At 46.1% G+C, this 118,202-nt stretch overlaps 2 protein-coding genes across 3 annotated transcripts; one reads left to right on the top strand and one right to left on the bottom strand.

Moving 5' to 3' along the window:
* Window positions 1–5,568: 5,568 nt before the first annotated feature.
* On the top strand, window positions 5,569–80,595 carry NRAP (nebulin related anchoring protein). Of its 2 annotated transcripts, XM_065923376.1 has the most exons (42): window positions 5,569–5,804; window positions 6,101–6,195; window positions 6,756–6,843; window positions 11,270–11,374; window positions 12,685–12,789; window positions 14,599–14,703; window positions 15,407–15,511; window positions 16,486–16,593; window positions 16,888–16,992; window positions 21,343–21,447; window positions 22,413–22,529; window positions 25,225–25,329; window positions 26,784–26,891; window positions 27,932–28,036; window positions 32,536–32,634; window positions 34,170–34,274; window positions 36,170–36,277; window positions 36,543–36,644; window positions 38,222–38,419; window positions 39,010–39,114; window positions 41,978–42,076; window positions 43,377–43,481; window positions 45,037–45,144; window positions 46,797–47,108; window positions 48,238–48,342; window positions 51,407–51,505; window positions 53,323–53,427; window positions 54,391–54,498; window positions 55,048–55,161; window positions 56,825–57,022; window positions 58,998–59,102; window positions 60,353–60,451; window positions 62,630–62,734; window positions 63,076–63,183; window positions 64,043–64,354; window positions 70,648–70,752; window positions 71,565–71,663; window positions 72,917–73,021; window positions 76,542–76,649; window positions 78,392–78,703; window positions 79,681–79,812; window positions 80,351–80,595. In XM_065923376.1, the coding sequence occupies exons 1-42, from the start codon at window positions 5,733–5,735 to the stop codon at window positions 80,453–80,455; spliced, it is 5,193 nt and encodes a 1,730-aa protein (XP_065779448.1). In that variant the 5' UTR covers window positions 5,569–5,732; the 3' UTR covers window positions 80,456–80,595. The 2 variants fall into 2 exon arrangements, with proteins under 2 accessions (XP_065779448.1, XP_065779449.1); XM_065923377.1 differs by lacking the exon at window positions 62,630–62,734.
* A 193-nt stretch (window positions 80,596–80,788) lies between these two features.
* On the bottom strand, window positions 80,789–114,581 carry HABP2 (hyaluronan binding protein 2). The gene is made up of 13 exons (XM_065923378.1): window positions 114,457–114,581; window positions 100,441–100,477; window positions 94,199–94,309; window positions 92,633–92,740; window positions 91,105–91,221; window positions 90,250–90,369; window positions 89,560–89,731; window positions 88,318–88,415; window positions 86,128–86,383; window positions 85,588–85,730; window positions 84,628–84,762; window positions 83,500–83,645; window positions 80,789–81,179 (listed from the first exon to the last, which is right to left on the bottom strand). The coding sequence occupies exons 1-13, from the start codon at window positions 114,523–114,525 to the stop codon at window positions 81,015–81,017; spliced, it is 1,677 nt and encodes a 558-aa protein (XP_065779450.1). The 5' UTR covers window positions 114,526–114,581; the 3' UTR covers window positions 80,789–81,014.
* Between the last annotated feature and the right edge of the window lie 3,621 nt (window positions 114,582–118,202).

The following is a 118,202-nucleotide window of genomic DNA, read 5'->3' as shown; positions in this document are numbered from 1 at the left end:
ACTCATGTTTGCTCAAACTCATGTCTATTGAGTCGGTGATGCCATCCAACCATCTTGTCCTCAGTTGTCCCCTTCTCCTCCTGCCTTCAATTTTTCCCAGCATCAGGGTCTTTTCTAATGAATTGGCTCTTCGCATCAGGTAGCCAAAGTATTGGAGCTTCAGCTTCAACCTCAGTCCTTCCAATGAATATTCAGGATTGATTTCCTTTAGGATTGACTGCTTTGACCTCCTTGCAGTCCAACGGACTTAATGGCAACAAGTTTAGTTGTGTTATATTGTTGGGCTTCCCTCATGGCTCAGAGGGTAAAGAATCTGCCTGCAGTTCAGACCCGGGTTCAATCCCTGGGTCGGGAAGATCCCCTGGAGAAGGGCATTACAACCCACTCCAGTATTCTTGCCTAGAGAATTTCATGGACAGAGGAGCCTGATGGGCTATATGAAATGAATTGTTTCTTTTGCCTCCAAATTCACACATTGAAATCAACTCTGCCTCTGTCTAACCCCATGTGATCACCCCCAGGCACCTGAAAACACCAAGGGATGAGGGTGAGAGTGGGGTGGGAGTTCTGATCTGGGAAAGCCCGACTGCTAGAGGCAAGCCCTTGCTTCTTGAATTCTCCACCCAAGTGTTGGTCACATGTTGCGCAGTGCAGAAAAGAGGAAGGAGGGAATAGAATTGACACCAGCAGCCAGAAAAGAAGACCATGGGAGTTCATGGTGTGTCTCATGCAAATGCTTTCCTTGCCCCCTCTCACAGTTAGTTTCCTTGAGTGACTGACCTTGCAGTACCCTATTTGCATCCCCTCGGCTCATCAATAGCTCCATGTGTGGCACCAGGACCCCCTCAAGTTCCTGTAGCATCATCCCCCTGCTTCTCTGCCTCTGGGCTTTCTCTGAAGCTGTAGAAGTCTGTTCAGCTTGTGCAGACAGGTGTACTCTAGAGGTGGAGGGAGTTAATGCCCTTGAGATGCAGCCACTGGGAGATGAGAGTTGGGTGGATAAGTATCCCAGCCTCTGTCCTTCATTGGGATGGTTTGGGGACATATTCTACACAGTGCCTCAGAGGATCCCTAACAAGATTGAACCTCAGTTGCCCACAGTGGTAATTAGCTCAGGATGCACCCTTTATTGACTTTTCTTTCTCTGCTCACTCACCTCAGACCCTTATTCTTACCTTGTGAGATCATCTCCCAAATATACCACCTGCAGCCAAGTCCTTACCTCAAGCTCTGCTTTTGGGAGAAGCTAAACTAAGGTAGGCATGCACACACCCCCACCATGGGAGGAAAGAGCCTGGTCTAACCAGAGTGGCAACGACAGACTGGAGGCTTGATAGCTTTCTTTTTACTTCTCTTTGGTCATCTCTTCATAATCTCAAAACCATTTTACATCCACGGCCCTGCAGGGCATTGGAAATGGTTCAGAGCTAGAGGAATTACCTCACATTCTAGATGACAGAACCAGGGTTCAAAAAGATCTTGACTGGCTGAAGCAATGGGGCTGCCATCAACAGGATGCAATTTAAAAGAAACAAATGCTATGGTAAAGTTGAAAAAAAAATCGATTGTTTATGTACTGAACATGATAGTCAATAATGTGAAATGAAATGTGGGGTTTTTCATTGATCACAATCTCCCTGTGAGTCAAGACTTGAAAAAAAAAAAAAAAAAAAGAAGCAATATGGGACACTATTGACAGAAGCATCTAGATCAGAGGTTAACAAGCCTCTACTTCAGCTGACTGGCTCACCACCACCAAGCCCAAGTCCTGGACTTTCTGCTGATTGGCCAACATACCACACACCTCTCAGGAGCCTTTTTCCATCCACTTAGCCTCACCTGTTTTAAGACTTGTGCCAGTCCAGTCTTGACAGTGGCAGCTAGCTCTATGTCAGTTTAGCCAACAGTGTCTTTGATCTGCTGTTGCCCTTGCTTTTTTCCCTGTTGCTATTGACGCATAGGATGCTGTGGGTTTGCTTGGGCATATGCACAGCATGGACGTATAAGGGAGTTAACACCCAGTGGGGCCAGACATTAGTCAGTGGTGGGCAGGGCCAGCAGGTACTTCCTTCCTGCTTCCTTCCTCCAGTAGATGTTCCTGAGTAGCAGTGGTTTATAAAACGTGGCCTCTTGGAAGGTAGAGACCAAGAAATCCAATGCCCAAAGCTTCTGTGGGAAAGGATGTTGACTCTCTCCCTCCACTTCCTGCCCCCTAGATCACACTTCTGAATAAAGTTCTCTCATAGAAGCCTTTGCCCCAGTCTAAAATTGTGGGGAATTTTAGACTAACATGTGTTGTCTGAACCGATCCTGGGGGCCAGAGGAGCACGCTTGTTCATTGGCTAAGATGTGGAGGGTCTGATGTAATCATCGTCAGAAGTGTAAGGGGCTCTGCCTGATGTGAGAGGGTTAGGATGCACCCAAGGAAGACCATCCATAAGGTCTGCAAAGCAGATAAGGGCTGTGTGTCTCTGGCCTCAGCAATGCATGTTCATTTTAGGTCTTTAAACTGTCCCACTTGCAGTTCTGCGGGGTTGCTTCTTCCCACAATTTCTGATACATAATAAGTGCCTTTCAAAAGCAGAAGTGATGGTACAAGTCAGATTTAGCATCTTGCGTTTGGTTCATCCTTGTTTTCACAACTTACAGCAGTGATGCAGTCACAGCCTTAAAGAAGCGTTAGGTCATTTTTCTTTAAAGGAAATTTGGCTGCGATTCTGCATCCCTCTGGATTGGGGCAGAGTTCTTTCTCAGTGATTATTGAGACTTCCAGCCCATGTCCAGGTATAGCTGGAGAAATCCCACACAGAGCAAAATATGTGGGGAAACCGTAGGTCTTTTTGTAAAAGGTATTTATTTGGCTGTGCTGGGTCTTAGTTGTGGCACACGAAATCTTTGTTGCAGCATCTTTAGTCTCGGCATGTGGACACTTAGTTGTGGGATGTGGGATCTAGTTCCCCGACCAGAGATCGAACCAAGACCCCCTGCATTGGGAGCACAGAGTCTTAGCCACTGGACCACCAGGGAAGTCCCTAACCTGTAGGCCTTAGTTCTTTGCCTTTACTGTTCCCATTTGTTTGGGCTGTGTTGTATCACATTTCAGCCTGAGTCTTCCTGAATCTGGGGCCCCTACTCAGAGTCTCCTCTGGTGCTGAGAGGGCAGGTCTGCGCCCCCTCTTTTCTCTGTGGGGAACCTCACAGCATCCTCTCCTTAACGTCATGGCGATGGTGTTCTTCATCTGTTCTGTGGCCTCCTCCTCCCCGTAGTTCTCCTGTCACAACACAGAAGTACTACTGAGTTCTCTGTCTTACCCGAGGTCTCCCCAGAAGACTTTCCTCAGAGCCTTTTCTTGAGGTGGAAAGTCACTAATTGGTAGTCTGCCGACTAAGTCCTGCCTATGACTCTGTTTTATTGTTTTATTCCCAGTGTTTTGCAAAAGAGGGAATTGCAGGTGCAGATGCGGGTATCTGGCTTTTCTGGAAAAGTCAGAATATTTGTCCCTGCTGGCTACTGATTCCCTCATCACAAGTTGGCTGGGGTAGAGAGGTGCTTCAGATGGGGCATGTGACCTATGGCTTCACCTTGGTCCTTGCAGGCATTTTGGTATCAGTGTTAATTTCTTTGATTTGATAAATATTTGTTGAGCACGTTTTCTGTATCAGACCTTGTTCTCGGCATTGGGAATACAGAAAGGACAACATGGACCAAGGACCCTATTTTGATGAAACGCATATCTTGATGGAGGAGACATAATTTTTAAAAGCAGATATACTAATATTTAAGGTGTCAGGTGGTGGTAACTGCTGTGAAGAGCATAAAGCAGGAAGAGGGTTGTAGAAGACAGTGAGCCGAGGGGTGGGGACAAGTGTGTTGCCATTTTTTGTAAGCTGTTCCTGGAAGGTCTGTTTTCAGTGACATTTAGGCAATGAGGGGCTTCACAAAGCCAAGAAGAGAAAGTTTGTCTTCACGCTGCTCCTTTCAAGCCTGGGAGGCAAGGGACTAAGGAAGACCTGGAAGGCAAGGAATTTTTGGAACCAAAATCACTGCAGATGGTGATTGCAGCCATGAAATTAAAATACGCTTGCTCCTTGGAAGGAAAGTTATGACCAACCTAGACAGCATATTAAAAAGCAGAGACATTACTTTGGACTGTGAGAGTTGGACTGTGGAGAAAGCTGAGTGCCGAAAAATTGATGCTTTTGAACTGTGGTGCTGGAGAAGACTCTTGAGAGTCCCTTGGACTGCAAGGAGATCCAACCAGTTCATCCTAAAGGAGATCAGTCCTGGGTGTTCATTGGAAGGACTGATGCTGAAGCTGAAACTCCAATACTTTGGCCACCTCATGCTAAGAGTTGACTCATTGGAAAAGACCCTGATGCTGGGAGGGATTGGGGACAGGAGGAGAAGGGGACAACAGAGGATGAGATGGCTGGATGGCATCACCAACTCGATGGGCATGAGTTTGAGTAAACTCCAGGAGTTGGTGATGGACAGGGAGGCCTGGCGTGCTGCAATTCATGGGCTCGTAAAGAGTCGGACACTACTGAGCGACTGAACTGAACTGAACTGAACTGAAGATAACAGAGGTCAACACTCAAAGAGTTCTCATCTGTCCTTATTTTTGCATCCTTGCAGAAGCTAAACATGAACTGATATCTTAATAAATTTTCCATCCTACTCTTATAAACATTTTAGTTTATTTAAAAAAGTTTCATTGAAGTACAGTTGGTTTACAGTATTGTGTTAATCTCTGCTGTAGAGCAAAGTGAATCAGTTATACACACATATATTCTTTTTTGTATTCTTTTCCATTCTGGTTTGTCACTGATATTGAATATAGTTTCCTGTGCCATGCTGTAGGATCCTCTTGTTTATCCATCCTATCTGTAACAGTTTGCCTCTGCTAATCCCAAACTCCCCAGCCTTCCCACCCCCATCCAGCTCTCTCTTGGCAACCACAAGTCTGTTCTCCATTTCTGTGAGTCTTTTTTGTTTCAGATACATTCATCTGTATCATGTTTTAGATTCCACATATAAGTGATATCATATAGTATTTGTCTTTCTCTGTCTGACTTACTTTCAATCATCTCTAAGTCCATGCGTGTTGCTACAAGTAGCCTTATTTCATTCTTTTTATGGTTGGGTGATATGAAACATTTTTAAGAGATAAGGCTAAATTTCAAATATGGTATTTACCCTCCATGGAGTGAATAAATCCTTTTTCATTTTCTTTGGAGGGGTGAGTTGGACTTTCTGCTTTAATCACAGGCCTCACAGAGCAAGCTTTTCTCATTTAGTTGTTGTATGAGGGTGTGGGGTATGCCTTTGGCTTCTTTTCTTGGGTTATGATCACAGCTAGTGTTAAACTACTGCATGCTGCCTGATCATACACAAGGATTTGGTCATCCACATAAACATGATGCTGTTGTGAGTTCACTCTTCTATTTAGAGAAACATGTCAGCTAGAAATACCTCCACCTTATTACCCAGACGCATGCGTGCCGAGCAAGTCTCCAAAATAGCCCTTTGAGTAAGTGGCAGCTTTAAAAACCATCCAGCCGCCGACTTCAAACCAGAAGGTCAGCAGAGGAGAGTGGAGGTTGGATTCTGAACGGTCAAGGTGCCCACAGGAGTTTAGTAGGAGTCAGGATTTTGGAGACTTGAACAGCCAGACAGCGGCTTCTCCTTGGATTTCTTGCCTGTTCTTGGTCTTTTCTCTTCAGACTTCACGATGAATGTGCAGGCTTGCTCTAGGTGTGGGTACGGAGTGTACCCTGCTGAGAAGATCAACTGTCTAGACCAGGTCAGTAGACATTTCTTAGCCTTTGCAGATTGTCACAAACTTGGGAAATATATCTTATCACATATGGACATGTGGGTTCCTTTGAGCCACCAAGATATGATGTTTTCCCCACTTTTCTTCAGTTCTACCCATTTCTAGCTACATCTCCTGTATTGTCTCAAAAAAAAAAAAAAATTGTGAGTTTTATCACCATTTTATCCCTAAAGCTCATTTTTTTTTTTTGCCCAGAAATATATAAGATTCCTAAGAACGAAAGAAAAGGTAATTTTGCTCAATCTTTTCTGTTTGGTTTCTAGATATGGCACAAAGCTTGTTTTCACTGTGAAGTTTGCAAGATGATGCTATCGGTGAATAACTTTGTGAGTCACCAGAAAAAGCCATACTGTCACGCGTAAGTGTTTGATGCCCCTCCCCACCACCTCTTGAATTATTATTATTATTATTTTTTTTAAGTAAGTAACCAACCAGAGGTTCAAATCCTACACTCCAGGGTTATATCCAAGAACCCAAGAAATGTCTTCTCAAAAATTTTTACTTACATACAGTCATTAAAGAGATCTGACACAGGATTTTATGCAATGGACAGAAAGTTGAAAATTTCAAATTTCTTACAAGTGAAAGACAAAATCTATCCTCTATAACCCCATGTCAAATTATTAAAGATTGTGCAGAATAGTGTAATTGCTGTGGATATACAGAAAGCTTTAAAATGTTTTCTTTTAAATAATTTCAGGTAAATAATTTCCAGTTAAATTTGGTGTTTATGTTAAATAGGTTGAATTTGTTTGATTTGCTTTTCTTTCTTTATGCCTCATTGCCTGGAAACTCTTGAATTTAATTATTACATCTTATATTATTTTGATGTAAAAAGTGACTCTTCCTTTAAGAATAGTCACTCAGTCATCTTGGATAAAGTACATTTCTAATTCTGATTTACATCTACTTTTGTAGCCATAACCCCAAGAACAACACTTTTACAAGTGTCTATTACACTCCATTAAATCTAAATGTGAGGAAACCTCCAGAGGCCATTTGTGGGGTAAGTTACTTAATTTTGAATTTCAAAATAGTGTTTAAAGAAATTTTCGTAGCTCAGGCACTTCTTAGGTTTTTGTAAATATGGAGAAAATGGGCAGGTTCACATATAGGCAGAAAATGGGCAGGTTTATACCTAGCCATGTTTGAGTAACAAATATTGCTGTTTGTCCTGCCACAACATAGAGGCCCATACAGGATAATCCAGCTTGAATATCTGAGGATCTTGTATCCATTTTAATCTCCTTGTGCCTGTCAGTTCTGTACACATTGATACAGCAGGCCATGCATACACCAGGTGCTTAATACACAAAACAAAGTTCATATAGTTGTAAAATATTACAAAGCCCTTTCTTTCCCCATTATATTTGGGTACAAACATGGAAACCTCTAGTTCCACACTATTAAATCTCTCTGCATTCGGTAGTGTTTAAGACCTCTTTCCCCACGGGTAGGGGTAGGTCAGAGATATTCTGATCTGTAACTGGTGTTTTGGTAGGCCAGGAGGCCATACTGATTAACGAACCTGTTTTGAAAAACTAACAGTAGAGTTTTGTCAGATAACTATTGATTGAACGCTTGCATTTATTAAAATGATGAATCATTTCACTTGCCTCCCCCAGGCCTCATAGCATGTTGTTTTATGGGGTGGAACTAGCAGCTTTCTAAAATTAGAGAATGACACAGGAGGTGGAAGGCTCTCTAGTAATCTGCCTTCCTCATGTTACCTCACCCTGACTCTCCTGCCTGCCCAGGCCACGTCCTCCTCAAGAAGATGGTTTAGGTTGAACTTATCCTTACCATGGCTTTCTATACATAACTGCCAACTAGCTTATTTCACTAAGTGCTTTGCTCCAGTTGTGAGTTTATTATTTTTTTTTAACAAGCTTAGGTAACATTTACTGTGTAATTACTTAACTAATTTAACACATTACAATCCAATAGAGTAAATACTATTATTATCCCATTCTACTGGTGAGGAAACTGAGGCTTGGAGAGTTGTTCATGTATCTATCATTGACTTCTAACAATTGAGAAGCCTGAAGAATTCATGAGCCATTGATTACAGAGAAGGCTGATTCTTTTTGCTTTCAAAAATCCTTTTTGTTTTTGCTTGTTTGTGTGGGTTTTGTTGTTGTTTGTTTTTGTCTCTTAACATCTCACACAAAATTGACAGTACTGAATTTAACTCTCAGTTCGACAGAGTGCCAGACACTTTGCAACACCCTTTATCTGTATAATCTCACTTATTCTTCCCAAAAGAATATTCTTCCCTCTGCAGTATTATATTACAGTTGGGGAGGCTGAGGCTCACAGAAGTTAAGTAATTTACCCAGTTTTACCAGGCCTGTTGAATGGGTACAAATCCAGACCTTTATCACTCTAGGACCCGTATCCTAAACTGCTCAGTCACCCTATTCCCATGTACTTAGGGTGTGGCAAACTATCCAGAAGGAGAAAAAAAGCACTTGTTTATGTTTACAAACATCCAGATATTTCAGCAACTCTGAGGCCAGAGTTTGCCCAGAGATTGAATACAAGGAGGTGTACTTATATATCAGAATATTGTTTGTATTTGTCACAAAAAGATCCATAATATCTCTATTTTCCACCCTCAGTGAGGTATCAACTGGCATGTCCCTCTTACAAAATCTTACAACAGATCAGGCAATACTTACCTTCCTTTGAAGTGGTGGTGAAATCACTTTTTTGTTACTTGTATGACAGGCCGGACCTGGAGCGAGATTATCGCTCATTCTATTTCCAGCCATAGGCAATGACGTGAGCTTCCCAGGAAGCCTGTGTGTGTGTGTTAGTTCAGATCTATGTGAATATGTGTGTATGTGTGTGAATATGTGTGTTTGCATATGGCGAGTATATGTATGTGTGTATGTAGGTGTAAATATGTGTGCATGTGTATACATGTGTGTATACACAGTGTATATACATGTGCGGATATATGTGAATGTGTATATACATGCCTGTGTGCACATTTGTGTATGTGTATGGTATGCGTGTATATGTATATGTGTGTTATCTCTGTGTGTATATGGTGGATGTGTGTTTACATGCATGTGTATACACTTGCATATGTGTGTACATGCATATGCGTGCATGCGTGTACACACATGTGTGTGTCTGTGTATGTATGCATATATGTGTATACGTGTGCATGTGTGTGTGTGCGTGTGTACAGAACAACTGACTGCTGAGACCCCTTTCTCCTCCTTTCCCACCAGGGGAAAAATCAAGTGGACACTCATGTCCCTTCTAGACCCCAGATCTTACAGCCCCTCTGGGGAATGTTGTGGACTGCATTCTCACTCCCTTTTCTTCTCTGGGAGACTTTGCCAATTGAATGAAAAACAGATTCATAGTGCATGTGCTAAAATTAAAAAAGGAAAGAAAGGGATTCTTCAGTTATGGCGATGAAGGTGAAATGGCATTTGAAGCTGTCAGCATTTTTCTGTTTTTTTTAAATGTCACTCTTCGAAAAATAAATGCATAAATAAATATTTACTAAGACAGAATTTCCTGTTTGGTAGGTGTGAATGGAACTTTTAGCAGAATAGAACATCTAGATTTTCTCCTATTAAGAGAATGAACTTCAGCCCTTAATGCTTCCTTACTCCACAAATAACATTTATGGCTTTTTTCTTCTTCCTATTTCCTCCGAATAGTCATGAGCCCTGTGAGAGGTCTCTACGGAGGCAGGCACCCCCCTTGCTGCCTATACTGTGGGAGAAGGGCAGAAAATACAGATTCCTGTGTACTTTGGTCACGTGATTCTGATTCCTTTAGTCAGTGGCTCTAAAGGAGGGCAGTTTTGTCCCCTAGGGGATATTTGGTGATGTCTGAGGGACTTTTTCTGGTCAAAACTGGGAAGGTAAGAATACCGGTGGCATCTGGTGGATAGAGACCACCCATCTTGCTCAGCATCCTGCCATGAGCTAGACAGGCTGCCCCCAATAGGAAATGAACTGGCCCCAAATGTCAGGGAGCTGTTTACAAGAAACTTTGCTGTGAGTTTATGTAGTGTTCAAGGTAATTTCTCAATAGCCAAGAGAAAAGGCATGTAAAGATTTCTCAACTTATGTACTTAAAAATATACATGTTAGTGCTGCATTAAACAAGCCCAGACAAAGTGCCCTTGACAGGGAACTAGAATTCCCAGGTTCTGAACCTGGCTTTGCTAACCTGCTGAATGATTTCAATAAGTTTACTTTTCTTCTCTGAGCTTCTTTCCTCATCTGTAAAATTAATGATTTAAATTTCAACTTGTTTAAGTTGCAGATTTCTGGGCTCCATCTTGGATCTCAAACATTATGATATCTGGGTTTGAACCTAAGCCCCGATATTTTTCTTTTGTGGTTAGTTCTTCTTATGTTCTCCTTAAAAAATCTTTGCCTATTCCAAAGTCATGAAGATGTGGTTAGATGTCTGTTCTCTTCAAATTGATCGACACATTCAATGCAGTCCCAGCCAAAACTCTGGTGTTTTTCATAAAAATTGACAAACTGATTCTAAAATTGATGTGAACATACAACGATTCTAGAATGGCCAAGAAATCTTGAAGAACAAAATCAAAGGACTTAGGTGACCAGGTTTCTAGGCTCCTCTGTCCATGTAATTCTCCAGGCAAGAATACTGAAGTGGGTTGCCATTCCCTTCTCCAGAGGATCTTTCCCACCCAAGGATCAAACCCAGGTCTCCTACATTGCAGGTGGATTCTTTACCATCTGAGCCACCAGGGTGCCTCTTGTAGTTGTTAACTCAGTGTAACAGTATTGGCATAAGAATTGACAGGTCAGTGGAAAACCATACAAGGTTCAGAAATAGAGCTGCACATATGTGGTCACCTGAGTTACAGCAAAGGCACCACTGCAATTCAGTGTAGCAAGAATCATCTTTAAATAAATGGTACCCGAGTGACTGGACACTTAGATAGAAGAAACGAACCTTGATCCCTGCCTCATATCTGTACATAAACATTAATACAAGGTATGTTATGGATCAAGATGTGAAAGGTGGAATCATAAAGCATAGCAGAACACCTACATGAATTTGAGGAGCCGGCATTTAACAAGCTCCCTGAGTGTTGCACAGGCTAGTTAGGAACCACTGCTCTCATGTCTAGTGTTTTCTAAGCTGAATACTTGGTGCTGGGCGATAAGCTTGTAGAGACATTGTCTTTTTATTTGCACTGCAAAATAGAGCTTTTCACACAGTAGGTGCTGTCCGCGTGCCACTTGGCTGGTGGTACAGATGAAGCCGGTGGTGACACTTGTCAGCAGTGTGGCTTGTAGTACAGTTAAGATGCTCTGCAGTTGAGACTTAGGATCCGCTCCCCCTCCCAATTTAGTTCTATATTATTTGTTACCTTTCTCGTGTCTGATGGAAGCATTACTGACAACATCTTCATTGTGCAGATCGATGGCCAAGAGGATGGTGAACGGTTTAAGTCAGTTTTTCACTGGGACATGAAATCCAAGGATGAGGCTGCTGCATCTAACAGGCAACCACTGGTGGATGAGGTGAGGCGAGAGTTATAAACAGGTTTGGAAGCAGAGAAAAGAGTGACACATTGTGCAGATGACATGTGTAGTCAGCATTACTTCTAGAGGGAATTGGTTAAGCTTTCTTTTATCCATCTTGTCATTCCAGTGGTCTACAGAAGACCTCCATGGTCTGTTTCCCACATTCTCACAATACTTGGTATTACCAGACAAAAGTTTTGACAACCTGTATCTTGGTTTTTTCTATTTAAACTTTCCTGATTGCGAGTCTAGTTGAGCGTATTTTCACATATGAATGATCTGACTTTTCAGATTGCCAAAGGATGGTTCTACCCAAACTGTCCAATTTGCCATACCTCCAGCCCACTTGGCTCCCTATCTCTTCCCCTCAATTCCAGTCAAATCCATTTCCTCATGGTCTGTCACACGAAGTCTATCATTGCCTTCATGCTTTTATTCATGGCAGTCCCCACTCTTAGAATTTATCCAACATGTGTTTTTTTTTTTCTTTTTTAAAGTCAGCATGTATTTATTGAGTATTATATGCCAGGCACTATTCCAGGCTGCTGGAATACATCAATGCACAAAACAGACAAAAATCTCTGCCTCCATGGAACAGACTCGTTGAGCAGATGCTTTTTCTTGTCCCTTTGCATCATCTGGCAACTGACCTCATCCCTGGAGGTCCAGCTCAAATTTCTGTCCAAATCAGAGGCCCTCACATGGAGATTGCTTTTTCAAAACTCTCACTGTGTTTATCTTCAATACAGTACATTTAAGCACCAAGCATTTTCTAATCGCTAATTGTTTCATGTGTTAGTTTTGTCTCCCTAGATAAACCACACATATCTTAAAAGAGGAACTTTGTCTTCTTTTTTTTCTTTTTTGATTTTCTTTTCCTAGTGTTAATTGCTTAATCTAGTGCTTGGCACACAACAGGTAGCAGGATTTTGAAGCTTGGCTGTATAATGCTGATTAATCTCAGATGACCTGTCTACAGCAACTCCCTGCTGCCCCATCTTGATGCAGTGATGAGCCAAAAAAATGTTAAGTTACGTTTGGAACTGCTATGATATCAGTCAATCTCTGAAAGTTTTGGTTATTTAGGAGATTAGGTTATTTTCTAGTTTGAAAAAAATGAACATCCTGGTTAGCTGAGACCTGCCATGTATCAGGAGGAGTTTATCATTTTTAGAGAATTTCTGTCTTTTCTATCTTATGTTGACGATGTAGGTGAGCATTGCTGGGAGGGTGGGGTAGGTAGGGTGATCTTACCAAGCAAGTGTGTGGGCTGTGTGTTTGTATGCTTCTGTGTTTTTCCTCTCCAGAGAGCCTATTGGAGTGGATATAGGGAAGGGAATGCCTGGTGCCCAGGAGCTCTGCCAGACCCTGAAATCGTAAGGATGGTGGAGGCACGAAAGTCACTGGGTGAGGTAAGGGCCCTAGAAAATTACCTTAGCAGTTAGCTTGAATGTTCATTAAGGTTGTGATAGAATACTGGCCCTCTCCCAAACATTCCCATGTCCTAGTCCCTGGAACCTATGAATATGCTACTATGCATGGCCAAAGATATGATGAAGGTAGGGATTTTTTTAATTGAAGTATAGCTGATTTGCTTCCCAGGTAGCTCAGTGGTAAAGAATCCGCCTGTCAATGCAGGAGAGGCTGGAGACATGGGAGACATGGATTTGATCCTTGGGTTGGGAAGATCCCCTGGAGGAGGAAATGGCAACCCACTGCAGTATTCTGGCCTGGAAAATCCCATGGACAGAGGAGCCTGGTGGGCTACAGTCCATCGGGTTGCAAAGAGTTAGACATGACTCAGCGATGGAACAAACATACATATAGTTGATTTACAGTCTTGTGTTAGTTTCTGATGTACAGCAGAGTGATTCAGTTATATGTATACATATACATGCACATATATTCTTTTTCATGTTCTTTTCCATTATAGTTAATTACAAGATAATGAATATAGTTCCCTGTGCTATCCAATGGGACCTTGTTTTTTATTTTATACATAGTAGTTTGTATCTGCTAAACTCAAGTTCCTAATTAAGGTAAGGATCTTGAGACAGGAAGATTATCCTGGATGATTAACGGGGACCAAATGTGATCACAAGGGTGCTTATAAGGAGGGAGGCAGGAGAGTCAGAGTCAGAGAAAAGATGATGTGGCAACAGAAGCAGAGGTCAAAGTTGTCTGGGGCTGTAAACCAAGCACTGTAGACAGCCTCTTGAAGCTGGACAAAGCAAAGAAATGGATTTCCTTCCAGAGCTTTCAGAACCAGCCCTGATGCCCTATTTTAGATTTTGGACCTGTCGCACCATAAGAGAGATCTTAGTAGGTTTTCATCGTAGGAAAGACAATTTTACCCCAGGTTATGGAATTCCTTAATGATCTGCATGCTGTATCCTCTAGTTCTCTCCCTAAACCCAGGGCACCTGTCCTTTGAAGAAGCCACTTTGGAAAATATTGTTAGTCTTGAGTAACTTTTCTTTAGCACACGGAGAGAAAACAACTGAAGCATAGTTGCTAAGGTGCTGTGTTTTGTTAGGAAAGCAGACTAGCAGAGATATTCAAAGTAAGGAGGAGAAAAGAACAGATATTTCACTCCCAGCACTGTAGAAATGTGTCTGGTGGTGGTTTAGTCATTAAGTCGTGTCCAACTCTGCGACCCTGTGGACTGTAGAGCCCGCCATGGACTGTGGGCCCATGGACTGAGGAGCCTGCTGGGCTTCTCTGTCCATAAGGACTTTCCAGGCAAGAATAGTGGAGTGGGTTGCCATTTTCGTCTTCAGGGGATCTTCCTGACCCAGGGATCTAACGTAGGTCCCCTGCAGTGGAGGCAGATTCTTTATACTGACTGAGCTACCAGGGAAGTCCAGAACTGTGTCTAGTGGATGAGTTGCTGAAGGGTCTCCTGCATAATAATTGCTGCATTATCTTACAAGCCTTTGAGTCAAGGGGCCTCCCTTGGGTTGTGCCAGGTTCCACAGAGTTTGATATAAACATTGAAGGGGAAACTCTTTGACCTGGGAAATACGATTTCTTCAGCCTTGAAGGTGTTAATTTAAATCACCGAGTGAATAATTTTCAAATTTATTCCAGGAGACCAAAATATTGTCCTAGTACTGTATACATCCAGTTGCATTGGTTCTGATGATGCTTGCTATTGCAGTTTTATTCGTTCTCATTGGAGATCCTATTGGTTCTCATGCTGACATTGGTCTGACCAACAGGAGTATCCAGAAGACTATGAGCAACAGAGAGGCAAAGGGAGTTTTCCAGCCATGATCACACCTGCTTATCAAAGGGCCAAGATCGCCAACCAGCTGGCCAGCCAAGTGAGTGTCTTAGTGCTTACTCGCCATTGATTACACTAATTTTTATCTTTAGTGAATCCCTAGGATTCAGGTAAAATCCAACAGGAGAGTTCTTTGGGGGGCAGTAGGTACCCTGAGTACGATATTACAAAGAAGACTGTGACTTACCTTTTCTGTATCAGTCATTATCTATGCCCGTCCCTCCTCTATCAATGGAGAGAAGACCATGTTGTTCACCCCAAAACTGAACCAAATAATTTTTCGAGGTTAAGCATCAAGGACACTAATTTTTATTAGGAGGATGGCAGATCCTACTGAAGAACAGTATAGCTGGTTGATTTAGAGCTCAGATTCTGGAGCCAGCTATATCGGGATTTGAATCCTGGCTCTCTTGCTTCGTAGCGATGGGACCCTGCACAAATTACTTAACCTCTCTGTTCCCCAGCTGCTCATCTGTAAAATGGGGAAATCATAGTCCTGCCTCATGTGATTGTTATGGAGACAAAGTTTAGCAGTTCCTGGCGCGCTCTTGGACTGAACACATGTGCATGTTTTTGGAGAGGAGCCCATAAAGCAAGCCAGAAAGACTTGCCATAGATTGCCTTAAGTGTTGCCATAGATTGCCTTAAGTGTTGCCCAGTGGTGTAGCTTCAGCTCAGTCGCAGGGAGAGGTCCTACAAAGGCTGCTGGGTGTGACCTTGACTCCGTGCTGTCTCCTCGCCAGGTGGAGTACAAAAGAGGGCATGATGAGCGCATCTCCAGGTTCAGCACAGTGGCGGATACCCCCGAGCTGCTCCGGGCCAAGGCTGGTGGACAGCTTCAAAGTGATGTAAGAAATGATAGAAGCTAGGGACTTCCCTGGCGGTCCAGTGGTTGGGACTCCACGCTTCCACTGCAGGGGGACCTGGGTTCAATCCCTGGTCTGGGAACTAGGATCTCCCATACCATTCGTGTGTTAGTTGCTCAGTCATGTCTGACTCTTTGCGACCCCATGGAGTGCCACCTGCCAGGCTCCTCTGTCCATGGAATTTCCCCAGGCAAGAATACTGGGGTGGGTTGCCATTCCCTTTGCCAGAGGATCTTCCCGACCCAGGGATTGAACCTGGGTCTCCCACATTGCAGGCAGATTCTTTACTGTCTGAGCCACCAGGGAAGTCTGTGGAATCCCATGCCATGTGCAGTGGCCAAGAAGAAAAGAAAGCAATGACAATGGTGGCCAGACACTGTGACTCTTCTTTAAGGTTCCCCACTCTTTCCTAACATGGAGAAGGGTGGTCAGGTCAGATTCAGCAGCTAGCACGGACCACGTGAAAACTCCTCCTTAGAAAAGTTTACACGGTATTAGTAACAAACTAGATATTTCTGATTAACCTGAAAGAATTCTCTCCTTGTCACTGCAAATTACAGAATAGAACTTCCAAAGAATTTGTACCATTTGCCTTTTCGATTCCAGTTGCTCCACAGCATAATAAGGTGGAAAACTTAGTGTTGTTCTGATTGGGAAGTTTAAGCAGGAATCCAGGTTCAGCTTAACGAGTGGCTTCCACTTGCCTTGGTTGGCCTGCACCAGCTGCTCACAAGTATGTGTTGAATTCTGCCTTGAGCATCTCCATGTACCAGACACTGAGTGTTGGGAATAAAATGGTAAATAAGGGTCCATCAAACACTAAACTTACTACATTGCCTAAGAGATCTGATGGGAGATATGCAGGTGTTATGAGAGCCCTTAGCAGGACTTCTCACTCAGATTGCCTGGTAGATGGTGGGACTGTGGTATGTGATTCAAAATATTTCTTTTCCCAGGTGAGATACACAGAGGCCTATGAACAGCAGAGAGGGAAAGGCAGTTTTCCTGCTATGATCACACCTGCTTATCAGATAGCCAAAAGAGCCAACGAGCTGGCAAGTGATGTAAGTGTCCCGGGCAACGTTGTCACGTGAGGGGAGAGGTCAGAAAGTTACCCAGACCTGGCGAGTCCAACTTCCTGCCTTCTTTTGTGCGCACTGTGGATCCAAGAAGGAACTTTCCTTCAGACTTTTCAGTCAGTTTTACTAGACCAATGATCTGGCACTTTTATGTCTAAGACACACTCCCTAGACTCCAGCAGAAAAAGAACTTTCCGTAGACATTCATTTTGACTCTTCTGACCCGTGTGCATAAGAGGCTAAATTTACCAGGTGTATCCTTCTCTCCCCTTCAAATAGGTGAGATACCATCAACAATATCAAAGAGAAATGAAGGGAGTGGCTGGCCCTGCTGCTGGAGCTGAGGGCCCATTGCCAAAGGAATACATGGACCAGTATGGCCAGGTATGTGATAAAGTGACTTCCTGGGAGACTACCCTTTTGGATGGTCAGGTCTCAGTTTGGCAACCCTCTAGCCCGTGACCCAACCTGTGACAGTTTACTCAGGGATTGGGATATCGTTTATATTTGTCCTATTTATGGAAAGTGGATTTCAAAGCCGAAAAGTAGCAGGCAAACAATTACACAGGTTTCAACTTGACTCACTTAGGAAAACAAATTCTAAGTACTTTATCTTTTCTTTTTTTAAAAAAAAACTAAAGGACCTATATTGGAATGGTGCATTTGCTAGGAATAAAGCATCCTCACCTATTCATTGAAGAAAAATCCTGAGGACTCAGACTGGCTGTGTTTAGCCTGTCACTACATAGTGGTACCAAAGGGATCAATGCATGTATTGAAAACTATTTCGCTGAGTAGCAGGATTCTTTTTCTTAGAAAGTGAATTTCTTATCTAGGTTGCCAGATAAAGCAATATGCCAGAGAGGGGAAAAAAAGCATATTGCTTTATGCCTTTTTTTCTCAGTTTCATTTCTTCAGTGAACTACATCTTGACAGGATGTAGAAAGATTGAGTGACAATTACAAGCTAATTTTATTTGCATATCCCCCTGTATTTTCTGGTACTAGACAGCTGTTATAAGAGGAAAATGGAACACTATTTTTTCGTGATTGTAACTAAAGAATGTTGGAAGATTAAATGTGTGTACTGGAAGAGTATGTTCAGTTGGGCTTAGTTGATATTTTTCTCTTAATTCGACAGTTGTTTAAATTTTTTGGCACCGAGTAGACTTTACAACACATGTGACTTATTCGATATATATAATTTATAAAAGGAAACAAATAACTGACTTCTCTTCTTCAGAAAACTGAGTTGCTTATATTGGGGGATATATTCATGTGAAACTTTAATTTTTTTAAATTTTTAATTAATTAATTAGTTAATTAATTTTACTTTACAATATTGTATTGGTTTTGTCATGCATTGACCTGAATCCACCATGGGTGTACATGTGTTCCCCATCCTGAACCCCCCTCCCACCTCCCTTCCCATCCCATCCCTCTGGGTCATCCCAGTGTACCAGCCCCGAGCACCCTGTCTCAAGCATCGAACCTGGACTGGCAATTAGTTTCACATATGATAATATACATGTTTCATGTGAAACTTTAAATAAATATAGGTTTCAACCCCTTTGCAAATGTCTGTCTGAACACAAATGTTTGAATTTATAAAGGCCATTTTATTAAATTCCACAGTAATTGTTAGTCAAATGGTCTCTTAGTGCTTAAAGCTCAATGAGAATATTTTTTGTAATTGTATTTATTTATTTATTTTTGGTGGTGCTGGGTCTTTGGTGCTGTGTGGGCTTTTCTCTGGTTGCAGTGAGTGGGAGCTACTCTCTAGTTGGAGTGTGCAGGCTTCTCATTGCAATAGTCTCCTTTGTTGCGGAGCACAGGCTCTAGGGTGCACAGGCTTCAGCAGTTGTGACACGTGGACTCTAGAGCAAAGGCTCAATAGTTGTAACACATGGGCTTACTTGCTCTGTGGCATGTGGGATCTTCCTGAATCAGGGATCAAACTCATGTCTCCTGCATTGACAGGCAGATTCCTTACCTCTGAGCCCCCAGGAAAACCCCAAAATATGTTTTTATTCGTTTTATGTTGTAAATATGTTGCTCAGATGCTCTGGACAACTTTTCAAAGTCAGTTTTAAAAATACCTGGCTTCCATATTCAGCAGAAAATATTTTGTTCTATATTTGGGCCATCCTATCTACCACTGTTATTACACACATATAATTTCTTATGTGTGTCTAGGCCTTTCTATACAGAGTGATGAAATCTAACTTCCTAGTGCCAGAGTGGAGCCTTGATTATTAGGGCATTTTGATTGAAGTTTCCAATCGTGATAATGGGCTTCCCAGGTGGCGCTACTGGTAAAGAATTCATCTGCCAATGCAGGAGATACAAGAGACATGGGTTTGATCTCTGGGTTGGGAAGATCCCTTGGAGTAGGAAATGACACCTCAGTCTAGTGAACTCGCCTGGAAAATTTCATGGGCAGAGGAGCCTGATGGGCTATAGTCCATGAGACTGCAAAAAGTCTGATATGACTAAGTGACTGAGCACACAGCACATGGAATCGTGATAATAACAAATACAAGAATCAAACTGAGTCTGGTTTGATAGCACCACCAGCAGTTATCAGTCAAGAGGACTCCATCCCCTGTGGTGTTTCATTATGATTTACGTGACTCGTTAGGGTGAGAGTAGCAGGAAGTGAGAGAGAAACAGGCAGTCAGATGAACTATAAATATCTGTAATGCCTAAATGACAAAACACTTCATTCTTTTTAATGCATATTTTTTAGGTTAATGGACTTTAGCATGCAATCTATTATTTGTAACCAGTCACCTTCCCAATAGGATGAAGTGTCTCAAAAAGATTTACATACTAAAAAAAAAAAAGATTTACATACACAGCATATATTCATATAAACAGAGACGTTAAAATAAAGCTACAAACCAACTCCGAATCATAATGCAGAAAGGGCACAAGGAGGCTACCAAAGAATTTGAGTCTTTGTTATTATTATTTTTTTAGCTTAACTTTTTTCACTTACTACATGTGGCCCAGAACCTTCTGGCAGCCGACCAAAAAGGAGCTCTTGGGCTAAGCAGTTGTCATTACTGGGTAGAAAGGAACCCTGGGCATTCTAATTTGACCCAACTGTTTCATATAAGAGAGTAGTGTGCCAGACTCGGGATGGTGTTTCTGGAGCCGGGCAGCCCCACCACGGAGGAGGCCAGAGTGAGATGGAGTCATGAGCCCGAGGGGACGCACTAAGGGTTGTTTCAGATCGATGGGAGCACAGATGAGGAAGCAGCCGGTTCTGCCTGGGGCAGGCCCGGGAGTGAGGGAGGAGTTCCCCGGAGAGATGGTAGCATCTGATGGAGTTTTGAAGTGCATCTGGTTCCTGACTGCCAGGGAAAGTGGGGCTTCCAAGGTGGTGCTGCTGCTGCTGCTGCTAAGTCACTTCAGTCGTGTCCAACTCTGTGCGACCCCATAGATGGCAGCCCACCAGGCTCCTCCGTCCTTGGGATTTTCCAGGCAAGAACACTGGAGTGGGTTGCCATTGCCTTCTCCATGCAGGTGGCGCTGGTGGTAAAGAACCTGCCTGCCAATGCAGGAAATGTAAGAGCCTCGGATTCGATCCCTGGGTTGGGAAGATCCCATAGAGGCGGGCATGACAACCCATTCCCATACTCTTGCCTGGAGAATCCCATGGACAGAGGAGCCAGGTGGGCTAAGTCTGTAGGGTCGCAAAGAGTTGGATGTCACTGAAGCGACTTAGAACAAACGTGAGGACATTTCCATGAGAAGGAAGGTTCTCCTTTATGGGAGTGGCAGGGTGATGTGGTGGGGAGGAAGGAAGAAATCGAGACTCAGATTGTAATACTTAGTTTGAAGTATACATTTGGTCCCAGTTGAGATCATCTTATGGAAATTTGAAGTCTTTTCCTCCAAATATCAAAAATTCAAATTGTTATATAACCTTCCTTTATTGGTAAATGAAATGAATCCATTGTTGGGGGAGGCAGTTTGTGGGATATCAGTGCCTCTCTGCGTAGATCTGCCTACAGGTCCTCGAACAGTAGCATTCAAGACCCTTGAAAGACAGAGGGACTTTCCTGGTGTCTTTTAAGAAATGTTTATTCCGTGTGCCTAGGAGACTCATACAGCGTCTTAACTTATCTGATGGGAACAACGATGCCAATGATAGTCATTTCCGTTTACTTATTGCTGACCCCAGTAAGTGTGCTGGACAATAGCAGGTGGGTCTGCCTCCAGAGTCCACCAGCTCAATAACCACATGTCCTGCTCTTAGGGGTGAACACAGGAGGGTTCAGTGTGGACAGGCCTCCATGGGAACAGGAGATGTAAGGACAAGAGATGTAGGAGAGATCATTGTTAATCCCCTACCCATTCCAGTGAAAGAGCATTACTGATTAAAGTGTTTTAAAATTAGCTAATTATCTATTTGGCTGCACTGAGTCTTTGTTGCTTTGCTTTCTCTGTTTGCGGTGAGCAGGGGCTTCTCTCTGACTGTTGTGCGTGAGCTTCTCAGAGCTTCTCGTTGTGGCGGCTTCTCCTGTTGCAGAACACAGGCTCTAGGGCACTTGAGCTTCGGTAGTTGCCGCACTCAGCCTCAGCAGTTGTGATGCACAGACTTAGTTGCCCCTGCGGCATGTGGGATCCTAGGTCCCAAGCCAGGAATAGAACCTATGACCCCAGATTCTTAACTGCTGGACCACCAGGGAAGTACCCGGATTAAAATTTCCGATTGACCCCGCAGGGTTACTCAGAAGAGTATGGTGAGCACAGAGGGAAGGGTAGCTTCCCGGCCATGATCACCCCAGCTTATCAGAATGCCAAGAAAGCCAACGAACTCGCTAGTGATGTAAGTACCTCATTGCGACAACCCACAGAGCCACAGAAGCAGAGGAAAAATGAGACTTTGGAGGCTATGCTTGCTGTAACCTACAGCCAGTTAAATTTTTCAGAGCTGAGTCAAAGCAGAATGTTAACCTTCAATTCCTAACCAGATTTCCGACATCTGCTTTTTGGGTTCATACAGTTAGGTCACATTTGTCTGCTTTAAAGCAGACTGACATGGACAAACCACATCACTTATTTGAGGTCAGCTGAAGCAAGGGCAGATACCAGTCCAGCCAAATAAGATGGAGTTAGAAGAGTCTTTGCAAAATAACCCACTTTAGAAATTGAGCACTCAAGAGGAATAGCTGCTTAAAATAAACAGAATGATTATCAAACTGGGTATAACCCAGTTGATAAAACAATTTTTATTTGTAGAATGTTAGCCAATTGGCCATCCTTGAAAGATAAGCTATCATTACACTTGGTAAAATGACATGCACACTGCAGATCTCTCACCATCTTGATCTTGATCAATCAGAAGCCCAGCATTTGTCTCATACCCCCTTTGCCCTTCTTCTTTATTTTGTTCCTACTCAGTTATTACCCATTTCCCTAGAAAAGTGCACTTTGTCCTGAGAGGGGAAATAAAGGACACATTCATCACTCGAGGCTGGATGAGAAATGGTTGTTAAAACCAAAGGCAGAATGGGTTTTTGCATGATACGTCTAGGTGTGATCATTTTGAGACCTTTCTTCATGCAGAACTAGAATGTAAAGTGTAAAAAATGTGAAAGGGGGCAGTAATATTTTAATCTAAAAGGGAGTGAGTGGTGTAGGGACTTAGTGGCGGAAAAACCCATGTGATGTTTTTTTCCTCCAGAAAATTGTATGAAATAAATGTTGACATGAAATGTGGGGTAGATGTGGAGTGACTCCTCTCCTGGAGAATGAAAGCAACTCTGGTTGTTCTTTGTGTGCTTCTTTCAGATAAAATACAGGCAGGACTTCAATAAGATGAAGGGCGCTGCACATTATCATTCCCTCCCAGCCCAGGACAACTTGGTTCTGAAGCGGGCTCAGAGTGTGAACAAGCTCGTGAGTGAGGTGCGTAGGGGGACGGCCGCATCTCTGTGCTGTTACCTCCTTTGATTCCGACAGACAGTGAAGGGGTGACCCCAGAATGAAAAATTCTATGTTAACGCCACATGAACTACACACGCGTTACCAGTTGCCAAAGAACGAATAGATAGTCAAAAGCAATTCATAACAGAGCCTAGAACCAAACTAATTAAGTCTTTCTCTGATGGTTCAGAAGTTTCCTCCTGAAATTCTCACAGGGCTGTGGATATTCCAAAGTTCCCAGGAGTAGATTTCTAGTTGCCCGAATATTGGATGAGCCAGCCTTTATAACCATAAGCCATTCTTAAAGAGTGGAAATCAAAGATGAGGAGTGTTTTGAACATGGACCCTCCCTCATTGTCTTGTTTTTGTAGTCGGGTTTCCAAGAAGCTCTGTGTGCTGTGTGAATTCCCCTTGCCTTAGAGGCGGACCTGGCTGCCAGAGACTGTGTTTCATTTGGCCGGCCAAGGGGTTAGGATTTTTAGAATTGCTAGGGCTGTTTGCAAGGGAATATCCCCTCTAGTTCCCTATATCCTTTTTATTGTTCTTGAGTTTCTTACAGCAGATTCTTTCTGTTCGCATCACCTATCAGGACCCTGAAGTCATTTGAGTTGTCAGCCTCTTGCAAGGCTCTGCATAGGACTCATCTAACAAGTTGTCTGAAACTCAAAAAAAGATACACAGATATCCTAAAAGATTTTTCTTCTCTTTCCTGAGAGTCAGTCCTTTATTCCAAAAAGTGCCTTAGCCTGTGATGCTGCTCAGAATCACAAGAGTGTACATTTCCTGGGCATCATCAGAAACTTCAGATACTTAGAAATACTGGATAGGTGCCTAGCCCTTGGAACCTGCATTTTAAAAAAAAATTGTATATGTGGCTGTGCCAGGTCGTAGTTGCTGCACATGGGATCTGGTTCCCTGTCCAGGGATCGAACCCAGGCCCCTTGCATTGGGAATGTGGAGGCTTAGCCATGGGACCACCAGGGAAGTCCAGAACCTGCGGTTTAAACAAATTATCCATATGATTCTTATGCTCTAGGCCAGAGGTCAGCAAACTGTGACCTGAGTAACAAATCTGGCCTGCAGCCTGTTTTTATAAATGAAGTCTTATTGAAATACATCGTATATCTGCTTTTGAATGATAAAGACAGAATTGATAGAGATGGTATGTCCTGCAGGGCTTCCCAAGTAGCACTTTGGGTCACATAGAGTTGGACACAACTGAAGTGACTCAGCACACACACACACACACACACACACACGTACGTCCTGCCACACACACACACACACACACACACACACACACACGTACGTCCTGCCAAAACTCAAATGTTTACTATCTGCTCATTTATAGAAAAAGTTTGCTGAATCTTGTGTTTTGACTCATGGAACATTAGATCTAGGTGGGGTATTTGCAGTCTTTTGTCCCTGGCTTTGTCATAGACCTGGAAAAGTCAAGTGTCTTGTTCTGGTTTTGATAGGCTTCTAGGGACAGAACTAGAACCAGACCCAGGAATAACACTGTTAGCATTTTGGCCTTTTCCTACCTGAAAGTGTTAATTGCTCATTCCTGTCCAACTCTTTGCGACCCCATGGACTGTAGCTCGCCAGGCTCCCCCATTCATGGGATTTTCCAGGCAAGAATATTGAAGTAGGTTGCCATTTCCTTCTCCAGGGATCTTTCTGACCCAAGGATCGAACCCAGGCCTTTTGCATTACAGGCAGACTCTTTACCATCTGAGCCACAAGGGAAGCCTTTTCTATGTGAATATACTATAAATATATGAATATAAAAACATATTTTCATAGAATTAGAATTCAACCCTGTGTACAGTTTTATATGCTTTCTTCATTTTATATCATATTATAAGCATTGTGATGCATCTTGCAAACTTTAAGAGGCATATTCCCACCAAATGTTTTATAAGTATGATAATAAATTGTATTTCCTCTGGTAAGCATCACAAGGGAACCTTCCATTTCTTTTTGCCCTTATGTTTATTTAGTAAGACAAACCAGCCCTGCCTCTATTAATAGTAACTAGCCTTCAGCTGCCTTCTCTAATTACCTGGAACGACTTGGAGTCTATTTAATAATGACCTCACATCTTACATACAACTACCCAGAGGAGTTCAACTAGCCATTTAAAATTAGAAGGCACTCTGCGTTTATGTGTGCTCATTTATTACACTCTTTTGTAAAGTAACTTTTTTGGTTAAATTCTACTGAAGTATATATACAGAGAAGTGCATATATCATAAGTGTTCAATAGGAAGAATTTCCACAAGTGGGCTCATCTTTGTAATAAGCAATCAGATCAAAAAACAGAACATGACCAGAAGTCCTGCCATCCCCCCAGACACCTGTTCCCAGAAGTGACCACTTTCCTGTTTTCTAAAACTATTTTGCCATTTTTTGAGCTATACTATATAAAATCTTAAAGTATTTACTCTTAAAAGGGACTATATATTTTTAAATATTCAGAACCAAACTGATTATTTACTTATTCACTATTTGAAAGGAAAACGTGTATTTAGTTGACCTACAGTAGCCTATGCCTGATATTTTAAAATCTTCGGTTGAAAGTTTTCTAAAAATATCCTAAGTTGAGCCCTGGTGACCTATTCAAGAGTGACTTTGGGTTTGGTTCTCTTGTTCATCTGGTGTTTTGGTTTCCAAGGTGGAGTATAAGAAGGATCTGGAAAGTAGTAAAGGTCATAGTATCAACTACTGTGAAACGCCTCAATTCAGGAATGTGTGCAAGATCTCAAAATTCACCAGTGATGTGAGTTTTTAATGCCTAAGCCTTTGTTTGGCCTTTTTTTTTTTTTTTAATGACCTGAATTTCTTGGTCTCCTAAGAGAATGCATCTGGGTGTCTTGGAGAAGCATGGCTTCTTAGGCACAGATACTATGAGTGTTGATAGAGATTACCTGCTGGGCTGGTCCATGGAGTGTTAAATCCCCAGCATGCACTTGACCCTGAGTCCTTAGGGTGGCATCTGCCCTCTTGCCTCCTTCATGTAAAACAGTATCCAGATCCTAGTGGCAAATGCTGGTGAGGAAGCCTAGCTGAGCATGCAGCGTTCCCTCTCAACTTGACTCTGTGCTTCTTAAATTAGTACACAATCTCAGTTATCCTTCCCGGTCACCTGGGAGGCCAGGTGTTACTTCCCCATCTTACAGCTGAGCAGATGTATGCTGGCGTGGCATTTGGAAATATGGAAATTCTCCAAGTCTGGGGATGTATACTTGAGAACATCAAAGACTGGTTTATATGATTATACTTCTACTTATACTATAAAGTATGCTTATAGTAGTAAAATCTGAAATCACGTGGGACTTTGTAAGGCTCAGTTAGGAATTTTTTTTTTTTTTTTTCCTACATGCCATAGTTGAACACGCCAGCTTTGGAGCTGACGGCCTCGTTCCATAATTGGCTAAGTGGCTGACTCTGGGCAAGTTGTTTAAGTTCATGGAGCCATTTTGCCTGTCTGTAAAATGGGGATGATAATAAATCCTTCCTCCTCATAGAGTGTTTGTGAAGATTAACTGAGATAAGTAGAACTGTATCTGAGGTAGAGTAATAGTATTCTGTTAAAATACTCTCAGTGCCTGGACACTCAATGGCCTCCCAAGGTAGGTGATTTTAATGTAGCTTTATTAGAAAGTACTCAGATTTTTCTATTTATGACTTCTTGTCTTCTTGTTTTGTTCTTTGTAAGTTGTATTTGGGACATAATATAGCTACTTAACATGGTTGTGGTAGTAACCAATGTGTCATGTAAAAGGCGCAGAATTTGGCAAAGCTCAGGTTTTATTCTTCATATATCTGGAAAGAGTGGTAATGGCATGCAGTGCAGGGGCCTGGGGCATGGGGTTGCATGCAGCCCCTATATCATCAGTGCTTGTCCTTGGAAAGCTCCACATTCATGTGATAGGTTTTCACGTTGGAAAAATCTGGTATGTTTACAACTGAAAATGTTAAAAAAAAAAAATCAGTTCTGTTTTGTGCTGTCTATGCATCAGATCCTATGTTTGCTTGTATGCTTGTTTTACCCCAACTTCTTGAATTCTATTTTTTTTTTTTAGCTTTGTCTTATTTTTAATTCGCTGACCCACTGAATACAGCTCTATTTAATCATTTATGTGTTGGATTTAGCACATTAAGATGAGTCGTTTGTCTTCCATGAGTTGGGGGAGAGAATGATTTTGTTGAAGGTTTTGTGTTCCCATGTAGAATAAATATAAAGAAAACTACCAGAACCGCATGAGAGGCCACTATGAAGGAGTTGGGATGGACAAACGGATGCTCCATGCTCTGAAGGTTGGAAGCCTGGCAAGCAATGTGAGTCCTGTTGTGAAGGGCCTCCGTGTCTCCGGGGTCTACTGGGGTGGAAGGAGAAAGGGCACGAGGAATTCAGCCAATTCTTTTCCAACCTCCCTTTTAAAAAGTCAGTGTTTTGTTGTGTAAAGACTGACCTCAAAGAGTTTCTAAATGTTAATCAATACAACCAAGGCTAGGTAAAAAATCCTTGAAAATTTTCAAAAGCTTCCATGTATTAATCGCAGCTTTCTCTGCTTTGAAGAGTACTTGGATCTATTGTAATTGATCCAGTGTAACAAAAACTTTCAGTTTCTGAGAGATAAAGAGAAGTGGATGAGCATAATTCTCATTTGAAATGCTTCAGATTTCCAAAGCGTTTGTGATTTATTTTGAAATTGATTGGTTGGTTGACTGATTTATTCATTCATTCCACCTTAGTGTTCATTGTAGATTTCCTGTGTCCAGGCACTGCTCAAGACAGTGGGATAACAAGATAGATTAGGTCCCTCTTTTTGCTAAAGCATGTGATCTATTAATCTCTGGCTTTGTCCATTCGGTTTACACATTTGCAAATGCCAAATTGTACATCTTGGAAGTAAATGACACCAAGAAGAAGCTGATCTCTCTCATTATTAAAACATACACATGTCAAATTTAATCTGCCTGAGAAAGTCAAATTTGACCTTTAGAAAAAAATTTCAAGTACTCTGAAGACTCCTGAATTTTCATTTATTTTCTGGGCATTAGCCAAGAAGCTCTTTTATTGTATACTTGTATGCAAATGCTTCTTCTTTACAAAAAAATCTACAAGGGACTCCATGATTAATAAGAAAGATAAAATAAATGTGTTACAGATGAAGTTAGCTAATTTTGGGTTAATTAAGAAGAATTCAAGTTAATTAAAGGCAAAAGTACGAATGTAATTTAATTTTCCTTGGAGGTGATGAAACTGAATTAATTTTATTTCTGGTTATTTAAAGAATATTTTTATGACATTCAAACAAGGTCACAAGAAAGTGGGGGCTAATTTCTCTTTTCTTACTGTTTTCTTTGTGTTTCAGATCGCCTACAAGGCTGATTACAAACATGATGTTGTCGACTACAACTACCCGGCCACTCTTACCCCTTCCTATCAAACAACAATGAAACTGGTTCCCTTGAAAGATGTGAGTCCTTCTCCAATAGACCTTTATTCCTCATCACTTCCCTCCAATGGAGTGATTCTTAGGCAGTGAGATGGAAAGAAAGAGGATACAGCAGTTCATAGGAGATACAAGGAACTGAGAAAAAGTAATTCTTTTCTAATAGTACGTTCATATATATGTCTGGAAACTCTTGGATTTTCAGCATAAGACAGAGACAGCCCTGGTTTCATCTTGGAAATATCCTAAAGTCCCATTTCACCTCTTAGAATTTGGGAACTATATCTGCTGCTGGGCACATTTAAAGTAATTATTTGCTAGCAGTGATGAGGTTTTTTTTTTTAAGTTTTATGTTTGAGGACCAGAGGAAGTAAACTGAAATAGCTATAAGTTGAGAGGAAATGGTAACATTGGCTTAATTATTTTCTCTAGGAGCACTTAATTATTTTCCCCAGGAGAAATATGTGTGTAATTTTAAAATTTAATTTTATATAATATTAAATAAAATAATTTAAAATTAAGTAAAATAATTATTTAATGTTACAACAGTGATTTTATTTATTTATATTTGGTTTGTCTCCAATGAAATATGTATAATTAATTAATTTCATTGTTTTCTAATTACAAGAATTTTACTACATGTTTATTACAGAAAATTTAGAAATACAAAAACGTACAAGGAAAACAGTAGAAGTTATCTACTGTTTTAAAAAGTACATGAGGTGGTTTAGAACTGAGTTGTCAGTTCATGTTTGTCAGTGAAAGTTATCTTCAGTCAATCATTTAATGTAAGGACTTCTCTGGTGGTTCAGTGGTTAAGACTTTGCCTTCCAGTGCAGGAGGTGAGGGTTGGATCCCTGGTCAGGGAGTTGAGATCCCACATGCCTCATGGCCGAAAAACCAAAACATAAAACAGAAGCTATATTGTAACAAATTCAATAAAGACTTTAAAAAGGGTCCACATCAAAAAAAAAAAAATCTTAAAAAAATAATTTAGTATATCATTCAACTTGTGCCCATCGAGTGCTCAGGGCTACTTTCCTTCACATTCCTCTGGAGTCAGCACAGCTCCAGCAGTTGACTTGGTCTGTGCAGCTGATAGATAGGTCTTTGCAGCTCTTTCCCTTTTGCTCCGAGTCGGAGCAGTGTCAAGTTCAGCTGGACATCTCCAGCATCTAATATAGATACAGGGCAGTGAAGGCCAGTCAGTGGCAAATGACAGCTTGATGGATGAAAGGGACTTTTCAAATGTGTGAATAAGCAGGGTATGGGAAGTAGAATATAAAGAGCCCCATTTTGCTTCTCCCTTTCCCAGAAAGTTTGGTTGCATTGACTTACTCATTCCACCTTAATGAAATTCAAGTTTAAACTTGACTACCAAAGCCAGGTTTCTTTTTTTGGCTTTCTTTTTTGACCTGAGAAACTTGAGGAATCAAGAGCATCTCATAAAAATCTGAGTGAGTTCTTTCACAGGGGGCTTCTGAGTGAGTTCTTTCTTTGAGTGGGCTTCCATAGTAGTTCAGTTGGTAAAGAATCCACCTGCAATGCAGGAGGCCGGAGTTCAATTCCTGGGTCAGGAAGAGCCCCTGGAGAAGGAAGTGGCAACCCACTCCAGTATTCTTGCCTGGAAAATCCCATGGACAGAGGAACCTGGTGGGCTGCAGTCAATGGGGTTGCATAGAGTCGGATATGACTGAGCAACTAACGCTTTTCACTTTCACAGTAGAATTCTAGAAACAATGCTTAGTAACAAATGAAATGAGAGAGGGTCCTACAACTGTTATATAGGGTCCTATAACAGCGGTCCTGTTATAACATGACTTGCTATGACATTTGCCTATATAAGACAGTGGATCAAACCAGGCACCTAAAATAGAGCCACCTCAACCTGGAGAAGTCTGAGAGATGAATTAAACTAGATTGGATTAGAAATATTAATTGGAAGCAGAGGTAGATTCTGCACTGGCAGCCCATGAGCCAGATCCAGGTTGCAGAGGTATTTGGTGTGGCCACACAGTGTTAAGAAAAATTGTTTTTGCAACGATATGTAGAAATTGTGAGTTCACATAGGAACTGTGGCCCTAGTTCGTGCATGGCAGCAGTTGATGGGGCCTGAGTGGCCGCTTCTTCTATCTCCTTAACCTGCTTTACTTTATTTTCCTGGCTCCTGTGTGAAAATTTTTACCGCTCTTAATGTAGGACTTCAGTTTTCAGAAAGTTTGCATATCCATTTATAAGTATATTTGTGGTCTGTCTTTCTGTCTGGTAGTCTTAGAGTTGGTCAGATAGCCCTGAAATTAAATAAACAAGCATGGGCCCTTAATTAGAGAACATTCCTTTCAGATGGATTTTAAAAATACTAATAGCATTAAAATGAGACTCTACCCTCAGCAAAGGGAGCTTTCAGAAAGTAGACTGGAGCATTGACCAAGCATCTGTGATGTTGCAAAGATATCATTAATCATGGAGAGTGTTAATTATGTCCTGCAGAGGAGAGTAATTGTGCTCTGCAACATACTTAAGGCAGAATTATCAGGAAGGAATGTGCCATTTAAAAAACACAGTTTTGTGACATTTTACCATGCATAATTCTGAATTCTATTAGACTCTATTACGAGATGATAATTTTTCCTCTGACTTAGTGCGTTAGGAAGCTACTATAGTGTAATCTCATTAATATTTGACATTGAAATGACTTCATATTTCCTAGCTTTTCTACATACCCCAGGTCCAAAACTCAGAATGTGTAAAATCTTTTTTCCCTTGAATTGTTAACTAAATAGAATGAAGCAATGTTGTCCCTTTTCTCCAAATCCCAACAAAAGATTCTGTGGTCTAGTATCTGGAACACCCTGTTCTTAGATCTTGTTCTAGAAGCTAATTTATAAGTCTTTTTGTTTTGTTTGTTTTCTAATTTGTCATAATACATTTCCTTCTCTAAGCAGAGATAGCTCTGGTTATAGGGAACCGCTGGCTCATCTATAAGATAACAGGTAACAGTTTCAAGCACAGCAGCATTGGCAAAACCACAGTTATAGTATGCAGTCTGGGAGCCACTTTGGGAGGCCGACTGCTGGGATTTGAACCCTAGCTCTGACACCAGGGACTTTCCTGGTGACTCAGACAGTAAAGAATCTTCCTGTAATACTGGAGATTCGACCCCCTGGGTGGGGAAGATTTCCCCCTGGAGAAAGGAATGGCTATCCGCTCTAGTATTTTTGCCTAGAGAATTCCATGAACAGAGGAGTCTGGTGGGCTACAGTCCATGGCATCTCAAAGAGTTGGACATGACTGAGTGATTAACACTCCCTTTCTGACACCAGCTGGTGACCTTGAGCAAGTCACTTCAGGGCTCTGTGCCTCAGTTTACATGTTGTGAGGTGGGGATAACAATGCTCCCCACAGGGTGGTTGGGAAGATTCAATGTGTAAATAAATGTAAAGCACTTGAGTAGAGCCAGGCACATAGTAAGTGCTATTTTTTTTTAGCCGTAATTATTGTTTAGCTCCTGTTGGGACAGGCAAGAAAAGAGTGAGTCCAAGGAAGAGATGCAGTCTCAAGCTCTTCATTGGGTCTGTTTCCCTTGGGTCAGTGGGTTTTAAAATATTGAACTGTTTCTCAGCATTTAAAATTGTAAGAATTTATATAATAATATAGATTTCTGGTTTCTAATGGGCTAACTGGACTGTCTGGCCACTCCGAGTCCCACTTTGATCAAGATCACCATCCCCCAGAGCTGAGTGGTAGCTCTGCCCTTTGCCACAGTCCCCACCGCTCCTCATTACTCCCCCACAATGAGGCCAAACACCGAGCCAAGACGAGTGCATTCAGCTAGTGGTCTGTGACTCACAGGGGTGAGCTGTCACCCAGGGAGGTGGCAGCAGGAGGTGACAGCAGGTGGGTAGGATGGCAAAGACCTCAGACTCTGGTTTAGACAGACAGGATATAGTAGGAAAGTGCAAGGCTGCCCCCTGTGAGGGCAGAGCCCCCTGCTATGGGGTCATGGTCAGAGGCAGTAGATGGAGTATGGACAGAGACGTAAGAGCTAGTGGGATGCAGGAAAGTGGAGTGTGGAGGCCTAAAGAAGCTGCAATACTGTGCCGGATACTGGGTGGGGCCCTGGGCTTTGGGCAATTAAACAGAGGCATGAAGATCATGTGTGGGATGTTTGATGGTGATCTGACTGCTACTAACAGGTCCAGAACCTAACTGACTAAACGGCCTAGCCTGGTGATGGTAGGTATTAAAATTCCTTTCTCTGAATAGTGATGTGGACGGTCACCCTTTCCTTCATTCCCTGGCCATTCATTTGAGCTCTTTTTATGAGCCGCCTGTTCAGTCACTCACTCTTCAATGAACTGTTTTTCCATCTGTGGACTTGGAGTGTCTGTTGGTCTCCAGTTGGAATCTTCTGGTTTTTCTTTGGTCATTTGAGAATCATGGCTCTATAGGGCTGAGGGGGAGGGAGCTAAGGAAATCTTAGAGCAAAGTACAGGTGACGCTTTGTTCCTTTCTGCATCCAGGTCAACTATAGGCAAAGCATCGACAAGCTGAAATACAGCTCTGTGACCAACACGCCTCAGATTGTTCAAGCCAAAATCAATGCCCAGCAACTGAGTCATGTGAGTGACACCCTCTCCACCCAGCTAGATATGGGGGACTCGCAGTTGCTTTGCAGGGTTCTGGATATCTGGTTCCCTGAAGATTTGACTTCCGTTGATGGTGTCATATGTCCTGTTACAACCATGAAATGACTCTTTTTAAAAGTTATTATTTTTAATATTTATTTATGTTTGGCTACGCTGGGTCTTCTTGCGCTGTGCATGCAGCCTTTATATCGCTGCGGCAATCAGGGGCTACTGTCTGACTGTGGTGCTTGGGCTTCATCATTGCGGTAGCTTTTCGGAGCATGGAGCCTAGAGTAGTTGTGGTCTGCCAGCTTAGTTGCTCCGCAGCATGTGGGATCCTCCCAGACCAGGGACCAAACCCATGTCCGCTGCTTTGACAGGTGGATCCTTAATCACTGGATCCCTAGGAGAGTCCAGAAATTACTCTCTTTGATTTAAACTTTATAAAATGTCAAATACAAAAGTAGCAAGGACAGCATAATGAACCCCCAGGCAGCCATCACTCAGCTTCAATGAATTAACTCGTAGCCAGTCTTGCTTCTATATGCACATCCACTGCCCCCCTCCATATTATTTTGAAGGAAATCCTAGGTATTGTGTAATTTAATCTACAGATATTTTAGTATGAATCTCTAAAATATAAAAATAATTTTAAACATATTTGTACAATTTTGATATATCACACCAAAAAACGAACAAAAATTTTTAACATCACCAGTGTCCAGGTGGCATTCAGCAGGTTGTCTCATAAGATTATTTTTTTTTTTTACAGTTTGTCTGAGTCAAGCTCCAGATAAGGTCCACACTTTGTGATTGATTGATATGTCTTCAAGACTCTTTTCATCTTTAAGTTTCCCTCTTTATCTCTTTTCTTGCAAGTTGTTTGTTGAAGAAACTGAACTGTTTATCCTATAAAGTTTCCCACATCTGAGCTTTGCTGACTCTATCCCAGTGTGGATTGCATATGTGTTCTTCTGGCCTCCAGTGCCTATAAAATAATAGTTGGATCTCTAGGTTTGGTCAGGCTCAGGTTTAATTTGGGGGCACGACTGCTTCTCATATGATGCCATGTTCTTCCGTTGGGAATCATAAAATGTCTGGTTGGCTGTTTTTGTGCGTGGTTTAAGATGGTCTGTTTCCAATGTGGACAGACATTTGATAATTACTCTTTAAGTATCTAACTGCACATAGTGAGAGGTTTGGCATTGCAGTAAGTTTAAAAAAGCAAGTTTCATACCCTCAAGTGCTTTAGAGGCCAGCGGGTGAAGTAGCCACAGGGAAGTCTTTTGCAAACTTGTAACTGTGAGCATGCCTTTGAGTTGTTTGACTTTTCATTTGGCATCTTCCATCTGTTAATTTAAAATGTTCATAAAATTACAGGCTTCCTTGTGAAATGCCTTTTCCAGAAATTCCTTCTCGGCTACGGGCCTACAAAAAGAGGGTGTAAAAGAGCGCATTCTTTGCAAAGTCCTCCTTCTGCCATGTCAAAACCATGTGCTTACCCTGCGGGTTTATTTTAAATCCAACAGGTGAATTACCGTGCTGACTATGAGAAAAACAAGTTGAATTACACATTGCCCCAGGACGTACCTCAGCTGGTGAAGGCCAGAACCAATGCAGAATTGTTTAGTGAGGTGAGCAAGGAGCGTGGGTGAGAACACGGTGGGGGCTATAAACAGATGTGAAAATGAAGGGACAAGAGCAGTCCAGCAAACAGGGCCCAGGGACTCCTCTGTTCATGGAGAGGTTCATCAGAGGCGCCCATCAGGTTGTAATTTTGAATGTTGCTGCCTCATGGCATTTGGTAGTTCATGAGAATAAACTGATCACAGCAATTGAATTCTCACTGTATGTACATGTGTTTGGTGTATGCTGGAACACACACATACACCCACACATACTCATACATACTCATCATCATCCTGATGACTCCTAGCTGGTCCTTTGCTGTGTGGGTGAAGTTTAAGTTTGAAGAAGACCAAACTTAATCACCAGATTCTCCCAGGAGTCACTATGAGGCTACGACTAGCCTTCTTATTCTAGATGGGAATTGCAGGGCAGAAGAAAGGAAAGAGGAACTAACCTGGGAGGTGGTGGTTTAGTCCTAAGTCGTGTCCCACTCTTGGGACACCACCAGGCTCCTCTGCCCATGGAATTCTCCAGGCAGGAATACTGGACTGGGTTGCCATGTCCTTCTCCAGGGGATCTTCCCAACCCAGGCATTGAACCCAGGTCTTCTGCACTGTGGGCAGATTCTTTACTGTCTGAGCCACCAGGGAAGCCAGTTAAGAGTTTGGGATTAACACATGCACACTACTATCTATGGGATAGGTGAATAATAGGGACCTACTATATAGCAGGGAAGCCTGGCGTGCTGCAGTCCATGGGGTCCCAGAGAGTTGGACATGACTGAGCGACTGTACTGAACTGAACTATATAGCACAGAGAACTGTACCAAATATCTTGTAATAACCTATAATGTAAAAGAACTGAAAAGGATATATATGTATAATGTGTATGTATATATATGTATATATATGTATACATATATCTGAATCACTTTGCTATGCACTTGAAACTGGCATAGTATTATAAATTATACTTTAATAAAAATCTAAAAAGGAGAAAATAATCTTTTTTGTGTACTTATTCTGTGCTGGACACTGGGATAGGTATTATATATGGAATTTTTCATATATATTATATTCATATGACCCCTTGGAGTTATTTATTGCAGAGACACAGTTGGTGGCATGGGCTTTGGTATCAGAGAGCCAGGTGTTCCTCCCATGGCAACAGCAATACCCTGTATCTGTTTGCACTTTACGAACTGAGGATGTCTGTTCTCATGTACACAATATATTCTTACTGCTACCCTTGTGTTAAGTCACTTCAGCTGTGTTTGACTCTTTGCAACCCTATGGACTGTAGCCCACCAGGCTCTTCTTTCCATGGAATTCTCCAAGCAAGAATATTGGAGTAGGTTACCCTGCCCTTCTCCAGGCGATCTTTCCCACCCAGGAATTGAACCCACGTCTCTTATGTCTCCTGCAATGGCAGGCGGATTCTTTACCACTAGCACCACGTGGAAAGCCCCTTAGACAGATATATAATATTATATTTGCAAATGGTAAACTGAGGACCAAAAAAGTGAAGTAATTTGTCCAAGGTCACATGATCAGGCAGCAACAGTGCTAGGATGAACCCATGGGTCTTCTCATTGTCCTATCCCATCACTACCCCACATGGCCCTACAGTGAGGAAATCAATAGTGTTAATAACTGTTGTTTTTCACCTCCGGGGTATTTCCATTCCTCTTGGTGCTGCTCCTTTTCATATAACTCATATGACTTAATAAAAGAATGAATAAAATATTGAAAAAAAATTGTTGTTTTCACTTTGGTTGTAACAGCCAAGATTCTGCTCTCTAAGCAGATGAAGGTTCCAACTTTGTTATTTAAAAAACTTCTGTTCAACTTTTGACAAGATTGGACAGTGAGTCCCATTCACCTGTGATTCTGTTTGTCAGGTCAAGTACAGAGAAGGCTGGGAGAAGACAAAGGGGAAAGGATTTGAGATGAAGCTGGATGCCATGTCTCTGCTGGCTGCCAAAGCTTCCGGAGAGCTTGCGAGCAATGTAGGTTTCTCTCATTAACTCAGAAATGCATAAAGGACGGCTCCAGTAAAGCATCAGTGGTCCCGCAGAAAAGAATAATGACTGCTAGCATTGTAGACATTGCTACGCTTTAATCTTCAACTGGGTTTGAGAAAGACTGGGAGGTGATTTTTTCAGGATAGTTCCCCTTGCACTTGTCACCTGGACATGGTCCCCCTTGCACTAACCACAGTCCCTCACATGGCACAGTTTCTCTCTCACAGTTGACTTTCCTATTTCTTTCCAGATTAAATACAAAGAGGAGTATGAAAAAGCAAAAGGCAAAGTCCTGGGAACTACAGACTCGAGGCTGCTGCACTCGCTCCAGGTTGCCAAGATGAGCAGTGAGGTTAAAGTCTTTTCTATTCCTCAACCCCCTGACTTAGGCCTGTGTTGCTGTGAAAGTTTTTCCCAGCCTGCTTCACTTGAGGCTGCTTGTAATTTCTTTCCTGGCTAATGTGGGAAATGCTTTCTTTCTTTATCTTGGCGAAGACTACTATTCTTTGAAAGTAGATGAGAAGTGTGTGGTCCCTAAGGGTGACCGGCATCTGCTGTTCATGGTACAGGATGTTCAGCCACATCTATTCACTCTGAAATGTTTACTAAACAACTACTCTGGCGAGATATTGTGTCAGACACTGGAGTCGTAAGAGTAAACGACGTATAACTGGTTTCTCTCTAATGGAGTTTAATTATGTTGGGAGCGTTAGACAGGAAGCTTTCTGTTTATTGAGGTGGTGTCCTGGATGAATCCTCTCGTCCAAACACATGTGGTATTCAAGATGTTTAGCCAACAACTGGGGCATCTAGGTTCCAGCCACTCAAAATGGCAGTGCTTATAAACCACTCTGGTGGCAGGGGGTTAACCTGGGTAAGTATCCCTTAGCAGAAACCTTTGGGGAAGGAGTGGTCTGCCAAAAGGGTCAGATTTGGTTTCCAATGAAGACTTCCCTGTCGATGCCGAACAGGCAAAAAAGAAGCATGGTCATTAACTGTGCTTTACGATGGTGAGGCTGGCTTATGCTGCTTTGGTTATGATTACCTGATGAGTCATGGAGGAACCAGGGCTTGAATAGAATAAGAGAATTGGCATCTTGTAACCCTTTTGGATGTGCCCTGTGGAACAAGCCCTCTAATGTCCTCAGTCATGAAGCATACAGAGACGCTGAGTATTAGACTTCAGTTTAGACAGAAAATAGAACTGGTATTTCATACTTGTAATTGGAGCAAATGGGGCCAAAAAAGATGGTCTTGCCCAAAGGCATATTGTAGTCAGTGGTATGTGGCTGAGAAATAGAGAATTAGACCATAGAACTCTTAACTTACTGGCTCTAGGCTTCTTCTACTGTTCCACACTTCCTCACCATCACACCATCATCACCACCATCACACCATCACCACCATCCATCCTTATTGGCCCCCTCATTGCCAACATTTATCAAGTGTTTGCTGTGTACCATCCCTGCACTAAGTGGGTTTCAGCTACTGTTTTGTTTACTTTTCACAATAGCCCTCCAAAGAAAATGAGCCTTTAGAGAGGTGATGTGACTTCCCAGAGGCCATCTAGCTGGCAAAGTTCAGATCAGATTTGAACTCAAGCTTGGCTGACCCCGGAGCCCAAACTTTGCTATATTTGCCTCTCAAAGCTTCCACAGAAATCATGGATCGAGTGTTTTCTTCTTAGAGCAGCTGGGTAAAAAGAGTCAGGAGGCATTTCTCGCAGAGACAAAGTAGTGTGAAACCTCAGTTCCCAGGTGCCACCACCTAACAGAGCCAGGACTTGGATCTCACCCTTTGGACAGACGGGTGGCATTGCCCAGAGTGCCAGTTCCTCATGGAAGCCTGGGCTTCATTCCTGTGGTTGTTTTCACATCACTCCCGCCAAGGCAGGCTTCCAGTAATACAGTGTGTTTTGGTGCCTTCAAGGTTGAATACAAGAAAGGCTTCGAAAAGAGTAAGACCCACTTTCACCTGCCCATGGACATGGTCAACATCAGGCATGCTAAGAAGGCCCAAGCTCTGGCCAGTGACCTGGACTACAGGAAAAAACTGCATGAATACACTGTGCTGCCCGAAGATATGAAGACTCGCTGGGCCAAGAAAGCCTACGGGCTCCAGAGCGAGGTGAGCTCTGACTCTTTGCCCGCTCTCCCCATGCAGCTCTTGCAGCTGGATATGGTGACACTTTCAGAGTGATTTAGAACTTGTCCATGAGTCTGTTAGGTGACTCAGTGCCAGGAAGAACTGTTGGAGATGTGCCAGGCCCAGGGAGGATGGACGGGGAGGTAGAGATAGAGATGGAGTTAGAATCCAGACAGTGGAGACTGGACGGTGGAGGGTTGGGACTCAGAGCTATTGTGAAAAGTCAAGGTGTGTTCATAATGGGATGAGCAAAGAGGAAAGCAAGTGCTGCAAGTGGTAAAGCTGATCCATGTTGTAAAGTAAAGCTAGGAAGTATAGCAGGTTGGCAGATAAGGTTCTTAGGCAAAAAGTCTGAAAAGCCCTCTCTTTTGGTAAAGGTGGTGGTGGTGTTGCAGAGCTAAGGTAGAATAGCCTCATTTGATTACAAGCTGGGCAGTGGCTTCACCCCCGAGCAGAGTTCTGCCTGACTATAAGATGAAGGGCAGAGAAAAGGCAGGAGTGAGTGCTTTCCTATGCCTCTGTTAACTTCTCTCAATCCATGTGTCTGATTAAGCTTGGTCTTCCTCTTGCAGCTGCAGTACAAGGCTGACCTGGCGTGGATGAAAGGGGTTGGGTGGCTGACCGAGGGCAGTCTCAATTTGGAACAGGCCAAGAAGGCCGGACAGCTGGTCAGCGAGGTAACCTGAGCCCAAGCCTCTGGCTTCTCGTCCTTCTCAGACCAAGTCATCCCGGAGAGCCATCGTTCCCTCTGAATTCTCCTCAACCCCCAGGCTTAGTTTTTGAGTGAGACTCGGGGGAGTACTTCTTCATTTTGCACATGTAGCTCACCCTGAACTAGCATTCTATACCCTTATGCCTCCTGGGAGGTATTTGTTAGAAGCCAACCAATTTAAGTGGTACTTACATCCATGAGTCAGAATGGTTGTGATATACAATTAGGACATAGGAAATGTGTTTGTCGTGTAAGGAGTGTGTGATTGCTTCTGAATCAGAGGATCTGGTATTTAGAGGTCAGGGCTTCCCTGGTAGCTCAGACGGTAAAGCGTCTGCCTACAATGCAGGAGACCTGGGTTCAATCCCTGGGTCGGGAAGATCCCCTGGAGAAGGAAATGGCAACCCACTCCAGTATTCATGCCTGGAAAATCCCATAGACCGAGGAGCCTGGTGGGCTACAGCCCATGGGGTCGCAAAGAGTCAGACATGACTAAGTGACTTCACTTCACTTCACTTCACATTCTCATCATGCTTTTTGGAAAAAGAAAACACCTGGTGCTGGGAAAGATTGAGGGTAGGAGGAGAAGGGAACAGCAGAGGATGAGATGGTTGGATGGCATCACCAACTTGATGGACATGAGTTTGAGCAAACTCTGGGAGATGGTGAAGGACAGGGAAGCCTGGCATGCTACATGCAGTCCATGGGGTCGCAGAGTCGGACTAAGTGACTGAACAACAATTCTCACCATGTGTGTGCCTTAAACTCACTGTAAACTTTGGGCAAGTCATTCAACCTTTCCAATCCTCCTTCTCTCTTATGAAAATGCAAAGGTTGGCTAGGATCCTCCCCAAATCCCTGTGGCTCCAAGCCTGTGCCTCTCTTTACTCCATGTACAGCTGGTGTTGGCAGCAGGCAGAGGAGGACTTTTGAAGGACATTTCATTTGCAAATGTGACTATTTCGGGAACCCTGTTTGGGATCTTCAAAGGGGTTCTTATTTTGGTGCCAGGAAGGCTGAGTCGGCATTTTTCTTGCACATGGTAATCATAGTGCTGATAACAGCTGCCGTTTATAGGCTGATAATAATTATGCAACCAGTGCTGTCTTTCATTGATGACTGTGGGTGTATTACACACCCATGGTTCGTTTATCACGCACATTTATTACTCCTCTGTGAGTAGACACTAGTAGTATTATATTCATATCCCCATTTTACATAGGTGGAAGGTTAAGACAGAGTTACATTTCCAGAAGTGGCAGAGCTGGGATCTGTACTTAGTGTTTTGGTCCAATGCACCAGCTCTGGACAATTAAGCAATATTGGTTTCCCGAAGCACCTTTTCTAATTTATTCTTATTTATCCACTGCACTCATGCTTCTCTCAGACACAGACACATTCAAGGTTAGGGTGTATGAATAAGGAAGGTAGAGAGAAGAGAATACCCTTGAGGGTTCCCATCACTTAACTTCTTTGAGACCAATTGAAATCCAAGTGGAACAAGCTGAGCCCCGTTTGTCTTGGACAGGGGTGTGGTAAGGGGACCTTCTGCCTTAGGCATGCCTGATCCTGTCTCACTCCTGTGCTGACCCATTGTTAAGCTCCTCCAGGGCCAGGAAGATACTTATCCTTTATCTTTCTCATAGCCCTGCTTCGCCCTGGGCAGGGTGGGTTCTTGGCTCCTCACTCAGCACTTCTGAGTTGACCAATGCAGAGGCTGGGACACCCAGGGATCTCCAGCCATGGAAAGGCATTGTGACTTCCTTCAATTATGTGGTGAAGGAGTTTTCACATTCGACTTGCTCCAACGAGAAAGGGAAAGTACAAGTTTCTTTGGAATATTTTTTGTAGAATTTCTTTTCTTCCTCCTGGGAGAAATATTTGGAATATTTCAAGATTCCAATCCCTATTTGTGCTTCAGTTGGTCTTGACAACCCTCTTGCTGACGGCCCTGGGGGCTCTGCTTACCTGTGATCTCCCCACAAGTTTCTGCTTCAATAAGCCATTCTCAGCAGCTTCCTTTCCCATCAGCTTTGGCAACTCCAATGGAAAAGCCAGAGGAACTAAATCTCCGGGAAGGACAGGAAGTCCCCGTGGGGGAACAGAATTAGCATATGGAGTTTCTGCCAGTGGCTTTGCGGCTGTGAGATGGGGACATGAGGAAGACAAGCCCTCAGTAATCTGGAACTCGGAGGGCTGTGAGGGCAGAACCCACGTGGCCACCTGCCTTCTGGCTGTGTCTCCTGGCCTTTCCTTTCACAATACTTCCTGGAACATCCTGACAGCACTGTGAATAACAGTGACTGCGAGCACAGTGAACGGTTACTCTGCCCATGGACTCCACTCGTGGGAAGGGAGGCTTTGAAGCCTCCGCACCACCCGCAGTGAAGCAGCTTCTATTGTTTTCCACATTGTACAGTCCACGCCTGAGCAGCTCAGGGGATCCAGGGATCTGCCCAAGGCCGTGAAGCCAGGAAGAGATCGGGGCAGATTTGGTCCTTGGGATTCATGGCTATCAAGTCCAAGTTCCCTCCACTCAGCTCTCCTATGTCAGATCTAGGTTTACAAAATGGATCCGTCCCAGGGCTCACGGTGACACGGGGTTCACTGAAGGGAATATTCAAGTCCCCATTCAGTAGAAGGGACTTAAACAAGCTCACTAGGCTGAAAGTCTCAGGTCTGAGTGGTCCTCTTTAAGCTAAAGGAATAGCTGAACCATCTCCCTTGGGAAAATCCTGGGGTCACAGAAAGTATATGGGTGATTGCATGTATGTGATGGTGGGGACAGCCCAATCTAATGCTACCGGGTCTCTTTTCTTTGGAAACAGAAAAACTACAGGCAGAGGGTAGATGAGCTGAAGTTCACCAGTGTGGCCGACAGCTCCCAGATGGAGCATGCCAAGAAGAGCCAGGAACTGCAGAGCGGGGTGAGTCCCGGGCTGCCCTTTCTCCTGTGAGCTGCTGTGTCATGGGCCTGGGAACCAATGGGACCACAGCAGGTGCTGCCCAGGCATGAGCCAGGAGCCAAAGAGCCTTCCCTTTAAATAGGCTGGACCCTTATTTCCACGGGCTACCAGGCCTCCCTCCCTCACTCACCATATTTCTTCTCTGGTTGTTAAGGACAGATATCAACTGACATTGTTCCTTTTCAGTTTTCAATCTTGCCTAGTTCCTTCTTCTTTCTTTCTCCTTCTCTCTCTCTTATCAAGGACTCCAGAATTCTGGAGCCAGTAGAGAATTATCTTAGAGGAGGATAGCATTTGCTTGTGAGATGGGTACACTTCATGCCCACTTGCACTCAAATGTGGAAAGTTGAACAATGAAACACCACATATGTTATTTACATGTTAGGGATCAACAGCTGAGCGAGCGTAGTTGCTACCATCTGGCCAGGACGTTCCTAGCTTTCCTTTCTAAAGGTCCAGATACATCTGCCAGAAAGGATGCAATTAACGTAATTCAGAGTTAGCAGAAAGCCACCGCATGGAAACTCAAGCTGGGAAGTGGGAGAGAAGGGAAGAGGAAAAGAGCAGGAGTGATTCAGTTTCCATGGAGAAGATGTTCACTCATGCTGCCTTTTTGGTCACTGTTCACTTTCCAGGTATCACTACCTGTGGATGTGCTAGGTTTGATCATGGGGTGCAGGAGGCAGGAGATACTTCTTATTTTTCCCACTTGGCGAGTCTGTGTTCATCTTAGTGGGTCATTTTTGTGAACATGGATGCTGTGGATGGGAACAGCTTGGGGAAGTTGATGCCTCCTGGGAAAATGGGGCTTCTCTGATGGCTCAGATGGTGAAGAGTCTCCCTGCAATACAGGAAACCCAGGTTCGAGGGTCAGAAAGATCCCCTGGAGAAGGGAATGGCAACCCAATCCAGTATGCTTGCCTGGAGAAGCCCATGGACAGAGGAGTCTGGCAGGCTATTGTCCATGGGGTCACAAAGAGTCAGACACGACTGAGCTACTAACATTTTCACTTTCTTTAAGGGAAAATGAGAACCTTAGAGGGGTTCTCAGATTGGTCCCCTGGCCACGTTTTCCTCCCAGATGCTCACTGCTGCTGCTCATTCCCTCATCATCTCTCTGCCTTAAGCTTCATTTCCTGCATGCTGCCAGCCAGCATCTGGCCCGATTGATCTTGTAATGGAGTTTCCATGTAAGACACAGAAGAACCGAGCAGCCAGCTAGCTCCTCCTTTGCTCCTGACCCAGCGTTCTCTCCCAACAGGTGGCCTACAAGGCAGAGCACGAGCAGTCCGTCCATCAATATAGCATTAGCAAAGACGAGCCTCTCTTCCTTCAGGCCCGAGCCAACGCTGCCAATCTCAGTGAGGTACAGTCCAGGGGGTGGGTGACCAGGGGCCCTACTTTCCTATATGTAGGCACCTGATCTGTAAAACCCAGCAGCCATATCAGTGTGTCTGTGTCTGGTGAGGCTGCGTACATCTGGTTGTTGTAAACTCCTTACCAGTATTAGTGAGCAGAAGGGGCTTCCCTGGTGGCTCAGTGCTAAAGAATCTGCCTGCCAAACAGGAGATGCCAGTTCAGTCCTTGGGTCAGGAAGATCACCTGGAGGAAGAAATGGCAACCCACTCTAGCATTCTTGCCTGGAAAATCCTAGGGACAGAGAAGCCTGGTGGGTTACAGGTCTGTGACCTGGTTTGAGGTCACAGAAGAGTTGGACACCACTAAGCAATGGAGCACGCACACATGCACGCATTCATGCATGCAGACAACCTTTGGTAGGAATGAGCACTGACTATATGATGGAGGAGGAGGCAGTGGTTATTCCGGGGTTGGAGTTGAAACAACATAAGACTAGTGATAGAGAGGGTAGTGAATAAGAGCTCAGACATTGGCTCCAAACTGTCTGGGTTTTTAGCACTTACTAGGTATGCAACCGTGGGCAATATCTTTGCTCTCAGCGGTCCCACTGGCAAACGAGGGCACTCCTAGTTCCCTCTACATTGAGTTGCCCCGAAGTCTCAGTGAGCTGATATATGGAAAGCACAGGGAAGGGCATGCTCAGGGAAATTATTCCTTAGGCACGAAAGCTTTCGGAGCTCCAACTTTTCTTCTCTGTCTTCTAAGGAAGGGCCTTTCTTGGCTCTTCTGCTGGGCTCCCAGGTCTTTGGGGGTCCTGATGCAAGTATTGGGGAGAGGGGAGAGAACTGGAAGGAGAAACAGAAACTAAATTGATTCACACAGAGAAATGGAGGGAGCTTTAGATGGTAAAGAATCCGCCTGCAATGCAGGAGACCTGGGTTCAATCCCTGGTTTGGGAAGATGTCCTGGAGAAGGAAATGTCTACCCACTCCAGGATTCTTGCCTGGAGAACCTCATGGACAGAGGAACCTAGTGGGCTACAGTCCATGGGGTTGCGAAGAGTCGGACACCACTGAGCAACTTTCATTTTTCAGAAGAAAGAACTTGAAATCTGGAGGTGGGGGCAGGACAGGAAGTGGGAGGAGCAAAGGAAAGACTCACATGCAGTAGAGGCTGGGCTCAGAAAGAGAAAGGGGTGCACCGGGAGCAGCTGCTGGGCTGGCGGGGTGTGCAGAGACGGGGAGCAGACTCTTTGGAAATTCTGCTGTGTGTTGTGCGGTATCATTCCACCTATGACCTGTCACTAGACTTCTGTGAAGACTCTTAGTATTTCCCAGGGCTCTGGAGTTCAGTGTCTGCTTCTTTCATCCAAAGCCCTGTAAGGCAAGAAGCCTTAAGGTAGGAACAATAAGGCCTGCTTGTATTCAGGCTCTAGGTTTCTCTGGGTCTCAGGGTTTCTATGGAAGGATGTAATGGGTGTTTGCCCCCTGGAGAGGTTGTTATAGAATCTAACGGAAGTCCTCTCACTTCAGGATGATCTCTTTTCTCCTAAATCCCCTTAGAAACTGTACAAGAGCAGCTGGGAAAACCAGAAGGCGAAAGCATTTGATCTGCGTCTTGACTCCTTGGCCTTCCTGGCAGCCAAAGCCAAGAGGGACCTGGCCAGTGAGGTAAGTCAGTCCCCAGTTGGTACTCGGCGCCAGGAATCCTGACATCTATATCTGGGGGAGTCCGAAAGTGTCCTGGCAGGTTTTTAGCCTCTCTGAGCCTCAGGATTCTAATCTGCAAAACAGAGATAAGTATGACCATCTTGCAGTGAGATAATCGTGTAAGTGTCTAGCACACTACCTGCCACACACTTGTTTTTGGTAAGTGGTCACTGGTATTATCACTAGTAGTAGCGTGAGTAGTAATCCAAACCACTCATTTTACAGGTAAACTGATGCCCAGAGACATTCCATGACTTTCTAGGGATGTGGAGGCCTGCTGAGGTTAAGAGTACAGGCTCAGGTGTTGGAATGACTCGGGGTAAAATCCCTGCTCCATCACCAAATAGCCTGTGACTCGGGGTAGGCTGTCTCACCTTTCAAAATCTCAGTGAACTCATGGGTAAATTGGTAATTGCAAAATGGTTATGAGGAAATGAGATGCATTGATGTGTGTTAAGTGTTCTGTAGCCCAGTGCTGTCTATTACGGTTCCGATGTGAGAGAAGGAGCTTAGGTTATAAGTCTGACATTGGTGGCTCAGACAGTAAAGAATCTGCTTGCAATGCAGGAGACCTGGGGAGCAGCTTTCACTTTCACTGCTTCCTTCATCGAGAAAGTCTTGCTTCCAAAAAAACCCCAAATATGTACGTGTGTATACACATTCTGTATCTATTGTGTATGTATGTGTAATAATATATATACACACAAAAGTATAACCATAAAAGTGTATAGCTATCAGCTGAACTAAACAATGGCTTGGCAATGTGGTTGATATACATTATAACACAAGTCCTTTGTCTCATCACAAACCAGTACTTGTCTATAGATGCACTTTTGAGTGGCACGGATTTATACCATCCCTGGGTCATTATAAGTGTTCAGTAAATCATGGTGTATAGTGACCCTGTTGTTCTTGTTGGCAGATTTGAAAGTAGAGCCCACATCTCCTGATGACCCCAGTAATGACGATGTTGAAATGATGCCACACACCAGCATCCTGCTACAGTTTTCAAAGCATTTCCATATCTATTCTTTCTTCGGATCCTCATAAATCTTGGCCTAGTGTTTCTTTTTCAGGCTGGTGTGCTCCCTTTTGCTTCTCGTAACTCCTAAATATTTACATGTACCTCAGTTGTCTTTCATTTGAACTGCTTTCTGAAATAGCAGTTGTATTTTAGGTATTCTGTGTCTTTTTCATTTCCTGATGACTTTCCATACTATTCTCGCTGTTATCAAAAAAGATTACAAAGTGGCTTTCATGAAAGCAACAGGCCACTTAAAAATAAGCCCAGAAAGAGCAATCTCAAGTAATATAGAGACAAGGTGGAATTTCACCAGGAAATGGGGAGAAGACTGTTTGATAGCTGAACTTCGAGTTTAGTTCTGAGGTTCTGGTAGTGCAGGTGTAAAGGGAAATAATGAGTTGTAATGTTTTTTTTTTCAATATTTGATGAAAGGAAATATATCAGTTGTTCAAAGGAGGCACGCTTTTTATGACACTAATTCTGATAGGTCCTGTTGTATGACTTTGTTTTAACTTTCTTGTGTGGCTTGACGCTTAATTCCTTTAGGAGATATCTGCTAAGGTGCCCCTGCTCTCTTTCTCTCATTTAGGTGAAGTACAAAGAGGATTATGAGAAATCCAGAGGGAAGCTCATTGGAGCTCAGGGTGCCCAGGGGGATTCACAAATGAGCCACTCGCTGCAGATGTCCAAGCTTCAGAGTGAACTGGAATACAAGAAGGGCTTCGAGGACACCAAATCCCAGTGCCACGTCCCCCTGGACATGATCCACCTTGTGCATGCCCGCAAGGCTCAGCACTTAGCCACAGACATAGGCTACAAGACGGCGTCCCATCACTTTACAGCTTTGCCTACAGACATGAAGGTGGAATGGGCCAAGAAGGCTTACGGTTTACAGAGTGATGTAAGCTCCTCGTGTGTGTGTGTATATGTGTGTGTGCACGCTAGTGTTTCCCAAACCCTTCAGGACATAGTCTATTCTTTGAGATATCTGTTTCTGGATCCCTCAGTGGAAACGTTTAAGCTTCCTAGTGCTTTAATTTTACTCAGAGCTATGTCCATTTTAGATTCGGTACTACCAAACAAAATTATACAGCTTCCTTTTTCTTCTTGGCATTCTGATGGACATAGGTTATCTATGTTTCTCCTTCTTCCTGGGTTGGTGGGGGGATGTCTATGTGACATTCTTAACTGTGACCCTGCCCGTGAAGAGAGCATTCTGGTACTCAGTCCAAGGTCAGTAGCCCTATGTTTAGAAAGGGCAGCTTGCTAGTCCTCCTCAGCCCTCTCCCCTTCCCCATTATGTTCTTTCATCTTCGGTTGACTCTTGCACAGGAAAGTGGGCGAGCTGAAAAGACAGGTCAGCGACAGTCAGACTGTCGCCCGTGGAGGTGGGGTGGGGGCAGTGTGGACACACCCTTCCAGGTAGAGCTCTTTTAGGTTGGAGAGGTGATCTGCTAGTTTCAGAGAGGTGCCCATATAAATGATTTTCCATTAAAACTACTACTCCTTCCATGGCAAAGAAAGAAATGAGAAATACCTCCCCTGCTGCCCTGCCCCGAGGTTCGTAAGAAGGAATTGGCACTGTGGGAAGCCTCGCACGTCTTGTGAAATTCCCTCAGATAGCTCCCCACCCGGGTTCCGTTGTGGATTCTTGTTTTCTTCTCCCCTGCGTGTTATTTTAAACAAGAAACCGGGGAAAGCAGACAATGAGGCCGCGCTTCTTCCCGAGGTTGCCGTGGACCTGTAATGAGGGATGCGACTGATGGGGGGCCCCCCTCCATCCAGCTTCACCCCCAGCAGTGTCGGGTGGGGCTAAAGCCACCATCTGCGGGTCGGCTCCAATTAAGGGAGACATTAATTTACATTTTGGAGCACTACCTGTGACTGTGCAGAAATGGATAAGACAAAAGTGGCATCTAATTTGACTCAGCTGGCACCAAGGTGGCATCGGGGAGCCATTAATAGCCCTTTAAATGTCTGCACACCAACAATGGCCTGCCTTTTTTTTCCCCCCCTTTCTCCTTTGTCAGAACCAATACAGGGCAGATGTGAAGTGGATGAAAGGGACGGGCTGGGTCGCCACCGGGTCATTAAATGTGGAGCAGGCGAAGAAGGCAGGAGAACTCATTAGCGAGGTGAGATTCCCTGACAGCGTGCGGCGGGCCTGGCTGCATTAGGCGTGCGGCATTTCTGTATAAAATTAAAATAATTTCCACTCAAAAGGCAAAGAAAAAGGCAAAGCTACATGAAAGGCCTCCAAACCCAGACTAGGGCCAGTAATTAGAGGAAAACCACATACCAAACACACCCCAGTAGGGGCCCACAGAGCCCTGGCAAAAACAAAGTGGGTGACAAATGATATTATGAATAATAATGACAATCAAACAGAGCTCAATTGCTACCCACCAACTTACCTTTTTAATGAAGCAACACGGGAGAGATGATAAAAGGACACATTTATCGCACCCAGAAAGCCCTTTGGTGACTGCACGCACATTTTCTTCCTCTTTCTTTCCGAGGCAGGCAGTGTAAACAGTTTTTGAATATTCACGTGGTGTCGAACATGTGACACGGTTCTTTTTTTGTTGGAGGGCCTCATTTCTGTTTGAATCTCACCGCTGTCTACTTGCAGACACCCTGGTTGGACCCACAAGCTTCTGAAAGGAACTGTTTCCTTGCTTTTTAGGACAGTATCCTTGAGCAGATCTTTTAAAGACTAGGTCAGTGTTTCTCGACCTTGGCCCTGTGGACATTTTGATGACTCTGTTGTGGGGCTGTCCTGGGCCTTGCAGGGCATTTGGCAGCTTTGCTGGCCTCTAAGCATTAGACGCTCACGGCACTTTTTCCCAGTCGTGACAAACAAATATGCCTCCAGACACTGTTGCGGGGTGGAGTGACTGCTCCTGGGCTGGACACATCAGAGTCATTTTGTCTCACATTCACAGAGAGACTGCACACCCTCAATAAGCCAAATCCACTCTGTAATGACTGCTTTGGGAGGGGCTTGCTCAGCAGCCTGGTCTTTCTGGATGCTCCTGGGTGAGCAGGAGACATAATGACTATAGCCCCAGAAGACTTCAACCTTGAGACAGTGAGCAGCCTGGGACAGTGTTTTGGTCCCAGGTCCTCCTAAATGTAAAGCTAAAGCAGAAAGACACCTGCAGTGTAAGCACGCCTGCCAGGCATTGATATTTTCCCATGGTGACTGAGCATTCCAGTCACCTGACACATCATAGTTTATGCATGATAAGTCGCTTCAGTCGTGTCCAACTCTTTGCAACCCCATGGACCGTAGCCTGCCAGATTCCTCTCTCCATGGGATTCTCCAGGCAAGAAGACCAGAGTGGGTGGCTGTGGCCTCCTCCAGGGGATCTTTCCCACCCAGGGATCAAACCAGCGTCTCTTATATCTCCTACATTGGCAGGCGAGCTCTTTACCACTAGCGCCACCTGGGAAGCCCAATGTGTCACAGAGCTGGTTTCAAAAATGGCCTTGCTCTGATTGACTTAATTTTTAGAAATGTTAGTGGACATTCAAGGCTCAGAAGACCCTGGGAGTTCTGTAGAGATTGTACTGCCCTAAGTATTAAATAATTCAGTCTTATTAAAGAGAAGCTCCCTTAGGAGGGTGAACATGAGAAACTTACAAGAGGAATCATTTAGAGTTGAAGATTCATGCTCCCAAACTCTCCATATTGGACCCACTCATAAAAATAAAGGCCGTTGTACACATCATTTAGACTTTGAGATGATTCCTTCATGTATTTAAGTCTGGAAGACAAGGGATCTTTTTTGGAACCATCTTTCCTATAGGGGCCTTAATTTTCCACCACATTTTGCAAACTTATTTAACAAATTTGCTTATCTTCCATGCTTTGTGTGTGCTCACTCAGTTGTGTCCGACTCTTTGTGACCCCGTGGACTGTAACCCAGAGGCTCCTCTGTCCATGGAGCAGGAAATGGAGCAGGTTGCCGTTTCCTATTCCAGGGGACACTCCATGCTTTATACAGGTCTTCAGACTTCAGTAAGGACATCTTTCAGCAACTTTTCCCAACCATCTCATTCTAGTTTGGCGTGTTTCCAGTTTAGGGTCAAATTGAATTGGTTTCTTAGTTTTCAGATGGAATGCCAGGCTCTGTGAAAGAGCCACAGATGCACACACACTTGTCATTTAAACCAGGAGTTAGCAAACCTTTTTTTTGTAAAGGACCTGATGGTAGATATTTTTGGTTTTGTGGGCCACCCCACTTCTGTTGTAACTACTCACCTCTACCATTGTGGCCAGGTACAGTCATAGATAAACATGTAAATGAATGAGCATGACTGTGTTCTAATAAAACTTTATTTACAAAACAAATGATGAACCAAATTCAGCTGGACATTTAACTGTCTTCTTAAGATAATCCAGTATACAAATATTCAACCCGAAGGAAGTGTTTCTAAAATAATTGTTTGATTGGATAAAGGATACACTTCATAATTCCATAAAGAAAGCAACCATTTTACTCTCCTAGAACTGTACTTTGATTAAAAAAAAACAAATTAATTTAAGCATGATTTTCAGAATATTTCAAAATTGCGTATCTCAGACTTTGTTAGCATTTGTATTTCTTGTAACCCTTATTGTTTGTTGCAGTCTCTTTCAAATTGTCTGATGATTCCTTTCAATAATAGCACTCTTTTTCTTGTTATTATAACATTTATAGAATTATTGCATATGTTAACTGAACCAGTTTGTAGGATCACTGACTGTTAAAGTAAGGGTTTTGACTGTGATATCTTCCAAGTTCTTTTGTGGAAAGAACTTAGAAAGCTTCAATGATAAATGTAACTATGAATGTTCTTTCTTGCTTGGAAGACCCAAACTAAGGTATGTAAACAACTGCAAGACAGTATCTGAAGGCTATATAAAGAATCCTTTCCTAAGTGTGTATCCTACAGTATTTTACCCATATAACCTAATTTTGAGATGTTTTCTTTGCACCAGGTAGAAATACTTTAATGTTAATTGACATGAGGTTATTCTTAAATTGAAACAAATATTAACCTAAAGGCACCTAGGATATAAAGATGGAGGAAGTCGAATAATAATTATGTTCACAAATTCACTCTAATCTCAAGCAACCTATGATTTTCTCTTTCAAATGGCATGAAAGAGCAGCACAAAATTCACAGCTTTGATCTTTTTCTGCTCAACAGAAGAAGTACCGGCAGCATCCAGATGCTTTGAAGTTTACCAGTATTAAAGACACTCCGGAGATGGTCCAGGCCAGAATTAGTTATACCCAAGCAGTGGATGTAAGTGATAATGTATATACATCATGACTCTAAGAGTGGGCTCTTCTTTCAACCCTGCGATTGAAGCTGAGGGGTTCTTGGCTTGCTCCTTCTGTTGTTCTAAGGATGAAGGAGCTTCTTATCCTTTGCTGAGACTCACCTTAGCGGGGGTGCCTCTTCATCAGGATGCAAATGGGGTGTTACCGCTGCTCTTAGCTGCCAAGTGGGGCGCCACCACCCCAGTGCCCCTGGCTTTCATTCCTTCCCATTTGCATGTCTCCAGGGTTTGTCTGAGGTCAAGGCCTTTTCCCCTCTCCTTTTGTTTTGAAACAGTGTTTTCAGAAATGGAACTTTGGGGCGAAATTCTTGATGATTGGAATATTTAGGAATTGGAATGCTTAGGGTTTCTTGGGACCCAGGGCAGAAATTCTGGCTTTCTGAATTCCCCTAAAGACTTCGAAAGTGATTTGAATCTTATTTATGTACATTAGACTAACTTTCAAGCCATTTCCCATCTTCCCTTTATAAAGTGAAACCAAGATCTGGCCTTTTGCCTCTCAGCGCAGGGTTCCTTGGAGACTGGGAAGAATGACGAGGTCCTCTAAAAATTCACGTTAAGACAGGATTAGTCCTGTTTGACTGATTCTGCTGAGAGGGGCCCCTGGGTCATTGCACAGGACAGACAGGCCTTTAAAATATCTTCAGACCTTTTAACTTGCCACGAGGGAAATTGACAAACCTTGGTGGGGAGGAGTTGCCAAATGTCTCCCTTGCTTCCCAATTGAAGAAATTACTCCTGTTGTGCCATATTTGATAGTCATTCTGAGATGGCTCGAGTGCCTATCTGAATATATTATGGGATGGTTTACAGAGTTACGGGTTTAGAAATTTTATTATTTCTTGACCATCAGCCTGTCAGAAGCAAATTTAATTCTGAGAAGCATAGATGGTCAAACAAGAACTTGTGTAGGAAGAGAAAAAAAAAATACCTGCTTTTTCCTTATCCTAACCAACTCTAGGGGGCACTGCTGTGATACGTAGAAACTTGGACACGTCTAATAAGATTTAGGATGGAAAAGCCCGGTTTAGAAACTTTCTGTGGTGGTGGATGCCAACTCCATGTGTCACTGCTAACTGCTAGAATTATCATAAGCCCAGATCAGAGATCTGGATGGACAGAGTCCCAGACCCACCCCACCCACCGGGAAGAGGTTTATTAGTTAGCATAAGAATCCTTGAGGTGGCAGGGATGGGGGGAGGATGGAGGTAGGTCCAGGGAAAATCTCAGCTGTGGAAGAACCATTCTCCCTCGTGCCTGCTGTATTTTGAAGTCCTGTCCTTGTTTGTTCAGCCGCTCAGTCGTGTCAGCTCTTTGCCACCCCATGGACTGCCGCATGCCAGGCTTCCCTGTCTTGCCCTATCTCCTGGAGTTTGCTCAAATTCATGTCCATTGAGTCTGTGATGCCATCCAAGCATCTCATCCTCAGCCGCATGTCCTCTCCTAGCTCATAGTTAATAACAAAATTCCTAGAGATTAACCAGACCTCATTCTCTCATTGGACACCCATCTCAGCAGTGTGCTCCAAGGGGAGTGTTCACTGAGACGGCAGGTTTCAGCCTGTCATGTTCTGGGCTGGGAAGTAGAAGTCGGGAGGGAGTGAAGTGCATGTCACCGGGGAGAGGATCACTGTGCAGTCCTGGAGGAGGCAGGACACCCAAGATCCTGTCTCCACGGGGAGGGAACAGCGGCAGCGCCTTGGTCTCCTGGAGGGTAACCTGGCTGATGGCTGCGTGGGGGAGGCTTCTGGGTTTAATGCAAAACCTCTCTGCATCCACAGAGGTTATACCGGGAACAAGGAGAAAACCTAAAGCATCATTACACACAGACCGCCGACCTCCCTGAAGTCCTGCTGGCCAAGCTGAATGCCATGAATATCAGTGAGGTGAGGCTGATGGAGGGGAAAGTGAAAGTGTTAGTCTATCAATCACGTTCGACTCTTTGTGACCCCACGGACTGTAGCCCACAAGGCTCCTCTGTGCATGGAATTCTCCAGGCAAGAATACCGGAGTGGGTAGCCATTCCCTTCTGCAGGAGATCTTTCCAACCCAGGGATCGAACTTGGGTCTCCTGCATTACAGGCAGCTTCTTTACATCTGAGCCACCAGGGAAGCCCTGATGGAGGGGTGGCTGGTTTTAATTGCGGGAGATCCTGGACCTGCACGATGGCAGCGCACCCGTGCTGGGAAGCATCCCGCACTCCTGCTTTCGGTTTAATGCTCGCCGTCACTGAAATGTGCAAGGTTTCTGAACAAGGGGCCCCATGTTTTCCTTTGCGATGGACCCTGCACGCAGAGTGGCTGGTCGTGCAGAAGAGCCAAGCACATTGATGAGGATGAGACTAGGAAAACTCCCTTCATACAAAGGGCATTTATACTGAGGGGCTGGAATCTAGGTGAAGCCCTATTTTCTATATAGAAGCTACATTCTATAGCCTCATAATATAGGTGAAGACATCCAGCCAAAGAGAGACTTGGGAGACCGAGCTCTTTCCTTCCCTCATCCCTGTTGGCACCCCCCTTGCCTCTTCTTCAGCGGAGACAGTCGAATCCTCTTGATTCTCCATCAGGAGCTGTGCACCTCCAGCCTCATGCCTCCTTCTTCCAATCAACTTGCTGCTCAGAACAATCTGGTTCTGACTCCAGAGCTCTTGTCTTTTAAACCCCAGTCCCAGCCCCACGGCACTCCCCTCCAAGGCTGGACATGAGGCAGGTTCCAACTCTCGGTTGGTTTTTGCTGGGCCACAGAGATCTCTTAATTGGGGGGGAGCACTTCACAAGAAACCAGATTCTTGTTTTGATCGTGGGAATTTAGGAAAGGTCTTTATTGGTGCCCATCTTCTCAACAGACACGTTATAAGGAATCCTGGAGCAAACTTCGAGACGGTGGCTATAAACTGAGACTGGATGCCATTCCGTTCCAGGCAGCAAAGGCTTCTGGCGAAATCATAAGTGATGTGAGCTTCACACCCGCATTCCTGTGACAATGTTTAATACTCACCCATCTGTATTCCTTTTGCCCCTAACCCCTGCCTTCTTTTGCCTGTGGCTAATATCCTCTCCTATCCCCAACTGACTGTGTCAGGGCCATCAGATAACGACCGGTGAGAAAGAACATGCCTTACAACAACAACAAAAATCCCCTAGCCGGGGTACAAAGCTGATGCTGGACTGTAAATATGGACCCCGGGCAGATGAAACGCACCCTCCGCCAAGCGCTTTCCTAAAGCCAGTCCATGTGAAGAGACTGTTAACAATGCACCCACCTTCCTCCCAGCCTGGGCCGCCCAAGCGCTCTCATGTCCTGCCATTTCATATCCCAGCCCTTTAGTCATTGGGAGGCTTGCATATGAAAGAATAGGCCTTTTGACGACTCCCGCGCCTTTTCTTTCAACTCACCCAGTTACTGTCAAAAGAACAAAACATTTTTTGCCCAATACCCACCTCTTCCATTCCATGTCCCTTGTCCCCGAGCTGTTACTCTCTCCCGCTCTCTTTCCCTTTAGTACAAATACAAAGAGGCATTTGAGAAAATGAAAGGGCAGATGCTCGGCTCCCGGAGCTTGGAAGATGATATCGGCCTTGCACATTCAGTGTACGCGAGCTCTCTGCAGAGCCAAGTAAGTGGGAGAGAACTCAGTGGAGCCTGGACCCCCAAACCTAATGATGACGCACAGCCCACAGATGTCCTGTGTCCTTCTGCTTGTGGATTTTGGCTCTGTCCTGGCTAGCTGGGTGGCATGGTCAGGACCCTTGGCCCCTCTGGGCTTCAGCTTCTTCCTCAGTCAAGTGAGAGATTGAGCATTCTTTGATTCTCTCATTCTATGATTTTCACCAGCGGCCACAAATGGAGGCCTGTGGGTTGGATTTTGGACTGCAGAGGTATTTTGTTGGGTCTGCAGAGAAAATGAATTGCAGACTTTTCAAAATGGGAAACTTGGCATGAAAGTTTTAAAGTTCTGTGCCGAAGCCAGGCCTTGATTCCTCAAGGCTACCGTTGAAGTTGGTTACTGAGAGCCCCATTTAGAAGGGATCTATGCCGTCCTGGTCATGCAGCCAAGCCCTGCTCACCCACTTCCTCCTTCACTCAATTATGCTACCTATCTGGCTCCTGGTGACATCTGGGTTTGCACCCCTTGACTTTGATCCTCTGGGTGCTGGTACACGCGTATATGGTATCTCCTTGTACATATGTGAGTTGGCTAATGGCTGGGATGAAATCTAATATGTGTCTGACATGTAGCAGAGGGCTACACACTTTAACACGCAGTGCCTCATTTAATCATCAGCTTATTTCTAGGAACATTGTTTGTTCATCCTGGTTACTGATAAGGAAACCTAGACCCTGAGTGTCTCAGTCCCTTGCCCAAGGTCGGCTGGAAAGGGGCAGAGCTGCACATGGAGCCAGCTCTCCATCACGTGCTCTCTCCACAGCTTCTCTGCCTCAGTTTCCGTTTCTAACACTTCTTTCCACTTTCTGTACCAGGGTGGGATTGGACATGAATTGTCCGTGGCTTTTAACTAGGGGTTGGGGGAGGATGAGCAGAAGTGGGGGTGGGTGGTTAGGAAGGAGTGTGGGCAGAGCTTGGAGGGCAGTGAGAAGACTGGAGGAAGAAGAGATGGTGATTATGCATCTGACTCCTCAGAAAGCCCAGAGTGAGCTTCGAGGACCTTCAAACAGCTCCTCCGAGGACTGGGGTGGAGCTTGAGGTCTGCAGATGGGCCTCCCCATTCCTGCTGCAGGGTGCATGTTGGGCTCTTGGGAACTCATCCCTCAGAACTGGCTTTTCAAGCATCTGCCCGCTGCTCCCGGTTCCCAGATTTACTAGGATGTCATTGTCTAGTGTTTGAAGACGCTGTCCATTAGCTAGCGTATGGGGAGAAACCCTGGTGTCTCAGTCTGAACTTGTGAGGGTGATAAGTGCTGGGGAGCAGGAGGCAGCTCAACCATGCCTCCTCTTGCTTTTTGAAAGCGAGACGATCTCGACTTGAACTAAGGAACCACTGAGATTTTATCTGCCCCTTGAACTTCTGTATTTTCTCCAAGTGGGGGAGCCCTGAGCCTGGGTCCCAATCAATGACTGCAAAGAGCTGAGAGTGGCTAGTGGCAGGACCTAGAGATGAGTCCTGCTTATTAAGCCAGTCCCCATAAGAAAGGAGGACTGGGCCTGCCAAGAACACCTCTCGGGGCTCACCTGGGACAATCGCAGCACATTGTTCTCCCTTGTGGCCCCGATGTAAACGGCGGCTTTAAAATAACTGTTGATCTGTCTGCCCATCTAGGTGAATTACAAGAAAGACTTTGAACACTCAAAGGCGCAGTTCCATCTGCCGTTGGACATGGTAACCCTGGTGCATGCCAAGAAGGCTCAGACCCTGGCCAGCGACCAGGACTATAGACACCCGCCCCCCCAGTACACGTCCTTGGCCGAGGACCTGAGGCTTAGCTGCGCCAAGAGAGCTCACAAGTTGCAGAGTGAGGTAAGGGGACCTGCCTCTCTCTTCGGGCTCTTTTCCTCTTAAATTTGACTGTGAGGCAGTGACCCACAAGCTCCTGTTGGCTCAGTGGGGGCTCCAGAGATGAAGAATCCTATACCTGGGATTTCTTTTGAAGCACTGCCCGTGTTGTTCCTGCCTTGCTCTTCATAAGCCCAGTCACATAAATCTATTAATAACAGCAACAATTTATTGAGTGTGTTAAGTGTGTGTTTAGTCGCTCAGTTGTGTCTGACTTTGTCACCCTATGAACTTAACTTTCCCCTGTGGAGCCCGCCAGGCTTCTCTATCCATGGAATTCTCCAGGCAAGAATACTGGAGTGGGTTGCCATTTCCTTCTCCAATTTATTGAGTATTTCTGCTGAATTCTAGGCATTGCGTTTATAAGCATTGTCTCTTTTAATACTCAAAATAACCCGATAGCTTTTATCCCCAATTTGCAGAGAAACTATAGTGAGTCTCAAAGACGTTAAATAGCTCATGCGAGATCACAAAACTATAAATGAGAAAGGGGGTGCTGAGATTTGGAGGGAGTTCAAGGAAGATGCCTTTGAGGCTCACGGTTTAGCATGTTCAGGACTTGTCAGTGGTGTTGTTTCTGGCCCAGGTTGGGCTAGGGGTTCCTCTAGGAGCCTTATATGTTCCTGGGTCACCCATCTTCTGAAGAGGCCTGAGGTCTGCCCAGAGAGGTGCTCAGAGCCCCTTTGGAACTAACCCAATTCAGGCAGAGAAGAGTGTCGGGCGGTTCTTGTTCAGTCGCTCAGTCATGTCTGACTCTGTGACCCCATGGACTGCAGCATCCAGGCTTCCCTGTCCTTCACCATCTCCCGGAGTTTGCTTAGACTCATGTCCATTGAGCCAATGAGACAGAGCGCAGGGAAATCAGGGCCCCAGAGACCATCCCTGGGCCCTCCCAAGGAATCTCCTGAGGCCTTCACAGTCCTCCCAAGTGCATTTCTAGCTCATGCTGCCCATTTTCTTAAGCAGCCAGGCCTGGGAGCATTGGGAAGTGTTAAAGAATTTCCTCACTTACCGATGTATCTTCCCAACAGGCAGCAGCATCCTTTTTGGTGCTCATCTTATCCCCCAGCTTGCTATATTTCCATTGCCGGGAGATTTGCAAGTAATGGGTCTGAGTTGGAAATAAGACAAGCTCTCCCCGCCACACCCCCCCCCCCCCGAAAAAAAAACCTGCTTTCTGGTTTGACAGAGCCTGAGAGCTGAGTGGCGCTCAGATCTGGGTGGCTGTTGTCTGTTGGAATTTTCTGCCCGTGTGCGGCATTTACTGAGTGACATAAACTGTCGGGAACCCAGGAGCAGCTGGAGGAACTAGCGAGCCGCCACGCTCAGCTCAGGGACCCGTTTGTTACTTGAGCAGAGCTCTGGCTGTCCCTGCCTCTCATTGCCTTAGCAATTGGAAGGAGGCACGCCCAGGGGGTGCCTCGGTGGCTGAAGGGGAGTGAATTTGAGGCCCTCTTTAAACTGTCAACCCAGACCCTTCAGGTACACACCCCCGCCCCCACCCCCATCCCCACAGACTCGGGGCTTTGTCAGATTATTCTGGATTCATTTATTAGTTCTTTCTTAACCCATGATTAATTCATGCCGCCCTCTGCTGCTGGGGTTTGTTTTGAAGACCTATTAAATCATTTCCACATTTGCCCCAAGACAGCTGACTTTGTAACCACAATCCACTCCAGCGATTATTTTTTGATAGCCCACATGAAAATAAAAATCCGCTGAGCACCCCTCTAACAGCTACAGAGACGAGTGACAGCAGAATTATTTTCTTCTGACCTACATTTTTGTTTCTCTAATGAGCATTTATTCAGAAGCCTGTGTGCGTTCGCTGAGTATTGTGTGTCTGGAGAGGCTGGTTTGGCCTTGAGTTCTAATTATGATGTTGTCTGTGTTGGGTCCTTCCTTGTTCCATGTGATTGGTTTTTCTGATTCCTTGTAGAATTTGTACCGGTCAGACCTGAACTTTATGCGAGGTGTTGCCTGTGTCATTCCAGGCACATTAGAGATTGAGGGGAGAAAGAGAGCATCTGAACTCATCAGTGAGGTAACCGGGGGCCCAGGACGGGGTGGGGGTGTCGAGTATATTTCCCAGTAGAGATTAAACAACAATCAGTTGCGTCTTACTAAAGCCAATTAGATGGTACATTTGTTAGCCTTAGTGATTCGCCCGGCGTCTCCCCTTACTCCCTTCTCCATTCAGAAAGGGTGCCACATAAGACAACTTTCCAGATTCTGGGTCAGGTCCTGTGTTAATGCCATACAAGAATTATTCACTGGCTCGCAAGATGTACTTTCCCAGAATCCCTTTGAAGAGTGGCTTGTGAAAAGAGAGCAGGCTTTGGAGACACAGATGGTGATTCATTTGCTGTGTGACCTCAAGCCAGTCACCTGCCCTCTCTGCGCCTCAATATCTTAATCAGTCAAATGGGAATACTCAGACCTGTCTCATTTAGTTTTTGAGAGGATCAACAGTCATCTAAGCACTGTGCTTCTCTGTTGGCTGTATATGAAATCATCGCTGTGAGCCTGGTGATAATTTCTTGGTAAAAATATAGAAGTCTGGAATCCTAAGCTTTTTGAACTCCTGAGGAATCTTGCCCACCCCTGGGAGGACTCTGGGACTTCTGTTCCCAGTAGACTGGCATAGTGGAAGGCATTGGAAGTGAAAGGCGGTCAGCGTCCAGCCTGGGTGCCTCAGACTGGCTTATGCATTGATTGATTAGAAGCTCTGAACAAGCAGAAAGGGCCTCACTGTGGGAGTCGAGATTTAACTTTGTGCTTTGCTTTTCCAATGAAATCTCTAAAGCAAGTGGTTTCTAAACTTCATGGCGCATCAGAATCCCCTTTGGAAACTTAAAAAATTTACAGAGGCCTAAGGCTACTGCCGATTTATTGAATCCCATTTCCTGGGGTGGTGTGCAGGCATGTGGGTTATTTTAAGTTGAATGATTGTTTCCCGTGTACCCCCAAAGCTGAGGAACCCAGGGTCTTCAGTGAGCAGAGGAAATTTGGGACCAAAACATGAATTTCAATAGTCATGTTCATATTCGTGGCAAAGGACTAGCTCTCCCTTTCTTGTTAATAAGCCTCCGATTCCGTCTGTCCTCTCCTCTTCTCTGTTTCTTCATCTCCCTGAGTTCTGAGGTCACAAGAGCAGGTGATGGACTGGATTCTGGGTCACAGACTGGCAATCTTTGCAAAATGAGGTTTTATAACTAGTGCTTAAAGAGCTGATTCTTCCTCTGGTTTTGCATTTCACCTTGTCCTCTTATTCCCTCCTGTGTGTGACTTCAGAGTAAATATCGTCAGCATCCCCAGTCGCTCAAGTACACAGCCGTGACAGACACACCCAGCCTCACTCATGCAAAGCTCAGCAACCAGATTACAAACGAGGTAAAACCTTTGGATGACTTCAGGATGGGCTTTTTAAAAAACTGCTGGATTGTTTGTTTTTTTAAAAAAAGAATATGAATATTTGTGGGACGGGGGAGGTGGGGAGCAGGGGAAAGCATGCGTGTTTGCATGGAAAGAAAGGAATATCGTTAGATGAAGCCTAAATGGTTTCCAGAAGGAAAAAAGGCCCAGTAGAAAATCTGGTTTAGTCTGTGGTCTTGCCCCACCCTGCCACCCCAACCCCAAATGCATTTACAGATTGACAGCCTCAGCATCCCCTGGGAGCTTGTTAGAAATGCCGAACCTCAGGCCCCACCTGAGAGCCATCGAATCCACAAGGTCATTTAAGACCCTCACGGCTTTGCTTTGCACATGAAAGTTTGAGAAGTGCTGGTCTGTCATTTGTCTGTTCTAGCTGGGCAGATATTGGCTAGCCCTTCTTCCACTGTCATTCCGACGATGGTGATGGGGAGGATTTGTGGTTGTCCGGGGACGGTGATTGATACAGTGTGAAGTCTGCCAGCCTTCTTGGTTCTCTGCCTTCCCATCTTCTTGCTCACCACTTGCCCAATTCTCACTGTAATATTCGAGCAGAGGGGGCCCAGGGGAGAGACTCTTAACTCCGTCAAAGCATCGTTCCAGCTCTACCTCTTCAGAGTGGCTCTCTGACATGTTTGAAATAGCAAGTGAGCTTGGCAGAGAATGAAATGAGTTTTTCAGATTCTCCTTTTGACCCTAGCTTTTAAAAGTCAATTGAGACTTGGGTATTTATATATTAGTTTCCACACTTACCCCAAGATTGAGCTAAGAAGACCCAAAGGCCTGTGTAGCGATGTTATCGATTTAAGAGTCCCACCGAACCTATCTTGCCTGCTTTGTGATCGGGGTACTGTGGGATAGTAATGCCTCCTTCAGTGGCCTCTGGCCTCGGAGAACTCGGCAACCGCAGGCCATTTCTAATTACAAGAACATGTGTTTTCATACTGGCTGAGGCCCTGCACGGGAGCACTGGTGTGTTTGCCCGTGGGAGGATCCTGGGACTTTAGTGAAGGATGCAGACCGGGGTTTGGGAACCTCCTTTCCAACCAGCAGAATGGCTCCTAAATTTCCCAGATGTTAATATTGTCTTTACACTGTGTCCTCAGCAAAAAAAAAAAAAAATCTACAATGGAAAGCTCTGTAATGGTATTCCTAAAGGTGTTCCCCGCCCCCCCCCCCCCCCCCCCATTATTGAGCAAAGTAGAGGGCAGGGAAAAATATCTTTTCTTTGACTCACCTTGAGTTCTCGGCTGGGGCTCTGTAACAAAAGACAGATGAACATGGGAAAAGCATACACACTTATTTAATATGAACTTTAGGGGATGCAGGAGTCTTCGTAAGGAAATGGAGATCAGGAGGAACCGTTAAACCTGAACGTTTTTATTCCAGGTTTGATGAAGAATGTAAGATCGTAGGCAGGTGTCATAGAACAAAAGGGGATGAGCTGAGAGTAGGAAACTAGGGGACACTGAGTTTGTTCAGATGCCTCTCGGGTTCCTTGGGATTCAGAGATCAGATGCCCCTTTCCCCCTCCACCAGAGGGAGGGCAGCTCCCCCAGGAGGCATGTGACCTGCTTTAGGGGGGAAGGTCAGAGAGAGGTCTTCCATCTCCTGCTACTTCCAGATTCCTTCTGCTTAAAATATGCACTACACTCAGGTACCCTGTTTGGGGGTAACATGTCCTGAACCCCGTCACAACCAACTTGCAATTTTTTTACGTATTCCTTTCATAGCACTCAATTTGACTCATGAAGGACTATCTTTCCTTCAAGTTTTTTTTTTAAATTTTGATGTGGACTATTTTAAATCTTTCTTGGATTTCTTATAATATTGCTTGCTTTTTAAAAAATGTATGTTTTTGGTTTTTTGGCCGTGAGGCACACGGGATCCTAGCTCCCCAACCAGGGATTGAACCCACACCCTCTGCATTGGAAGGTGAAGTCTTAAACACTGGACCTCCAGGGAAATCCCATGAAAGATTACCTTTATTGAAAGAAATATCTTCCCCCAGCTGAGGGTGTGTCCATGACACAGTAAACAGCCTTTTACAAAAGTATTTCCCAGTTGCAAAGGAGGGACCTCCAGTCCTGCAGAAATGCACAGCGCTTACCTTCTTGTTTTTTTCCCCCTCCTGCCCAGCGTCTCTATAAAGCAGCAGGAGAAGATGCGCGACACCAGTATACCATGACCCTGGGTCTGCCTGAGTTTGTTCGAGCAAAAACAAACGCGGCCAATCTGAGTGACGTAAGCCTTTCCCATCGCTGAGGCTGAGATGTTCTCCAAGGCCAAGTCTATGTCTGTGATGGGACGTAGCAGTGACCCTGCTGGCATTTGCAGAAACTTTCAACCATGTATCTCGTTGACATGCATGTTAAACATACCTTTTCCCAGATGTGTTGATATATATGTGTCAGAGCCCACTTCCGGGAGGGTGCTAATAAGATTTTCTTTGCCAAATCAAAAGCTTTTGATTGTCAGAAATCCGTTCTGCAACACCACACTACAAATGAAGTGGGTAGCCTTTGTTCATGGAGTCATGTAATTTTTTTTTTTCTTAAGAAGATATACATGTGTTCCTACCATAGGCAAAATACAAGGAGTCTTGGAGGAATCTCCGTGCTCAAGGCTACAAGCTGACAATAGATGCTCTGCCCTTCCAGGCGGCTCGAGTCTCTGGAGACATAGCCAGTGATGTGAGTTGAATGATACGACCTTCCATTCTGCCTAATTTCTGTTAACTTCATGTAAAACAATGTCTACGGCTGATTTCCCTGAATTAAAGCAGATCTTTCGCCATGTGAGACAGCATGTCATCCGTGGAATATATTAGTTATGAATGAGATTCTTTGATGAGAGAGGGAAAGAAAGGCCCTGGTAATCGGAAGCTAAATGCAGGCAAAGATCTCCAGCAGAAAGGAGGTTACAATTTATTTCTAATTGTAGCGTCTAGGCAACCATCTCTCCGTAATGTGTAACTGTTTTCTAACTCCACCCAGAATTAGAAAGAATTTGCAGCAGAAAGTGTAATGTGGCCGTAGCGCAGCCCCCTCTTGACTCTCTGTAGCTTCCCGTGTCGGCGGTAGGGTTTGCAGCTGTGTTTCAGCCACTCTCCTCATAGCGTCCATAGCTTTGGGACATGAAGGTGACTTTCTCTTTCCCACAAACAAATCACAGAAAATCTAGACTTCAAATAAATGGATCCTGTCTTTTGGGTTTGATGTTTTGCCAAGTGTGAGGGGATAAAGCACAAGTTTCTCTTCCACCCTTTTTGATAAATTCCTTTTGGCCACAGAACTCGTGAGGGGAGCGGGCCCTCGCTCTGGTTCTAAGGATCTGGTTTTAATTAGATGGGAGGAAGGGAGCAGTGTTTTAATTGTCCCTCCCCTGGGGCGGGGGAGGCAGGTTCTCAGGCCAGCCTCACTGTGCCATTTCTTTATCATCATCCCGTCTCGTGTAAGAACAGGTGATCTTCTGAGTGACCGCGAGGAGCAGGCACAGATAAAACATCAGGGGGCCACACGCCGACCCCTGACCGCCTGGTTCCCCTTCCAGTTTCTCTACAGACATGACTTTGTGAAGGAGCGAGGACGGCTGATCGGGGCCCAGCGCGTGAGTGACGACCCCCGGCTCCAGCACTGCCAGCGGATGGGCCGGCTGCAGAGCGAGCTTCAGTACAGGAGGCAGGCGGCGGGCAGCAGAGCCCAGTGCCACCTGCCCATGGACATGCTGCCGCTGGTCCACGCCAGGAAGGCCCAGGCCCTGGCCAGCGACCTCGACTACAGGACGCGCTGCCACGCGTTCACGGCGCTGCCCGAGGACCTGAAGATGGCCTGGGCTAAGAAGGCTCATGTGCTGCAGAGTGAGGTAGGGGGCCTGCGGATCACACATCTCCCTGATCTTCCTCCTCCCACCAGGCCTGGGGGTAACCTCGGCCTCTTGCTTAGCCTTTCAGATCCCTTCACCAGCCCCCGCCCCTCACCAATGACTTACTTGGTCTGCATCATCCAGGTTGGAATTATTCAGTTAACAGATATTTATTGAGCACCTACTATGTCACAGGCATCCCTCAAGGCCCTGGGAATATAGCAGTCAGCACAAGAGTCCCCAAGTTCCTGGTGTCAGGGAGCTTCCAGTCTGTGGGAGGGAGATACGGCAGGAGTGAGCTGTGTGGTGTGTCAGAGGGAGACAGACAGAGCAGGGAAGCGGGGTGTGTGTCAAAGTGTGAAAGTGTTAGCTCAGTCACGTCTGACTCTTTGCGATTCCATAGACTGTGGCCCACCAGGCTCCTCTGTCCATGGGAATTCTCCAGGCAAGAATACTGGAGTAGGTTGCCATGCCCTTCTCCAGGGCATCTTCCTGACTCAGGGGTCAAACTTGGGTCTCCCCTGTTGCAGGCAGATTCTTTACCATCTGAGCCAGCAGGGAAAGCCAGGTAAGCATATGTGTGTAACGTAAAAAAATGGGGGACAGGATCATTCTCATCCTCTGTCACCCCCTTCTCCTCCTGCCTTCGATCTTTCCCAGCATCAGGATCTTTTCTAATGAGTCAGCTCTCCCCATCAGGTGGCCTAAGTATTGGAGCTTCACCTTTAGCATCAGTCCTTCCAGTGAATATTCAGGGTTGTTTTCCTTTAGGATGGACTGACTTGATCTCCTTGCAGGCCAAAGAGGATGAGATGGTTAATGGCATTGCTGATTTAATGAATGTGAATTTTGAGCAAACTCTAGGAGATAGTGAAGTACAGAGATAAGGACAAGGATAGCACTGGCCTGCTGCCATCCATGGGACCGCAAAGTGTCGGACACGACTTAGCGACTGAACAACAACAAAAACGGCCACTCTCGCTGCAGAGGTGACATTTGAGTAAAGACCCTGGGTGGCAGCAGCCTCAGCTTATCTGGGACTGAACTGAAGCGAGTGCCTGAGTGCGTGAGTGAGGAGGATGTCCCAGGGGATGGGATGGGTCCGAGAAAGAGACCCAGGCCCGACTGTGTGCTGGGGGTGTCCGTGAGGCGAGGTGGAGAGCTGGGCCCAGAGCAGCTGTTCCCTGACTGCTCACCAGTATGGCACCCTCGCTCCAGCTCTTGGGGGTGAGGGCCTTGCTCCTCCTGTTGTGCAGATGAGGTCACATGGGAGGGGCTGAGGCAGGCCTGGCTCCAGAACCCACACTCTCAACCATGCCACCCTCCTGGAGCAGGGGAGTCACGCTTCCTATGACGCAGGTGTGGATGCTTAGGCCCCAGAGAGGGGACGTCCTGGCCAACGCGAGGGCATTAAGTCCCACCCTCAGTGGAAGTCTCCGGACTCAGTGCCTCTGAAGTCAGTCCCAGGCCACTCCACGTCTCGGCTCCCTCAGAAGGGCCAGAGTAGTGATGAAAATATGGTCACGGTCAGCACTTCCAGGCCACGTGCCCGTGGCAGGCTCTGAACCATGTTTGTTTATGTGTATCATCTCCCCCAGCCCCACAGCTCCCCAGGGAAGAAGGTGCTCTTGTGAGATTTTAGAGCAGATCTCATGAGACTATAGTCCCGTGAACCCTTATCATCCATATCGGGGTTTCCAAACTTGGGCACCTTTGACACTTGGGGCTGGATGCTTTGTTGTGTGGGCCTGTCTTGTGCATTGCAGCATCCCTGGCCTCTACCCACGAGATGCCATTAGCACCCCCCTCAATGTGACAATCAAAAACGTCTCCATATATTGCCAAATGCACCTGGGGGGACAAAACTGTACCCGACTGAGAAGTCTGTTCCCAGTTGAGGACTGTCTGTATGATGCACCACGCCGAGCACAGACCGTGCATGGTCCATAGGAACATGCCAGAGGGGATGAGCTGTGAGGATTATGTTTTCCACCAAGCCTTCTGATTCTGGAGGCCTTCAGGGCAGTGACTACTCCTAGTTTAGTTAGATGGCACAGGCAGAGTGTTGAAAATACCCAGTTGATGATTAATCATGACAACAATGATGTAATGATTTAATGAATGCCATGATGGTCTGATTATGAATCAAGATTTGCTGGGACTGTAGTACCGAGTGGGCACCAGCCAGGGGAGCGTGGAGCAGGGCATGCGTTTGCTGAAGCACAGCCCAGGACCCACTTAGAAAGCCTTCTACTTACTAGCAGGCCACCCTCAGGCCCCTAAGAAGAGGCTCTTAGTGTGACTCAGTGCCCAGTCCAGGACCCTCCTGTTGGCGGCCTCTTCCAGGGAGAAGATAAACCTCCTGGGGTGGGACTGGCCACTGTGGGGAGGTTGGGGGCCTGGTTAGAAGCCCAGCTTCGTCCTCCAGCAGCCACTTGGCTTTCTAGGCCTTCGTGCTTCTACTGGAAGAGCAAAGATGTTTGATTTATTGGTGATCTCAGATTTCAGGATTCATAGATAAATGTTTTTTTAAATGCTGACATCATTAGTATCAAACTAGTTTACTAAATAAGGAAAAAGACCAAAAACCAACTCTTACCTCAAACTATCATTTATATCACCATTACTTCTGAAAAGAAAGGATATTTTAACACACACACACACACACAAATAAGAACAACAACAACAACAAAAAAGGTAGTCCTTCCCAAGAAACGCTTGTTGGCAATCATAGACTTACACTTTACCAAATGCAAAATGTTTTGTGCTGAGAAATTATTGACTGATTTAAGAATGTCCATGTTGGGCTTCATGCGTTGTTTTGAAACTTCAGGTTTGTTAAACTTGGTGGTCTTGGACCCCAAGATCCTGTGAACAGCAGACCCTCAGAATGTCCATCTGGTTTGGAGGCTTGTTTTCTTGCAGTCATCACTGAAAATCCAATTCCATGTAGTTACTGTTCTAGCGAAAAGGAAACAAAGACTCATGATGAGCTCAGGCAGTTCAGCAGAGTTTGGGGCGGGAACAGTAGCTCCCATAGCCATCCTGACCTCTCCCATCCAGGCCAGAAAGCAAACTGTGGGTCTCAGTGCTCACCCTTGGCGGGAGGGTCCTCAAGGCTGGGACTGCTGAAGTCTTGGGAAAGTCACGCTTACCTCAGGCATGCGTCTGAGACACGTGCTCCGCCCAGGCGGTCCTCCACCATCAGGGGGTGCTAGTTCAGTCACCTCTTGCTGCTGCAGCTGCTAAGCCGCTTCAGTCGTGTCCGACTCTGTGCGACCCCATAGACGGCAGCCCACCAGGCTCCACTTCCCTAGGATTCTCCAGGCAAGAACACTGGAGTGGGTTGCCATTTCCTTCTCCAGTCACCTCTTAGTCCTTTCCAAATCTGCCACTCCACGGTCCCCTCCGTGATCTCACGGGCTGTGGGCGTCCTGCAAAGCCCATGAAGGGACAGTCAAGGGGACAGCCTTAGCACCAGCCTTTATGGCTGCACGGCTTCAGGAGACTCCTTGAGCATCCCCGGCTTCCGTTTCCCCATCAGAAATAACAGCAACGACAGTAACAACACCTGAGAAGTACGGAATGCTTATCCCGGGCTAGGCATTTATTTAAATATTTTGCACAAACGATCTCATGTCGTATCTAGGTAGGTACTGTAAGTACTCCCATTTTTACAGATGCGGTAACTAACGCACCTATAAATCTTCAGGAACTTGCTCAAGGTCATAAGCTGCCAGGGAAATGACTTGGTCAAGACCGTACAGCTTAGTAAGAGGCAAAGCCAATGACTTGCTCCAAGACCATACAGTGGTTGAGGCAAAGCCCATGTCTGGGCCCCTGACTCTGCGGTTAGCGCTCTCTGGCTCCCCCTGGTGGCCAGAGTAGGAACCCAGGCGTTCTGGCTCTTGGGGCTTCTCTTAAGGACCACCTGCATAGGATCCCAGAGGACAGCAGCTGGTGACTCTTCTGAGAATCTGAGCAAGCATTTAACCCCCCCCAGATTGTCCTATAGTTGGGAATAAGAGCTAGTCCTTTGAGAACGGCATGAGGACTGAATGAGGTAATGGAAGTTAAAGCAAAGTCGCTCAGTCGTGTCCGACTCTTTGCCACCCCATGGACTGTAGCCTACCAGGCTCCTCAGTCCATGGAATTTTCCAGGCAAGAGTACTGGAGTGGGTTGCCATTTCCTTCTCCAGGGGATCTTCCCGACCCAGGGATCGAACCTGGGTCTCCCGCATTGCAGGCAGATGCTTTTACCATCTGAGCCACTAGGAAAGCCCCAAATGAGTCTGAAGCAAACCACACCCTTTGCAAGATAGTTGTTATAGTGATTCTTATTATTAATATGACAAATATACCCCTTCCCCTGGCCACCTCCTGGGTGCACCTCCTGGTTATGTAATTCCTTTCAGAGCTCAAGGGGTGAAAACTACAGCTTGTGCGTCTCCAGAATGGGGGTGCCAGGAGCCCCACGTGTGACTCTGAAGGTGGCATCCAGGCCTTCATATGTACAAGGGCAAATAGTGAGGTGGCCACTTGGGGAAGCGAGGTATAGCTGGGCAGCCCAAGAAGATCTCTTATCTTAGAATCCTTCTTGGAAACCATTTTTGGGCCGATTCTCCTCCATACCCTCCTTGCTCCCCACCCCCCCTCCCCTTTTATGGTGAGGTCTGGAGCAGGCGTGTTGTTTTTAGGGTCTGCGTGAATAGTCAAAGCGGGGCTGGGAGCAGAAATATCAATAGACAATCCATTTATAAGAGAGTCGGAGGCGCAGTCAGATCTTTGGGGAACCTGCGTCTTGCCTTCTGACTCACCTGCGCTCGCACTGTTCAGCTCAACAAAAGGCAAGTTGAAAGCGTGCGCCCCCACTTCATCTCACTTATGAAAGGAGCAAGGCCCGGCTGTGAAGAGGCCCTGTAGGATTATTCTCTCTAACTTAGAAATTTATCCAATTTTCTCTGTTCTTTATCAGAGTGGAAGGCAAAAGCTTTGCTGGTGTAGACTGAAAGATCGCGGTATAAAAAGCAATTTCACTGACATGGGGTTTTGAAACGTGCTCCCAAACCCGAGTGATGTCCCCCTTCACCAGTTGGAAAGCAGAGTGGAATTTGCACAGGGGCCTTAACCAGCAGACAGTAGATCAGAAACGGACCCTCTTTGAGGCCAGCTGTGAGGAGCACTGTGATTCCTGAAATGAAAAAAAACTAAAAAGGCCGAAAGGCTGATTTCAGGAGTGGGTATTTTGCGTTACCGCAGAGCTTGTATCTAAATTAGAGAAATGCCAGCAACTTCGTTTAGGTCCAAATTTCACATTTCCTTAGATAGTCCTTTTTCTTCCTTTAAAAATGCCTAATTTCCATATGGAGAGGAAGAAAAGCTTTTTAAGAGACTGTCTCAAGGTAGGTAATGGTGGGCAGATCAAGTAATGGTAATAAGGTTAAACATTTCAGCAGATTCCTAATCAGGTCCATTGTCTTAAAACCCCACTTACTATTTTCTTCCTGGAATTGACGCTGTAGTTCTGATCTTCTGAGTCCTTAAGAGGAGGAAAATGGATAAAGTTTAAGCCCACTGTGCAATGTAGGCAAATCCTGAGGAGGCAATGTAGGCAAAACCATAGGAGGAGGGGTAAACTGAGGCATGGAAATATTAAGGCAGTTTACACACCATTCCCCAGTTGTAGCCAGGTTTGTTGCAGTTTTGAGTCCTGCAAAGAACTCCCCCTCCCCCACCACCACAAAATAAAAAACAAATCTAACACACGAGAGTGTCTTTTACCCCTCAGGACTCTCAGGTGTTTTCATGAGAACAGAGGGATTGTCATGACCTTTGGGTATCACAGAGAGAAACTGAGTCACATTTTGGTACAGTGATTTGCCCTGAGTCACAGCAGGTTTGATCCAGAGCTCAAAGCCCTTTGATCCACTGAAAGTGTGTAAAACGTTTCTGTTTAGGCAGGCGGTCAATCGCCTCACTGCCAGAATGAAACCAAATAATCAAGGCTGACGTGTGGGCTGAGGTGTATATCTCACATCTTTCTTAAGGGATCATTCCCATAGGTCACAACCTTCTGCTTGGAATCCAGCCAGTTTACAAGTGGGACCTTCTTGTGTCTTACACATGATCCGTTAATTCTGGGCGGAATGCACAAACTCAAATAGTTTGCCTTGATGACTTGCAGAACGCACCCAAATGAAAATATTGAAATATTGTGTTGAAGCATTTTTACAGATGCCCCAATGATTTGCAACCGTTTCCTGATAAAAGCCAGTGTTTTTTTCTTCCCACAGTTGCGCTACAAGTCGGACCTGATGGGCATGAAGGGGACAGGATGGCTGGCGCTGAGTTCCCCACAGATAGAAAGTGCAAAGAAAGCTGGAGAGCTCATCAGTGAGGTATCATTAACCTGAGTCTACCACCAATGCAACCTGGCGTTTATCTCTTCCTGACGAGGGAACCTGCAGATGGACTGGAGAGCCTGGGAGGGCCCCATGGCACTGGACTCCCAATATCTTTCTGGGGCTATTTGCAACCAAATCCCAAGACGGAACAAGATTTGGCTCCCAGTGAATTCACTTGCTGGGGAGTTAAAGGCTTGTTCCAATCAGGCAGTGAAAGAGGGGTGATGCATTAGACGATGACCAACAAATGTATTATGTACAATTATGATCTAACCTGACCCATTATTTTCATGGAGGTAAGGAAAGCGTTTGCCACCCTTCTCCTGAGTTTACTCAGTTCAATGTCCTAGGCTTACCTGACTTCAGAGGGTGTTAAAAGTTGTCCAGAGATGGTTACCTTAACTGAACTCCCCACCATGTTGATGACCCAGAGATTCTTGCCCTGGGAACTCCTTGAGAGCGTGGCACTGCCTTCTTTAGTTCCTTAATACCAGAACCTACTTGAATAGGGTCTGGGCAGGGCCGACTTAAGGCTGAATCCGTCCATCGAGTGAATTCCTTTTCTTGTGATGAGCTTTGGCATTTTGCAGCCTCTCTTTTCAAGAATGTAAATATGTAAAATGGTCCTTATCACAGAGGCAGCTTGAATCTCTTCTGTGTGCTGGTGAGGTGGCCACAAAGAATAGAGATTTCTTTCCCAAGCATGGCAGTGGTACTTTTGGTACTGAGCAGGTAGGGTGATGCTGCACCCAGAAAAATGCATGGTGTTTGACTGTTTCTTGAGAATCTTGGCCTTTCTCTTACAGACCAAATACCGTAAAAAACCAGACACCATCAAGTTTACCACAGTGGTTGACTCTCCAGACCTAGTTCATGCCAAGAACAGCTACATGCATTGCAATGAGGTGGGTGTTTTCTGCTCACTCATCCCAGGCTTAATAGTAGGTAGTGCTTCACAGTGGTCAGTGTTTAAGATGTAAGGACAAACCTTCTGTCCCTTACCTGGGTGATCTTGGGTCAGTTTTCTAATGTCTTCTAGTCATGGTTCCCTTATTTGAAAGAAAAATAAAGATAGCAACCATTTCATAAGATGGAGTGAATTAAATGAGGATGAAGTAAATAAAACTTCATGAAGCTTTTAGCAATTATTTAGAATATAGTAAGTCCTCAGTAAATGTCCCTAGTTAGACTCTTAATCATCACAATAGTAATACTAAATATTATTGATGGACATTACCAAACACTAGGTCATCTATATCATAATTGTCCATAGATGATAATGGAATTAAATCTTAACATAAGCCAATTAGAAAAAAAAAAAAGTAGTTATATAAAGAATGTCTTTTTACTTTTACTTTATGTATAATTTAGCCCCATTTCCTCTCTCCTGTATTAATTTTGAAGAATAGGAAATTACATATTTTCTTCTCTGAAATCATCCAGGGATTGGATTTTTGCACACTGACAAAGCTGCCCCATGCTCACAGAGTCCACGTGCGGTACTGACCAGTTCGTGTTTGCAAAACACAAACTGAATTTGGGAAAGGGTTGGGATGTTAAATATTCTATTTCCTCTTTAAAACTAGATGAGACTCAACCACCTCCTAAAATTATTTGCAGTCCTTAGATCACTGCCCTAAAAATAGCCATTAAGAGGAAGCTTGAGTTCTAAAATTGTGTCTTCTTGGGACACAGGGTGGACTACGAAAACTTTAAATTTCTTAAGAGATATTAAGGCATTTAAGGTTTTTTAGCTGCTTCGTCTTTTTATTATTACTATTAATGTTTAGTAACAAAGGCATTGAGGCATTTTGTTACTAGTAAAAAGCTTGAGCAAATGCCTGTTTGCCAAGATCCTCTGAAGTTTCCACCCATTTTTACTGTTTGTGAAACAGGTACAGCGACCCAGGGTGATGGTTTGTGACCCTTTTGGAGCAAACTTGAGGAATATTTTAAATACTCAAAACCAGCTCCCCACCACCTGACCCTGGCCACTCGGGCACCTCCCTTCCCAGGTGGCATCTGGAGGGATGCTCTCCAAGTGCGGGATGGCTTCTATACCCTGGAGTGGGAGGGGCAGGAAAGGGCATCAGCCCCCTCTTCACTTTCGACTGCAGCAAGTGCGGCTTCCCATTTACCGTGAGCCTTCTCCCTGCAGCGCCTGTACAGGTTGGGGGATGCTGAATCCCGACACAGGTACACCCTGGTGCCCGACCACCCCGATTTCACCAGAGCCCGCCTCAACGCCCTGCATCTGAGCGACGTAAGTGAACTGGCCGTTCATGTGGTATGTGCCCATTTCTGTAATATGATCTGTTTCCAAATGGGATTTTTTTTTTTTAAGAAAAAGAATTCCTAGGAAAGGAGCTGGGAACAGAAAGCACTCTAGACTGAGAGTAGGATAAATGGCATGTATAACTTTGAGCCACTTTTCTCGCTGGGCCTCAGTCTCCCCAGCTGCAAAATGGGGATGGAGCTGCGCTAGCCGACTCCTGTGGTCCTGCCAGCGCTAGCATCCCAGTGCTGGGCGTGGCTCCAGAGACCTCAGTCGGGTGCTGGGCTCCAGCCAGAGGAGCGGTGCCCTGGCCTCGCGGGTGTAGACCCCTGCTCTGCTTGTTCCCGGACTCCTCTCCTTAGCCATTCAGAGCCTTGCAAGTTTGGAGACCCAGTGGCGCTTTCTCTGCTTTCTGCCGCTGCAATTGTAGTCCATGGGATCCCAACACAATCCGCTCCTTTGTGCCTGAGGCTGTGGCCCCCGACACGTCTGCTCCCTTGGATGTGTGCCCTTTGCATGCATCTCCAAGATGCTGTTTCCTCAGCCTGGGCTTGTTGTTGGCAGGGGTCGGAGGCCCCTGGTCGTAATAGAATAGGCGGCCGCTCTGCTGGCAAAGCTGTGATCCTGGGATAACAGGTACCGAGGCGGCAGAATCAAAAGACGCTGTCAGATCAGAATAACACAGGCTGAGTGTGTCGGCCTGGGGCCGCGCGGGGCCTCCCAGAGTCCGGCCATTCTTCCCGCCCTGGCCTGCCATTGTGTCCTGGGGCTCCGTGCAGATCAACAGCTGCTGCTGCTCACCCCAGAGGTGGCCGCCTCGCAGGGGTCGGCGAGAGGCGCCTTCTAGTTAGCGTGTGTATTAGTTTGTTGCGTTTGTAAAGCCCTGTGGGGTCCCACGCGGTGAATGTGCCGGTGCTTTGTAAATATGAGTTATTATGACCATTTGATGCTTTTGAGGGATGCGCAGGCGATAATTTTAGAACAGCAGCTCTGGTGGGCTGACCTCCATCTGGGGAAGCGGGACCTCCCCCTCAGCGGAGCTCGGACAAAACATCCATCTCATTAATGCTTCAAGGATGGGGAAAGGCCAGGCCTCCACGTGAGGGACGCCTGGAGGCCCATCACCCTGGATGCTGGGATAGAAGTGCCTGTCCTGCGGGGACCCAACTTAAGGAGGACAGCCACCCCGGGCTGGTGGCAGAGGCATCCTTGCTTCCACAAGGGGAGCCAGTCTGCAGAGTCCCAGAACTGAAATTAGCTGCCAGGGCACGCGGGTATGGAGGACTCATGAACCTCTTTTGAAAGAGCACTTCTTCGGGGGCGTGTAGGATACGCACAATTGGATCAAGTGCTCTGTGAGGAAGATGTGGAGGGAAAGTGACCTTCCTGGGCAAAGAAAGCCATTGAGATGTGTAAGGCAGCCGAAATAACTAAAAATCAAATGACTCTAATGTGTGAGGATGAGGGCAAAGCTGTGCCCACTGTGATAAAGAAGAGGAACGCCCAGGGTTCCAAATCAAAGAGCCTGCGGAATCTAAAGACTCCCAGTGGCAAGGCAAAAACCTCAACAGAATAAAAAAAAAAAACCTCAGGGAGGAAGCGATGACAATCAAGCAAATAGTTTACAGGGAGAGGTGGGGCGGGGAGACGGGGAGCCAGCGCCTCGGGCAGAACCCCAATTTGGGCCTGCCCTTGAGTTGACTGCCATGTGGTGCAGTGGTAAAGAATCTGCCTGCCAATGCAGAAGACGTAAGAGACGGGGGCGGGTTCAATCCCTGGGTTGGGACGATCCCCTGGAGGAGGACATGGCAACCCACTCTAGTATTCTTGCCTGGAGAATCTCATGGACAGAGGAGCCTGGTGGGCTACAGTCCATGGGGTTGCAAAGAGGCAGACAGGACTGAGCACATGCAGTTACAGAGACTCAGGCTGGGATGCCTTGACACCAAAGCAGGGTGACCTTGGAGTTTGATGCTGTGAAAAGATTGGTGTCGTTTCCTGGCCCAGATCTGGTGGGGAATCTTCTTAGGAAGGCACTGACAGGCCCCTTTCCAGGGGACGATAAGGGTTTTGACTCTCCTTCCTGGTCTAATACTTGTAGGACCCTCAAAACAAGGAAATGCAATGCTAGAGGGGCTGGTTGTCTGTCGTGATCTGAATTCCGCCTCCCCTTCTACATACCTCTCAGTCCGGCTTGCTAAACTCAGCAACGACCCAGGAAATCTAATCCTTTGGGCACTGTTTGTGATCTGCCATGAGGCGATGACCTTAGCGATGATTAGTTCTGTATTTCTAGGTGCATCAACAGAGTAGGCATTTGGCTTCTGGTTTGTGATGTTGGGACTGGAAGAAGTGATGAAGGTAAAGGTGATGATGAGCAGCAGGACTTAACAATGAGCTCCACCACGTTTGGCCCAAGCTTTCCGTGGTCCGCTCTAGTCCCAGGCTCGGTTGTAGGGAGGCATGAGGGCACTCTGCTTTTTTCTCTGCCACTCTTCCTCCGCTTAATCCCCCCAATCCCCTGTAGGACAGAGTCTCAGCCTTGACCTCTATTTCCAAGTGACAAAAGTAAGGTTCTTAAGGGCCCCCTGACCTGCCATGGCTCTGAGATGCGTGAGCGACCGAAACGGTCTGGGGCTGTCACTTTGTCATCTGCTGGCGATGCGCCTCGCCTGCTGTCTCCCTTCTCTGTGACAGAATAAAGGACAGCCTTCCGCTGGGATCTCCAGATGACTCCTTTCATGGAGCCATTCCCTTATCTTGAAAAAAAAAATATGAGCTACATGAAGGCACGGGCGGTTTTGATGCCTCCGTAGGTGATGTGGGTCTACCTGAGGACTAAGAGGATGTGATTACAGACTCCCGGAGGGTGTGCAAGAACAACTTGAAAGGGGGAGAAATAAAAGAGGACGATGTGAAATGCAGGGGTCAGGAACTCGGTCAGGTTCCTGACGATCAATTTAATTCAGGCGAAGGCTCTCCTATCGGTGCAGACACCAGGAGGGCGTGGGGGCTGCAGCACGCTTCACAGGGATGCTGTGACGTGGCATCAAAGGTGGCCCAGGGGCCCCCAGGAAGTGAGTGGAGCCCGTGAACCCGAGGGTGCCAGGACCCAAGGAATAGAACTGGCAGTGTGTGGGGAGAAACAGGGTTCTTTAACTTTGCATCCTGGCAGCTGGAAGCTGCAAACTTGAGGTGCTGGAGTGAAAGCAAAGACGGGAAGAAGGGGGACAGGGGCATCTGGTACCCACGGGATGTAGCAAATCAGCCAGACCCCTGCGACCCACAAGAGCAGGGCCTGATGCTCAGGCTGGGGGTTTAGAGCCAAAGCCCTTCGTGGCCAGAGCTGGGGAGGTCCTCCGGGTGGCCGTGGGGCCGTGGGCTCGGCCATCTGGGCGCCAGCAAGACAGAGGGTACCTGATAGGAATTACTCCCTCTGAGAACTAGCAGGCATGGAGCACGGAGCTGCCCGCTCGTCCCTCACTCATTTCTTTGTTTCCCCAACTAGAAAGTCTACAGACACTCCTGGGAGCAGACCCGGGCTGGCGGCTACGACTTCAGGCTGGATGCCATCCCATTCCAGACAGCACGGGCATCGAGGGAGATCGCCAGTGACGTAAGACCTCACGTTCTTTCCCTGCCTCTGTCACTGATAGGTTGCACTCTGGTTTTCCCAGTTCTCTTGAAAGGCAAACCACTGGGAGCCAAAGCTGAAGAAGTGTTTCAAGTGAAAGGAATAAAAGTTGGCCTTGTTTTCTAGCATCTCAGTCAGAAATTTGGGATTGGGAAAGGTTTTATTCCTACTTCCCCTCCTTCAAGAGAGCCATTCTTAAACGTTGATGCATGTGGACAGAAACTAGAAATGAGTTAGCAGAGGACTTATTTGTTGACCTTCAATAAAGGGACTTTTTTTGAAAGCTGAAGTGCACTACGGGACAGAAAGAGATTGGGTTTCCCTCCTAGATTGACTTGAGTTCAGATCCTGCCTCAGTTGGTTAGGAATTGGCTCTGTGGTCTTGAGCAAGTTGTTTAAATCCTCTGAACTAAAATTTCTGCTTCTATGAAATAGAGATCTAATACTTGACTCTACTGATGACAGGATTGATGTATAGAAAGTGAAAGTCACTCAGTCTGTCCAACTCTTTGCCACCCCATGAACTGTCCAGTCCATGGAATTGTCCAGGCCAGAATACTGGAGTGGGTAGCCTATCCCTTTTCCAGGGGATCTTCCCAACCCAGGGATAGAACCGGGGTCTCATGCATTGCAGGCGGATTCTCTACCAGCTGAGCTACCCGGGAAGCCCAGGATTGATGTAGGAATGTAACCAAAATGGTTCACAGTGTCATGTACAGAGGAGGGGGACAAAACATGGTAGCTGATATTATCGAAGAGGAAGACATCACTAACTTGATAGGAAGACATTACTAACTAGATACGTGGTCATTCATGAACAACTTGTCATTGGTTCAAAGTGAAACAAGTATAGAAACCAAGCATTCAGCAATACTTTTAGCAATTAGATGTTCTGATCTCCAAGCCTGAGATGGGTGGACTCCTCTGGCTGAGCAGAAGAGAGGCCAGTTTGGGTTTATCAAATGCACCTGGTACGTTTTACATACTAATCACAGGCTTCCCAGGTGGTGCTAGTGGTAAAGAACCCGAGTGCCAGTGCAGCAGACATAAGAGATGCGGATCGATCCCTGGGTGGGGAAGATCCCCTGGAGGCGGGTATGACAACCCACTCCAGTATTTTTGCCTGGGGAATCCCATGGACAGAGGAGCCTGGCGGCTACAGTCCGTGGGGTCACACAGAGTCAGACATGACTGAGCAACTGAGCGCACATGCAGTCACAGGCAGAAGGACCACATACCGGACTTTGACGGATTGGAAATTTTAAAAAGCAAAACAAAGTGAATCAATCCTGTTTTTCACTATACATGGTTTGAGGAGCTCTGGGTTGGGTCCCTGAAAGCTGGAAAGAAAGGATGAGTGGCTGCTGGTAGAATGGGTGCACTTCTTGGCTGTTGGATTGTTACCAAAGCAGTACCGGCACCTACCACTGGGTGGACGTGAGCCTGTGCCAGACGTGAAGCTCAGCCCCGTCTCGCTGAATCCTCTCAAGATCCTGTGGGGTGGAGGTTCATGCACCCTTTTTATCAAGTGGTGAAACCAAAGCTCAGAGAGACCCAAGGCCACACAGCTAAAGGAAACTGATGGAAACCTGGATCCCAGGCCTACTTGAATCCAAAGCGGTACCCTTGACCCACTGTTGCACTTCCTGCTGAGAATCCCGAGGACTGGCCCTGGCGGGAAGGGGGGCACCCGTGACCCCCCTCTCTGCTCCTCTTCCCTGCAGTTCCGGTACAAAGAGGCCTTCCTGCGGGACCGGGGCCTGCAGATTGGGTACCGCAGCATCCACGACGACCCGAGGATGAAGCATTTCCTCAGCGTCGGCAGACTCCAGAGTGACAACGAGTACAAGAAGGACTTCGCCAAGAGTCGGTCCCAGTTCCACAGCCGCCCCGACCAGCCCGGCTTCCTCCAGGCCAAGAGGAGCCAGCAGCTGGCCAGCGACGTGCACTACAGGCAGCCCCTGCCCCAGCCCACCTGCGACCCGGAGCAGCTGGGCCTGAGACACGCGCAGAAGGCGCACCGGCTGCAGAGCGATGTGAGCTGCTCTCCCCCCCGCCCTCCAGGCCTAGGCCCTGCCTCTGGTTCCCTTCATCGGAGGTGTCCGTGATCCCACATCCCGTGTTACCCTCAGGGAGGAGCTGGGCTGAGATAGAACCTAGGAGACCTAACATGATAGTGCCAGAAGAGAGGACAAGAATCCCAGTGTAGCGAGCCCTTCCTGTGGGCCAGGCTCTGTGCCAGATGCTTTCCATGTTGTACCTCGAGGCTCTCACAAGCAGCCGGTTTACAGATGGGGAGCCAGAGGCTTCGAGCGGTGAAGTCACTGACTCAGGACCCCATGGCAATCAGAAGCAGGTCTGGGGTCTGAACCCCATGTGGCTTAATGTGAGAGCCCAAGGTCTTGATTACTGTGCCTTACTCTTTCCAGGGCTTCCCAGGTGGCGCTAGGGGTAAAGAACCCGCTTGCCTGTGCAGGAGATGTGAGAGACACGGGTTCGATCCTTGGGTCAGGAAGGTTCCCTGGAGAAGGGCGTGGCAACCCACTCTAGTATTCTTGCCTGGGAAATCCCATGGACAGAGAAGCCTGCTGGGCTACAGTCCGGCAAAGAGTCAGACACGACTGAAGCGACTTAGCACATACACACTCTTTCCAAGGGATCTTAGTAGTCAGCAGCCTGGGCCCTTTATCTCTGAGAGGCAACTGAAGCCCCTAAATGGGAAATGACTTCCTTAAGGTTACAGAGCGGGTCTAGATAGGAGCTCGGCCTTGAACCAGATCTCTGAGCCTCCACCCCCACTGCAGCCCCCTTGAGTAGAGAGATGCAGGGGACAGCGCTATGCTGGCCTGACTCCCAGCACAGTGCATCCTCAGTGCCAAGGAGCTCCTGCGTAAGACAGCTTGGCTCCCACATCCTGGTTTCACTAACAACATAGTCCCCGGGGCAGCCTTTCTAAGCCTCTCCACTCTATGCCCTGCTGACCTATTCCCCTTGCCTCCCTCGTTCTCCCAAGGTCAAGTACAAATCCGACTTGAACCTGACCAGAGGCATTGGCTGGACACCTCCTGGCTCCTACAAAGTGGAAATGGCTCGGCGGGCTGCAGAACTGGCCAGCGCGAGGGGCCGGGGTCTCCAAAGGGCTTACGTAAGTAGCGGGCTGGCAGGCAAGGCCACAGTAGGGGGAAAGGCGAACTCCATTGTTTCTTTTCAAACTTTATTTTTGGCCAAAGGTTAGCTGGCTCTAAAGACGCGTGCAATACAGCTCAGGCAAGGCGCCTAATTTCATGGGTCTGAGATGACCAGGCGGATGACACCTGGGTTAAACTCCCTGCGGGGTTTTCTCTGAAGTCACAGCCATTAGCTCTTTGGAGGCGAACGTGCTGGGGCTACATCAATCCTGGCCACGCGGGCCAGGCTGTGCCGACTGCTTGCTCGTTACAGGCGCAGAGGGGTCAGAGCCGCGCCATCTACCACAGTCTGGGTTTTGAACCCTACTTTGTTCAGAAGAAAGGCGCCCTGTCTAAATGAGAGATGGGCTCTGCTTCTTTCTCTGTCTTGCCTTGAGGTTCCTTTTTCTTGGGGAGGATGGAGGAGGGGGAAAGGAAGGACAAGGCGAGCTTTTTAGACAGCTTGTCTTGTGGGAGCTTCCGCTTCACTCAGGGAGGTGTGTTTGGTTTCTGCAGGGGGTGCCGGAGGCTGTGGAGACCGGAGATGATCAGAGGGGGGTTGTAAACCCAGATGCCACCGAGATTCTGCACGTCAAAAGGAGGAAGGCCCCCCTGTTCTGAGTGGGCGGCGTCCACTCTTGGTTCTTGGGAGAGAAGCTGGAAAGGAAATCTGCACGTCCAGTTGGAGCCAACTGTGAAAATGGCGCTCCTGCCCTAGTCCTCCTTTATTAAAATAACAACTCCCTGAAAAAGGTGGAGAAGGTTGTGTTTTGGTCCTCGTCTAACACCTAGCAGTGGGTGGCTGGCTCTGTTGTGCACCTGAGTGTCTGAGGAACAAAGACGTAAAGGTGACCCCCACCGACGCTGAGCCGTCTGGAAGCTCACACTTGCCAGCGTCCCAGGTGAAGGCAGGCCGTGAACACTGATTTTCTAGAAGCTACGATTGTTGGAAGGGAAGCAAACGTCATGCACTTCAGGTTGATTCTGTCATTTCTGGGTTTCCCAGGAGGGAGCCTGAGGAAGCGGGGGCCATGCTGGTCCCGGGTGCTCTGGGCTGGGCAGCAGTGGTCTCTGCTTAGAGCCTGGATACTCAGAGGCTCCAGGGGGCGTCCATTGCTGCCCACAGGGCCTCGCCTCGTCTGGGTGTTCACAGGACCGGCTGTTACCCTCAGAAGACACCTCAGAAGCTAGCCTCCTTCTCCATGGTGGCTTTGATCCACGTTAGGAATTTGGTCACTTGGGTGTAGACCCCTGGCTTCTTCCCACACTCCAGGCCCCAGCTCACGATCCCGTAGATGTAGGAGGTGCCATCCTTCTCACAGGTCAGAGGGCCTCCAGAGTCGCCCTATGGGAAAAGATGCAGGAGTCCACTTTGTGGTTCAGTATACACTCAGAGACAGCCCTGCCTTCCATGAGGGGATGCTGGGGGGTGAGAGGTGGGACCATTGGCCAACCCTAGGGAAAGTGGCAACAAGGTTCTTCCTGTGCCTCATACGATGCAGCGCTCTGAAGGGAGAGAAGCAGATACCAACCTGCATCCTAAGTCAGAGAGGGCTTGGCAGGGAAGCCACCGGGCTGGGCCCAGGTCACACCCTGACTTCCTAATCCACCATGGCTCCATCATGCAGGTATTACTAAGGGGCTCTCAACTTCTCATTCCATCCTGGGATCTAGCAGGGGCTGGAGGGATGCCCTGTTTGGACAGAGCACCTTCCAGGGCCCACAGCGCACACATTGGTTAGGAAGGATGGGGTTCAGAGGCAGCATGGCCATGATGTTCAGCATGGTCTGTGGGGCTGTCCATCTGCTGGCCTCTGGGGCCTCCACTTCTCACATTGTAAACCACAGGTGGCAACAGAACCCACCTGAGGGTTCTTGTGAGGACTAAGGCTTGTAAGGCTTATGGGACAGTGCGTGGTTCACATTAAACCCCCAGTTAGAGTGGAGAGGAGGAGGATGGTGGGGAGGCAGAAATGAGAATGATAGCTCACACACACACACGCACACATATCTGCTCCTGCTGACACACCTGGTAGGATATTTAATGAATGATTTCTTTCAATCTTAGCCACAATCTCCCAGTTTTATGGATACCCTAGTTCCATTTTATCGATTAGACACCTGAGGTTGGCTAATTATTGAAGGGCAGCAGATTGAACATTTGTGTCCTCCCTGCCCTGCTCAAAATCCTGTGTTAAAGCCTAATGTTTTATTAGAAGATGGGGCTTTGGGGAGGTAATTGGGTTGGGAGGGTGGGGACCATGTACAGGATTAGTGCCCTTGTTGAAACCTTGTGGCTCAGTCGGTACAGAGTTCACTTGCAATGTAGGAAACCCAGATTTGATCCCTGGGTCAAGAAGATCCCCTGGAGAAGGAAATGGTAACCCACTCCAGTATTCTTGCTTGAGAAATCCCATGGACAGAAGAGCCTGGTGGGCTACAGTCCTTGGGGTCGCAGAGTCGGACAGAGCAGAGCGACTAAGCACAAATGCAGAAGGGACCTAGAGAGCTCTCTCTCTCTCTCTCTCTCTCTCTCTCTCTCCATCTCTCTCTCTCTCTCTTTCTCTCTCTCTGCCACATGAGGACACGATGAGAAGTTGGCAGTCAGAGAGGTTCCTCCCTGGAACTGTACTGACACCCTGATCTCAGTCTTCCAGCCTCTAGGACTGTGAGAAATAAATGTCTGCTGTTTAGCCACCCAATCTGCAGTCACTTATATAGAAGCCCAAGCTGACTAAGCCATTCAGTGACTGATAAAGGTCACAAAGTACAGGACAGAAGCTGTACAGACAGCAAACCTTTGGCTGTCTTTTTAAAATCCTGCAATCTGTTTCCTTATCCATCTTCTAGGGACTCAGGGAAAATCCCTCCCATCTGCCCACATCCTTCCTTTAAGTGGGTAGATACTTGTGGCTCCTTGGGAAAGGGCAGAGGGTCACAGGAAAGCCACAGACCCTGAGAGTGACCATGATTTCCCATCCCAAAGCAGGCTCGAGGTTGCAGATCATTGTTGAGTTCCTTTATAGGGAGGAACTCAGGTTTGAATGTGCCCACCTTGTCCCCCAAAGTCCTGTCTGGCGGTGGGTGTTAGGCAGGATCTAAATTGGCTCTGGTCACAGAGGAGACACTCAGCCAATTAGTGTATTAGGGCTAAATTTCCTTCCCCCTTCACACACACACACACATTTAAATCCTAATGGTGACTCAATATTGTGAATTCTCTGGCCTCTCATCTTTCTCTTTCTAACCACTGGTCTTTGCAAATGTCCCCTGCTTATTGAGATTTTCAGACAAGCTGCCCAGCGCTGAGGGCAGAAACACCCTCTTCACATTTTAACACAGAGGAACAAATTCTTGCTCTGCACTTTCCACCCAGGAGCTATGGACCAGATAATTTCCCTAAGCATCTGTACAATGGTGATAGTGACATCCTTCACCAGACTGGTCAGAATCAAATTCAACAACAGTGAGCAAAGTGACTGCTATGGTACTGATGCTGAGTCCTCCTGGTCTGGTGTGGATTCAGGTTTGCCAGAGGACAGATGTGCCCACCTTGACTGAATGGCAAGTGGGTCTCTGCCCCTCCTCCCTGCCCAGGGCTCTAAGGGCCCTCTGTTCCCCCGTGTAAGGCCCTCTTTCTCCAAATGCCACGTGGAATCTCTGACCTGGCAGGAGTCTTGTCCAGGCTTCTGGAGGTTTCCTGCACAAATCATGTTGTCGTCGATCGAGTGGTCATAGAGGTGGCGGGAGTTGCACATCGTGTTGCTGATCAGCTTGACCTTGGCATCCAGGAGCTGGCGGGACCCTTCTCCTGACGGGCAGAGAAAAGATGTTGTCACTGTAGAGACCAGGGTGGAACCTGCCCCACCAGAAGTCAGCAGTGCTCAGAAGAGGGCCCCCAGCCCCAAGTTCAGGCTGTGGGGGTGTTTCTAGGAGACGGGGAGAGAAGCCTACTTGAAATGATCCTTGCTTTCCGTTATTAAGAACAAGATTGGAAGGGAGAGAAATCTATTTTGAGAATTTGAGAGACACTTAAGATACTACTTCTGAATTTCCATATTACAAGGCACATGCATTGGAAGGACGGATACCGAAGCTGAAGTTCCAATGCTTTGGCCACCTGATGGGAATAGCCAACTCATTGGAAAAGACTCTGATGCTGGGAAAGAAGGAAGGCAAAAGGAAAAGAGGGCAGCAGAGGATGAGATGATTAGATAGCATCACCTACTCAACAGACATGAATGTGAACAAACTCTGGGACATAGTGAAGGATAGGGAAGCCTGGCATGCTGCAGTCCATAGGGTCACAAAGAGTTGGACACGACTTAGGGCCTGAACAATAACAACATAATCTTGTCAGTACTTTATCTATCTAGGAAAGGAGGAAATTCTCCATGGATACAAGAACAATGCTCGGTGAAAGTCAAGGAGCTAGGGGCTAGGGCCAAGGACAGATATGGAGATTAGAGGAGATTGTGAAGGTGATGAAATTTAACTAAAGCTAGAGAGATGACCAGGAAGATCCCCTGGAGTAGGAAATGGCAACCCACTCCAGTGTTCTTGCCTGGAAAATCCCACAGACAGAGAAGCCTGGTGGGCTACAATCCATGGGGTTGCAAAGAGTCAAACATGACTGAGTACATACACAGAAAGCTGGGGCAATCTTTTTCTTTTGATAAGTCATTTTGAATATAACTCTGATTTCTAGTCCAGGAGGGCAGTTGAATGTGACCCTTTCTTGCCTGGTGGATGTAAGTCACCTGAGTCTCAGAAGAATGCATGGCCGGACTCACCTGTTTCTGTGACACCCCAGCCGGAGATGTGGCACTCAGTCCCAGAGGGAAAGGGACCGTCGGGCAAACAGACAGTTTTCACATATTTGGATTCCAGGGCACAATGACCATCCACTGGTTTTAGCTTGAGCAAGGCTAGGGAGAGAGAGGGGAAATGGGTGATGAAACCCTCTCTGTCCAAGAAGCATCAGTCTTAGCTTGATTGGAAGGTGGTCATAGGAAAACCCCACTCCCTATACGCCAGATTCTTTGGTTATCATTTCATACTTTTAACCTTCACCTGGGGAGGAGTCATAACACTTCAGGCTGAGAGTAATACTAAGAAATAATAACTGAGTTTGAAATCATTTTGAATACCATTTTAGAAAAACAGGCTTTAAGGGGGGAAAAGATGTTGGGGACAGAAGAACCTAGTAGGCTGCCGTCCAAAGGGTCGCACAGAGTCGGACATGACTGAAGCGACTTAACACGCGTGCACAGCGTTGAAGAGGGAGAGTGAGAAGTGTGTGAAGGAAGAAATAAGATACAGAACTAAGGAGCAAGAAGCTTAAGTACATCATCGCCTACCAGGTGCCAGATGCACCTGGGACACAGGTGCATCATGTCACTTAGCACACAGGAAGGGAACAGTTGGACATCAGTGTCCCGTTTCACAGAAGAGGCAATTGAGACTTAGGGTGAAACCAGTGAGTAAGTGGGGGAGCAGGGATTCAAGACTGAGCTCTGCGCAGCACACCGTTCTTCGCATCGGATGTTCCATCCCCTCAGTTTAAAAGCTTGTGCACATTTATCTGCAACACTAACACAGACCTTTCAGAACTAAAACGCCCTGGAAGAAAGGCTTTACCTTGCAGGGTCTATGAAAGACTTGCTTAGAGCACCTTCCAGAACCAAGCCTCAACTTTCTGTCAGTAGAGAAACCCATCCCAGGACAAGAGAAACAGGATAGAAGAGACTTGCCAATATCATTGTAGGGAATGTCGTCTATTTCAATATAGTGGCTGTACTTGAATATCTTCTGCACCCCAAAACTCTGCTCATGGAATTCCGTCTTCTTCAGGTCCTGGTCTCCAAGCACCACTCTTAGATATTTGGTTTTTATCCTGTAAGGGGAAAGTATGATGATCAGGAACTAGTCTTAGAATTTGAGAGGCTGGAACCACACCCGTGAGCTGTGTGACCTTTGACAGATGACCTGACTTCTCGCCCCGTAGTATCCTCATCTGTAATCATGGTCTGGCTCATAGAGCTCTCCTGCTGGTCATTCAGCGGTCAGTTTTGAGGCTTGACTGTTATAACACATGTAATGCACGTGGTAAGCATTCTACACACAGGAGCTTTCTTCTGTTGTCTGGTTTTAAGGAGACACGCTTTTGCCCTTGGAGTTAGATCAGACCCGCTAGTCCTGCCAGAGTTGTCAAGATGCTGATCAGATGGGAAGGGGACAGCACCCCCTGTGGATTCTGGCCACCCCGGCCTCTGCTCCCAGCAGGCGCTTACTCAGTGCAGTGGGCGGCAGTCAGCACCCAGCACGGGTGGATCAGCGCCCCCCCACAGTAGTGGCCCTGGGGCATGGAGACGGTCAGTCGTAGCGAGGTCTGCAGGGACGCCTGCCACGGGTGCTTGCCCGCCGTGCTCTTAAAGCCTCCAAAGATCCTCTTGACCTTCCTCTCTGCTATCTCAGTCCTCCCGCAGGACCCAAACTCAGGAAACTTGATCAAGGGCTCCGCGGGTCTTCCCTCTGGATTGGCAACGTCTGTGAAACACAAGAGAAATAAACCACACTTCCACCCTCCCTCTAGGTTCTCAGGAGGACCTTATCAGAGGTATGGCTCTGCCTTAGAAGCTGAGCTAGTGTCCAGAGCTAAGAGACTGTACTGGTGCATATAGGATGGGTGCATGTGCATTAACAATTATTGGCAGAATTCTCTGATGGTCCAGTGGTTAAGACTCTGTGCTCTCACTGCTAAAGGCCCAGATTCAATCCCTGGTGGAGGACGGAAGATCCTACAAGTCCACTCGGTATAGTGAAAAGAAAAAAAAGTCTGCATGCTTATACATACCCTTAAAAAATTGTTGAGCACATTGATTAACACAAAGCAAGTCTACAGAATTAATGATGAAGACATTGCTTTTTCCTTCTTGTTTTGATGTGTATACAAACACATAAAAATGTATATGATTTATATATGGAATCTAAAAAATACAACAAATAGAGACTGTAACAAAAAAGAGGCAGACTCTATAGAGTATGAACTGGTGCTTAGCAATGGGGAGACAGAGGGAGGAGAGGCAAGACAGGGGTAAGGCATTAAAAGGCACAAAGTATTAGGTATAAAATAAACTACAGGGCATTTATTTTGTTGTACAACAGGGGGAATATAGTCCATATTTTATAATGACTATAAATATAGTACAACATTTAAAAATTATGAATCCTTCTAGTATACACCTGCAACTTACATAACACTCTATAGCAACAGTATTTCAATAAAACATGTGCAAATAAGTATCATTCTAGAAATCCATCTCTGGTGGTTCAATTGCTAAGTTGAGTCCAAATCCATGGGCTGTAGCCCACCAAGTTCCTCTGTCCATGGGATTTTCCAGGCAAGTGTACTGGAGTGGGTTGCCATTTCCTTCTCCAGGGAATCTTCCAGACCCAGGAATCGAACCCAGGTCTCCTGCACTGCGGGCAGATTCTTCACTGACCTCTGGGTATGTATTTAACTATGTTAACGCACACATAGATTTTTGTAGGCTTTTTTGGTGTCTAGGGGAAGATACCCAGATGATAGAGTTGGGTAGATGAGACATTTGCACAGATAATTGTCAACCAAAGGAAAGAGCAATAAGTGTTGTATGGGTGGTGCCCAATCTATTTCATGAGGTTTGTAAGGAGTGAGAGGTAACCCTTCACTTGGTAGATCATGGAGGGTTTTCTGGAGGAGTGACTGAAAGTGATAGTTGCCCCATTGTGTCAGACTCTTTGTGACCCACAGACTATAGCCAATCAAGATCCTCTGTGCATGGAATTCTCCAGGCAAGAATTCTAGAGTGGGTAGCCATTCCCTTTTCCAGGGGCTCTTCCTGACCCAGGGATTGAACCCAGATCTCCTGCATTGCAGGTGGATTCTTTACCATTTGAGTCAGGAGGAGTGATTACTTGGGGTGATTCTCAAAGAATGGTTAGATATGGACAAGAGCATATATGGGACAGAGCAAAGGCCCAAAAATGAAACTGTTGATGGAAGTAATTCCACTGATCAGGGCAGGAGGGTGCATAGCTTCAGATGAGGGTAGGGAAATGGACCAAGACAGCCTTTCAGAAAGACCATGAAGCTGGAATTCAGTCCATGTTGCATCCTGAGAGGCTGTAAAGGCCCAGCCAATGTTTGATCACCACTGAAAACTGAAGGCCTGGCACAGTGCCTGGCATGTGGCAAGCATGCGATCAGTATTTGCTGAATGCAGTAACTGGGAGCCAGGGGGCCTGAGTTTACAAAGCTGCCCAGGTTTGCTCGACCTGCGAGCAGAGCGCTGGGGAGCTGCGTTGCCACTAGGATGGCAAATGGTGAAGCAGGTGTGGAGGGAGGGTAGGGGTATGAGAGAGAGAGAGAGTTCCAGGAAAATCTGTCTGTAGATCTACAACCTCCCCACTACCAGACCTCCGGACAGCCACGGTCTTACCTAGGGCAGAGCAGGCGGGGACATCGCAGTACTCCCATTTCACCTTTGCATTGTTTACTTTAAAGAAACACCAGGGCTTTTTGTCTCCATCTGGGTTTCTAAAAAAAACAAACAAACAGAGTAAGCCGGAGTCAGGGCTTGGTGAACCCACTGGACCTTTGGGTAAAAGAATATCAAGTTCTTGCACCCTCTGCCCCCCACACCCAGGGCCACCTTCTATTCCATTCCTCCAACAGGTTAGCAAAGCTAGGCATATAAGGGTGGTTATAGCTCTGGGACCAAGTCTTAACTTCTGGAGGGGAATCTCAATAACCAAGAAGTAGTTCACAAGCTTTATGCCAGATCCACAAGACACATTTTTTTGCAAGAAAATAAATGAGATCCCTATTGAAGATCCTTCTTTGTTAGGAACATGAAATAACTACGGAAACAGGGTGAGAGAAGGGCTCCTTTGCCCAAAGTTTCAAATTCGGAGCTTGAGAATTCTCTGAGAGAGGCTACCCTGAAGATAATCCCATGGAAGGAACAGCTCAAGTGGAAGGTGGAAGGGCACTTGTGTGTTGTACAAGGGAAATCTTTCTGCTTAATGGAACCAGTTGAAAGCCATACACAAAATCCCTGTTTCTATATGGAGACCATATAGAATGTCCTTGGCCTTGGTTAGACAATGAGCAGAGGGAGGAAGGCAACAGAATGGTCTGGATGGAAATAGCATTATTCTTATCTGGGAAAACCTGCACATCCTTGTGGCAGAGACTGTAAGGCTCACCAAACCTTTCATTTTCTCCTTTGATGTTCCATTTCTCCCTTGAAGTTTATATGGGACCATGTGACTATTTCTGGCCAATGAAATAGGTGTGCCAAAATGATGTGTCACTTCTAGCTCGAGGTAGTAAAAATCTCATGCTCCATGTTCCAGCCTCTCCTTTCCCTCCCTGGATATTTGAGTAACTTTGTTGGGTTAAGAATACCCCCACCCCAACCTACATGAAATACGCAGTGTGAGAAAGAAACACTGATGTTTTCAAGCATCTGGGGTTTGGGGTTGTTTGTTGCAGCAGCATAACATAACCTATACTGAGTTGGAAAATCTTCCTATTGATAGTAACCTGATGAGTTTCAGTGTTCCATTCCAAAATCACTAAGCTGGTTCAGGAAAACTAGGAGCAAGGGGAAAGGACAAACAAATCCTCACCCTGACAAGTAGCCAAGACTGAGCAGAGAGAGGAAGGTAAGTTTTACCTGCAGAAGTTGTGCTCCCCAATCCCATGGGCCTCAGCATCCTCCATAAACATGTTGTAATTCTCCTGCAGGAGGAGGTGGGAGTTCCAGTAAAGGCACGAATGCTGGTTGACTGTCTTACTCACTTTCCCTCGGTAAGAGTAGCCGTCACCAACGTAGCAGTCGTCAGGACCTCGGAGAGAGCAGGCAGGAATGTGAGGGCTGAGGCCAACTGGCGTGGCACGCCCGGAAAGGACTTGCCAGGTGTATCAGGTGGTGAGAGGACTGGGCCTAAATCTTGATCACCCAGAGATTTCACCACAGGTCCCAGAAAGAAGGTGGTTTGAGAATGTTCCACCTTCAATCCAGTTTAAAAACACAGAATATCATGGGGATGGGGGGTGGGGTGGGAACTGAATTCTTTAATTTTGGCTCAAACAAGAACTGGTGCACTGAGGTGCATTGAGGTAGGTGCATTGAGGACCAAGGATGCCCAGGTGTATTTGACTTGCCTACATATATCCCCATTTCTTACATCCTTTACATGGAGCAGGACACACCCTATGCCCTTTGGTTGGAGGGCTGAAGCAATAGCAGTGCTTGGGAATCTTGACTTGAATCCTGTTCTGCCAAGTCCCCAACAGATAAAGGATTCCAGAGGCCTCCTGTGTGGCTCTGAGATTCTGGAGAAGTTGTGGTAGAGACGCATACCTATTTCACAGAGTTTCCCCTTGAACTGGTCAGGACAGGCACAGGTGAACTTGGACCTCCGCCTCTGCCGGGAGCAGGTGCCACCATTTTGGCAGGGATTTGGCCTGCACACGGGAACCACTGTGAACACAGGGAGTGGGTCCAGGAAGACTCTTTAGAAGGAGTTGCAGCTACATCTGAGCTGATGAGGAGATGCTGGTGGCACTTTTCTGGTGTCCATCCTTTCACAGAAGATGGGTCACCAAAGGGGAAAGAGAGACCCACTGACATGCTAGTAAACATACACACACACCTTCAGAACATAAACAAACATGGGTGAAGCAATATGATGGAGGCCAGCAACAATGAGTATATAAGTAGATGGGTTGTTCAGTAAGGAATAACAAGATGCATGGACTGAACAGGAATTTGGGGCCAGTCTGAGTGAGGTTGAAACTTAGCTCTGCCCCTTGATAGCTGTGTAACCATGAGCAAGTTAGCTAACCTCTCTGAACTTGAATTTCTTCATCTGTAAAACTCTTTCTTGTAGTGTTTTTGGGAGAATGTAAATCTCCTGGGACAATGCCTGACTCACAGCAGTGAATAAATATACATGACTCATCCTAGGAATGGGCCAGGGCTTACTTCCTAGAAGTGCGTTTCAAGATGATTTTTTCTGGGAAGGCACACAGACCAGTCAATTACCCCTGGACTCTCCAGGGATAATGAATATTAAAAAGTCTTAGTTAAAAGGGCCATCTTGAATGCCACCAAAACTTTGGATTGGTATCTGGACTTCACACAGTAGGATATTGACATCCCAGGCATAAGTCTGGGTAGAGAGAGCTTAGCGTAGAAGAGACTTCCAGTACTTACCTCTGGAGCAGTCTGAACCCCTGTAAGGGTGTTTGCAGGCACAGCGGTGGTAAGGAGGACTCTGAGTAATGAGACAGTCTCCCCGGCCACATGGATTGTTTTTGCACTTGTTTTGCACTGTGGGAAATCAATAGAGAAGTTTTGTCAAAGTACAGGATGTTATTTGGGGCACATTTTACATTGAGAGGTACCTGCACAGTACAGTATTTAGGAGGTGGTCCTGGGGAAGGTAGTGATAGTAACTGGTAGAGCATGTGCCCTTGTCCATGGTTCTGAAACACCATGCTACCCATCCCCCATCCCTCATCCCACCCCCCCAGAAAACTTCCCTTATCCTTGGGTCATGGATGATTACTTCCCAGTTCCTTATGAGTTCCTAGTGCTCATAGCCTTTATTATTCTATCTTTATAAGCACTTTGATAATTTTAAACCTTCAAAAAATCCAAATGGATCTGCAATTTGAGTTTCTTCACTTTATAGCTGATTTTATGTTCCATTTACAATTTTGTCACTCTTCCAAGAAGTGGAGGGATAAACTCAGATGCTGTGTTTGTGCCTGATGTCCCAAGCCATCCTGAAGCATTTATTTAGACTTTGTAGGGTTGAAAATGATAGGAGGGACTTCACTGGTGGCCTAAGGGCTAAGACTCCATGCTTCCAGTGCAGAGGGCCTGGGTTCAATTCCTGGTTGGGGAACTAGATCCCATATGCTACAACTAAGAGTTTGAATGCCACAACTAAAGATCTCACACGCCCAAACTAAGACCCAGCACAACCAAATAAATACATGAATTTTCTTCTTTAAGAAAATGGTAGGAATAATTGAAAAGGGCACAGAGAAAAGAAGTCAACCTTAAAACCCTCACTGCCTCCCCCACCCCAGCTATATGGTCACTAGATAGGACAGAATCCAGGTTCTCTCTAAGGGTATAAATGGCCCACAAGAATTCTATTCCCAGTATCTTATCACCTCAGGCTATGCCCACAAGAGGTCACTAAAGGCAGACACAGCTTTTATCAGAGTCTCCATGAGTAAGGGATGGCAGGAAGAGAGCCTCCAGCTGGAATCAGGCTCCAGATCTCTAATTTCTGCTCCTCTCCTAACTAGATGTGTGACCATGCACAAGCCCCCTGTATACCCTGGTCTCCCTTCTCTAACAGGATTGGGCCTTATGTGCCCTGAGCACCTTCCTGCTCCCCTATTTGAGAACACTTTTCTGTTGAAGTTGGTCTAAACGCTCCAAGCAACAATAATCACGAGACCTGGTCAGGATCCAGTTCTTATCTCGTCAGTGTTCTCATCTGTGGAATGGACATATTAGTCCAATCTAACACGTGGGGATGAGGACTCAGGGAGATGTTGCCTTGACCAGGCTGAGGAATCCTTTATGCATAATATAATATGTGTGGTTTTCAGCCTTTCCATGGGATCTCTGAGAGCCTTCATGACCACCCTAGAATTGCAGGAACAAAAATGCCTGTTATTCAACTTGGAGAAAAGAGTGGATCTGGTGAAGGTACACTCACCATTCTGACACCTGTTTCCAGAGAAAGGGTCCCGACAGCGGCACGTGAAGGTGGTCCCACTGATGAGGCAGTCCCCACCGCGCGTACAGGGGTTGGACAGGCATGGGTCTAAAGCACATGGGCAGAAGTCAAGGTTTGCAATGAAAAGCAGGTGAGATGCCCCCCTTTGCTCATTGGGTTTCTGCCTCCTGCCCCCAAATAAGAGAGGAACTACAGAGCCAGTGATCAGGGAAAGGGGGAAACACACTTTGCCCTTAAAGAGCCAGGAACACTGCCATCACAAGGGCAGAGGGAGGGATTCGGGTTAGTGAGAGGAGAGGCGAGAAGGAATCGCGCCTGTCTCCCTCGGCCTGGCTTTGGATGGGGCCTTTCTCCTGGAGTAACTCCCCTTTCCCGTCATCACTGTCTCTCTCCTCCCAGGCTCGCTGGGAGTGCCACGGGGTCTGTCTCTGATGCTGAAGGCATTTCACAAGCCTGAAGACCTCCCCTACTCCCAGTGCCCAGGGGTGGAGGTCAGGAGTGGGGAACGAAAACCCACCCCTAATGAAACACCAGCCTTCTGAACATCAGGAAAGAAGACCAAAGGCAAGAGGGGGACAGAAGAATTGACGGCGAGGAGGAAATGACCCAGTGGCCTTCATCTTTCTTCAACTACTTGTTCAGTTAGATTTTGTCATATTTCATCTGTGCCTTTGGCTTTTCATGGTTGTCTGAATGGATCTTCCCTTGGGGAATTCTTTATCCTTCTGTTCACACACATTGTTCTTTGGTTCAGGAACTAGGATCCCTGGGCCTGGCTCTTGTTTTGATGGTCCCTTCTGATGTTCCCCTGATGCCCCGGATCTTGGCCCTGCCTTCCAGACCACTTCGCAGTTACACAGCTTTTATTCCAGCTGTTAAGTGCTTCCCATTCCTTCTCCTGGTTTAGTCACGTGCCTGTGCTTAGGCCCAGGTTCTCATTTTCCTTTCTGTCCCTTTGCGTGGGCTAAGAAGCCACAGGAACAAAAACAAATGTGGCCGAAGCACACGTGTGGATACACACATGCACACACACACAACCTAACAACCGTGCAAAGCTTCCGAAGAGTGAAAAGAGAAAGGAAACCCCAGCGCAGGTGAAAGGGAAGTCCCGATGCCAGCTGTGTGTTAGCCACAGTCTGATGCCTGATGCTAACTGAAATTCTTCTGCATAATTAGGACCCGCATGTCATGAAAGCTCTGGGAATGACTTTGAACATGACTCTAACCCACAGGGTCGGGAGACCTGGATGACGATGCACTAACTTGCCGTGTGATCTTGGCTAAGTCAGCTCCTCTCTTGGCCTCACTTGCTTCCCCTGTCATTTGAGGGTGGAAGAGATGGTCTCTAACAACCTCCCCAGTTTTCACAGTATATTCTAGCCAGAAAAGAAAAAAAAAGCCACTCTAAATAACTTTTTTCAAAACCTATTTTATGATGCCATTCAGAGAGGAGGGGGAGAGCCGTTGCATATGGTCATAGGTAAACTCCCTGCTAGGTACGCTGCTCTCCTTTCGGGAGGGCCCCCAAACAGCTTTGGTACCCACCATCCTCTTCGTAGTACCAGTCAGGGTTGTCAGAATAGGCAGGGGTAGAGCTGGCATTCTCTTGCTGGTTATAATCCTCTTGACTGTACTCATACTGGTCAGGAGTCCAATCTACAGATGTGGGAACAGGACAGAAGAAACCCTAATCGTTAGACTTAAAGAAGTCACCATTTTATTTCACTGACAACCCCGTTTTCCGAAGATGTCTAGGCCCTAAAAGAGGCTTCCTCTGTCTTTTCAGCTCCTGACACTGATAGGGTGTATAGAAGCGGTCAGGCATTGTGAATTTTCATTTGGGGGGTTGTTATGACCCAATCAGCCAGTTCTGGCATTTGGCAAGGTCAAGAGCACGTGACTGGAAATGGGCAGAAGATGTCAAGTTCTGGCTTTTCGCTAACCATGACCTGGGACGCAAGCCAACTGTGTTCTCGGTGCCTCCGTTTCCTCACCTGTAACAACAGGAAGATGACTGGGGTCTAGGAATCCTCCAAGTTGCTACACGAGACCTGCCCAGGGTCAGATCCAGGGGCACTTGGGTGCCTTGTTGGGTGGTTCTGTGAATGAAATTTCTCAGTGGGACTTTACCAGTCACTTCAGCTCAGTCAAGTCAAAGAAATTGTCACCTCCCTTTCGGTCACAGCATCAAACTGCTCCCAAGTTATTTCTATAGAGTCATCATAACCGTTAATATTTGCTGAGTCTTTACTATCTACCAGGCTCTGTACTAAGCATTTTACATGAACCATCCCATTTCATTCTCCTGAAAATCTAGGAAGTGTATTATTATCTCTACTTGAAACTTAGAAACCCGAGTCTAAAGAGGTTCAGTAACTTGTCCAAGGTCACACACAGATGGTAGCTTATGAACTAAGGCAGCTTACCTCCACATAACCCCTAAATTGCACACTCGCAACTTCTTCAGCAGGCTTCTCACAATGCCTCAGAGAATTCACATTTGCCCTTGGCAAAGGGGTCCAGTCATTCCCACTGCATATCTAGCCTGTTAATTAGGAATCACCCAAGAACAACCTTGGGAAGGTCCACAGATCTTGCCCACTGAGAGAAAGGGCAGTGTACGGCCTTTGCCATGACGGTAAACCTCACACTAGACCAGACCATTGGGAAAAGCAGGTGTGTGTAAGGCTGGACCCAAGCTGTTTGTTGTTTGGAGCTTTGGAAGATGTTGGTAGCTCTGTGGCTGACGTTAAGAGAAGTAGGGTTGACTTTGCTGTCTCCAGCTGGCAGGAGTATGGCAAGTTGGCAAGCTGAAGCTGCAAGAAAGCCCTCCGGAGATGCATATGATAATGATGTAGGGGCAAAGGCAGATAGCCGACTTGAAAAGGCACTCCCACAGAGCCAGCTGATGGCTCGGAGGATGCCACTTTACCTAAGCCTGATTATCAACCACATTATCTTACTGGCCTCTCAGTCATTCCCTGATAGTCTTTATCTCTCTGGCCTTTGAAAAATCGACTTTTGCACAATGGCTGTTTTATATTTCCCATTAAAATGGAACTATCTTTTTATTTCCTTTTTGAATACACCAACTCTGGTTCCTTGCCAAAGTTTCACCTCATTTATCACAGTGTCAAGTCAAGACTCCCTTTGCTTCCTCATTATTTCGCTCGAGCTGCTTTTCCCCACTATGAAAATGCTCCCAGGGGAGGCCACCTTCCCAGGCATGAGGATCTAGATTGAAGATAAGGCCATTGTCTTCCTGGAGCAAATCAAGTTTCTTTCCAGCTAGCTTGATAAAGTAGAGAAAGAGAGGGAGAGAGTGAGGGGGAAAAAGTGTTTTTCTGAATTTGACATGAAAGATTTCAAACTGACATTTTGCAGAGACAATGGGTTTGGTAATGAGTTGATGGGCCCATTTCTTTCTTCCTTTTTTCTTTGGAGAATTGATTTTTGTTTTTCCAACAGGTGTTTATAGATAAGTGCCGTTGAATTCCTCCTGTAATTTCTCCCATCACTCCCACAGTTGAGGGTCAGACTGGCTGATCTTGGTTAGACCATTGCAGATATTTGGAAATGAGGGGAGGTTTTTACAGATAGATGGAATGGAATGATTTTTCCAGATGACGAGGGATGGATGAAATGTTTGTTGGAGGGTTTTGACTTGAATCTAGCTCTATTTCAAGGCCTGCTCACCCCTCAGTAAAGCTAAGGAGGGAATAAAATACATAGATGTTGAATTATAGTCCTGCAAAGCAAGGCAGTGTATGTGTGTGTGTGTGTGTGCTCACTCATATCCAACTCTTTGCGACCCCAGGGACTGTAGGCTCCTCTGTCCCTGGGATTTCCCAAGCAAGAATACTGGAGTGGGTTGCCATTTCCTTCTCTGGGGGTCTTAATGACCCAGGGATCAAACCCATGTCTCCAGTATTGCAGGCAGATTCTTTACTGCTGAGCCAGCGGGGAAGTTAAGCTGGGGGTGAGGGGGACTCAAAGTAGATTTTTGACTATATTGGGGTCAGCATCCCTGACCCTCAAATCATTCAGGGGTCGACTATATCATGTAGTAATAACAAACAGACCCACATAGTTTGATTAATATTCAGTTGCTGGTGGGATACAACTTTTAGACACTAGAACTCCTCAATGGTTCAGCTGGTTGCAGGACTTTAGGTTGCATGGCTCAATCTCAGAGGGCATATCTCTTGCATTCCGTATTTAACATAGTCTATCTGATTTGTTTCCTCCAACTACATAGTTGGCTTCTTAAGAATAAGAGCCATGTCCATTCCTCTTTTTTACTCCACAGTGCCCAACACAGAGCCCTATTAGCCCCTGACATATGTGTTTGATAGATCAAGCTTTCCCTCAGTGCCCAAGCCTCCCTTCCTTTTGATCAGCCAACACACAGTGGGCACACGGCTCTGCCAGCAAAAATGGTGTCTGTCTGGTTTAGAGTAAACAGAAAATTCAGGAGAGAAACTGTGAGATTTGGGTCATCAATATTTGGTGAAGACAGTGCCTGATGAGCTTGACAGGAGTATAGAAGTTTGTCCAAGGGCTCACCTGGGGAGAGAGGGATTGCATGCAGCCTGATATGAAATTTGGTTCCATTGGTAGATTTTGAAAAAAATCACTCCAGGTTCAAATACAGATTATCAGAAATGTACTCTAGTCTATAGAAAAGGAGAAAGCTTTGGGGGAAGAATGGGGCAGCTGTCAGAAGCATTTCATATCAGGTATAAAAAGAACCCCTTGTGGGTTTGTCTAATTATCAGAGTCTGCTTTTAGAATTTATCAGGAAGAATGGTAAGAGTATCTTAACTCCAAAAATCCAAATAAGAGGTTATTATACACTCACTATTTTCTATGTATTGCTGACTATACTAAATAAATGTGGTTTTATACAATCTGTTTAACCTTAAAAAAACAAAACAAAACCGTATGGCACAGGTCTTCTTATTTCTATTTTATAGAAAAGGAAAAGTTAGGGCAGAGATGATGTCAGAACCCCGGTCTACCTGACTCCAAGTCTAGTTTGCTTTTTATGAGCCCAGGAGCCTCTTGTGGGTTTGTGTTTCCTGAAAGTCCATGGGTTTTAGCTTCCAGGAAGTAACACGCATTGGGAAATCTCCTTTGGCATGTGCTCCAGGTCCCTGGACCGGGATTATCGTGGTCCCTGCAGAAAAACTCCAGAGTTCCTGGGATGGGGCTCTGCAGCTGTTTGGGTTAAAGAGCTCGCCAGATGTGTGGAACGGAGTAGAAATCCCTGGAACGCCGTCCCTGTTGGCACCATCCATCACTGTGGCACAAACCGTTCCTCCGAGGGCCGCCCCCAAACCCCAGCCCTGTCGGCCTGCATTTGACGCTTCCAATCCGGCTGACAGGGCAAGCCCAGCAGAGACCCTTGCTGGCAGGCGGCAGGACAGCTGATGGATGCGCTCAGCCTGTGTTGCTGGGCCCAGTCTAGCCGGCTTTGAAGAGGCATTTCCACAGGCTTGTGGGCTGTCGCGTCACCTGCGCTGGGGAGATGGGCAGAGTCTGTGTGGTTTGATGGCCACCTCCTCTGCACCCGTTGGGGACTGTGTCCCGGCCTCTTCTGTGCCAGCCAGGCCCTCACCACACACTGTGTCCGGCAGGATCAACCATAGCAGCGGCTTGCCCGTGCACACGAGCACGGTGTATCTCTGGCCCCACCATTGTCTAAGGCTGGCGGGGAATCTGACAAAATTCCATCAAAGGACAAGCCTCAGATGAAATTAAATCAGACACAAACAGAGGAGTCTTTAGAACCTAACCTGTTCTTTGCAGACAGACCCAGTCACGACATCTCACCCCATGCCACAGCCACAGGCTGACCGAACACCTTGAGAGGGACTCGGGAACCTGTGGGTGGCCTGCTCCAAGGTCCCTTCTTCCACTCACTGAACTCTCAGAAGCCATTGGCAGAGTTCTTATAAAGCCCAGAAACTCAGCATGTTAAACCCCACTCTTTCCACTCCCTGTTTTTGTTGTTTTTTAGTCACTGAGTCGTGGCCGACTCTTTGAGACCCCGTGGACTGCAGCACGCCAGGCTTCCCTGTCCTTCCTGTCTCCTGGAGTTTGCTCAAATTCATGTCCATTAAGTGGTTTTTCAGCCTGTGCTTGAATACCACCAGGGATGGAGAACGCGCTATTTTCCAAGAGTCCCAAAGCCCATTGAGATTTTTTTTGAGAACTCTGATGATCTACTATTCGCAGATCAAATCTGACACTATAGTTTCCAATGTGTTTAATTAAATCTGAGAGCTTTGTGGATGCATAGAATGTACCCAGTCCCTTTTCTGTGATGTCTGTTCAGCAAAACCACTGCATATAGTCCATTTTCTTTACACTGTTCACGGCACAATCCAGGGCGTCATAAACTCAGAGTCACTGTAGATGTCTTTTGCAACTTTCTGGCAGGTGGCAGTAAAATGTGTTGAGGTAAATATCCCTCTTAACTCCCACAAAGGCTGCCTCATGGACTAAGCGTGGGGCTGCTTTTCAAGTATGTGAAGAGAGTGAGGTCCCTTGAGTCTTCAACGTCCTGTTTTCTTCCTCTGTGCGACCCCAGTTCTGCAGCTCCGTTTCTTGGGCACCCAGACCACAGCAGCCCATTCAGGGGTGACTGTGCAGTTTTGTGCAGAAGGCTGGGGTGGGGGCAGCTCATCCCATCTCTTGACTTTGGATATTCCCTGGATTCCACGTGTGGACACTGCTGGTCTGGCCATCTGAGGGAGCCCTCCCTGAAATATGATCCTTCCAAGGAATTACATGTTGTCAAATTCAACACTCTCTTGTGCTTTGAGGAAAGACCTCGATTCTTTCAAACCCCGGCATGCCACACTCATGTGTATTTCGTACCAGTTTCACAAACATTCCCTAAGCACATGGGGTGGGAGAAGGTCACCTGCCTTGAGCCAGCACAAGTGTGTCTGCCCATGTAGGGCTTTGCTGCCAGAGAATATTGACTGTCAAGCTGAATTTGACCCGGTTAGTGCCATATTTGCTCCAAAGAGACCCTTGATCCAAAGCTGAGACATGACTGTAGTCTCCTTGTGCCTGGCTCGTGTCCTCTGCGGGTGACCAACATGGGGCCAATACCAGTGGGGGATGCGTTCTCTTCCCCCCGCCCCAGTGAAGTAGTGAGTGGAGTTATCTCCCTTGGGTCTCAGAGCAGGAAAAGAGACTCGGACCTGGAGATAGAGATCCAGGGGGGACCAGATGGCAGGAAGGAGCCGCTTTGCTCAGCCAAGGGTACCAGGCAGGGGAGACAGGATGGGGAGAAGGTGAGAGGTGGCAGGTGTGTCTGTGAGAGAAGAGCTTGTCTGAAAAGACATTGAGGAAACAAACTCGGAGGAGAAGCATCCCAGCGGGGCTGCTGGTGGGAGGTCATCTGCAGGGATGGGCCAGCCTGGAGCCTGCCTACACGACACCACCCTCTCCACAGAGAGTTGCTGGCCTCCCACTGAAGGAGTGGAAAGAGCAGGGTAGCACAGGGCTGGCCTGCCTGGAGCCCTTGCTCAAGACATCCTCCCTTCGCCAAGGCAAAGTGTTTCATCTCAACTCAAAATTGTGTGAAATGCTGTTTGTGGACGCATAAATGCCCGGAAGTATATTTCTTTGGGGAAATCCTTAAAGGGGTCCAAGTCACTTCCAAAACATTGGAACCCTGGGGTCACACCCACACTCACACGAAGGGCCCCCTTTCTGCATCCCAGAACCAGCCTGTGGGGCGGGCAGCCCCAGGGATTCTGCACACTCACCTGGGTCCGGGTCTGTGAGAAAAGACAGCAGGGAGAACTGAAAAAGAAAATCACACAGAGGGGAGCAAGGGTGAGTTCTCCGAGCTGGCTGGGCTCTCTCCGGAGCTCCTGTGAGCCCAAGGGCTGTTTCGGGGTCATAGCCAGGGCCTAGCAGCACTAGATACTTTCTGATGGCTGGGGCGTGGGGGTGTGGATTGGAGAGAGTGGCAGGGCCTCTTTGACCATGTTCCCCACTCTTCCTGTGCTGGTTGAGCATCCGAAACATCACTCTTTCTCCCCAGTATGAATGCAGAGTGCTTGCACTTATCTGTTCCTATGTTGGAACCTGGCTGCCCAGGTACTGACCATTTTCTCAGTTACCGTGATCACCACGGATTGTGTGTCTCCTCTACCTGACTATCCATTGCTGCATTTAACTCTTACAACAACCCTATGAAGAGGCTTTTATTAGCCTGCTCAAAGATGAGAAAATTGAGTTTCAGAGGTCATACAGCTCTGAGAGGATTCACATTCAGGCCCATGTCTAGGTGATTGCCTTAGACTTTTCTGGTGGCTCAGAGGGTAAAGAATCTTCCTGCAATGCGGGAGACCTAGATTCAATCCTTGGGTCAGGACGATCCCCTGGAGAAGGGGATGGCAACCCACTCCAGTATTCCTGCCTGGGAAATCCCAAGGACAGAGGAGCCTGGTGGGCTACAGTCCGTGGGGTTGCAAAGAGTTGGACACAACTGAGCGACTATCTCACAACAGCTTTTTAAGGTTGGAGATGGACAGATGCTTAAACTCCCTAGTTGCTCCTCATTGTTCTTGGAACAAAATAGAAACACCTGCCATGACCTATGAACCTCATCCCAGACCCTTTTCTCCAAATGATGTTTCTCTCCTGATGCTCCAACCAGACCTGGGTTCAAAATGGCACCAGCCAAGCTCTTCCCTCCTTGGGGGTTTTGCACTTGTTAATCCTTCCGCCTAGATAGCTTGCCCCACCATTCCTCCCTTGCCACTGTGTCAGCTTTAATGTCATCTTCTCTGCATCTTCCCCACCTCCCCCATCAGTATGACACACCCCCATAGTTTTGTTTCTGCATCCATTCATTTCCTCCATGGTCCCCATTACAGCTTATAATTTTATATGTGTTTATTTGCATGTTATCTGTTGCTCACATCAAACTCTGATTCTCTTAAAAAATCAAGGCTTTTTCTGTTTCACCACTGATGTATTTAGCCATTATCCAGCACAGGGTTTGGCATATGGCATGCCTCAACATAGTTTTGCTGAAAAAATAGATAATGGTAGGAATAGTGTTTACTTTGTTTTTAAAATGCAGTCAGTCAGTTCAGTCGCTCAGTCATTTCTGACTTTTTGTGACCCGATGAACTGCAACATGCCAGACTTCCCTGTCCATCACCAACTCCTGAAGCTTGCTCAAGCTCATGTCCGTTGAGTCTGTGATGCCATCCAACCATCTCATCCTCTGTTGTCCCCTTTGTTTTTAAAATTCAGTACATCAGGAAAAAAGAGAAAGTGTTATTTATTTGATAGGTGGAATATTTTCTTCCAGTTAAATCAGAGATCAGCCAAAAAAAAAAAAAAAAAATAGCCCTTAGGCTGAAGCCAGATTGTGTTTGTGCCAAGAAAGTTTTATTGGAACATGGTCACGCCCACCTGCTTATATACTGACTCTAACTGCTTCGATGTTATAATGGTAGGACAGTAGGACAGTTGTGACAGAGACAGTATAGTCCCAAATATTTCCTGTCTGGAACTTTACAGGCAAGGTTTGCTGACCTCTGACTTAGAAAACAGAAGTTCCATCTTCTGACAGGCTTCCGTTTGGTTCTCAGTGGCCTGGAAGCTGCTGTCAGCATGATGCATTTTCCTGGTACCCAGTCTAGGCAGTTTGGTGTATTTGCTTCCTCCACTCCCCAGCAGAAGCTTTAGTTTTCTGTTTCACTGTAGCCCCTTCAGTCATTTTTAGGTAAAATGGTAAGAAGAAAGAATGCATATGAAGGGCACAACAGTCTAGACAAAAATGCTTATCCTGAATCTGCTCATGAAGAACATGACAGACACAAACCGTGGGCTTTCTGCAAAACAGCTAGCCTCAACTCTGTAAGTCTGCCAATGTCATAAAAGAGGAAACAGCTAGGAAGATTGTTCCTTATTAAATGAGACTAGAGAGACATGACGACTAAATGCAGTGAAGGATCCTTGATTGGATCCTAGATTTTTTTTTTTTTTTAAAAAGCCCTGAAGGATATCATTGGGACTATCAGGAAATTTGAATATAGATCTAGGTTAGACAGTATTATTGTGTCAGTGTTGAATTTCTTGAGTGTGATAGTGGAAGTGTGGTTTTATAGGAAAATGTCTTTGTTCTAAGAAGGTCCTGAAGCAGGGAGTGGGATGGCTGTAATTTAGTTGCAAAAGATTCAGCAAACCAACCAACTAACCAACCAACCAACCAACCAACCAAATCAAATGTATGTACATAAGATCAGGGCAGAAAGCAACTATGGCAAATGATCGGTGCTGCATCTGTCTGGGTGAACAGTATTCATTGTATTATTCTTTTCACTTTTCTAGAGGCTTGACAAATTATAAAATAAAAAGTTGGGGAGGAGTAAGGATACAGAGAAAGAGAGAGGTCATTTGCTGCCTGGAGTGTGCCTGTTTCGGAGAGGTGAGGGCAAGTTGGCAGAGGAAGGGCGGGTTCAGGTCTCAGGGTGTTTCTGGGCTCGGGGAGTGTCTGACGTTGATACCTCTGGGCTTGGGTGCCAGGTAGGTGCCAGAGAAGAGGAATGAGGGGAGAACAAATGTTACCCCCTCCTTCAATCTTATCCTCATCACAGCCAGTCAGCTCAGGCTTGGTCCAGTCCTTTGTCTGTCTCTCCATCTCTCCTTGAAGTGGTCTGGAGGCCAAGGCCTGTCCCTCTCTACAGGCCTTCATCCAGACCTGCAGGACTTAGGCCAGGCCAGAGCCCCACAATTTAACTGGAAACTGGAGCCTGAGGGACAGCTGGGTGCTGCACTGCCCATAGCCAGCAGGTGGCAGACGTGCCCTTCCCAGGAGTTGGAACCGGAGCTGGAGCTCAAATGGAAACTAAACAAAAAGAAAGCAGGACCTTCGTGAGCTGGGGGCCCTTCAGATCCCACGGGCTCTGGGAGTCTGAAGCAGCTGCCTCCCAGCTGTGCACCCTGGGCTGATGTCAAGGGGTCGCAGGGGTCCGAAGCAGGCCCACTTATTTCGTGAGTCACTGGATCCACCCACAGAAAAGAGGCTGTGGTGGAAATGTCGATACTGGCAGTCTTAACACCAGGCTGGACCAAACCAGAAAGGCCACAAGAATTGCCAGTTGTTTGTGCCGAACACCTGGATCCTGTAACTCACCTGGGTGAGGGTGGGGCATGGGGATTGTGAATAGACAGCATCTACCTACTTTCATCCCAATAATGCTTTCTCTTTCTACTCTCTGTAGACAGGGAAAGGATAAGAATTCTTATTCCTGGGACTTGTAAATCCAAAGAGGAAGATCACTGGTGCAAAACAAGGAAAATGGGGAGAAGGAGGGGACAATTGTGATCTCAGTTCACATTTATTAAGACCTGACAGTTGCCAAGGACTGTGCTAAATGTTTTATGTGCATTTTGTCTCTTTTATTGTACATAATCTTCGATAACTGGAGTACTATAATTATGTCCATTGTAGACATTAAGTTACCGAAAGTAACTCAGGTAGTAAATGCTGGAGCCAGAGTAGAATGGAGCCAGTCTTATGCCAGAGTCATTGTGCGAGGGATGAGGGACCCACTGCATGCAAACATGATAATGAAGGGTTGGAGAAGGAAGTAGGAGAGCCACCTAATCCTAAGAGAGGCAGGGCCCTCAGTCTGGTGAAGAGATTGGGCCCCTGTCTTTGGAAAGTTTTTGCAGGTCCTACCCAGGCTAGCCCAGGCCCGGCAGACACAGAAAGGGCCGCTAGGCTCCATGGACATCCAAGGTAGGCACAAAAGTCAGCTGGAACCTCAGCCAGTTCACTGTGACAAACACATCTCAGCAAACATTCCTGCCCAGATCGAAAAGCCCACAAGCTACTGCCTGCTTTTTCCATCATGTTTATCCCAGTCTCACCCGGGCTGAGTGGTCACAGCTGCCCCAGCTCCTCTGAGAGGGCTAGGAATAGCTACTTCTGGCACATGGAAATGTAGATGTTTTACAGTAGATTCAGTGAGACCCCTTGAGATCCAACTGCTGGTCCATCTCTAATCGGGCTTTCACAAAGGATCCATGCCTCAGGACTTTGGCCTTCCCCAGTTGGAAGTACTGATGCTGAAGCTGAAACCAATATTTTGGCCACCTGATGTGAAGAACTGAGTCATTGGAAAAGACCCTGATGCTGGGAAAGATTGAAGGCAGGAGGAGAAGGGTTGACAGAGGATGAGATGGTTGGATGGCATCACTGACTGGATGGACATGAATTTGAGCAAGCTCCGGGAGTTGGTAATTGACAGAGAAGCCTGGCATGTTGCAGTCCATGGGGTCGCAGACAGTCGGACACAACTGAGCAACTGAACTGAACTGAGTTAGAAGCAAATTACTAGTAATGTTAACATCCCACCCCCTAACCCAGTCACCAGTGAGCATAATATGGTGTCTTCTAGGCTAAGGATGGTTGGTGGGGAAGGCAGGGAGGGGCAGAGAGAGGGATCCTATGACTTACAGCATAATCTCCTTGTGGGTGGAGGGCATTGTGGTCTAATCTCTTCTGTCCTATCTTTAATCTAGTGATCATTTCAACTCAGGTTCTTCCTCTACATTTTACAATTTTAACCTTCTAGAAAACAAAACAAAAAAGCAGAGACTAAAAGTCTGTGTTGATGGTCTGCAGGAATTAACTATTAGGACATTTTCTCAGGAAGCAGAATGCCAAAGAATTGATGCTTTTGAACTGCTGCTGGAGAAGACTCCTGAGAGTCCCTTAGACAGCAAGGAGATCAAACCAGTCAATCTTAAGGGAGATCAACCCTGAATATTCTCTGGAAGGAATGATGCTGAAGCTGAAGCTCCAGTATTTTGGTCATCTGATGCAAAGGGCTGACTCACTGGTAAAGACCCTGATGCTGGGAAAGATCAAGGGCAGAAGGAGAAGAGGGTGTCAGAGGATGAGACGGCTGGACAGCATCACTGATACAGTGAACATGAACTTGGGCAAACTCCGGGAGATGGTGAGGGATAGGGAGTTCATGTGCTGCAGTCCATGGTGTCACAAAGAGTCTAACATGACTGGGGGGCTGAAGAGCAACAACAGCAACATGTTCTCAGAGGAATGGCGAGCAGTAGAGCGAAGAGGTGGGGCTAGACCTGACCTTTGGGGCCAGAACCTTGACTTAGAATGAGCCTATAGCAGAACAACCTTTCACCTGGTAGGTAAGATTGGAATTCATATCCCAGCTATCTCTTTCTGCTTGGATGTTCTATCACGCCCTGCTGGTAGAACAGATGTCACTACGTCGGGGAAGGATTTGCATTGCTCCTAAAGGCAGCTGGGCAGGAGAGAATTGCACTGTGGCTACGTGAGGCTGCAGGGCTGGAAAGTGAGCCGGGGGCAGGAGTGCACAGCTCAGAAGGGTCTGCCCCCACTGCTGGACCAAGGGCTCAAGGTCAGGGTAAGAGGCGGAGGCGAGAGAGGACAGGGCTTGCAGGTATTCCAGTCACCATTCCAACTGCTGCCTCCCTCACACCATCCTTCTGCTCTGGCCCCTGCTGCAAACAAGCTACGTCATGAGATGAACAATTATGCAAAGCCTCAGTCATTTTTTAAAACTGTAAAACACATACAAATACTATTTTTCATTTTAACCATTTTTAAGTATACCATTCAGTGGCATTAATTACATTCACAGTATTATGTAACCATCACCACTATCAATAGTCAAAACTTCTTCTTCATCCCCAACATATAAACTCTGTACCCATTAAATGATAACTCTTGGGCTTCCCTGCTGGTCCAGTGGTTAAGAATCCACCTTGTAACACATGGGACACTGGTTCCAGCCCTGGTCTGGAAAGATTCCGCATGCTTTGGCATAAATGAGCCCAGGAGCCCCAACTATTGAAGCCTTTGCAGCTATAGTCTGTGTTCTGCAACAAGAGAAGCCACCACCACGAGAAGCCCAAGCACCACAACTAGAGAAACCCCGTGCACTGCAACGAAGACCCAGCACAGCCAAAAATAAATAAATTTTAAAAAATGTTTTAAATAGCTCTCTTCCTTCGTCCTCCAAGCCCTTAGTAGCCTTTATTGTACTTCGTCACTATGAATTTACCTACTCTAGGTACCTCATGTAAGTAGAATCATACAATATGTGTTCTTCTGTGACTGGCTTTATGTCACCACTATTCATAATGTTTTCAAGGTTCATCCTTAGCATATATCAAAATTATGTTCTTTTTTATAGCTAAATAGTATTCCATGGCATATCACAGTTTGTTTATCCGTTCATCTGCTGATGGACACTTGGGTTGTGATATCCTTTGCCTATATGAATAAGGCTGCTCTGAACATTGGTGTACACGTACCTGTTTGAGTTCCTAATTTCCATTCTTTGGGGTTGATATTAGAAGTGGAATTGCTAGACCACATTGTAATTGTTTAACTTTTTAAGAAACCACTGTACTCTTCCACAGTGGCTGCACCATTTAACATCCCCACCAGCAATAAATGAGGGTTCTGATTTTTTCACATCCTCACCAATCCTTGCTATTTTTCATTTTTAAAAGGTTCTAGGCATCCTGATAGGTGTGAAGTGGTGCCGCTCCATCCTTTGTGGTCACAAGAAATCTCATCCTTGCTTTAGCACATGAACTATGTATCCATTGCACATGTGCAATGCTATCCAGCCAGTGGCTTCACTGTGGCTTTGCTTTCACCTGGAGCTGGAGGTAAGGAGGGACGGTTCTAATGGGAAAATTTGAGGCCAAAGGAGAAGCAGCAGCCAGTGGTCCCTCTGGGTGGTCTCCTCCTTGGGAGACTGGGCGAAGCTGTTCACAGGACCACAGTGATGAGCCCGGAGGTGAAGAGGAGCTGGCCCAGACCCTTTACAAGCAGAGGAAGAAGCTCAGGCCCAGTGGGATGATGCACTCCTGTGAGGACACGAGTGGACCGGGCCGGGGAGGAAGTCAAGGCCGGATCCCTTCCGTCTGAGGCGGTCACCTGTGCCCGACCCAGCGCCGCCTGCACCACCTCTGCCCAGGTAGCTGGGGACTGGACTGCAGAGCATTTGCATCCGTTGCTCTTCACATAAGCACTTGGTGAGAGACACTGGTGCAAACGGGTTACCCCAGGAGCTTGCAGGGAGGGGGCCGAGGGATCGGGCATGAGACCATCCAGGAGAAGGAGGCTGGAAAAAAACACTCATTTCTGGATGTGATCATGCTCTTGGGAGCCCATTGAAAAGGCAAATGAACAAACAAAAGCGTGGGTTGGCCTTGTGTCTGAGGCCCACCACATGGGCACGAGCCCTGATATTCCCCTCCTCGGCCAGTCAGTTCTCAGGAAAAGCCCAGGGCTTCCCAGGGAAGCGGACTTCCCTGGTGACTCAGACCAGGGAAAGAATCCACCTGCAATGCAGGAGACCTGGGTTTGATCCCTGGTTCGGGAAGCTCCCCTGGAGAAGGGAATGGCTACCCACTCCAGTAATCTGGCCTGGAGAATTCCATGGACAGAGGAGCCTGGCAGGCAGGCTATAGCCCATGGGGTCATAAAGAGTCAGTCACAACTGAGCGACTATCTCTTTCATTTTTTTCACTTTCCCAGGAAAGTAACTTCCCACAAATAGGAACCAATTCCATCCGCGAAGCTGTCTTTATGTCTGTGTTTCCCCTGGTATGGGATGTAAACTGCTGTTGGTACCCAAGTTGATTCAGGTGATGCCTGGCTATGGAGAGACATCACATCAAAACACAGCATGAGAAAGCCATTTCCTTCTCAGTTTTACTATAAGCTCTCCCAATCCCATAACAAAGACAGACTGGGGTGGTGCTGGTAAGTCCTTCTCTTCTAAAGTGAAATGTTAGTTGCTCAATCATGTCTGACTCTTTGTGAGATCATGGACTGTAACCCACCAGGTTCCTCTGTCCATGGAATTCTCCAGGCAAGAATACTGGTGTGGGTTGCCAGTCCCTTCTCCAGGGGATCTTCCCGACCCAGGGTTCGAACCCAGGGATCTCATTGCGGGCAGATTCTTTACCATCTGAGCCACTCGTCCTAATCGTCCCTCCTACCAAAGAGAAAGCAGAGTTCTGCATGGAGTTTTAGAATGACAACTGCAGCCAGTTGGAATTCAATATCATTGTTTCCTTTTCTTTGATTTTCCAATTGATAGTAGTGACAATTTCCTTTAAAAATAAATCTACTTAGGTTGACAGAAAGTATTAAGAAACTAGTCTGGGCTTTGGCAAAATTTCTAAGATGGATTCATTCATGACTAAAGTTTTCAAAGCTCTGCGCTAATGGGCTAGCCATCTAGCAAGACTTGATCCCTCTCGTGTTGGCAAGGAAAGCTTCAGGGATTGTAGGAGAAGCTTCCAGGTGGGAGTGACTTTTCTCCTGCCTGAAGCTGGAATCTGAGGCCACTGTCCCTCTGGACACATTCCATCCCACATTGAGTCTCAGTCGTTTCAGGGTAGTGCCTGTCACAGCAGCCTCTAACACGGAGGTTATGAATTCGGGACCAGCATCAAGCCATTCTGGGTTTAAATCCCAGCTCTGTAACCTCACAGGGCAGCCATCTGTGCAGATTATTTAATTTCTTTAAAGCTTAGTTTGTTATCTGCAAAATGAGGATGACAGCAGTCCTTACCTCATGGGGCTGTGGGGAAGCTATACGTGAGGTAATAAATATAATGCACACAATGTCTGACATATAGTAAAGACTTAATAAGCTTAATAAATACTTGCTACAGTGATTATTAGCCATTGTTGTCAATATGTTAAAAAAAAATTTTTTTTTTCAAATTATGAAGTGATTGAGGAGAGCTCGCTCAGCACAAACTCTTCCTGGAATTTGTTCGTTGGGTCACAAGCACGTCACACCAGCCCCCTCTCCCCATTTTTCCTGGGATCTTTGCCAAGTCCTAAGCCAGGAAACCTTGTTATATTAATTATGAAGAAAAAGCATGTTTTATTTAAAATCCCGGCTGCCGAATATTCTGCCATGCTGTTTCTCTGTGACAGCAGAATTGCTTTTGCATTTAGGAAACGCTAATGAATTGAAAATATAAATATATATGTGCCTACATACACATACGATTTCCTGCGACCTGATTTCCCTAAATACCAGAGTACACCACCAAAGCTAATGAGTTGGACTTGTGCTTAGGATCAGGTTTTTTTTTTTAATCTGTAAGTACATGCAGTGCAAATCAGTACTTATTTTTTCCATAAGATTCTGAATGGGTTACAGCATGAAGGAGGGATGTCTCCTATGTCTGCAGAGACTCTGACATTCTGGAGCACTGAGGCTTTGAAAAGGGCTGTTTGTGTCCCTCGTCAAAGCCCTTGTTTGGTCCTGGGGGCCATGCGGTTATGGATTCTTGAATTAATCAGACAAGGAGCTCTGTTACTTGACCACCCAGAACTGACTCTAATATTTCAGCATCCACAGTGTTTCTGAACAATAATCAGACAAGCATGCTCTCTGTGTTTCTTTCCTTGTTTGTCTCTCTCTTTTCAAGGTAGAACTGGACAGGTTCTGGACAGGTAACCCATCGAATAGAGACAGGGTCCAAAGTAGAGCGTGCTGGGACCTGGGGGACCTGAGGCCTTCAGTTTCTAATACCAGAAGCAGTAGTTCCTTGTCCCCTCCGTGGCATATAAGAATGGAAGCCCATGTTACTAGAATGTCTGATTTTCAGGAAAAGCTGGGGTCTGTATTCTCAAATGTCACCAGCAACCAAAAGGAAATGAAAACACTCTTCAGGTTGAACTTTTACCTGCCAAATAAAACATGGGCTGTGAGCAGCATGTATCCCAAGCCACAAATTTGCAACCTCTTGTCTGTGCAGATATCTTTGTGACTTTCTACCTAGGAGGATTCTGGAGCCCTGGAGTTCTTGAGTTTAAATTCTAGGGTTTAAAAAGCTAAGAAATGGGAGCAAACATGCATTTTAATTGCAAGACCCCCTGTTGAGGATGAGCTGAGATAAACAGGGCAAAGCCTTGTCCACTAGCTTCTGATCCTGGAAGAAGTCAAATTGTATTACAGTTGAGCCCAGGGGCACCCCAAGTCACCCTGAGAACCGCAGCAGGAAAAGAAGTCAAATCCCTAGAGACGGTGCACACAGTCGAGCTAACCTCCTGTGATGGGTGAGGAGTTGAACAGAGCTGAGTCTCAGTTCTGGCTGGGGAGTTAGGTCACCATCTTTGGGCTCGTTTCTCCTTCAGAAAATGGGAATAACAATACAAGATGTGCTGGGGATTTTGTTATTGTTGTTTAGTCGCTAAGTTGTGTCCGACTCTTTTGCATCTCTGTGGACTGTAGCCCTCCAGGCTCCTCTGTCCATGGAATTTCCCAGGCAAGAATACTGGAGTGGGTTGCCATTTCCTCCTCCAGGGGATCTTCCCAACCCAGGGATTGAAGCTGACTTTGTTGCCTTGGCAGGCATTCTGTACCACTGAGCCGCCAGGGAGGGCTCTGCCCTGGGGACAAGTGTTCAACACTGACGGGTAAAGAAAAGCAAATCTAGACCAGACCAGGAAGGCACCATGAAGGATTCCCTGGAATCTATGGCAATAATATTGACCACACTTTTTTGGGATCATGATACCTGAATATAAACCTAACTTACAGATGAGCCCACAGAGAAGTTATCATAATGTTTGTGGTATGATCTGAATGCATAGGTGGGTCTCCAGGCATCTCTCCAGTGGGCAGCAATGAGAGACCTGTGACTGCTTTTGTTTAAAGTTTCAGAGGCGCATGGAATCTATGTCTGATACTTTACCCAGCAACAGGTCCCTGATCTAAAAGCCCCTCATCCCTATAGGAAGGATCATACCCCTAAGGCTACATGTTGTTGTTTAGTTGCTAAGTCGTGTCTGACTCTTTTGTGACCTCATGGACTGTAGCCTCGCCATGTTCCCAGGCAAGAATACCAGAGTGGATTGCCATTCTCTTCTCCAGGGGATCTTCCTGACCCAGGGAATGAACCTGGGTCTCCTGCATTGCAGGCAGATTCCTTGCCATCTGAGTCACCAGGGAAGCCACCCTAAAATTAGTTACTCAGTTGTGTCTGACTCTTTGCGACCTCGTGGAGCCCACTAAGCTCCTCTGTCCAAGGAATTCTCCAGGCAAAGATACTGGAGGCTGTCTGGACCAAAGAAATCTCATCCTCGACCAGGGCCCCTGGCAAGAGACCTTATCCAGGCAGATGGAAACCAGCCATAGGCTAAGACTCAGCTCTGCCACCTCCTAGACTGAGAACACATCCCTCAGTTTCCTGATCTGCAAACTGCGAGCAGTAACAGTTCTTCTTTCCTTTCTTTTTAAACTTTTTGTTTTGTGTTGGAGTATAGCTGGTTAACAATGCTGTGATGGTTTCAGGTGGACGGTCAAGAGACTCAGCCACACATGGACACGTACCCATCCCCCCCCCCCCCAAATCCGCCCCCATCCAGTCTGCCGCATATCATTGAGCAGAGTTCCCTGTGCTATGCAGTAGGGACTTGGTTATCCATTTTACATATAGCAGTGTGTACATGTCCATCCCAAACTCCCTAACTATCCCTTCTCCCCACTCTTCCCCCTGGCAACCATAAGTTCATTCTCTAAGTCTGTGAGCCTATGTTTTGCAAAAAGGTTTATTTGTATCATTCCTTTTTAGATTCCATGTATAAAAGATGTAATATGCTATTTATCCTTCTCTGTTTGACTTATTTCACTCAGTATGACAATCTCTAGGTCTATCCATGTTGCTGCAAATGGCATTACTTCATTCTTTTTAATAGTAACTATTTCCTGGGATTCTTCTGGAGAACTCAAAGACCAATCCCTCAAAAGCACAGGGCATGGCACACAGGATTTCTCATTAAATGGCAGTTTGTTATTACTTTACCTGCATTGGGGCAGGAGAGGCCACCCTCTCCATCTGGCTATGTGATTCCTTCCTTCCTGGTGATGTCTCAAGCTCTCTAAACATCTGAGTGAGTTGGCCACTTTCCCCTGTATCTCTGTGTACTGGCCTATGGAATGCAAGCCACTCTCCCAACCACCTGTCTGGCATGCATCTGGAGTAAGAAAACATTCCAAAGCCCTGAATCCTCTCTTTGGAATTGACTAAGCTCATTGCCTAAAGGCTAGTTCTCATGTTTTCTCTTTTATCCATTATTGACTTACAATTTCATTGCTAACCCTAAAAATTCACTAGGGTTTGCAAAATAAGGATTTGGGGGGACTGTTATCTTTTGCTGAACTTCAAACAGATTGCATCCACTCTCTTCCTTGCCTGCAAATTTTAGGATTTAATTCCTTCTGAGTGGTACTTTCTCTGGACCCTTCCTTTGTGAGTCTGATAATTTCCATCGCTTTTCTCTAGACCTGTGCTATTTCTGCAGGGTCTTAGCCTCAGACATTCAATAGCAATCAGTGATGTAGAGGGTTTGATAACGACTGATCTTTGCAGCCACCCCCCACACACAAGCACAAGTTATCATTGGAAAAGAAAATTCTTTCCGAGATGAGTCATTAGCAGCTTAATATGGTACTAAGGTAGGTGTCCGAGTACAGTTTACGTACGTAAAGGGGAGGAGAAGTTGCTGTTTTTAAGGCATGCTAAGCATAAAGCCTAGAATCTAACCTGCTTCCTGCAGGAAAAGCTCTATGAAGTGAAACTGGAAATAAAATGCAAAGGTATTTAATATGATGACTGTTATTTCAGTTCTCATCCCTTTCTTGTACGTTATTCACCACCCCCTTCAGTCTAACAAAGGTGAGCCTTCTTTGATTTTTATAAAGAACTCGTGTCACTTTGGAAATTTCAAGGGAAAAGAGCTCACATCTATTTAAAGCCACATGCATTGCTCTGCTTAATCAGTCACGACCCTCCCCAGATCTGGGGGAGATTATCAGTTGGTTTGCAGTGGAGGAAACTGAGGTTCACAGAGATGACGTTATTTGCACAAGGTTCCACACCCAGAACGTGGCAAAGCTGAGATTCAAACCCTGGCTCCCAAGCCCACACTCCCACTTCAGACCATCTCCAGCATGGAACTTGAGAGGTGTGAGGTCTGGTGAAGACCCGTCTCGTATGCCCACAGAGACCCAGATAACACTCTTGGACTACAAGGGCACGAAACAGGAGCAGACACCACCACACCTCATCTGCTCCCCAATGTCTTGAGTCCCCCAGGTGAGACCCCCTGATGTCACTTTCCTTCTCCACTCACCACGACCTCCTGGGCCCCTGCTCACCTCTCTGCCCTGTTAACTACAGCCATGGTCACAGGGTGATGCGAGAAAAAGTCCTGCTTGTGAAGCTTCTCTCCAAATATGATCCATCTAAGTAAACCTGTTGCCAGCAAGATTCTCCTCTAGTGTCAAAGTAGGGGGATTCTTACCCTAATGTCCCCCCAAAAAGCTGGAGAACTGGGTATGCATGTCAGCATGTAAAGAGAAAGGGTTTGTAGCTTTCAGTGGCTTCCCAAAGGGATTTCTGTGGTTCATACCAGACAAAACACGCTGCCTTAGCGGATTTTTTTGCTCCGATCCGCTTAGTTGGAAGGTGTTCATGGAGACTGCTCCAAGATGGCTCAAACCAATTGCACGGCTTCATGGAACTGGCCACTTAATAGCAACCAACTTGAAAGACCTACATTAGCTCTTGAAATCAGGACATATTCGACCTGGCAACACCAGTCTTTCACAACTGAAGTTTCTCATTGCTCCTGGCCCAGCTGGTTTGGTCTTCCTAATAACCTCAGAGCCTCTCAACACCAGATATTTGAAAAGAACACTTACCCCGAAGGCTGTCTTTCCCGCCAGAACCATTAACAGCAGAACATGGAGATCAGACATTCTGGCAAACATCTTTGTAGTTTAAGAACTCTTGTTTTGCTCTAAACACAATTTCTTTTGTTGTCTCTGCCTTTGGGGGGGGAGGGGGGAATGTCAGTCTCCCAGGATTCAGGAACAAATGAAGAGGATGCAAATTATTAACTAGGCATCAAATACTGTTTAATGTTTAATGTTTTGCAAACCAACTATCTTGATTAAACAAATGGTAACTTTGGGGCTGGGCTGAGTCATGGGGTTGGTTTCTTTTCTGGAGAGAAAGTCTCCAAAGAAAGCAGCAGAGATAAAGTGCCCCTGGTTCCTGGGGGTGGGGGCGGGGTTGCCAAGGGTTCAGTGCAGAAGGCCCCACTGTTCACCAGCATCTCGGTTGCAGGATAAAAGCCCGGCCAGAGTGAGGCTCCTGCCACAGGCCTCTGACATTGCTGACTCGATCAGAATGTTAATGGAGATCTGATTCATCAAATCGCAAACAGAATCAAGGCATGGATAGGCTCCTAATAACATCACGCTTTATATTCATGAAAGATAAATTAAAGGATGCAAAACTGCTATTGACAAACATTGATTCTAGGCCCTTTGAAGCATTGCCCAAGATTGCTTGTTGGCTTCAAAGTTTTCTTTTAAATTTCATTACATAAGGCTTTAACTTTTTAATTATTTTTTTTCCCTTTCATTAGAGTCTTTCTTTGATCAAGAGAGGGGGAAAAAGTGCCCACGGTGCTCATATCTGGGGCCAATTGTTTCCTACGCTCCTTTTTTACCTACGCTGATTGCAGTAGCATTATATAAGGCAACAGTTACCTATGAAGCACAGGTGTTCATGGATACAATTGATCTCTTTAATAGGCATCATTGTGAGCTTCTGTAAACACCTAGCTGCCCACGGTAATCTATGCAAGGGCTCCAGGAATCCTCTCATCTGAGTCCTAAATCCAGGGTCTAAAATCCTGCTGATGACCAAGGCAGGTGCTCTCCTGGCTCACCTGTTCACCCATCTGCCATCCCTGCCTGGACATGCACTTAGACTCCTGTGTGGCTGCTTCTACCTTCAGAAGCCAGGTTGCTGGTCATGGAGGGCCCCACAGGTACCAGCCCAGAAGACCAAAGTCCGTGCCCCAGTCACCAGAAAGATGGTCCTTGAAGAGCAAACCATCAGAAAAGAGCAGGCCACCAGAAAGATGGTCCTTGAAGAGCAAACCATCAGAAAAGAGCAGGCCACCAGAAAGATGGTCCTTGAGGAGCAAACCATCAGAAAAGAGCAAATCACACACAAAAAGACAAACCATAACTTGTCTCCTGTTCACTTATTTTGTCTCCACTCTGTTTTAGGCAGACAGCAATTCATTCCTGGTCAACATTCATCAAATCCCTATAAGACAAGCACAGTTTCCTGGGAAAGATCTCTAATCTTCCCCTATTCATCCCCAGTCTTTCTCACTTGCTCACTCGGTTGTGTCTGACTCTTTGATCCTATGGACTGTAGCCCACTAGGCTCCTTTGCCATGAAATTTCCAGGCAAGAATACTGGAGTTGGTTGCCATTTCCTACTTCAGGTGATCTTCCTGACCCACGGATTGAACAGTATCTCCTGAGTCTGGTGCATTGCAGGCAGATTCTTTACTGCTGAGTCACTGGGAAAGACTCAGCCTTATTCCACTCCTAACTCTCATCCTAACTCTAACACTGATCACTCTTTAGCAAATTCATTTAGGTACCCATCTAGTTAATCCAACTTTCCAATTTCAGCCCAAACACTACTTCTTTTTAAAATTTTTTATTATTTTTTTCTACCTAATTTTATTTTCTTATTTATTTTTGGCTGTCCTGGGTCTTCGTTGATTTATGCGAGGCTTCTCTAGTTGCAGTGAGCAGGGGCTACTCTTTGTAGTGGTGTGCCGGCTTCTCGTTGTGGTGACTTCTCTTGTTGCGGAGCACAGACTCTAGACACTTGGGCTTCAGTAGTTGCAGCACAGGGACTCAGTCATTGCGGCACATGAGCTTTGTTGCTCTGCAGTGGAGTCCTCCTGAATCAGGGATCAAACCTGTGTCCCCTGCATTGCCAGGAGGATTCTTATCTACTGTGCCACCATGGCTGTCCCAAACATTACTTCCTCAAAAGCCCTACGTGAGATTTTCTTTCACAACACTTATCAAGGTTGCAATTGCATACCTATATTACTCTTCCATTAATATTTGTTTCCCTACAGCCCCCACTGGACTGAAAATTCGTGTGGTAGGCACTCTGTTTTGTTCCTCATTGAATTCTTGGTAGGGATGCCTGGCACTTGCATTCAATAGATACACCATGAATGAATGAATGAGGAAAGGAATAACCACTTCCTTACAGTGACAGCTGGACACTTTTTAACCCAGGCACCATAGACAGCATAGCCAGCTCAATGTGAAAAGGAAAGTTGGGTATGAAAAAAAAGCTAAAGCATTGTTATACTTGTAAACATCCTTCAATTTTTTCATGGACACTACATGAATATTTATCGGTTATCCACCGATGATCTGCTGTGAGCAAGCATTGGCCACACTGGGACAGAAGAGTCGGACATGAAGTTTGCTCTTAAGGAACTCGCTTGCTGGTTAAGGGAGAGTTAGGCAGACCATGAAAGAGGAAGCAAGTTAATTTTAATAAGTGGGAAAGAATAAGTCTGGAAAAGAATGAAACAAGGTGATGGGACAGAAATCTTTGTGAGTGGGAGCTTTCTATAGACTGGGAGGTGGCAGTGGTAGTGACAGTGGCTAAGTGGGTCATTGTAGGGTGTAGACAGCATTACTGGTTATCTGGTCATGGAGCAAGGGTCAAAGAGGCAGTGTGCACGAGCAGGTTGCTGCTCTCCAGACTCAGAGCTGGAGCCTTCGTAGTACCAGCTCAGGCTGTAAAGGGTGGAAATGGAAATTTCAGACAAGTCGAGTCACTGAATCACCCACATGACTTACGCTTTTCTTTTAACCTCCATAGCCTCATGTGAACTAGTGACCTTCTGACTTTGCAGAGAGATTCCCAGAAAACCAACCAGAAGCTTTTCTTCCTGTGTCAACAGGAAGTGACCCGGTGAGTCTCACCTTTATTAATAGAATCCGGATTCATTTCCCTGACATGTACTCTTCCTTTTATCTCAAGCAAAAAGAGAACAATTGTGCTCTTTGTGTAATAACCACAGGCCTCCCGCATATTGTCTCAGCTCCCTAAAGTTTTGTTATCACAACAGTGTGAAACCAAATAAACTTCTGCTTGTAGCCCTGAAAGACAGAATTCTCTAAAAGATGCTTAATCCTTTTAATTTGGTGGGACAAAAGGACTAGTTTATCATGTGATATGGCTTTATCGGGGAAGTTGAAACAAACCTATCTGGGATCTCTGTTTTTTAAGTCCAAACACATGAGACTTCACCTCTCATCCCGGCGGAGGTTTCAGATGTGATCAAGTCAATCTATTCTCTAGCGCTCTGGAGGCTGTTTTCTCACGAGTAGGGTTACATGCTGTTGGTGAGAATGTCTGTCCTGCCCTGGGAGGCCTTGGGACTCTGGTTCTCTAGCAGGCTGATTCTTCCACCCTAAGGGAAGTCTCCCTCATAATGCCCTTGCTGGAGACCCAGCCCTTGATGGACTGGGTTACATGACATCTGTTGGGCTTGGACCAACCTGCCTCGTGTTTATTATTTACAAGTAACACTCTTCCT

The sequence above is a fragment of the Muntiacus reevesi genome, chromosome 2 (genome assembly GCF_963930625.1).
Source record: "Muntiacus reevesi chromosome 2, mMunRee1.1, whole genome shotgun sequence".
Taxonomy (NCBI): Eukaryota; Metazoa; Chordata; class Mammalia; order Artiodactyla; family Cervidae; genus Muntiacus; species Muntiacus reevesi.
The sequence above is the reverse complement of the archived record's forward strand: the minus strand, read 5'-3'. Positions and strand labels throughout refer to the sequence as shown.

Excerpts from the sequence above, each read along its gene's own strand:
- HABP2 (XM_065923378.1), bottom strand. The coding sequence starts at position 114,525 with ATGTTTGCCAGAATGTCTGATCTCCATGTTCTGCTGTTAATGGTTCTG. Across the intron at positions 92,741-94,198 it reads CTGGTACTACGAAGAGGATG|ACCCATGCCTGTCCAACCCC; the intron begins GTGGGTACCAAA and ends CATGTGCTTTAG. Across the intron at positions 85,731-86,127 it reads ACTGCCGCCCACTGCACTGA|GATAAAAACCAAATATCTAA; the intron begins GTAAGCGCCTGC and ends TTCCCCTTACAG.
- NRAP (XM_065923376.1), top strand. The coding sequence starts at position 5,733 with ATGAATGTGCAGGCTTGCTCTAGGTGTGGGTACGGAGTGTACCCTGCT. Across the intron at positions 12,790-14,598 it reads CACGAAAGTCACTGGGTGAG|GAGTATCCAGAAGACTATGA; the intron begins GTAAGGGCCCTA and ends TCTGACCAACAG. Across the intron at positions 28,037-32,535 it reads AACTGGTTCCCTTGAAAGAT|GTCAACTATAGGCAAAGCAT; the intron begins GTGAGTCCTTCT and ends TTCTGCATCCAG.